The 140436-nt window shown below is 53.7% G+C and overlaps 3 protein-coding genes and 1 pseudogene across 6 annotated transcripts; 2 read left to right on the top strand and 2 right to left on the bottom strand.

Annotated features, from left to right (window-relative positions):
- Window positions 1–4976: 4976 nt before the first annotated feature.
- Window positions 4977–15223, bottom strand: HSPB7 (heat shock protein family B (small) member 7). 2 transcript variants are annotated; one of them, XM_006110466.5, is made up of 3 exons: window positions 14937–15223; window positions 11779–11912; window positions 4977–7790 (listed from the first exon to the last, which is right to left on the bottom strand). In XM_006110466.5, the coding sequence occupies exons 1-3, from the start codon at window positions 15049–15051 to the stop codon at window positions 7605–7607; spliced, it is 435 nt and encodes a 144-aa protein (XP_006110528.2). In that variant the 5' UTR covers window positions 15052–15223; the 3' UTR covers window positions 4977–7604. The 2 variants fall into 2 exon arrangements, with proteins under 2 accessions (XP_006110528.2, XP_006110527.2); XM_006110465.5 differs by having other exon boundaries at window positions 14883–15221.
- A 17152-nt stretch (window positions 15224–32375) lies between these two features.
- On the top strand, window positions 32376–61250 carry CLCNKA (chloride voltage-gated channel Ka). Of its 3 annotated transcripts, none has more exons than XM_075906340.2 (20): window positions 32376–32483; window positions 36722–36873; window positions 37757–37885; window positions 40718–40846; window positions 42352–42491; window positions 43713–43790; window positions 43924–44002; window positions 47172–47297; window positions 50426–50510; window positions 50892–50993; window positions 52249–52333; window positions 53435–53608; window positions 54320–54389; window positions 54747–54857; window positions 55044–55257; window positions 55580–55713; window positions 56118–56218; window positions 56798–56881; window positions 58488–58574; window positions 60444–61250. In XM_075906340.2, the coding sequence occupies exons 2-20, from the start codon at window positions 36747–36749 to the stop codon at window positions 60489–60491; spliced, it is 2103 nt and encodes a 700-aa protein (XP_075762455.2). In that variant the 5' UTR covers window positions 32376–32483; window positions 36722–36746; the 3' UTR covers window positions 60492–61250. The 3 variants fall into 3 exon arrangements, with proteins under 3 accessions (XP_075762455.2, XP_089629210.1, XP_089629211.1); XM_089773084.1 differs by having other exon boundaries at window positions 42241–42491; XM_089773085.1 differs by lacking the exons at window positions 32376–32483; window positions 36722–36873; window positions 37757–37885 and adding an exon at window positions 38812–38949 and having other exon boundaries at window positions 42241–42491.
- Window positions 56927–57208, top strand: LOC149521727 (signal recognition particle RNA; annotated as a pseudogene).
- On the bottom strand, window positions 61247–91546 carry FAM131C (family with sequence similarity 131 member C). The gene is given in 9 exon segments (XM_089773026.1): window positions 61247–64015; window positions 64018–64106; window positions 64108–64285; window positions 64767–64877; window positions 65361–65491; window positions 65493–65529; window positions 67768–67861; window positions 70019–70146; window positions 90939–91546. Coding segments are annotated over 9 exon segments (852 nt in total). The 5' UTR covers window positions 90961–91546; the 3' UTR covers window positions 61247–63953.
- Between the last annotated feature and the right edge of the window lie 48890 nt (window positions 91547–140436).

The raw sequence follows: 140436 nt of genomic DNA, 5'->3' as shown, positions 1-140436 counted from the left end.
CCCTGAGCCCTGAGCTTACAATGGCCGTCCTGGGTCAGACCAAAGGTCCATCTAGCCCAGTAGCCTGTCTGCCGACAGCGGCCAACCCTAGGGACCCTGGAGGGGATGGACCGAAGACAGTGACCAAGCCATTTGTCTCGTGCCATCCCTCTCCAGCCTTCCACAAACTTTGGGCAGGGACACCACTCCTACCCCCTGGCTAAGACTACTCCATGGACCCAACCTCCATGACTTGATCTCACTTCCCTTTAAACTCTGTTCTAGTTGTAGCCTTCACAGCCTCCTGCAGCAAGGAGTTCCACAGGTTAACTATTTGCTTTGTCAAGAACAACTTTCTCTTACTAGTTTCAAGCCTGCTACCCATTCCTTTCCTTTGGTGTCCTCTAGTCCTTCTTTATGGGAACTCATGAAGAACTTTTCTGAATGCACCCTCTCCACCCAACCCCTGCTTTTAGAGACCTCTATCCTGTCCCCGCTCCATCTCCTCTTTTCTAAGCTGAACAGTCCCAGTCTCTGTAGCCTCTCTTCATCTGGGACCTGTTCCCAACCCCTGATCATGTTAGTTGCCCTCCCCTCTCCCAGCCTTTCTCTTCCCCTCTCCCACCTCCTTTTCCCAGTCTCCCCCAGTTTTGTTCAATAAAGACAGAGTCAATGTTGGAAGAAACGTTATCTTTATTTTGTACATCAATAAGAAGGGAGGCTAGGGAAGGGTAAGTGGAAGGAGGTGAGGGAGGAATGGGGTACGAGCCCCCGATGGGGAGGACTGGGCAGGCTCTGCGGGCTTCTGGGGGTGGAAGCTCTCCTGCAGCCCCCCGATTGCCCCCTCTCCCCAGATGGCAGCCTGCGGCAAGTGCAGCCGGGCTGATGGCCGAGTGGTGTGATGTGCCCAGTGTGGGTACTCCGGGCAATCCAAGCCAGGACTGCTTTGCAAGCGGGGCACCCCTTAGAACTGTCTGTCCGGGGTGGGGGTCGGGACCCTTTAAGCACAGCCCTCGGCTAGCCTGAGACAGCATCTCCACACTCTAAGTCCTCCTCTGATGCCCTGCCGGCACTGCTTCCGGCCATCCTTAAGCCTGGTTCAGGGTCTACTTAATGTGGACTTGCTAGTTCGAATTAGCAAAACGCTAATTTGAACTAGTTTTTAGTTCTAGACGCGTTAGTTCGAATTAGCTTAGTTCGAATTAACTAATTCGAACTAAGTTAGTTCGAATTAGCGCTGTAGTGTAGACGTACCCCTAGTGACAGATGATGTGGGGAAAGCTGAAGTACTCAATGTTTTCTTTGCCTCTGTATTCACGGACAAGGTCGGCTCCTGGACTTCTGCGCCAAGTGACGCAAGATGGGATGAAGATGGACAGCCTGTGGTGGGTAAAGAACAGGTTAGGAACTATTTAGAAAAGCTAAACTTACATAAATCCATGGGTCCGGACTTAGTGCATCCGAGGGTACTGAGGGTATGTCTATACTACCCCACTAGTTCGAACTAGCGGGGTAATGTAGGCATACCGCACTTGCAAATGAAGCCCAGGATTTGAATTTCCCGGGCTTCATTTGCATAAGCGGGGAGCTGCCATTTTTAAAACCCCGCTGGTTCGAACCCCGTGCAGCGCGGCTACACGGAGCACAAACTAGGTAGTTCGAACTAGGCTTCCTATTCCGAACTACCGGTACACCTCGAACTAGGAGGGTAGTGTAGACATACCCAGAGGGAGTTGGCAAATGTCATTGTGGAGCCTTTGGCTATTATCTTTGAAAAGTCGTGGAGATCGGGAGAAATCCTGGATGACTGGAAAAAGGCAAATGATCCAGGGAACTATAGGCTGGTCAGTCTTACCTCGGTTCCTGGAAAAATCATGGAAGGGATCCTTAAGGAATCCATTTTGAGGCACTTGGAAGAGGGGAAAGTGATCAGCAATAGTCAGCATGGATTCATAAAGGGCAAGTCGTGCCTGACCAATCTGATTAGCTTCTATGATGAGGTAACTGGCTCTGTGGACGTGGGAAAGTCAGTGGATGTGATAGACCTTGACTTTAGCAAGGCTTTTGATACAGTCTCCCACAATATTCTTGCCAGCAAGTTAAGGGAATGTGGATTGGATAAATGGACGGTAAGATGGATAGAAAGATGGCTAGAAGGCCGGGCCCGGCGGGTAGTGATCAATGGCTCGATGTTAGGATGGTGGTCGGTTTCTAGCGGAGTGCCCCAAGATTCGGTTCTAGGACCGGTTTTGTTCAATATCTTTATTAATGATCTGGATGAGGGGATGGATTGCACCCTCAGCAAGTTTGTGGATGACACTAAGCTGGGGGGAGAGATAGATACGCTTAAGGCCAGAGATAGGGTACAGAATGAGTTAGACAAATCGGAGGATTGGGCCACAAGAAATCTGATGAGGTTCAACAAGGACAAGTGTAGAGTCCTGCACTTGGGACGGAAGAATCCCAAGCATTGTTACAAGCTGGGGACCAACCGGTTAAGTAGTAGTTCTGCAGAAAAGGACCTGGGGGTTACAGTGGATGAGAAGCTAGATATGAGTCAACAGGGCGTCCTTGTAGCCAAGAAGGCTAATGGCATATTAGGATGCATTAAGAGGAGCATTGCCAGCAGATCCAGAGATGTCATCATTCCCCTTTATTCGGCTTTGGTGAGGCCGCATCTGGAGTATTGTGTCCAGTTCTGGGCCCCCCACTACAAAAAGGATGTGGACATATTGGAGAGGGTCCAGCGGAGGGCAACCAAAATGATTAGGGGGCTGGAGCATATGACTTATGAGGAGAGGCTGAGGGACTTGGGTCTGTTTAGTCTGCAGAAGAGAAGCGTGAGGGGGGATTTGAGAGCAGCCTTCAACTTCCTGAAGGGACGTTCCAAAGAGGATGGAGAGAGGCTGGTCTCAGTAGTGACAGATGCAGAACAAGGAGCAATGGGCTCAAGTTGTGGTGGGAGAGGTCCAGGTTGGATATTAGGAAAAACTATTTCACTAGGAGGGTGGTGAAGCACTGGAATGGGTTCCCTAGGGAAGTAGTGGAGTCTCCATCCCTGGAGGTGTTTAAGTCTCGGCTTGACAATGCCCTGGCCGGGTTGATTTAGTTGGAATTGGTCCTGCCTAGAGCAGGGGGCTGGACTTGATGACCTTCTGAGGTCTCTTCCAGTTCTATGATTCTATGATTCTCTGATGGGGTTGAAGCTAGATTCCAGCTCTGGCCTGTGTGGGAGGTGGGAAGGCTGCCATGATTATGAGGGTTAGCCAGCAGCCTGGGGACTTGTAGCCAGGTGGAGTGGCCAATAGGAATGTAGGAATAGGAATTTCAAACTGGGACAAAGGAATTTGGATTTTTCCCTCCTTTGGCTCTGTGAGTTTCTCTGCAGCTACAGAGAGAGACAAACATGTCTCCCTTTCTCCAAGAAACAATACTTCACTTTCTGTAAGTAGGGTAAAGTTTAGATAAACCCGTTAGGTTTTCTTGTTTTATGGTTTGGGTATGGGATCTGATGTCTGCACTTTTTAAAAGACATTTTGGCTTTTCTTTGTAACTAAGTTCTAGGCCCATGGAGTTTCTCCATGGCTGTGTCTACACTGGCGTGAATTTCCGGAACTGCTTAAAACGGAATACTATTCTGTTTTCAGTTTTTCCGGAAAAGGAGCGTCTACATGGGCAGGCTGCTTTTCCGGAAAAGCCCTTTTTCCGGAAAAGCGTCTGTGGCCAATGTAGACGCGCTTTTCCGGAAAAGAGCCCCGATCGCCATTTTCGCAATCGGGGCTTTTTTCCGGAAAAGACTACTGGGCTGTCTACACTGGCCCTTTTCCGGAACAGTTTTCCGGAATAAGGACTTATGCCCGAGTGGGAGCAGAATAGTTTTTCCGGAATAGCGGCTGATTTTGTACAGTAGAGCATCGTTGCTTTTCCAGAAATTCAAGGGCCAGTGTAGACAGCTCGCAGCTTATTCCGGAAAAGCGGCTGATTTTCCGGAATAAGTGGCCCAGTGTAGACACAGCCCATGAGTATATTTTGTTACCTTTCCATCTAGTCATTATGCTTGCAACCGGAATATTGTTGTAATAATAAAAGTTCTTTCTCTTTTCTTTTTATTAACCTGGGATTGGTTAATTGTGTGCTCTGATTTTTACTTTAGGGGTGAGATTTCCCAAATGATCTTTCCTCTGATTTCTTTATTAATATTTGGGTGGTGGCAGCAGACTTTTTTTTCCCAAAATCTGGGGTTTTAAGATTTTCGGGGAAGTTTTATACCAAAGCCTGGTAGATAAGGTTTTAGGGTACACCTGCTGGTCCCTACTTCTGCATTTATCATGCCAGAGTGGGGAAAGAGCCATGACAAAGGCGAATCCCAGTTTCTAGCTGGGAGCTGCGACATTTGAACCCACTCGGTTAAGCAGAGTGTGGCTAGGGGCTGTGGGTTTGCAGAAATGTTGGTGGTGCCCCGAATGTCCAGGGCCCGCACTGGCCCCAGGCTCTGAGAGGGGGCTTGGGTAAGGGAAGGCTGTGGGCTCTGGGAGGTAGTTTGAGGGCAGGATCAGTGCAGGCTGCAGGCTCAGGGGGCCTTGATGCAGGAGAGGATCTAGGGCAGAGCCCCCTGTAAGCTGAGCTCTCAGGCGGCTGCCCAGGAGAGATTTAGGTGCTGCCCAGCTGAATAGCCGAGCTCTACAGCCACACACAGCTGGCAGCCAGTACTGGTGGTGCACATCTGTACATGCCTCGGTGCACAGAACCAAATTGATTCTGCACATGGACGGGAACTATTCAAGGGTCTGTTGATCTGGGGTGCAGGTTCAGTGCCTTGATGGAGGATTTGTGGAATGCCGGCCGGCTGGTCGGACACAGGGTGTGCTGGGGTACCACTGGCCAAGGTCCTTCTGTCAAGGTGCAGGCCAGGCTTGTCCGGCTCCATGGCCATCGTCAGCCCCAACCTCCACTGGGTTCCCAGCTCCAGGCCGGAGTCACAAGAGCCTGGTGCCCAAGGGGTCTGTAAGGAACAAGCTAATCGGCAGTGACAAACCTCTGACCCTCCTCATGAGCCAGCCAGGTTCCTGCCCCCGACACCATAGGAGTGAGCCGGGCACAGCTGGCTTGTGTGAGACAGCCCTGGCTACCCAGGCCTGCTGGGCTTCGACTCCTACCAGCACCCAGCCCTGCACCTCCTGCCCAGGAGCGCCCCACACGTGAGCAAAGAGGCTACTTAGAGCTCCATGGCGGTAGGCGAATCTTGACGGAGATGGCCCAGGCAAGGCAGTGCAGAGGGCAGAGTCCTGACCTGCAAGAGCCCCAAGCCATTGGCTCTCTGCCCCTGTGAGGAGGGGGCCACGCTGGGTGTTTGTGATGGAGGCACCTAGGGCACAGCGCCCAGGCCGAGAAGGGCCCCACTGTGTGCTACGGAGACCCGGCTGGAATGGCCGGAAAACATGTCCAGTGCAGTGAGTGACGGGGCTGGAGGAGCGGAGCCAGGCAGCTGCGGGGAGGGGGAGGGTGACAGGCTCTCTGGGGCAGACGGCAGCAGAAGGAAAGCAACGAGCCAAGAGGCTGCGGCCGTCTGGAGCTACCCTCGTTTATAACAAAGCAACCAAGCTCTACACAGTCACTCCAGTGCAGGGTCAGTGCAGCCCCTGTGGCTGGGGTAGCCATGCTGGTCTGCTCCAGTGGGTCTATGGATCAAAGTGTGTTCACCTCCCCTCCCCCAGCCTGACACAGGCCACCAGGAGGAGTCACTTGGGCCCAGCTGATCTTGCTGGCTCCTCCAGGCCTGCCTTTTCCTTGGGACCTGGCTGCAGTTGCACTGGGAGCTGTCAGGACTGGTCTCTGGCAGACCCTGCCCCCGTCCCTGCTTTGCCCTCTGTGCACATTGGACCCCGAGCTCCCTGCTGGGCCCTGGGGCTGCTGCCCGGGGTCTGTTCCCTGCGCTGATTCTGGCTGCCTTGAGCAATGGGATCGGTAGCTGTCTAAGCCAGATCCATCCCCTCCCAGCACTCGCACTGCTGGGGCTCTGGCTGGACTCACCCTCCGGGATTTGCCCCTCCATCCCTGAGGCAGGACTGGGCTCACCAGTAAATACATCAGCCTGGCCTCCCTCTCAAGTGGTTCCTATGGATTCCCCCCTCGGAACTGTCTCCTGAGCTGCGCCCAAGGAGACCCCTGCTCCGGCTCCCATGGGGCGTGCCCACGACCGCACCTGATCCCAGTGTTACCGAACGCCCCGGGAGGTGGAGACTGGGCTGGTGTCTGTAAAGTTCCATATTGGAGATGGGGCTGACCCAGCTAGCAGCCTGGGGTTTGAGCATAATCGGAGTTCAGGAGTGTTTGGATCTGAGGGGCCGTTCCTCCCCATGCCCTATGCTACGTGAATGCCTGAGCAGGCCCTGCCCCTGCCCCTGCCCCTGCCCCGCCAGAGGGATCAGTGCCCCAGGAAGGACCAACGTTGTTGTTCAGCGACTCTCACAAGGGTGCCCACGGTTTCCACGTTCTTGCAGGGCCAGAGCCGTACTTGGAGAGGGATTGTGACAGGTCTGTGAAAGACCCCAGGGAGTCCCACTGGGTCACAGCAGAGGGGAATGAACCTGTGTCCAAAACTCAGCTGTCTGGCAAAGCCAACAGGCCCCGGCGGGACATTATGACAGATAGCATGTCCCCTTGGGGAAGGCCCTTGCACCCCGATCTCCTGCTGCACAGCTCCGCCCTTTCTTCCCCTTCCCCGGCAGGGCCACTTGTTCCAGGACAACTGATCTGCTGGCAAAGGTGGCAAGATCCCATGGGCAGAAACACGTCTGCTCCCAAGCGTCAGGGCCTGCAGCTGGTGAGTGCTTCTCACCAGCCCAAACCCGTCTCCGGCGGGTGCTCCACTGGAGTCAGTGCTTGCCTGTCCCCTCTGAGCCCGGGCCGGAGCAGGAGTAACTCCGTTCAGCAGGGCCACAGCAGGTCAGAGAAGACTCAGCCCCAGTGAATTTAGTTTTATAAATGAATAAAGTCTCAGCCCTAAGGGTCTGCCTGCATGTCCCTCCGCAGAGAGTCAGGGGAGCCTCCTAGGCCTGGGACGGGCTGCCTGCTTCCCTAGGGTGGGGCGACCTGCGACACCGCCTGGCCTGAGGGGGGTTTGGCTCCCATCAGGAACACCCAAGAGCTCCAGGTTAAACCTGGGGGCTAAACTCTCCTTCCAGTTGTGTCAGCACAAGCCCATTGGGCCAGAGCCTGGTCGCAGTCACCCTGAGTGAATCCGGAGGAGCCAGCACCAAATCCTGCTCTCACTGCCGGTTGTGGCAACACTCCTAAGAGGTGCCAAGGCCACATGGTTCGGGTGGAGGGGCTAACCGCACGTCAGGCCAGCTCCTCAGCTGGTGGAAATCCGCATAGCTCCACGGACTCACTGCAGTCACATATGCTCAGTGGGGCCATACTGCTTAACACCAGCCCAGGGCAAGGCCCCCAGTGGCCGCTCTGCTGGTGTATCTGTGACCCCACTTTGGCCCAATGCCCCTTTTGCTTTTGCTGAAGTTCTGAGATTTGCCCCAGCTGCTCTTTAAAGAGTCATTTCTAGGGCACCTCAGGCCAGCTGCTTCCCCAAGCCCCGGCCCCCGGCCCCCGGCCCCAGCCCCCGCCACTCAGATTTTGATTTCAGTCCGGAAGGTCTGTTGGACGTGCTCTGTGTGTTTGGCTGGGTGCCGCCTGGCTTTGATGGTGAGGGTGCCATCCACGCCCAGGGCCGAGGTGACGGAAGTGGGGTTCACGTCTTCAGGCAGCTGGCACTTGTGAGTGAAGGTGTTCATGACGGTCCCGTCCGCAGCGAGCTGGAAGGGAGGAAGAAAGAGACGCGGGTCACGCGAGCGGCTCTAGCATGGGCTGCCCGCACCCCAGGCTGGAGGTGAAAGAACATGGCCCCTGGGGTGTCTGGTCTGGCCCCACCTTCCCTGCTTGTGAGCTTGTGCAGATCTCTTCCTCTGCCCCCATGTGCTGGGTCCCGGGGGCGGGCTGAGTGTCTCGGAGAGGCTCAGAGGAAGGCAGCTGCAGAGAGGCAGGGTTAGAAGAGGAGACTGGGCATCAAGACACCAGAGTCCTGTTGCTGCTTGTCCCTGCTAGTGCCCCTCGTCTGACAGTTGGACCAAGGACCGTCGGGCAGGTGGGTAGGTGGGAGCTGAATTTGTGCCTGCTTGGAAAGCACTTTCTGCTCGGTGGAAGAAGGGTCCAGAAATGGGCAAAGGCTGGCTGCTGTGGGGAACTTTTCTGTGCGTCCTCAGAGGCACTGCCAGGGCTGCCCGGTGGGGGCCCACGCAGGGCTCTGCTCTCACAGGTGTGCAGGGGACGAGTGGTTGCTGTGGAGAGGCTCACATCTGCGTGAGGAGTCCGAGATACCCCCGAGGGGTCTGTGCAAGGGGGCAGCTGCAACTCACAGCGCTTCCTATTGGCAGGAGCTGTGAGCTCTCCATGGCGCCTCCAGCTGTTTGGGCTGATTGTGCTCATGCGCCCAGCCATGGCATCCTGCATCCACCTTACAGTGACTCCAGCTGGAAGTAGCTGTAAGCTCCCCATACCCAGAGCTCCTGCACCACGTGCTACAGTGTCTCCGGCTGGAAGGGGCTAGGGTGGCTGTAGCTGTAAGCTCCCCATACCCAGAGCTCCTGCACCACGTGCTACAGTGTCTCCGGCTGGAAGGGGCTAGGGTGGCTGTAGCTGTAAGCTCCCCATACCCAGAGCTCCTGCACCATGTGCTACAGTGTCTCCGGCTGGAAGGGGCTAGGGTGGCTGTAGCTGTAAGCTCCCCATACCCAGAGCTCCTGCACCACGTGCTACAGTGTCTCCGGCTGGAAGGGGCTAGGGTGGCTGTAGCTGTAAGCTCCCCATACCCAGAGCTCCTGCACCACGTGCTACAGTGTCTCTGGCTGGAAGGGGCTAGGGTGGCTGTAGCTGTAAGCTCCGCATACCCAGTGCTCCTGCACCATGTGCTACAGTGTCTCCGGCTGCGAAAGCCTGGGACTGGAGTAGCTGGGAGTCTGGTGGCACTTTAAAGACTCACAAATCAAATGTATTGAGGTGCTAGAGCAGGAGCTTCTGAGAGCTACAGCCCATTTCCTCAGACGCTGAAGAGAAAAAACATGAAAGACAGAAAGAGGGGAAAGGGTTAGAGAGCTGGGACTGACCTTCTGCACGTGGCAAGAAGACCTGACTGATGGGCGCGCCACTCCATGTGCTTGTTTGGACCTCGCTGCAGTGTGTCACATTTGCATATGAATTCAAGCTCAGCAGTTTCGCTGTGCAGGCTGGTTCTGAGGGTTTTCTGTCTGAGAATGGCAACTGGCAAATCTGAAACTGGGCACCCCGGGAGGTTAAAGTGCCCCCCACTGGCTTTTGGATGCTGCCATTCTTAATCTCTGATTTGTATCCACTGAGTCTATTGCACAGAGACAGTTTGATTTGGCCAATGCACATGGCAGAGGAGCATTGCTGGCACATGTTGGCATTTATCACCTTGGCGGATGTGCAGGTGAACAAGCCTTTGATGGTCTGGCTGATGTGGTTAGGTCCTGTGATGGTGTCATGAGGTGTGTGGACAGAGTTGGCAACGGGGTTTGTAGCAGGGATGGGTTCCCAGATCAGTATTTCGGTTGTGGCCTGTGGTATTTATTTCAGGTTGGGGACTGTCTGTAAGTGACGACTGGCCTGCCTCCAAAGGTCTGTGAGCAAGGGACCGTCATCTAGGATAGGTTGTAGACCCCGATGATGTGCAGGAGAGGTTTTAGCTGGCGGCGGTAGGTCCTGTCTAGTGGTCTGCTGCTTTCTTTGTTGGGTCTGTCCTGTAGTAGGGGGCTTCTGTACACAATAGCACCTCCTGCTGGAAGAGGCTGCTGCTGGCGTTGCCTGTCTTTCTCCCTAGATAGTGTGTCTGAGTTGTGCCCTGACATGTTTCCAAACAAGGAGCTGCAGTCAGAGTGGAAGCGCAGGAGGGTCTTGGGAAAGTTACATCATTCTGCAGCTCCCAATGGAGTGATTAAGCGCAGATATTAAAGCACCATGGCTACTCTCCAGAACATAGTGTTCCCAGAAAGTGGCCTGGGAGTGAGCAGAGCCCTTGAATGGCAGAGAAGATCAGGATGTACCAGCCAGGGAGAGGAGATAGCCCTGGAGAATGCCTGTCCTCATACCCTACGTCCCCAGGATAGGCACCGTGTAGGCAGAGCAGGGCAAGTTTCCCCAGTATTGTCCTGCTGCCAGTGTGCTTTGATCTGCCCTAGAGGGGATAGGAGGGCAGAGGGCATCATCTAGGGCTGCACTTTTCACTATTTGGCAAAAAAAGGTCAAAGTGAGAGCTCTACCAGCTTCAAAATTAACACGCTGCTTGCTCCTTAGTGGCATCATGTTACAGCCAAATACCATCGGCTACACACCCCACAACTGAAACACTGATCCAGGACCCCATCCCTGTAACTTCGTGTTACAGAGCCAGAGTTAGTGGCATCATGTTACAGAGTTACATGTTACTGGAGGAACTAAAGCAGAGGCTGCACGCACAGTAAAACAGTGTCCTTTATAACACAATAGCCTGGAAAATATACGGATTAAAAAGGCGAGTGCACTTTTTAAGAGGAGAATAATACAAAGCTTCCTTTAAAAACTGGCTGTGCCAAGGCATGCCTCTTCCTCTGAGCCCCCGAGCCCTGACTCTGCTCCCTGGCGGGGCCGCTGTATGGGCAGAGCAATCTCTGGCAGAAGCGCTGGGTAGGTAGAGCAGGAGTTCAGGGATGCCCATTTTTCCAGGGTTCCCCAATTGGCTGGGGCCCCTGGACACAAGCCCCCATTAGACCATTAAAGGAACCTGGGCACAGCGAGTCTATTCTAGGCCTTGCATATAGAATAATAATCGAGATGCAGCCGTGTTAGGCTGGTCTGGCTGAAACAAGAGGCAGGACCGTGCAGCACTGTAGAGACTAACAAGATGGTTTGTTAGGTGATGAGCTTTCGTGGAGGTGGGTCTGGCCCAGGAAAGCTCATCACCTAATACACCATCTTGTTAGTCTTTAAAGGGCTGCACAGTCCTGGCTTTTATTCTAGGCCTGTAATTCCCAGCTGAAGAGGGCAGGGTCACACATGGGGCTGTAGAAGATCCGTCAGCCAGCCAGCAAAAGAGAGCACTTTGAAAGAGAGGGTAGCTGCTGGGAGAAGGCTGAGGGAGATGCCTGCCAGCTCTGAGCTGGGGCAGAGGGCCGAAGGCAGGGAAGCAGCTGGGACTTGCCCATTGATGTCTTCTTGCAGAAGGGGCCAGAGGGAGTGAAAAATGCTCCCAGCAGAGGCGGTTGGGTTTGCATGGGAAGAGTGGAGTTGCACCCCAGAAAGGAGGATGGGGTGGGGCTCCTGGCAGAAGACACTGGGGACTGGGAGAATGAAAGGCTGGGTTGGTCAGGATTATGTGTAGGGCCTGTGCGTTAGACACTCTTTGCACTAGAGGATGAGCTTCTGCCAAGCTTCTGGGGACTCAGAAGGGAAACTGGGCCACTCGCAGGGCTGCCCTGAGGGGGCTCCTGGGGGGAGGCCTTTGCAGTGGGTTTGAGCAGTGGGGCGGAAGGCTCAGGCCCAGGCTGGGTGGAGATGCTGTGCCCAGTCACAGTCGTTCGGGGGAACACAAGTCTTCTAAGCTTGTCCTGCCCGTGGTGCCCATAGCACCTCCAAGGCAACTGACCTACCCGGGGCAGAGGGAAGGTTACGGGTGGAGCGAGCGGCTAGCACTGCTGCTCCAGGCCCCGTTCTCCTGGGCACGCAGAAGGCCGCTACAATGGGGACATTCACCTTCTCAGCGCGGACCTCGATCTGGTTGTTGGAGGTGGTGACGATGATGTCCTCAGGGGAGAAGTCGCTGACGTCCACGGCAAACTGGTAGGTGTCTCCCAGGGTCTTGATGTTCCCCATGTTGCCTGGCCGGGCTGCGGGGAGGGGAAAGAACAAAGTGACGTACTTCTGATCCCTGGGCTGGGATTTCTCGCCATCTCTTCACCTGGAGCTGGCTTAGATCCAGCTGTACAGGGGCGGGGGGTGGAAATCTGGGTGGATTTCTTATCCTTGACTGGAGCAGAGGAGGGTGGTTTCTCCCCCCCCCCCCAGATATTGGGCATGACCCCAGACCCACTGAAGTCAGGGGAGTCTTCTAAGGACTTTGGATCAGTGGCTGTGCGCTCCTCAGTAACCTGCGCCTGGAGCGGGGGACTCAGCAGACAGGTTCTAACTGCAGCACTACTCTGCTGAACACATTGTTGGTGCTCTGAGAGGGGCTTTCTCTTTATGGTGGCGGGAGGGGGGGGGAGGGGAGGCAGTGCCTGGGGAAACCAAGCATGGGACTTTCAAAACCGCTTGTGCAGAGTCTCATCCAACAGTGCTCGTGCAAAAGCCTGTGATTTGCGCACAAAGTTACTGTGGTTGCATTGGCACAAGCGAGGCAGTTGGAGGTGTGCCGCGGAGAACAACAGAATTCAAAATGGCCACGCTAACAGGGGCAGGTGACCTCCCCCCTCCAACTTTCCCCTGACCCTTTTTCTCCCTGACTTCTTTTTTTTCTTTGCTCAACAAAAAGTCTTTGGTGTTCCTCATAAAAGAAATGATTGTTTGGCGTTCCTCGGTCTTACACAGTTTAAGAAACACCGCTCTGGAAATAAGGCAGTGTCCCACAACACCGGCCACAGCCCGACAGCAGGCCCCTCTTATGCTGCGATGTTGAGGGCAGTGAAACGGGCTTGAGTCTGCTTTCACTTTCCACTGGTTTACATCTGGAATCATTCCCTTGAAATCAATGGGCTTGTGCTGCTGTCATGTGTCAGCAGTTCTGTTCCTGTGTGATGCCTCCAGCTTGGCTTTCAGCATCCAGCTGTGCCTGGGGTTGAGCTGGCAGCTCTCAGCCCGGTTCTGCCTCTTTCCATTTGGTCCATATGTGCCAGGTGGGCCCAGGCTAAGCCCTGATGCCTGCAAAACCCCTTCTGGGAAGGTTTTCTTGCAGTCATTAGCTAGAGTCCCACCGTGCTCAGTTAACTGGTCAGCAAGTCTGTCTTCCCTCAGGCTAACTGCTCACAGCAGCCAGCTCCTCCCCTCTGGGGTGTGAAATGCCCACAAACACAGCAGCAAAAGACAGGACTATGCAGCACTTTAAAGACTAACGATGGTTTATTAGGTGATGAGCTTTCCTGGGCCAGACCCACTTCCTCAGGTCAATATGTGGAAGAAAATTGGCAGGACCATATGCACCAAAGGGTACAAACACAGGCTGATTGATACATTTATGCAGAGAACATCCGGTACATCATTCCAGCCTGCACTTTGCCTGGGAATGGTTCCTTGGGGTGGAACAGGGGCCAGGTCACCCCTCATCCACAGGCTGGAGCTATGCCGAGCCCTCTGCAGCGCGGCCAGTGGGCCCCAGCGGCATTGGCTGCCTGCGTACGTCACGTGACCTGGCTTCTCTTTACATTTCATCACAACATGGGGTTTTCGGTTTCTCGAACACCTGGCTTTTGGCTGCAGACTTGCTTTCCCGGCTACCTGAGCGCACAGCCCTCTCACCCGGATTGGGGAACACAAAGGGAAGCGGCTGCACTGGGGGACACTTACACAGACAGATCTCCCCAAAGGCTCTTTCGAAAGGTGGGCCTAGCCTGCCCCCGAACGGACTCTCTCCACCGGACGACCTAATAGGGCCCCTGAGATGGGGGAGTTCCTGTGTTGCTGCTGTCTCCAGCTCAGAGAGACCCTGTGAGAAGGCAGGGGGTGAGGTAGGAGCCCGGGCCCCGCTGACACCCTGGTGAGAGCATAGAGGTGACACTGACACACTCGGACAACACCCCTCCTCCTCTGCCAGAGCCCCCACTGTCCATGCAAACTGACATCAGTTCCTGCCATTTCCCTGCGGGGTCCCAGTGATCAACCCCTTGGGCTGCCCTGATGCTCTTACGGGAGACACCGGGAGGTTCCCAAGGCCTGTCAGCTGCCAGCTGCGCCCCTGAGACCTGCATAACCACCCAAGGGCAGGCCGGGGTCCCTTGTCACTGAGCTCGGCACGGTCTCCTCGCCACATGCAAAGCACCAAGTGAAGGATTAGCAGGTGCTCCTAGGTCACAGTCAAGGCAGTCCCCGGGGGAACACAGTGGTCATGTGTTCTCCCTCCTCCGCTCCCCACCCTGCCAACTCTCTGCTGTCTCATGGGGGTCTCCCTCAGTGTTAATGCGTTTTCACGTAGCTCCCCTCATCCGGGGCTGTGCCTCCCTCGGGACTCTGCCCCGCACCCCAGGAACATCTGCTGCTAGGTAGGATGGGACAGGTCCTGCCTGCTCTGTGCCTCCAGGAGCTTCCAAGAGCTGACATTGCCCATGCCTGTCTCCCTGCTTCCCCCTTGAAAACAGGCCAAGCATATGCTGGGAACAAGCAGCGAGAGAAACCACCCCCCGTTCTGGGAGCTTCAGACACTTCCCTGGCAATCTCTGCAGCACCCCTGCTGCCATGAGGCTGGGACGGGAATGGCTGCGAGTGCCCCCCACACCTGTGCTCCTGCACCGTCCCCCCCAGCACCTCCTCAAGGGAGAACTGGAAGCAGAGTAGCTGTGAGAGTCCCTCTTGCTGGGGGCAGCTGAGACTGGAGACTGAGCTTTTCTGCTGGGGCAGAGGGGCCGAGAACTTCCCCCAGCTTCCCGGGGACTCTTCAGGAGCAGGCGAGAAAAGCCCTTTAACGCTGGCTAAGGGATGTGCACAAGGAATCAGTTGGGAGACTGGACAGGAGCTCAGCAGAAGCCAGTTTTACCCCCACCTACAGATGCAACTGCCCAATGACTCTGCCAGCAAACCACCACCACTGCCCGCTTTGCCCCCTTCCCATGCCACACGCCACCAGAGCTCGCCAGCAGGTGCCAACTTGCCTGGGAACCCCAGGGACTCGTTGCGTGGCCGCATGAAGCTCCCGAAGTCCTCACCGAACAGGCTGTGGGCTGTCTCCATGTGCTGATCCCGGGCGGGGGCAGATGAGGCCAAAGAGCTCTGTTGGAAGGTGCGCTCGGAGCGAAAGGCCGAGGAAGATTTCAAGCTCATTCACCTCCAGGGGCTTTGCAGGGAGGAGGGAGGAAAAACAGCCACCCACAAGGTGGACAAAACCCCTCTTCACTCCTGGAGGAAAATGGGAATCGGAGCTTTTCCAGGTGGCCCTGCCTCTGCCCCGTGTGCAGCAGGCTGGGAGGATGGAGCCAGCACTGTCCAGAGGCAGCTGAGGGGTTTATAAAGCCCCTGCATGCTGCAGGCTGCCTTCCAGCCCACTGGAAATCAGTCTAAATTTAGGTGCTTCTGCATCACTTGGGCGGCCGTGGAAACTTGCCCCTTCGCCAGGGCTCCAAGCAAACAGAGCGGGGAGGAATCTGATCTCATTGCTGGCATTCCAGCCTGCCTGGATAATGCAGCTCTCGCTCGCTCCTGGCTGCGCCAGGCTGCAGTGGGCTGATGGCCCATGTGTGCGTGTGGGGAGCAATACGGGAGCGCTCGGAAGGGAAAGGGGGATGGGTGTTGATGTCACAGATTAGTGCCCATCCTGGGATGACTGGGGGAGGGGGAGCGCTAGGACACGTGCCTGCCTGAATCATGCCCTTCTCTTATCCAAGAGTCTGACTCTGCAAGCACCTCGCCTCTCACGGGAGGGAGGTGCGTGTTAGCCATGTTAGGGAAACTGAGGCACAACAAGGCACAGGGACTGGTCCAAGGTCGCCCAGTGAGCAGACACAGCCAGGGATAAAAGCCAGGTGCCATACTTCAGTGCTGTTTTCCTTCATGTCCCTGCTTTTCCCATTGGCCAGCCACTGCGAGTCTCAAAGCAGCTGGGAACTGTCACAATGTCAGGCTCAAGGTGAGGTTACTGCAGTGTCCTTCCAGAGGCCCTGGGAGATCAGGAGGAGCGAGTTCCTGGGAGCTTTGCTTCTTAGCCAACAAAAAGAACAGGCACTGTTAGGGCATAAATTAACCGTGCGACTGCTCCAGAGTGACTCAGCCCCTCTGATGAGAGGAGGCTCCGTCTCCCAGGATGGGTGGGGGAAGGAATTGCCATGAACCAGGGCTAAGAAAGGGTTGATTAGTCATGGGTAGCTGTGAGTCTGGAGGGGGGTGGCAGAGAAAGGGGAGTGGCCAGGAGAGGAAAGCGAGAGAACCCTGCCATCCGCGGATGTCTGCACGTCTGCGGCTGTGGGGTGGGGGCCGAGCGCTGCAGCGCCTTTCTGCAGGTATCTGCAGGGCTCTGGAAATGGAAGCAGGACAGAGGGAGCATGAAGATCTCTGCAGATGGAGCTGTAAAGTAGGGAAGGGGCTAGGGACGCGCTGGGGTTGGGGTGCTGGTTGAAGAGAGCACAAGCTGGCCTGAGATAGTGAGACTGGGTCTGCCAAGGGGATGAGAGTGGGGAAACTGAAGTAGAGTTTGGGGCTCCAAGGGCAGAAGAGTGAGGGCCCTTTGCACTAGGGCCTTGAAACAAGGGCTGGGGCTCCCTGAGGCAATCTCGAGGCGCAGGCACCCGGCATGGCTGCGCTGAGAGCAGGATGAGGTGGGAGTGACGCGGAAATTCCTGCAAGGGCCTGGGTTGGGCAGCCCTGGTGCATGGGTGCTGGGGACGTGCTGCCAGGGGACACGTGCAGGTAATTTCTATGCCACCTTGGCAGGCCTAGCTCCAGACCTCCTGCTGCTCTGGTATCTCCAGCACAGGACACAGTGAGTGCCACTGAGGCTCACAAATGACTTGAAAGGACAGGACCTTATTTCTCTACATGACTGTTACCCGAGCCCTCCAGTCACTCAAGGGACTTCGTCCTGGCTGGATGCTGGTGACCAAATGTTTCCACTGACGAATTCAGGGGGCAGGGGAATCATGTCAGCTACACGGTGGGTTTGTGCATCCTTCCCCGCACACCCCGCTCTCCCCGATATGTTCACACTTCCAGAGCCGAGGCCCCCGGCACTTTCTCTGGGTACGTCTAAACCACATGGCTCCATCGACGGAGCCATGTAGATTTGTTGTTTTGGCAAAGGGAAATGAAGCCACGATTTAAATGATCGCGGCTTCATTTAAATTTACATGGCTGCCGCGCTGAGCCGACAAACAGCTGATCAGTGCGCTAGTCTGGACGCTCCCCTGCCGCCATCAACGCCCTTTGTCGGCAGCCCCGGTAAACCTCATCCCACGAGGAATAACGGGGCTGCTGACAAAGGGCGTTGATGTCGGCAGGGGAGCGTCCAGACTAGCGCGCTGATCAGCTGTTTGTCGGCTCAGCGCGGCAGCCATGTAAATGTAAATGAAGCCGCGATCATTTAAATCGTGGCTTCATTTACCTTTGCCTATGTGTCTAATCTACATGGCTCTGCCGACAGAGGCATGCAGTCTAGACACAGCCTCTGAGCAACACACCAGCCTGGCACACGCGGAGAAGCAGGGCTGCATTAACCTTTTGTGGGCCCAGAGTCAAACATGTTTGGGGGCTCCCGTTGGGGCAGTGGAGCATGGCACGGGGCAGGGCCTTGATCCCCAGAGCAAGGGGCCAGCCAGCGCCATGGCACGGCAGGGGGGACCCTCCTCCGCCCAGCCAGGGCACCGGCAGTATTTACAAGCCAGCAGTTGCCAGACACACACTGGCCTGCCCGGCCCTGTGTTGCCAGCGTGACCTTTCACTGCGGGAGTAGACCCAGGCCTTGCCACGCATCCCCCTGCTCAACCCTGGAACCCCCCATTCCTTATACCCAGAGCCCCCTGGAAATCCTATTCCCAGTACCCTCCCCAGATACTGTCACAAATGCACAGCGCTCTGCACCCCACCCATCTGTCCGCAGACCCCCTGCAGCGCCCTGCACCCACCCACCTGTCCACAGACCCCCTGCAGCGCCCTGCACCCACCCACCTGTCCACAGACCCCCTGCAGCGCCCTGCACCCCACCCACCTGTCCACAGGCCCCCCGCAGCACCCTGCACCCCACCCACCTGTCCACAGACCCCCTGCAGCGCCATGCACCCACCCACCTGTCCACAGGCCCCCCGCAGCGCCCTGCACCCACCCACCTGTCCACAGGCCCCCTGCAGCGCCCTGCACCCACCCACCTGTCCACAGGCCCCCTGCAGCGCCCTGCACCCCACCCACCTGTCCACAGGCCCCCTGCAGCGCCCTGCACCCCACCCACCTGTCCACAGGCCCCCCGCAGCGCCCTGCACCCACCCACCTGTCCACAGGCCCCCTGCAGCGCCCTGCACCCCACCCATCTGTCCACAGACCCCCTGCAGCGCCATGCACCCACCCACCTGTCCACAGGCCCCCTGCAGCGCCCTGCACCCCACCCATCTGTCCACAGAACCCCCCGCAGCGCCCTGCACCCCACCCATCTGTCCACAGGCCCCCTGCTGCGCCCTGCACCCCACCCATCTGTCCACAGGCCCCCCACAGCACCCTGCACCCCACTCACCTGTCCACAGGCCCCCTGCTGCGCCCTGCACCCACCCACCTGTCCACAGGCCCCCTGCGGCGCCCTGCACCTCACCCATCTGTCCACAGAACCCCCCGCAGCGCCCTGCACCCCACCCATCTGTCCACAGGCCCCCTGCTGCGCCCTGCACCCCACCCACCTGTCCACAGGCCCCCTGCGGCGCCCTGCACCCCACCCATCTGTCCACAGAACCCCCCGCAGCGCCCTGCACCCCACCCATCTGTCCATAGGCCCCCCGCAGCACCCTGCACCCCTCCCATCTGTCCACAGGCCCCCCACAGCACCCTGCACCCCACTCACCTGTCCACAGGCCCCCTGCTGCGCCCTGCACCCCACCCACCTGTCCACAGACCCCCTGCAGCGCCCTGCACCCCACTCACCTGTCCACAGACCCCCTGCAGCGCCCTGCACCCACCCACCTGTCCACAGACCCCCTGCAGCGCCCTGCACCCCACCCACCTGTCCACAGACCCCCTGCAGCACCCTGCACCCACCCACCTGTCCACAGACCCCCTGCAGCGCCCTGCACCCCACCCACCTGTCCACAGAACCCCCCGCAGAGCCCTGCACCCCACCCATCTGTCCACAGGCCCCCCGCAGCGCCCTGCACCCACCCACCTGTCCACAGACCCCCTGCAGTGCCCTGCACCCACCCACCTGTCCACAGACCCCCTGCAGCGCCCTGCACCCACCCACCTGTCCACAGGCCCCCCGCAGAGCCCTGCACCCACCCACCTGTCCACAGGCCCCCTGCAGCGCCCTGCACCCCACCCATCTGTCCACAGAACCCCCCGCAGCGCCCTGCACCCCACCCATCTGTCCACAGGCCCCCTGCTGCGCCCTGCACCCCACCCACCTGTCCACAGGCCCCCTGCAGCGCCCTGCACCCCACCCATCTGTCCACAGACCCCCTGCAGCGCCCTGCACCCCACCCACCTGTCCACAGGCCCCCTGCAGCGCCCTGCACCCCACCCATCTGTCCACAGACCCCCTGCAGCGCCCTGCACCCCACCCATCTGTCCACAGAACCCCCCGCAGCGCCCTGCACCCCACCCATCTGTCCACAGGCCCCCCGCAGCACCCTGCACCCCTCCAATCTGTCCACAGGCCCCCCGGAGCGCCCTGCACCCCACTCACCTGTCCACAGGCCCCCTGCAGCGCCCTGCACCCCACCCACCTGTCCACAGACCCCCTGCAGCGCCCTGCACCCCACCCACCTGTCCACAGAACCCCCCGCAGCGCCCTGCACCCCACCCATCTGTCCACAGGCCCCCCGCAGCGCCCTGCACCCCACCCATCTGTCCACAGGCCCCCCGCAGCGCCCTGCACCCCACCCATCTGTCCACAGGCCCCCTGCTGCGCCCTGCACCCCACCCACCTGTCCACAGGCCCCCAGCAGCGCCCTGCACCCCACCCACCTGTCCACAGACCCCCTGCAGCGCCCTGCACCCCACCCACCTGTCCACAGAACCCCCCGCAGCGCCCTGCACCCCACCCATCTGTCCACAGGCCCCCCGCAGCGCCCTGCACCCCACCCATCTGTCCACAGGCCCCCCGCAGCGCCCTGCACCCCACCCACCTGTCCACAGGCCCCCTGCAGCACCCTGCACCCCACCCACCTGTCCACAGGCCCCCTGCAGCACCCTGCACCCCACCCATCTGTCCACAGGCCCCCCGCAGCGCCCTGCACCCCACCCATCTGTCCACAGGCCCCCAGCAGCGCCCTGCACCCCACCCACCTGTCCACAGGCCCCCTGCAGCACCCTGCACCCCACCCATCTGTCCACAGGCCCCCTGCTGCGCCCTGCACCCCACCCATCTGTCCACAGACCCCCTGCTGCGCCCTGCACCCCACCCATCTGTCCACAGGCCCCCTGCAGCGCCCTGCACCCCACCCACCTGTCCACAGGCCCCCTGCTGCGCCCTGCACCCCACCCACCTGTCCACAGACCCCCTGCAGCACCCTGCACCCCACCCACCTGTCCACAGGTCCCCTGCTGCGCCCTGCACCCCACCCACCTGTCCACAGACCCCCTGCAGCGCCCTGCACCCCACCCACCTGTCCACAGACCCCCCCTGCAGCGCCCTGCACCCCACCCACCTGTCCACAGACCCCCTGCAGCACCCTGCACCCCACCCACCTGTCCACAGGTCCCCTGCTGCGCCCTGCACCCCACCCACCTGTCCACAGACCCCCTGCAGCGCCCTGCACCCCACCCACCTGTCCACAGACCCCCTGCAGCGCCCTGCACCCCACCCACCTGTCCACAGACCCCCTGCAGCGCCCTGCACCCCACCCACCTGTCCACAGACCCCCTGCAGCACCCTGCACCCCACCCACCTGTCCACAGACCCCCTGCAGCACCCTGCACCCCACCCATCTGTCCACAGGCCCCCTGCTGCGCCCTGCACCCCACCCATCTGTCCACAGGCCCCCTTCTGCGCCCTGCACCCCACCCCAGCTGTCCACAGGCCCCCCACAGTGCCCTGCACCCCACAGAGATCCCGCACACGGTGCCCCAACAAACACATCTTCCCTGCCCTTCACAGCCCAGCACCCTCCCTGGCCGTGGAGAGACCCTCCCCCTCAAGCCCTACGTCCCAGCTGTGCCCTCTGGCGCTCTGGGAACGGGTGTCTGCCAGGCAATGGGCACGTGCAGCCAGAGCTGGTACTGGGCTGGGGAATGTGATCTGCCTGGTCAGGGCCCTCTTGCCTGGAGGGGCCTAGCCACCCCCCCATGCTGCCTCCCCACCCCGGCAGCTGGCTGGGACAGGCCAGGCTCTTGCACCAATGCAAGGTGCTGAGGTCCAGGGAGGCAGGTAGAGCCCCCAGGGGTGGGAAGCAGAGAGGGCCTGCAGATAGAGGGGCTTACAAGGAGGCCTTGGCGGACCAGGGGGCAGGCCGAGAGGAGGCGCCAGTGGGGGGCGGGGATCAGGCTGAGGAATCTCAGGGCACAGCGGAAGCAGAGCAGGCCAGGCCCTGTCTGAGCATGGGCCCAGCCAGGCCCCATTGTGAGCCTGGCACTGCAGAGAAAGGGTCTGCCACATGGCTTGTGCCTGTACTCTAATGCGCATCCCAGCCCTGTGTGACAGCACCAGGCTCTGGAGGCCTGGCCACAGGAGAGTCAAGAGCTCTTCACAGTCCCCCCTCGCTCCATGGTCCTGGCCAGCGTCCTCGCCGGAAATCCACCCCGACAGCGGCCTGTCTGGCTAACTCACGGCCTTGGCTCGCCCTAATACTCTGCTCGACTCAGAGAACACTAGGGCTGGAAGGGACCTCGAGAGGCATCGAGTCCAGTCACCTGTCCCCATGGCCGGACCCAGTTCTGTCTAGATCATCCCCGATAGACATTTCTCTAACCTGCTCTTAAATATCTCCAGAGATGGGGATTCCACAACCTCCCTGGGCAATTTATTCCAGTGTCTGATCACCCTGACAGGCAGGAACGTTTTCCTAATGTCCAACCTAAACCTCCCTTGCTGCAGTTTAAGCCCATTGCTGCTTGTTCTATCCTCAGAGGCCAAGATGAACAAGTTTTCTCCCTCTTCCTTGTGACACCCTTTTAGATACCTGAAAACGGCTCTCATGACAGACAGTCTTAAGGTGTAAATCCCTTGGTTTTTGTAATCGAAGAGTCATGCCTCAATAAAACACAGGACTATACAGCACTTTTTTGTTTTGGCTAGACTAGACTAACACGGCTACATCTCTATGACATGTCTCAATAAGGCCAGCTTAACCCTTCACAGGGTCCTCCGCTAAATTCCAAGCAATTTTATTCTGCGGCTCTTAGACCTTAGAAACCCAAGTGCTGTTTGCTAATAGCTCCCAGGGTGGGATTGCCCTTCCTGCTTGGCACAGAATGTCTTCTCCCTTCTTTGTGCAAAACCTTGGTGGGAGCTGATGGTCACCCCACAGACAACTGCATGTCATTGCTTTAGGGTTTTGCACAGTGGCCGCTCCTGTTTACCTTTACTTATAAGGCAAGAAGGAGGGAACATTCACTGAAATTGAAAGGTGATGCATTTAAAACTGGTAAAACCCCACCACATATTATTAATCTGTGGAACTCCTTGCTCCAGGAGCAGGAGCGGCCTGAGGCCGGCTGCAGCAGCTGGCAACCTAGGCGGGGTGGTGCAATCGCCACCCTGCCTGAACAGCCGTCAATGGCTGTGACGTCATCACCGGGCGCCCGGGGCAGCGGCGCCCTAGGCAACTGCCTAGCTTGCCTAGGCTCATGGGCTGCCCCTGCCCAAGAGCTTGTCAATGTTAAGAGCTTAATGCAGGGGGAAGGGATGGAGGGTGTCAGACATTCTACAGATAATGGGCTACAAAAGCCAGGGATTTTCTTAAAGAGGGGGTCTAAACCTTCCTTCTTCGGGCAGTCCGCCAAAGTTTAATGGCCAGGGGTTAGGAAAGGCCTTTCTCTAAAGGCAGGTTAAGCCATACTCAGCCAGTGTTCCTTGAACCTTCCTCCACAGCAGTTTCTGCTGGTTATTGATAGAGACAAGTCAAGGGCCTAGATGGACCCATGGGTGAGCCAGCTCCTACCTGCGGTTTCAGGCCTGGAAACCGGCATGGGGCTCAGTGGGAGCAAAACCTGCTCAGGGGCAAGAGGCTGGAGTTGGCCCTGACTTATGCTCTGGCCTGCTTCTTCACAGCCGTGCTGGGGATTGTCCCTGTCCCTGTGCCGTTCAGAGTCGGGCGCTCCGGTGCTTCAGCCTCGGACAGTGTTTGGCCCACGGCGTCTGCTAGGTGCGGCTCCCAGAGTGTTTCCAGTCCTGCGGCTCCAGTCACCCCATTGACGTCAGGGCGAAAACTCTCATCAACAGCAGCAGCCCCTGGACCTTGGACACTCCTCGGGCCAGTCCTCTCCTTGGCAGGGTGGCTTCAGACATGAATTTGGGCCTAATGCTTCCAAGCAGGCTGGTGTGATGGGGGAACTTTTCTGTCCTTGCCAGGACAGGGTTAATTTAGCCTGGCCTAGAAGCTGAGCCTGCTGCCTCCCCAAAGGGCCTGTGTCCTGCTCTCTGCAGCCCACGGCCACTGCCCCTCTGAGGCTCCATCCCATGGGGTTTGCCGCGCTTTCCAGGCTGATGGTTTCTGTCCCAGAAAGGTCAGTGGTGCCTCTCGGAGGCGTTTGCTCACAGAATGAGCAGCTGCCGCCTCACATGCCCTGGCGCTCCTTTCTGGCATGGGAGGGGACGCCTTTTCCATCTCCGAGTCCCTGGCTGGTGTCACCCGTTGTCTGTGTGGGGCCGGGGCTGGGAGACTCCCCCTCTCTTGGCACGGCCAGAGTTTGTGTCTCAAAGTTGGGGGCCCAGGTTTTCTGGTTTGGTGGGGTGCGGTTGGTCTCGTTGATAACTGTGCCCCCACAGGATTGGGGGGCCCCTGCAGCTTGCTACAGGACATGGTGCTGTGCGTTTTCTGCCCATGCTGACAGGATCCAGTTTAACTCAGGGGAAGACTGGAAAAAACTACTCACAAAGTGTCTTTCTGCTCAAAATAGACCATGGCTAGCACCCCTGGGCGGGAGGGGGAGGGGTCCACAGATCCCAGGGGCTGCTGTCACAAGTAGGGGCCCAGGGCTGGATCATTAGCAGGAGTTGCTGCAGGTCAGGCCTGAGGAGCAGCGACAGGTTGGGGGAGTGGCAGGTCAGGACTGGGGTGCACTGGGAGGGTTGTACGGAAGGGGAGCTGGTGTAGCCTCCCTCACCCCCCTCCCTGCTGCCTGCCAGGCTCCTTTTGGGTTTGACCAGCCCTTCACTTAACTGAGCCTTCGACCATTTAAGGTTTTATTCCTCAGCCCGATAAAAGGGCTCGATGACCCGCTGTGTGTCTGCTCCAGGAATGCGGCGGGCGTCCGTGCTGCTCAAATGCGCAGGCCTGGGAGCCGACTGGAATGCGCGTCTGCTTCGCGCTGGGACTGTGCGTTACCCAGAGCGATGAGCCAGGCCTGAGGCATGTGGCAGCCCAGGCAGTGCCGAGCTGGGGGAATGCTGAGAGCTCCTGAACTGGGCAGCAGCGTGGCTGAGGGCTGAGCTCTGAATAGCAGCGAGTGCCTGGGGGAAGGGGATGCTGAGTAATTGCAGCAGGGGCCAGAGTCACAGGTTGGCGCAGGCATCCTGCCCTCTGTGCCCCAGTGAAATATCTGAGGCTAGTGTCACCCCTTCCCCAGCCCCTCTGCTCTCCCTCTCCTCCATCTCACCAGGCCTCAGTGCTGACAGCCCCCACTGCTCAGCTCAGCCCAGCTCCCGTTGTCAGGCCTGAGTCTGTTCCCCACAGCCCATGGAGCTGATGGTGTCTGTGGGATTCTTATAGACCAGGGCTACTCAGCATGCGGCCTGCGGCGCGTTTGTCTGCGGCCCACAGTACAGTTTGGATTTACGCAGAGATAAATACGCGGCCTGCGGGTGCGATCCTCTGAACATGCCGCCACTGGGAACACGCTCCACAACAGCGAGGTGTCTCCCGGGGGGGTGAGCACTGACAGACGCCTAGGGTTGCCAGATGGTTGAAGCAAAAATACTGAGCACCCCCCCCCCAAAAAAAAACACCAGGGAAAAATTGAAGGGGGGGGGGGAAAGGAGGGGGGAAGACCAAAGTTGTTGAGCAAAAAAAAGAGGACTCCAAGGACTTAAGCCAACAAAATATATATATTTTTAAAATAAAACAGCATTAAAACAGCATGTCCCCTTTAAGAGTGAGTGCAGGAATAAGAACAGGGAAGCGGTTGAGCATTGCTTCCCCTAGTTCTTTTGGCTAGCAGCCATTTTTTGCCAGCAGCCTTAGGGAACCAGGTAAGCATGGAGGTCAGGGGGATAAAGTAATTTAGGAGCTGAAGTCCCATTAGGAGCTTGAATCTCCTGGGACTTGTGCAGCAAATGCCAAGTTTGCAAACGTATTCAGGGACCTGTGTGTGTTAGGCACCTGCATTACTTAAAAACAACCAATAGTCTAGCAGCACGTTAAAGATGAACAAAACATGGAGATGGTGTCATGAGCTTTCGTGGGTACAGCCCACTTCTTTATTTAGGCACTTTTAAAAATCTCACTAAGTGCCTATGGTATCTCGGGTAGGGCAACCATATTTGTCTATGCTGAATAGGGGATACCTGGTAAAATTTATATTTATATAAATATATAAATGTATATTTATATTTAAATAAATTTATATTTATATAAAATTTATTTATATTGTGGAAGAAAACATTGTCCTCACTCTGAGTTTGTAAGCAGCAAATAGCCAGAGGCAGTTTTATTACGAGCTGCAGCAAGGGAAAACTGGTTCGGATGGGGGGAGGAGGGCTTTTATCTTTTATCTCTGAGGCAGATAAAAATAAAATTTATAAATTAATGGAGATTGCCAATCTCCTAGAGCTGAAAGGGACCTTGCAAGGTCATCAAGTCCAGTCCCCTGCCTTCACAGCAGGACCAAGTACCATCCCTGATGAATTTTTGCCCCAAATAGCCTCTGCAAGGATTGAGCTCACAACCCTGGGTTTAGCAGGCCAATGCTCAAATCACTGAGCTATCCCTTCCCCCAAGAGCTTCAAATACAAGTAATTATGAAGCAGTTTATATACTGTCCATTAGATATAATAACAATTAATCTCCTTCCCATTACAAACACCAATGGCTAACAGTTATTTAGTTCCACCCAGATGCTCCTTATCTCAAGGTCCCTGCCGAAGTATGGAGATGAGACGTGAAGGCAGCATCTTATTACAGATCTCGCGTTGTCAGGCCACAGACTTAGCCCTTGCTCTCTTGCTAACAAGACTAAGATGGCTGCACACAAATTCCCTTATTCCCTTTTTCCTGCCTCCACATCATCTTGACCTCTGAGGATAGAACAAGCAGCAATGGGCTTAAACTGCAGCAAGGGAGGTTTAGGTTGGACATTAGGAAAAAGTTCCTAACTGTCAGGGTGGTCAGACACTGGAATAAATTGCCCAGGGAGGTTGTGGAATCCCCATCTCTGGAGATATTTAAGAGCAGGTTAGATAAATGTCTATCAGGGATGGTCTAGACAGTATTTTGTCCTGCCATGAGGGCAGGGGACTGGACTCAATGACCTCTCGAGGTCCCTTCCAGTTTTAGTGTTCTATGATTCTACCCCATGCTACTCATCTATGTGGGCACTAGTGATACTACAAGGTGTGACACTGAGCAAATCAAGAGTGACTACAGGGCTCTGGGAGTACGGGTGAAGGAGTTTGGAGCGCAGGTGGTATTCTCTTCAGTCCTTCCTGTCTAAGGTAGGGGTCCAGGCAGAGACAGGTGGCTGTGAAAATGGTGTCCCCAGGAGGGCTTTGGCTTCCCCGACCCTGGGATGCTATTCCAGGAAGGACTGCTAAGCAGGGATGGGGTTCACCTTTTGAGGAAGGGGAAGAGAGTATTTGGAGGCAGACTGGCTAATCTAGCAAGGAGAGCTTTAAACTAGGTTCAATGGGGGCAGGTGACCAAAGCCCACAGATAAGTAAAGAACATGGAAACCTGGGAGATGGGTCGGAAATGAGAGAGAGCGTGGGCTATAATAGCAGAGAAAAAGGAGGGACAAGGCAGAACTGGGAGGCAAGATCAAATTGGTATCTTAGGGTGTGTCTAGACTACTGAGTTTTGTCGACAAAAGTGGACTTTTGTCAACAAAACTATACCAGCGCCTACACTACCGCTGAGTTCTGTCAACATAACGTCGACAGAACTCAGCAGTTTTGTTGACGCTGGTATACCTCATTTTACGAGGTATAACACCTTCTGTCGACAGAGTTCTGTCGACAGAAGGTGTTATTGCCGGTAGGGTTGCATCTAGACTACAGGGTTCTGTCGACAAAGCAGCTTGCTTTGTCGAAAGAACTCAATGTGTCTGGACGCTCTTTGTCGACAGAAGTTTTGTCGACAGATACTGTCGACAAAACTTCTGTCGACAAAACCCGGTAGTCTAGACGTACCCTTAGATGCCTATCTGCAAATGCAAGAAGCATGGGTAATAATAAGGAAGAACTTGAAGTGCTAATAAATAAACACAACTATGATATCGTTGGTATCACAGAAACTTGGTGGGATAATACACACGACTGGAATATTGGTATAGAAGGTACAGCTTACTCAGGAAGGATAGGCGGGGACAAAAGGGAAGAGGTATTGCCTTATATATTAAAAATGTACACACTTGGACTGAGGTGGAGATGGATGTAAGAACCAGCTGTGTTGAGAGTCTCTGGGTTCGGTTAAAAGGGGTAAAAAACAAGGGTGATGTCATACTAGGGGTCTACTACAGACTACCTACCCAGGTAGAAGAGGTGGATCAGGCTTTTTTTAAACAACTAACAAAATCATCCAAAGTGCAGGATTTGGTGGTGATGGGGGACTTCAACTATCCAGACATCTGTTGGGAAACTAACACAGTGGGGCACAGACTATCCAATATGTTCTTGGACTGCACTGGAGACAACTTTTTATTTCAGAAGGTTGAAAAAGCTACCAGGGAGAAGTTGTTCTAGATTTGATCTTAACAAACAGGGAGGAGCTGGTTCAGAATTTGGAAGTGGAAGGCAGCTTGGGTGAAAGTGATCATGAAATCAGAGTTCATGATTCTAAGGAATGGTAGGAGGGAGAACAGCAAAATAGAGACAATGGATTTCAGGAAGGCAGATTTTGGTAAGCTCAGAGAGAAGCAAGACTAAGGGGAAAAACAACTGAAGAGAGTTGGCAGTTTTCCAAAGGGACATTATTAAGGGCCCAAAAGCAAACTATTCTGCTGTGTAAGAAAGATAGCAAGTACGGCAAAAGGCCGCCTTGACTTAACCAGGAGATCTTGCATGATCTAAAAATCAAAAAGGAGTCATATAAAAAGTGGAAATTAGGACAAATTACAAAGGATGAATATGAGCAAACAATACAGGAATGCAGGGGCAAGATTAGAAAGGCAAAGGCACAAAATGAGCTCAGACTAGCTACAGACTTAAAGGATAACAAGAAGATTTTCCATAAGTCTATTAGAAGCAAGAGGAAGACCCAGGACAAGGTAGGCCCACTGCTCAGTGAGGAGTAACAGGAAATTTGGAAATGGCAGAGGTGTTTTATGACTTCTTTGTTTTGATCTTCACCAAGGCTGTGTCCAGACTCCATGCCTCCGTCGACGGAGGCATGTAGATTAGCCAGCTCGGAAGAGGGAAATGAAGCCGCGATTAAAATAATCGCGGCTTCATTTAAATTTAAATGGCTGCCCCGATCTGCCGATCAGCTGTTTGTCGGCAGATCGGGAGAGTCTGGACGCGATGCCCCGACAAAGAAGCCTTTCTTCATCGACACAGGTAAACCTGGTTTCACGAGGCTTACCTGTGTCGATGAAGAAAGGCTTCTTTGTCGGGGCATCGCGTCCAGACTCTCCCGATCTGCCGACAAACAGCTGATCGGCAGATCGGGGCAGCCATTTAAATTTAAATGAAGCCGCGATTATTTTAATCGCGGCTTCATTTCCCTCTTCCGAGCTGGCTAATCTACATGCCTCCGTCGACGGAGCCATGGAGTCTGGACACAGCCCAAGAAACCTGATGCTGAAGGAATGCCTAACATAGTGAATGCTAGTGGGACTGGGGTAGGTTTAGAAGATAAAATTTAAAAAAACAAGTTAAAAATCACGTAGAAAAGTTAGATGCCTGCAAGTAGCCGGGGACTGATGAAATACATCCTAAAATACTAAAGGAGCTGATAGAGGAGGTATCTGAGCCTTTAGCTATCACCTTTGACAAATCATGGAAGATGGGAAAGATTCCAAAAGACTGGAAAAGGGCAAATCTAGTGCCCATCTATAAAAAGGGAAATGAGAACAACCCAGGAAACTACAGACCAGTCATTTTAACTTCTGTGCCAGGACAGATAATGGAGGAGGTGCTGGGAGAAGGCTTGAAAGAAGGGGTGGGCCTGAGGAAAGTGGGGATGGAGCAAGGCATCTGTGAGGGCACTGGGGCATCGGGGGGCAGAGGGTGGTGAGGGGGTGGGCATCAGGGAAAAAGAGGACAAAGGGGGCAGCAGCAGTGAGGGAAGGGGAGGCACCAGAAGGGAACAGGGGTAAGGGAAGGTGCAGGTGCCAGGGGATTCGGGGGGTGAAGCAGAAGGGCAGCAGCTGCAGGGGAGGGACCAGCACCAGAGGAGAGAGGCAGGGCAGGTGTGGAGAGGAAGGTTTTAAGGTTTTAAGAGAGGGGATGAGGAGGGGTAGCTCACATGATCAGAGTGGGGCTATTGGAGGAGTGGGCACAGGGGGGAGAGAAGGGCTGGTGGAGGGGGGCAGGTCTCAGGAGGGCTGAGGGCAGTGAGAAGGGCAGGAGTCAGGACAGCAGAGGAGGGTGAGGGGTTGGGGGGCAGCAGGCACCAGGGGAGCTGATGGAGCAAGGGGAGGAGACATGGCAGCAGAGGGAAAAGGTCGAGGTTTATAAGATATTTATTAATAACTTGGGTGCCACAGTGGCACATCCAGACAAGCCACATGAACTCCGTACATAAGAACATAAGAATGGCCGTACTGGGTCAGACCAAAGGCCCATCTAGCCCAGTAGCCTGTCTGCCGACAGTGGCCAGCGCCAGGTGCCCCAGAGAGGGTGGACCGAAGACAATGATCAAGTGATTTGTCTTGTGCCAGCCATCTCCAGCCTCTGACAAACAGAGGCCAGGGACACCATTTCTATCCCCTGGCTAATAGCCTTTTATAGACCTAACCTCCAAGAAATTATCTAGCTTCTCTTTAAACTCTATTATAGTCCTAGCCTTCACAGCCTCCTCTGGCAAGGAGTTCCACAGGTTGACTACACGCTGTGTGAAGAAGAACTTCCTTTTATTAGTTTTAAACCTGCTGCCCATTAATTTCATTTGGTGTCCTCTAGTTCTTCTATTTAGGGAACTAATAAATAACTTTTCTTTATCGGCCCTCTCCACCCCACTCCTGATTTTCTAGACCTCTATCATATCCCCCCTCAGTCTCCTCTTCTCTAAACTGAAAAGTCCCAGTCGCTTTAACCTCTCGTCATATGGGACCTGTTCCAAATCCTTAATCATTTTAGTTGCCCTTTTCTGAACCCTTTCCAAGGCCAAAATCTCTTTTTTGAGGTGAGGAGCCACATCTGTGCACAGGCCTAGCCCTTCGCTGGGATTTGCCTTTAGTGGGCCCAGTGGCCAAACATGTTTGTGGGGCCCCATGGGGTGCAGAGGGGTTGCTCCCTAGAAGAAATGGGGGCTGTGGGCAACCAGCTGAAGCGCTACCTGGACTATGGTGCTGGGCCCTTCCAGCCCTCAGCCATGCAGAGCTCAGGCTGCAGTTTAAAGGGTCTGGGTGGCCTAGGGGGAACTTCCATCACCTTAGGCTCTGGACACAAACTGCTGGGCCCAGAGCCAGCCTTAGCTGTATGGTGCCTAGAGCCTCACTGCACTGCAGGCCCTGGCGGGGCCCAGCGCTGACACCATGTCGGAGTTAATCTTGGGCCCCCTTCGGGGCTTGCCGGGTGTCCGGATCTCACAGCCCTCCCTGGGGTGCCACCTGGCTGTGGAGAAAGCTGCTAGCAGTTGTGAAGGGCTGAGCGGCAGGCCTCTGTTTGTGCGGGGTGGCACCCCCCAGTCAATCAGCACCCTCTTATTAGGGTGCAGTGCTGTGGGTCCTCCCCCTGCTCCATGGGAAACCTGCCCTGTCCAGCCTGCCTTGCCACCCAAACTGCCACGCTGAGCTTAATGAGCCCAGAATGCTGGGAGGAAGTGGGGAGAAGCCAGGAGTGACTCGTGACCCTTCTGCACATGACCCCAGGATGCCAAGGCCCCTGAGGAACCCCCCTCCCATCGAGCCCGAATGAAGGAGTGGGAAGGGGCCATGAACCCATGCGTTAAGCACTAGCTGAGGAAAGACATGCTGAGTGGACAAGGACAGGGCTAGATTCTTGGCGTGTTTTAGGCTAACAGCACTGGGGAAGAGGCAGGTTCAGGTGTAATATGTTATAACTTGCACTCTAGAGCAAGCCCAAAGCATCTGGCAATGCCTGAGTGAAGCCTTGCAACTCACGGGGCAGGTTAGCATTGTGGGGAAACTGAGGCACGGGGGGCTTAAGGGCCAATATGTTCAAAAAGAGTCACTTATTTCTGGCTCAGTTTTTGGAAGCCTGATGTGAAACCCTGAAGGCCTGACTTTCACAGGTGCTGAGCCCCGTGGCTCCCCTGCTTTCTCATTGCTCCAGATCAGTTCTTTAATAAATCTTGAATTCAGCAAAAATCTCCCTGAGAATGGAGCCTGAGCTAGGGGAGTGGAGCTGTGTCTCTGTGGCAGAACTGCTATTGCATGAGCACCTGTCACAGCAGGGCTGCTGAATACATTGCTATCTGAGTTACGCTGCAAAATACCCAACTGGGGCTGGAGTCAGGTGAGGGGGGAGGCCATGGTCCACATTACCAAGGGCTTATCTACGTTACAGAGAAGATCAAAGCTGCTGCAGTCGATCTTCCGGGGTTCGAATTAGCGGGTCTAGTGGAAAAAAATGGATTTCAATTATTTTGTTTTGACTTGGGTCTTTTTTAAACTTTTTTTCTTCTTCATGTTTTAAATTAGAAAATAACTTTTTGAAATGAAAAGTCAGTTTCACCCGAAAAACTTTTCATTTGGAAAATTTCAAAACTTTCCCTCCTACTCCCACCTGCCCCAAAACGTTTGAAATGGGAAATTCATCACACTCGTCCTTTCCTCATCTGCAGTTTGGTTCCAACGAAGCGGTGCTCAGAGATGGAAAACCAGGCCGTTGCTAAATCCCTGAGCTCCCTTGCCCCTCCTGTGACTCCGGCCCCAGGTTCCGCCTGGCTTGTCAAGGACGTTCTGAATAGGCAGTGTAAACCCTCCCTGTGCTGTGAGAGACAGGTGCCTGGGTGGGGCGGGGGGGAGGGACAGGGATTGGTGCAGTGATACCTGGCCAGTGCAAGCACAGAGGCTGGGAGGCACTTTCCTGCACAACTCCTAAGGCAGCAGCTGTCCTGAGATCAAGCAGGCAGGTGAGTCCTATAGTGCGCAGAGCAGGGCTCCTCTGAGCACTCTCACCCTGGCACTACTGCTCAGGGTGACCAGGGAAGGGATGGGCTAGGACAGGCTCAGGGCTGTATGAGCCCCTCTGAACTCCCAGGCCTGTGTTCAGGGGGGCTAGCCCTGACTGCCGCACCTACCCTCGGCTTTTAGCCAGACACCTCAATCTGGGACGCTTCCTGCCAGCTCCGGTGCAGACATGCTCCGAGTCTGTGGTTTCAAGATGCTGGCCTGGGGCCAGCGCTGCAGCCGGGGCAAACTGAGGTCACCCCAGTGACTTAATGGAATGTTAACAATGTCTGCCCCTTAGAATCTCAGGCTCTTTTCTCTGCACCTCAGTCTCTGAGCCCGGCATGCTGGCCATGCAATCAGCGGGGGGCGCCTTTGCGGCTGGAGCCACAGCCATGCCCACAATGAGCCCCCGGTGGCCCTGTTACCAGACTGCGGGTTTCTTGTTAGGCCAAGTCTACGCTACTAGAGAAAGTCGACCTAAGATACACGACTCCAGCTACCAGAATGAAATCGCATTTCTGCGGCGTCCCCACTGCGGGAGGTTGATGGGAGAAACTCTCCCGTCGACTCCCCTTATTCCTCATGACTCCATGGAGTACGGGGGTCAATGAGGGCACCATCCGTAGTCCCTTTAGTGGGTCCTTACTATACCTGCTAAATCAAACCCCAGAAGCTTGATCTCCAGAGCATGATCTCGGGGTAAGTGTAGACCTGGCCTCCATTCCAGGAAGTAGGCACGAAAAGTCAGACTCATAGGTTTTCCATGGTTTGTTCTCTGCTGATTCCCTTCCTCTTGGGAGAGCAACACTGAGGTTCCTCTGCATGTGAGTGATTGACACAAGTCAAAGAGGCTCTGAGCTAGAGTCTGGCACAGGCCTGGGGATTCCACTCCAGTGGGTGGAACAAAACTGCAGGAAAAATGGCATAACTAGCGACCTGGGAATTACCCCCCTGCCAGCTTGAACAGGGTCAGATTGTGCCTAGTAACTAACCCAGCTCTGGTTAGCAAGGTGCTTTCTTCTATACGAGCATCTCAGCTTTCATTACAACCAACAAAAACCAGTAAGTCTCTTGCTGTCCTGGTTGTGAAGAAAACCTTGACAGGCGAAGTGAGTTTTATCAATGCCGCAATGTCTGAATTTGCCAAGAGCCTGGTGCAGGAGCTCTCAAAGGGGCAAAATGCCCAGGCATATCAGGAGGTTTTAACATAAGCGCTCAAGGAGCACACACCTACAACAGCTTCAGGGGTAGTCGAGTTAGGCTGTACAAAAACCCCAACAAATGGTCTGGTAGCACTTTGTAGACTGACAATGTTTATAGACGATGTTTTGTTAGAGATGTTTATAGACAATGTTTAGAGATGTTTTGTTAGTCTATAAAGTGCAAACTTACAACAAGGCTGAGCCAGAATCTGGCCAACAAAGCTGCCAGACAGCCTCCTTTGCCCCTATCTTGCCCAAAAAGGAGCACAGCACATGCCAGCACTGAATCTGCTGAATCAGAAAGTGCTACCACATGGAAGTGCACTGAGATGCACCAGGCAGAATGCAGGGGATCTATTCTGAGTTCCTGCAACAGAATCCTGCATTTCCTCGGCCACCCTGCTGGTGCGCCCCTAACTCCCCTGCAGGACTGACTTGGAGGACACAGCAGTGCTGAAAGCTGGCTCCTAGCTCCGCAGGACACTGTTCTCCTCGCTGTTGAGGTAGAAGTGCTGGAACTGGGGAGGAGGTTAGCGTACCTCCTGGGTTGAGATGGGTTTACAGTTTGGTCCAATGGCTCTCAGCATCCCCACTGTGCACACTGCTCCAGTGCCCTGGGTACAGTATGGTCTGCCTGGGGTGACGTGCGCCGGTTCCTTGTCCCTGCCCACCCAACAGCCACTTCTCCTTAGGGTGTGAACGAGCCATGGATGAACCATGAAAAATGCAGTGGTCCAGACCAGCGAGGAAAAGCTTGAAGAGAGAGGGCCAGGTTCAGAGAGGAGTCGGTGCGTGACAGGAGTCACGGACATGGCGAATTGGCTGGGAGACACTGTAACTTCCATATGGGACTCCCTCTGGCCTTACACTGCAGTGGAAAGTCGAAGTAAAATACGCAACTCCAGCTACATAAATTGCATAGCTGGAGTCAATGTATCTTACTTCAGGTGTCCGGCCTGTCCACAGCAGGAGGCTGATGGGAGCAACTGCTCTCATTGGTTTCCCTTACTCCTCACGAGGAGCAGGAGGACTGGCACCAATGGGGGCACCCTCTGAGTTCGATGTGGCAGGAAGATGGACTGTGGCAGTAACAATCTTCTGCATAGTATAGACGTGCCTGCAGACTCTCTGTGCAGCCAGACCCGATGAGACACCCCCCTCCCCAACCGCCTGTTGCTACAGCTGATTGGGAAATAGCATCTTCTTTGTGAAGAATTTTGTCAAAACTGCAAAATGTTTCCTATTTTGTTTTAAAACATTCCTTATAGGGCCTAAAATGGGAAACAAATCCTCAGCTTTCAGCAGCCCCAAAAGCCAAAATTTTAGTTTTGTGGTTGTAGGAAACAAACAACAAAAATCAGATTTCAGGTTTTTGGCAAATGTTTTTGATGAGCACAGAAGCTTTCGTTTGTAAATTCCCATTTAGTAACAGTCAGAAAAACCCATTTCAATGGACAGCGTCAGTCAGCTCTCACTTTAACCCTCTCTGCTCCCTCACCATGCCTGGCGAAGCCCCGCACCAGCCACCATCCCACTGGCCAAGAACCCCATATTCATCCTCGAGACTGCCGCCCCCCCGCTCCGGCAGCTGTGTGCCTGGCTGGCAGGTGGCCCGGCAGTGGGGAAGGCCCGTCTATGACGCATGTTGTACATCCCACATGCTGAGGCTTCTCTGCTACTGCCCTGTTGCTGGGGCAAGTCCTCCCAGGGGCTGCCTCTGGGCTGTGAAATACAGTGGCTGAAGCTTTAGGGATCTGAAATAGGTGACCCCAGTTTGGCAGATACAAGGCCTAGGTCCTCCCCGAACGCAGCCTGAAGCAGGATGGTTTTGCTCCAAGTGCCACAGGACTCCTCGTCGCTTTAGTCAGAAAGGTTCGCTGAGGGGACAGATTTTGTGGCCCCAGCTCACATTTAGTGTTGCCTGACGCTGCGTTAATTTCAAGAGGGCTCTGCATGGGTGGGGGGAAGCGAGAGGGGGTGATGATTTCCTCCAGTAGCATGGCTGGGGCCTGAGGGGCGAGCCCCTCTGGACACATCAGCAAGGCTGGTTTTATTGTCATGTCCCCAGAAATGAGTGGAACTTTGGCTCCAAGCCCCATCCCCTGGTAGCCAGGGGCAGGCGCTTCGAGGGAAGTGTGTCCCTTTGCCATGGGACCTCCCTTGGGCTCCTGCTGCCGCCGTGTCCAGGTGACAAAACCCAGCTCTGATCTGAGCCAGGCTTTTCTCACAATCTCCTGCCCTACACTCGACCTTTTAGGCTTCCTGGGAACAACACATGGCTGCCCTGTGATCTCATGGGCTGCTGCATAAGGGGGGGGGGGGAGCATTTATTCCAGTCGAGTTTGCACGGTTATTGGGTCTCGCTCCAGTAGCAACTCAAGGTCGTCCACTCAGTCACCACCGGGATCGCCAGCTGGATGCAAACAGCTGTCATTAGCGCCAGGCGGATTTACCTGGCACAGGACCTTTCCTATCAACTGCTTCCCAGCATGCAGCAGAGCTGAATAGCCCACCCGACAGGGCCAGCTCCCTTCCCTCTCCCGCAATAGTCTGAATTCGAAACTTGCCTGAGCAGCCGCAAGCCCCAGAGACTCAAGAGATCATGGCAGGGCCACAGGTGTCTCCCACGTGATGTAACCTGAGAGGGAGAGTCAGTGAGTTGGCAGCCATGTGGAGGGCCAGAGAAGGCTTTTGCCACACCAGAGGCAAGGCTGGGTGGGGAGAGCAGACACGCTTGGAGAACAGGGAGGGGCGTGAGCAGAGCTGGTGTCCCCCGTGGAGTGAGTTAGTTGAAGCAACTGGATTCTCAGCCGTGCCACATGTGCAGACCAGGACAGCCCTGGCCAAAGCGGTGTGGCTGCTGTTAGTGAAATGGGCCCTGGAGGGGCTGTCAGCTCTGCCCTTTGTACCATGGGCCCCTCTTCAGCACAGATCCCTGCACAGGGATGCAGTGGAGCCTGGCTCCTCTTACCAGTCAGCTGTGTCCATTTGCACAGGGGCCGGCCAGAAGCATCGCGGGCCATGGCAGCTGAAGGGTCCCGCAGGGGGCGGAGGGTGCCTCGAGCGGCTGCTGAGGAGGAGGCAGAGCGGATTCTGGTACTAGGAGAAAGCTGGAAGCCCTGGCCCCGAACACGCCGGACAGTCCGAGGTGAGAGCCGAGATGCTCAGACTCCAGTGCGGCTGGCAGAGCTGTCGACAGCCTCTCCTGGGTCACCTCGTCCAGCTGGCAGTGCATGAGCGGCATCCCCTCTGCCAGCAGGCCCGCCGGGGTGTTACCTAGACCCTTCGGGGGTGGCACCACAGGCATCTCCAAGCTGGATCATTGCTACAAAAGCTAGGCCCCAGCAGGCTAATGGCCCTTCCTCTGCTGATCCCTGCGCCACGTTCCCCACATGTAGCCCTGCTCGGCTGTCTGCAGTTCTGCTGTGCCTCTGGCAAAGCCATTGGGCTCAGGTTCAAAGGGCTGCCCCAAAGCTCTGCCCTGGCTTTGACCTGGCCGTAGCTCACCTATATTTCATAACATCCATCTGTGTCGTGTTCCCACCTTCCCCTGGACATTTGCCTCCGTAGGGAGCTGGGAAAGAAGAAAACCATCTGCGGGGTGGGTCTCACTGGTATTCGCTGGTCTAATAATGACTCTTGGCACAAAGGGGTGGAATATTCCAGCCTTAACGAAGCGGCCCCTCAGGGGACGGTTTAATGACCAAGCTGGTTGAAAAGTGTCCTTGTGCTTCCCCCAAAGCTGGGAACCTGCTCCTCTGTGGAGCGCAGAACTAGCCCCTGGTTCTGGTCAGGTGCCAGATCCTGCTCCACTCGCTTGGCAAGGGGGCTGAGAAAGAGCTCCCCCCAGATCTTCCCCAAGAGCCCAGGCAGGAGGAAATCTGGGGCCAGTCCTGTGTCTGGGTTAGCCACACGTCCTTCGGGGAAAGGACCGCGTTACCGTGTAACAATCGCACGCCTGCCTAATGGGATTTAGCTGTTGTAACGTGGCCTCAGCAGCGTGTGTCTGACTCCCCCGGTGCCTCCTGCAGGCTGCCTGGAGTGCGTGAAGCGCCTGCTGTTCCGTGTCGGCGATGACTGGTACTTCCTCTTTTTCCTTGGGGTGATTATGGCGCTGATCAGTTTCGCTATGGATTTCACCGTCTCCAGGCTATTGAATGGTAACTATTGGCCAGTTCGCTTCCCCTCAGCTGAGTGCTACTAAGCACCTTGGTCACTGCAGTGAGTAGCCAGAATGATTATCCACCTGGGGAAACTGAGGCAGGGAGTAGGGACTTGCCCAGTGCCCTTGGAGGAGGCAGTATCCGAGATGGGATTAGCACTCAGGAGCTCCTGGCTCCCAGGACTCGTATTGCGCCACGGGGTGCCTGTCCTGCAGCTGGGGGCACCTGAACGCTGAGTGAATTCCCTTGGCTCTCCTCCTAGTCCCTGCATGCAGGAGGCCCCAGGCAATGGCCTGTCCTAGGAGCGGGTGGGCCGTTCTGCGGGACTCTGCAACATAACGGGAGGAGACGCTCCTGGCCTGGATGCAGGCAGTTGCATTGGAAGCAGAATTCAGAGCAGTCTCAGTGTCTGAACCAACAGCGTAAGCTTGGGGAAAGGGTTTGAGTGGGGACGGGAAGGCCCTGAGCTAAGAATCAAAAGCACCAGATTCTGTTCCGGCCACTGACTCACTGCAGGGCCTGGAGCAAGCTACCCTCCCCTCCTCCCCCAAGGATGGGACCAGCAGCCCCTCTGTTCTGTGCTGCAGTCTGGATGGGACGCAGTGTTGAATGGCCCTGTTCCAGCTCATGCTCCATTGAGAGATGTGCAGCAGAGCCAGCCACTGACAGGTAACACACCCACAGCCGGAGTCCCTGGCCAGGGAAAAACTTAGGCTATATTGACACCTAGTGGAGTTCACAATGTAGCCGACAGCGTCCTAGCAGCTCCTTTGTGTCCTGGGATCCACCCATGGGGGCACAGCAATTTAAACTAGGCTTTTAGCCTCCCCAAGGAAGCTGCTCTAGGTGGAGCTAGAAATCCAGGCTGTTCTCTTTCTTCCATGGGAAGGAGCTGACAAGGAGTGGGAGCGAGATCCCAGGCTAAATTTCGGAGCCTCTCTGGCCTGGATTCCAGCAACTCTTGCGTGCAAGGGACTCAAGATGGTGACTTGTTCACTTCAGCTGCAGGGGCTGTGAAGCTTTCTGGCTGTGTCTACACTACAGGGATCTATCGGAAGAAGGTATGCAATTTGCGTATCTTTTCCCGATAGTTTTTTCGGAAGAGCCTTTTCTGAAATTTGGCCTGCCTACACTGGGGCAAATATTGGAAAAGCCCCCTTTTTCGGAAGAGCCCTTCTTCCTCGTGGAAAAAAGCGGAAGAGCAGATGTGTTTCCTGGACACAGCAGAGTTTTTCTGGTATACTTTGGGTATCCGGTATCCCGGAAACCCCCGTAATGTAGACACCAGTCTGGTTTCTGAAAGGCAGCAGCTGGGGAGAGTGGGTCCCTACCTAGAGCTGCGGAAGCGGGATTTGGGTTTCAGAGAGGAGAGTGGAACGTTGTCCCAAGAAAGGGCACTAGGAAGGTTCCCATGAAGGATGCCCCCCTCCCATAGACAATGTATTTCTAGAGACTTTCTGGGGCCACTGACATTGATTTAACACAAAAACCGTAGAGCACGTTGGCTGCATTCCCACTCATCCTAGAGACCTGTTTCTAGCACACTCTTTGTTGGTCCTTCTTCCTTTCCCCTGAATGTCATATTCCAAGCTCCCCACTTTGTTCTGGTGTCATTTTTTATGTAGGGCAGTGTCCAGTGAACACAGAGTTGGAGGCAGGAAGGGCTGTCACAGAATGAAAGGGTTAGGTGCTGAATAATAAACCTGTGGAACTCATTGCCATGTTGGTGGACCAAACAACTTAGTACAATTCACTACTGGAGTGGCTACATATAAGTTAGAATGGAATGTGAACTTTACACTAGCTGGGATAAAAATCAATCCTCATGCTTCAGGGCATAAGAAGATTGTGCGATGGGGGTCAGGAAGAATCTCCTTTTCTTTTGTACAACTAGCCAATTAGCCCGTCATAAGACGGGATTTTCAAGTCTCTCCTCCATGTTGGTCTTCTCTCCTGAGCCTCTGGTCTCTCGCTCCGTCTCTCTCTCTCTCTCTCTAAATCCTACTGCCTCCCCCACCCTCTCTCTCAGCTCTCCTCCTCCTCCTGCCTCTCTCTCTGTCTCTTTCTTTCTCTTCTCCTCCCCCTATCACTTGGGGGACTGCGGAACCCAAATGGCCGTTTGGGCTCTGCGCTCCCCGAGCTGCATGGAGCATGCGGAGCCCAAACGGTCGCTTGCGCCACTTGCTCCCATGCGGCAGCCCAGCTGAGCGGCGCAGAAGTCAGCCGAGCGCCACGGCGGGAGAAGAAGGGTGGGGTGGTGACATTCACAGCCAGGGGGCGGGGCCTGGAGTCGCTGTCACGCTGCATGTCACCGCCCCGCCCCCCTTCTCCTCCCGCCGTGGCGCTCGGCTGACTTCTGCGCTGCTCAGCCGGGAGAGCCCAAACAGCCACTTGCTCCTGGCTGAGTGGCGCAGAAGTCAGCCGAGCGTCATGGCGGGAGGCAACAGCGCCGCCCAGAGGGAACAGCCGGCATTTCAGCGTTACAGAGTCACAGACACTGGGCTACTATATATATGATTAGACATATGGGTGAGTGTAAGATCTTCTGTCAGTCGCTGCTGGAAAGCGTGACCGGCACTAGCTGGCCCAATGGTCTGTTATGGTGCAGCAGGAGGCTGGATTCCAGAATAGGCAGGCCATTGGTCTGGTCTGGAATGGTGGACCACTGGAACAACTGGACTGTTGTGCTGTTCCAGTGTGTTGTGTGTGGGCGACAGAGAAGACGCACACCTGATCTGCTGTGTTGTGGAGGGAGGCAGGATATTGCCTTTGCTAGACCACTGCTGCCTTTTGATGCCTTACAGCACCTCTGCTGGACTCATTTTCTAGCACACAAGTGGCTTTACCGAGAGCTTGGGGATCACTTACTGCTGAAGTACTTGTCCTGGACAATGTACCCAATTGCCCTGTCAGCCTTCTCCACTGGCTTCTCTCAGAGCATCACTCCACACTCCGGAGGTGAGTCTGATACACTCTCTGAGACAGTCACAGACGAGCCATCTCATTGATAAGCACTGTCCCTTTGCCCCTTCTTGCAAGCTCGGTGCCTCTTCCGGAGTCAGGTCCCAGGCTATTGCCCCTTCACCTGATATCGAGTGCTTGAGGGGTGACCCTTCTCTTGCACCATGGGCTCATGCTGACCAACCTCCCGATGGGATAGTGCACCCAGCTGGCAGCCGCCACTTTGGGGGGGTCGGCAGAATGCACCCTGTGAGAACTGAGCAGTAGGGCTGGGGGGCTGACTAAAGGTCTGTCTCCGAAGTGGCCTGTTAGGTGGAGAGAGCTGGAGACCTTCTGCACATTGCACAAATCGCACCATGGGCAGCACTAAGTGGCCATCCCTGCAGATGGGTCAAGACCGGAAGGGCCTCCTCCTCTCAGATGCACTGAAATGCCTTGGCCGGGCTGCAGATGGAAAGTTTGTGCTGCTGCTGCCCAGGTTCTATTGGCGTGGGGGCTGCACAGAGGACTCCGGTCTCCAGGGCTGACCAGTGGGAGCCTTTCACTGGGGCTAAATGTCTGGTGTGCACAAAGGCCTGTCAGCTCTGGCACCCAGTGAATGTGGAAGACTCTGGCAGCGCCGCTCTGCTTTGGAAGATCTAGTGCAGGGGTGTTCAGCCTTATTAAGCACAAGATCACTTTGAATTCAAGTGCAATCCAGGATCTACCTCAGACCCAAACACCCTGGCCCCGCCTCCTTCCTGCCCCTTCTCCGAGGCCCCGCCCCTGCTCACTCCGTCCCCCCTCCCTTTCACCGGGCAGGGGCAGAGGGTGGGGGTGCAGGCTCTAGTCTTTGGAGTGTGAGAGGGGCTCTGAGCTGAGCTTGGGGGAGGCAGTTGGGGTGCAGGAGGGGTTCAGGCCCCGTAAGGGAGTTTGGGTCCAGGGGGCTCAGGGTTAGGGCAGGAGCTTGGGGCACAGGAGAGGGTTCATGAATGGGGCAGGGGTTCAGAGCTGGCTCCAGCTGGGCACTGCTTACCTCAGGCAGCTCCTGGATGGTGGGACAGGCTAAGGCAGGCTCCCCCTGCCCTGGCCCTGCACCACTCCCAAAAGCAGCCAGCAAACTCCCTCCATCCCAAGCCCTGTTGTGCCTCCCCCCCCTTCTGTGGAGATAGGATACAGGATGGGAGGGGGGGCACCCTGACCCCAGGGCCCTCCTCTCCCTTCCCTGCTCTCTACCACAAGAGGAGGCTTCGGGGGTGGGGGCAGCTTCAAGGCAAAGGGCAGGATATGCGCAGCCGTGGGGGTGGGGCAGCTGAAGTGCTGCCTTTGACAGCTCCTTGGCCAAACTCCCAGTAAATCCTGACCTACTGGCTGGTGACCTCGGATCTAGTGGCATCTGGTGTGAATTGCAGCTCTCCCTGCCCTTGTCCATGCTGCGTTCCTGGGTGGAGATACCTGCGCACCCCAGACCTGGAGCCAGACGCTGCTCTCCGAATTGCACGTGCTTGTTGGTGTTTCTCCAGGCTCCGGCATCCCAGAGCTCAAGACCATTCTTACTGGAGTCATGCTGGAGGAGTACCTGGCCATCAAAAACTTTGGAGCCAAGGTGGTGGGTCTGACGTGCACGCTGGCGTGCGGGAGCACCGTGTTCCTTGGCAAAGTCGTAAGTGCCCCCGCTCGGCCTCAGGGCAGGATGAGTTCGAGGCTGCGTTTCAGTGCTAGTGTCTCTGCCCTGCTCTCAAGGATCATTCCTCCTGAGGGACCAGGTGGAGGCCTTCGGGGAGGAGACTGAGGGAGAGCCCCCTGCTCCGGGCTCCTCCAAAGCTGGGGTGGGAGATGAGTCCAAAGGTGCTGAGTGTCCCAAGCAGGAGGCCAGATCCAGCGCTGGTGCGAGTCCATGATGTCAGTGGGCGATGCTCTTGCGCCCCAGCTGGAGGCACTGGAGCTGATGTTTTGCTGCCTGGTATCGGAGGGCGTGGCTAAGTCAGGGCACCTCACCGGATTCCCAGTCCAGTGAGAGACGGGGCTCTCCTGCCACACGTGCGACGAGCCCCAGGGCCGTGCTGGCTCAGAGAATGGGTGTTTGTAGCACACTCAGAGCCCCTCCACTCCGAGCAGCATGCCATGGAGAGCAAATCAGCCAAATCAGCAGTAGCAGCGAGCGGGCAGGACTCAGCCCGCAGCAGAGAGGGCAGGAGCACTTAAGAGGGGACTGGCTTGCTGTCTGACAGCTGGTTTTTCCAAGGGATCTGAAACTCCGAGTAAGCACGTGGATAACTTGAAAATGGCTGGGCCTGGGGGTTTGGTGAGTGGCTCAGATGTGAGGCCAGCTGACCTGCAGCCTCCCAGCCTCCCATGGAAAATGAAAATGAAATAAAATGAGTCTCTCCTAGTCGTAGAAACTCGAATGATGTTTTCCCTCTGGCTGCAGGGGCCCCATCATGGCTCCTAAACCAAAATCCATTGCAGCAGCCCAGGTTCTCCTGTCACACATTGCAAGCAATGGTGCTGCCTAGTGGGTGGAATGCAGCAAGCACAGTGCTTCTGGACAGGGCTCTGAGCCTTTTGGACTGGAAGGACCAGGGTTCTAGACCTGGCTCCTCAGGAGAGGTACATGGGGCTGGTGAATTGAATGCAGAGCTGTGCAGCCGTGGGTGGACTGTGCTGGCCGTCTCCTGACTGAGGCTGATCTCAGAGGCTTTCCAGCCCACAGTCTCATCCAAAGCCAGTCAAGTGACCAGCTGGCGCCACCTCCCGGTCTCACACTCAAGTCTGCAGGTTACAGCTGGGTCTGTTTGGCTGTGGCAGGGTTGGGTATTTCTCGAGTGAAGAGACAGTCTCTGCTCTTCTTGTGAACTGAGTGTCCATCGCCTCCTCTCCTCAGGGTCCCTTTGTGCACCTCTCCAGCATGATCGCAGCATATTTAGGAAAGATCCGAACATCTGTCAGTGGGGAGTACGAGGTAAGGCATGGGGCAGCAGCTGGCTGGTGAAAGAGGGTCATATGCCCTGATCCCTTCTCCCCAGGGGTGCATGTATTGACTGGTCCCTGCCGGCCCCACAAACTGCCCTGCTCTGCCTGTTCCTCCGTTACAGAACAAAACAAAGCAGAACGAGATGCTAGTGGCAGCTGCTGCTGTTGGAGTCGCGACCGTCTTCGGGGCCCCCATTAGTGGTAAGAGAGCATTTGGCATGACCTGGGAGCTGGCAGGGGTCAGGATGGTGTATGTGCTGTAGCTACTTCCAACTGCCCTGTACCCCCTGCTGGAGTGAACACAGGCTGCCCTGTACCCCCTGCCGGAGAGACCACTGGCTGCCCTGTACCCCCTGCCGGAGTGACCACTGGCTGCCCTGTACCCCCTGCCGGAGTGACCACTGGCTGCCCTGTACCCCCTGCCGGAGTGACCACTGGCTGCCCTGTACCCCCTGCCGGAGAGACCACTGGCTGCCCTGTACCCCCTGCCGGAGTGACCACTGGCTGCCCTGTACCCCCTGCCGGAGTGACCACTGGCTGCCCTGTACCCCCTGCCGGAGTGACCACTGGCTGCCCTGTACCCCCTGCCGGAGTGACCACTGGCTGCCCTGTACCCCCTGCCGGAGAGACCACTGGCTGCCCTGTACCCCCTGCCGGAGTGACCACTGGCTGCCCTGTACCCCCTGCCGGAGAGACCACTGGCTGCCCTGTACCCCCTGCCGGAGTGATCACTGGCTGCCCTGTACCCCCTGCCGGAGTGATCACTGGCTGCCCTGTACCCCCTGCTGGAGTGATCACTGGCTGCCCTGTACCCCCTGCCGGAATGACCACAGGCTGCCCTGTACCCCCTGCTGGAGTGAACACTGGCTGCCCTGTACCCCCTGCCAGAGTGATCACTGGCTGCCCTGTACCCCCTGCTGGAGTGACCACTGGCTGCCCTGTACCCCCTGCTGGAGTGACCACAGGCTGCCCCCTTAGCCCCTGCCAAAGCAATCACCATTTGCCACATGTTCCCTTCAAGAGCAGCCAGAGCATCCACTACCTGCCTGTATACCCCTCCGCCAGAGCTGTGCTTTGTGTGCTCTTACCTCCGCCTGTCTGTAGCCATCTGTCCATGTGTCTCTGTTTTGTCCATATACAGTGATAGTGTGATGTATACAGTCGACTCCCCCTCCCCACCCCAGTCTGGACAGCCAGGCTGGACAGTTGCTGGGCAACTGAACCCACATTGTCTGACAAGTGGAGGGGAGGGCCCTGCACATGAGTCTCTCTGTTCTCATTGGCACAGCCTGAAGGAAATGAACAGACGTCTTTTATATAACAAGTTCCCACAGAGTTTTCAGCCTCTGGTATGAAAATGCAATACATAAAATAGCAACAACAAAAAGACACCATTACACAATTTCTCCAACTCTCCCCACCCGGTTGTCTCACTACCAGCACAATTTATGAACCCCTGGCAGAGAGGATAACAGCCTTCAATTGCTGCTCGTGCATAGAGTCTCTCACATGTTGAAGGTCTGTTTTTTGGTGAAGAAAATCTTGGCTACAAATCCTGCTGTCAAAACCTACAGCAGCTTTCACCCCAACCATCTTGGCTCTGCCTCGTTCTGTTCCCATGGGTGCTCCTAGCATCCTACCCAGTTACCCCTTGTCCCCTTCCTGTAAGGCTGCTGCTTTTGGAGCCAGCAGGGAGGTGGGACGTTGTCTCCTGCTGTCTTCCCACCCTTTCCCATCACTGGGGAGAGGCAGTAACTCAGAGCTGAAAGGCACCTGGCCTTGGCCCTCGTCTCTAATGACGTGGTGGGAAGCTGAGCGCATACGTAGGCGTTGGGTGGGGAGACCTGAGCTAAATAGGAACCCCTGGAAGATAGCTCCAGGAAGGTAAAATGTTCCCTCAGATGGAAAATCAGGTGGCAAAACCATGATGACCCTACCTGGAGAAACAGGGACCTGTTTCTACGTGAATTAGCGTCTGTAAAACCCCTTTGGAAACTCAGCAATACAAATCCTATTGTAGGTTCTTTACGGAGAAGTCCTGAGTAGTGAAATCTCCAACTGCATCAGGTGGAATCAATGTCCCTGCTGGAATTTCTGTCACTTGATGCAGGGTAGACTCGGAGCTGTCCCAGATGCTGCTCCAAAGGTCTTGGCTGTCAATGGAGCAATTCTTCATGGAGCTGTCAAATGAAGCCCTTCTTGCATTGCTATGTCTCCAGTGCTGTGTTTTCCCCTATGCAGACAGCAGCTCTGTGTTTCTCAGCCTAAGAGACAGTTATTTCAGATAAAAGACAGTAATTGACCAAAAAAGAACAAATATAAAGTCTCGAAGGGTGAGCGTGCACAGTGCCTTGCTCTGTAACATGCTACATCGGCATTGAGACATGAAATTGGCAATGGCCTTACAGCGGCAGGTTGGGTGACTCCTCTGCACTTCAAAGTGCACGGATGGGAGATCAGCAGCTTCTCGCAGTAACATAACATCATAGTCGGTGGGGCTGGAGGTGGATGAATCTGAGGCTATATCTACACTACAGGCTTCTTGCGCAAGAGCACATCCACACTACAAAAGCTTTTGCACAAGAGAGTGTCCAGACTGAAAGGACACTCTGATTGCTATAGACAGAATGGCCACCAGAGCACCTGTGCTTTGTTCGATTGCCTCTTTTTGCGCAAAACCCCCTCTTGCCCTTCCACACGCACCTTTTGCGCAAAAACTCTGTACTGTAGACCTAGCCTAAGTGGCCTCTTTGTGGCTGGCCCAGACTCCTGGGCTGCGTCTATACTACAAGGTTTTTGCGCAAAAACCTGCGGAGTGTCCACACCTCACATGAGCTCTTGCACAATTAAATGGGCAGTTAAATGGCAGAACAGAGAGCTTTTTCCACTGTAGGTAAACGTCCTTTTCTGAGGCACAACTGCTTTTAGTGCTATAGCTATTGTGCAAGAAGGCAAGTGTGGCCGCTTCAGAGGGAAAAAGCACAGATGCTCTGATGGCCATTTTGTACATGGCCATCAGAGCTTTCTTGTGCAAGAGCGTCCATGCAGTGGCCGCATATGGCTTTTGTGATGTGCTTTGAGGTGTGGATGCGCTCTTGAGCAAGATGTTTTTGTGCAAAAACTCTTGTGCAAAAGGCTTCTTGAGCAAGAAGCCTGCAATGTAGACGAAACCTGGTGTAAGGATCTGGTCCTTGCTGCTCTGTGTTTTCCCCAGCGTTTAACAAGCACTTGACTTTGACAGAAAATATGGCACCAGCCCCTGGTTCAGACTGTGTCTGCTCCAGCCTCTATAGGCAGCCAGCTCGCTCTGGGCCTGCTCAAACGCCTGACGGATTTGCCACCCTTGTAACCTGAGCCCTCTCCTTCCCAGGGGTCCTGTTCAGCATTGAGGTGATGTCATCCCACTTTGCTGTCAGGGACTATTGGAGGGGCTTCTTCTCTGCCACCTGCGGAGCCTTCATGTTCCGCCTGCTCTCCGTCTTCAGCAGCGAACAAGGTAGAGAGCGGGGCTGGTGGAGGAGTGGCGGGATGGCCCTCCAGGAGAAGGTCACCCCCCCCATGGGCATCTGTGCACACAGCTGGGCGGCCTCATCACGGCGTTGCCCTGGTGACTGGCCCTACCACCTTGTGCTGGCAGCCCCTAGAGCTCCCCAGATGGGCAAAGTCAGGCTAGGCCAGAGCTTGGCCGGGAGACCTGGGCTGGGAGGTTGTCAGGGGCTACAGTTGCTTAGAGGCTAGGAGCCTCTAGGCCAGGGCAGCCCGCCCCCAATTGCAGGAAGCTCTGCACACTCCTCCCCCCCATACTGGTCGCTCCTCAACCCAGCGCGAGGGATTCCAATGGGGAGGGATCCCAACCTCTCTGCATCCAGACCCATCGTACCCAGACCCTTCCACTGAGCCCCCCCAGCCCCTGCTCAGTGACCATCCGGATGAGTTACCCCCCCCTTGGCTCCCCACTCCATGAACCCCGCTCATCAAGCATGTGTGTTATTCTTATAAGAAACGCGCCTGTGTGTGTGTGCGCGCGAGAGAGAGAGAGTGTGTGTTTGTATGAGTGTGATAGTGTGTGCGAGTGTGTGTGAGTGAATGTGAGTGTGTGTGCGAGTGTGTGCGAGTGTATGTCTGAGTGTGTGCGCGAGTGTGTGAGTGTATGTGTGAGTGTGTGCGTGAGTGCGTGTGAGTGTTTGTATGAATGTGATTGTGTGTGTGTGTGTGTGTGTGTGTGAATGCATATGCTGTTTTTCATGTTGTATTTTCATTAACCGCGGTGGCTACGTCTAGGTGTGTTGCTTTTTCCCCTGACAAGGATTCTGTGTACTTCCTATAAGCATAACATCTGGACCACCCCCATTTGAGCCCCCCACCCCCGGGCCCTCCTGCCACGCTCTGTCCCTGCACCCCACCCACACTCCTTGCTGAGCCCCACCCCCTGCCCTGGCCCTTGGGGAGAAATGGCCAGACCAGGCTTTGGGGTGGAGGGGCCAGGCAGGGGTGGGCGCTTTGGGGTGGAGGGGCCAGGCAGGGGTGGGCACTTGGGGAGAAGAGGTCGGGCAGGGGTGGGCGCTTGGGGGGAAGAGGGTGGGTGGGGGGGTGCTTGGGGGGAAGGGGCCAGGCAGGGGTGGGCGCTTGGGGGGAAGGGGCCGGGCAGGGGTGGGTGCTTGGGGGGAAGGGGCCAGGCAGGGGTGGGCGCTTTGGAGTGGAGGGGCCAGGCAGGGGTGGGCGCTTTGGAGTGGAGGGGCCAGGCAGGGGTGGGCGCTTTGGGGTGGAGGGGCCAGGCAGGGGTGGGCGCTTGGGGGGAAGGGGCCAGGCAGGGGTGGGTGCTTTGGGGTGGAGGGGCCAGGCAGGGGTGGGCGCTTGGGGGGAAGAGGCCAGGCAGGGGTGGGTGCTTGGGGGTGGAGGGGCCAGGCAGGGGTGGGCGCTTGGGGGGAAGAGGCCAGGCAGGGGTGGGCGCTTGGGGGTGGAGGGGCCAGGCAGAGGTGGGTGCTTTGGAGTGGAGGGGCCAGGCAGGGGTGGGCGCTTTGGGGTGGAGGGGCCAGGCAGGGGTGGGCGCTTGGGGGGAAGAGGGTGGGTGGGGGGGTGCTTGGGGGGAAGGGGCCAGGCAGGGGTGGGCGCTTGGGGGGAAGGGGCCGGGCAGGGGTGGGTGCTTGGGGGGAAGAGGCCAGGCAGGGATGGGCGCTTGGGGGGAAGGGGCCGGGCAGGGGTGGGTGGGGGGAAGGGGCTTGGGGGGAAGGGGCCAGGCAGGGGTGGGCGCTTGGGGGGAAGAGGCCAGGCAGGGGTGGGCGCTTGGGGGGAGGGGCCGGGCAGGGGTGGGCGCTTGGGGGGAAGAGGCCAGGCAGGGGTGGGCGCTTGGGGGGAAGGGGCCAGGCAGGGGTGGGCGCTTTGGGGTGGAGGGGCCAGGCAGGGGTGGGCGCTTTGGGGTGGAGGGGCCAGGCAGGGGTGGGCGCTTGGGGGGAAGAGGCCAGGCAGGGGTGGGCGCTTGGGGGGAAGAGGCCAGGGAGGGGTGGGTGCTTGGGGGGAAGGGGCCAGGCAGGGGTGGGCGCTTTGGGGTGGAGGGGCCAGGCAGGGGTGGGCGCTTTGGGGTGGAGGGGCCAGGCAGGGGTGGGCACTTGGGGGGGAAGGGGCCAGGCAGGGGTGGGTGCTTTGGGGTGGAGGGGCCAGGCAGGGGTGAGCGCTTTGGGGTGGAGGGGCCAGGCAGGGGTGGGCGCTTGGGGGGAAGGGGCCAGGCAGGGGTGGGTGCTTTGGGGTGGAGGGGCCAGGCAGGGGTGGGCGCTTGGGGGGAAGAGGCCAGGCAGGGGTGGGTGCTTGGGGGGAAGGGGCCGGGCAGGGGTGGGTGCTTGGGGGGAAGGGGCCAGGCAGGGGTGGGCGCTTGGGGGGAAGAGGCCAGGCAGGGGTGGGCGCTTGGGGGGAAGGGGCCAGGCAGGGGTGGGTGCTTTGGGGTGGTGGGGCCAGGCAGGGGTGGGTGCTTTGGGGTGGAGGGGCCAGGCAGGGGTGGGCGCTTGGGGGGAAGGGGCCAGGCAGGGGTGGGTGCTTTGGGGTGGAGGGGCCAGGCAGGGGTGGGCGCTTTGGGGTGGAGGGGCCAGGCAGGGGTGGGCGCTTGGGGGGAAGGGGCCGGGCAGGGGTGGGCGCTTGGGGGGAAGGGGCCGGGCAGGGGTGAGCGCTTTGGGGTGGAGGGGCCAGGCAGGGGTGGGTGCTTGGGGGGAAGGGGCCAGGCAGGGGTGGGCGCTTGGGGGGAAGGGGCCAGGCAGGGGTGGGCGCTTGGGGGGAAGGGGCCAGGCAGGGGTGGGCGCTTGGGGGTGGAGGGGCCAGGCAGGGGTGGGCGCTTTGGGGTGGAGGGGCCAGGCAGGGGTGGGCGCTTGGGGGTGGAGGGGCCAGGCAGGGGTGGGTGCTTTGGGGTGGAGGGGCCAGGCAGGGGTGGGCGTTTGGGGGGAAGGGGCCAGGCAGGGGTGGGCGCTGGGGGGGAAGGGGCCAGGCAGGGGTGGGCGCTGGGGGGGAAGGGGCCAGGCAGGGGTGGGGACAGTCTTCAGATGTCTGTGTCCCTCTGCCCCCGACACCGTTGGGCGAGTGGCCGTGGAGCGCGTGTTGTGAGCTGCCAGTGTGGTGCTGACTGTCGACTCCTTCTCTCAGAAACCATCACTGCTCTCTTCAAGACCAGTTTTAAGATCGATTTCCCCTTTGATCTCCCAGAGACGTTCTTCTTCATGGCACTGGGGTAGGAGCAGGGTTACTTTGTGCTGTGCTGAGGAGCGGTGCCCATGGGGAGCTTGCTACCCCGGGCCTGGCAAAACTGTATCAAGTCCCACGGCTGCTGTGGGCCACTTACAGAGGCAACGTTCTGCCTCCCTCCAGCGCTGCCCTGGCAGTGCCTTGCTTGCCAGGCGTGTGCGGTGACAAGCCATAAGGAGCAGGGCGGGGCTGCAAGACCAGGCATGCACCACAGAGCCCGGGCACAGCACTGCCCGTGGGCTCCGTGCTCCGGTGTCGGCATGCCTGGTCATGAAATTACCCTGGACCCGTGTGCGGGTAGCGCTCCGCTTGTCATGGAGGGTGGGGTGAGGGGTAATTCCTGCTGCTCAGTCTTGCCTCTTGCCAGGGGGATCTGTGGGGTCGCAGGCTGTGCATACCTCTTCTGTCAGCGCTGGCTCCTGGGCTACGTCCGGAGGAACTCGCTCACCGCCAAGCTGCTGGCTGCAGAGTAGGTGTTCTGGGGGGAGGGGCATTCTCGGGGTGGGGGCTGGCCCTAAAGTGCAGCAGGATGGGAGCTGTGCAAGCCACTTCCCTCAGCAGGCCTGTGGCCAAAGACTGTCTCTGCCCTGGCCCTGTCGCTCTGCTGTACCCTCCATCACCCACCACGCCCTTCCTGGGCTCAGTCCCCAGGGGCTGTTCATTCCCCCCCGGCCCGTCCATTCCCTTTTCCATGGTCGGCAAGCAAGGCCCCTTTCCTGCAAGGCCTTCATGCTGGATAGTTCTTGGTTCCTCAACTGCTGTGCACACATCCTAGGGCCCCAGAATACGCAGAGATGCTCGGTCACCTTCTCTGCTGCAGGAGGGAGAGGAAACCTCCTTCCTGCTCCTGAACCTGTGTTGGATTTGCACCCTATGGGAGAATTCATAGGAGTTGTGTCTTCCCAACCTGCAGTCTCCCTGGCCCTCCCCTTCCCTGTAGTCAGAGCACAGGGCCAGAGTGTGACAGAGCCAGGGGTAAAAGAAACTGACATTTCTTGCAGGTACGGTTGTATTGCGCCCCCCCTTTGGGCTGAGGGTTGGGGTGTTGTAATACAACAGTACTAAAAGACATGTAAGTGTGATTGGAGTGCTGGGGGCTCAGGGCAGGTGTGTGACTGTGGGGGAGTTCAGGGCAGGGGATTGAGGGCTGGGGGGACTCACAGCAGGGGGTTGGGGTGTGGGGGGGTGCATCCCTCTCAGGTCAGGGGTTTTGGGAAGTTGGGGGGCTCAGGACAGGGGTGCAGGAGTCAGGACAGGGGGGCATGGGGCCCAGGTCTCAGGACAGAAATGTGGGAGGGGCAGGAAGCTGGGTGTATGGCGTCTCAGGGCAGAAGCTCAGGGCAAGGTGTGTGGCGGGTCTCAGGGTGGGAGCATGGCCATCAGGCTGGCCGGCTGCCAGATCCCCGTGGCTGGCTGGGGCAGTAACTGTGTTACTTGAGATTCAGGGCTGGAGCCTGCATATGCTCTGGCCACCCAGGGACTATGGTCTATCCAGTGCTGGGGGGGTGGGCAATGGAGGCGGGGAGTGGTTTGGGCTCTGACTGTGAAGGATGGGGGTCAGAACGGGAGGGGTGGGCTGCCCATGCCCAGAACTGGCATGGAAACTTTACCCATGCTGGTGGCTGGCAACATCCAGCGCCCTGCCCCCAGCCAGCCAGTTATTGGAGCCCCGCACCAGGGCGCATTGGCTCAGTTTCCCCTCTGAACTGATCTGCCTTTTCCAGCAAGCCCATTTATTCCTCTCTGGTGGCCCTCCTGCTCGCCTCCATCACGTTCCCGCCCAGCCTGGGGCACTTCATGGCATCCAGGGTAAGTACTGGCCTAGGCCTTGGGATCCTGTGACCAATGGGGATCTAACCACAGAGTCATAGAACACGACACCTGGCAGGGTCCTCAAGAGGTCGTGGAGTCATAAGAACATAGGAACGGCCGTACTGGGTCAGACCAAAGGTCCATCTTGCCCAGTATCCTGTCTGCCGACAGTGGCCAGCACCAGGTGCTCCAGAGGGGGTGGACTGAAGACAATGAACAAGCGATTTGTCTTCTGCCATCCCTCTCCAGCCTCTGACAAACAGAGGCCAAGGACCCCATTTTATCCCCTGGCTAATAGCCTTTTATGGACCTAACCTCCATGAATTTATCCAGCTTCTCTTTAAACTCTATTATGGTCCTAGCCTTCACAGCCTCCTCTGGCAAGGAGTTCCACAGGTTGACTACACGCTGTGTGAAGAAGAACTTCCTTTTATTAGTTTTAAACCTGCTACCCATTAATTTCATTTGGTGTCCTCTAGTTCTTCTATTATGGGAACTAATAAATAACTTTTCTTTATCCGCCCTCTCCACACCACTCCTGATTGTATAGACCTCTATCATATCCCCCCTCAGTCTCCTCTTTTCTAAACTGAAAAGTCCCAGTCGCTTTAGCCTCTCCTCATATGGGACTGGCAGGACCAAGCACCGTCTAGATCATCCCTGACAGGTGCCTGTCCAACCTGCTCACCAGTGTCTCCAGGGCTGGAGTTCTAAATTGGAATATACATGGACAATCATTGACTCCAGGACACTCCCCTTATGTTTCGCTCAGGGGCCTTTTCTACTCTCAGAGAGATGAATAGCACCCGCCCTGGGGTCTGGCTTTACAAACAAAGGACATTGTCCTCTTCATACTGAAGTCCAGCTCCAACCATCTCCCAGGGCTGGCTGCACCTCTGGGTTCCCTATCTCCTTAGCCCACACACTAGGTCCTCTCTGCCTCCCAGCCAAGATCCCCCTGGCAGGGCAGCAGCCCTCTGAAGCCCATATCCCCCCACTCTGGTATTCCAGGCTTACTGGAGCAGGTAGGGGTAGCAGGCCGGACCAGTTGTGCACCATCAGGCCGGCAGGGCTCAGCGCCGTCTCCTCCTTTCCCAGCTCAGCATGAAGGAGCATCTCACCTCCCTCTTTGACAACCAGACGTGGGGCATTCTGTCCCAGAATGCATCGCTGGCCAGGCCTCTTCAAGTTGACCCTAAAAACCTGTGGCTTGAGTGGTGGGAGCCCCGCATTACCATCTATGGCAGCCTGGCGCTCTTCCTGGTGATGAAGGTATTGGGCCTGTGGAGGTCTCCATGAAATTAGCTGCCATGCATCTGAGTCTACAGGCAGCTCAGTGCTCTGTGGGCGTCAGGAGCTCCCAGCCTCTTGGGTCCTTCAGGGTGAACCAAGAGCCTGCTCCCTAGGGGTGTGTCTGGACTACACGGCTCCGTCGGCAGAGCCATGGAGATGAGTTGACCAGACATAGCAAAATGAAACAGCAATTTCAATAATCGCTGCTTCATTTACATCAAAATGGCGGCCGCGCTGTGCCGATCAGCTGATTGTCGGCTCAGTGCGGTAGTCTAGACGGGGATCAGCTGGCCGCAGAACCCTTTGTCGTCAGAGCCCGTAAGCCTCGTTTCACGTGTGCGGGGAGGCGTAGCCAGCAGCTCCTGGGGTGCCTCGCTGTGTCTCCTGGCAGGGACCTGAGGGCTAAAAACCAGATCCCCCATGTCATGCTTGGCAGTCAGCTGAGAGCAGCTCAGCACATCTCCGAACCCTTTCGGGTCCCCTGGCAGAACTGTCGCCTCCGGGTGAGGTGGGTCTGGCTAGGAACCCTGACTTGCTAAGGGGCAGGTGTATGAGGAGAGCAGGGCTTGCTGCTGGGTGGAGAGCTTTGCAGATTGGTTTGGTGGCTGGGACCACTGTGGGCGAGGGAAGGGCGCGGCAGGTGCATGTGTGTGGGTGCCTTACTTGCTCCTGCTTCCTCATTTGTTAAAGTTCTGGATGCTGATCTTGGCCACCACCATGCCGATGCCTGCTGGGTACTTCATGCCGATCTTTGTGTACGGTGAGACCATTTCAGCCTGCCCTTTGTACGCCTTTCGGCACACAAGCCTGGATGGCCCATGTGTCTGCCCTTACTACCAGCCCAGCGCATAAGGGCTGACAATTGGGCCAGCCCTTTATCACTCAGCGCTAAGTGGCGGCTGCTGGGATCCCTCCACACCCAGAGCAGAAAATTCTGGGAGGGAAAAGCAGCAAGTGCTTGCAAGATCCACCCCGGCTCTTGGGAACTTTGGCTCCTGCTCCGGTGGGACACACACTCAAGTCCTGTCCCGGAGGAGCCCACTGGGGACCTGGGAAGTGGGGACTCATGTGACCTGCAGATCGGTGTGGGTGAATCCAGCTGTGACTGTGTTGCCAGGGGCTGCGATCGGGCGTTTGGTGGGAGAAGGGGTCGCCTTGCTCTTCCCCCATGGGATCCAGTCGGATGGCGCAGTTAACACCATCACTCCAGGCGGGTACGCGCTGGCTGGTGAGTCGCTAGCATGTCTCAGGCATGTCTTCCCCTTTCCTTCCCCTCCCCAATGGCAGCGGGGGAGGGGTTGTTGCACAGTGGCTCCATGGCTTGCACGGTAGCTGGGCACAAGCCCCTGGCAGAGCCACTCCCTGGGCACGAGGCTGCACCAGGAGGTTACTGCTCTTGACATTGTCCCGACAGGGGCAGCTGCTTTCTCGGGCTCGGTCACACACACGCTCTCCACTGCCCTGCTGGCCTTTGAAATGACCGGGCAGATTGCCCACATCCTGCCTGTCACCCTGGCTGTGCTGGTGGCCAATGCCATTGCCCAGAAGTTCCAGCCCTCGTTCTACGACGGCACCATCATCGTGAAGAAGCTGCCCTACCTGCCCCGCATCAGGAGCCGGCACATTGGGTGAGCCCCGGGGAGAGGCTGGTGCAGGGCTTCCACAGGGCCAGGTAGGCAGCCAGCTGGAGCTGGAGGCGCTGGAGGCTGGCACCACGGCTGGGTGGCGAAGGCATGCCTGGCACAAAGGGCAGAGCTGAGGCAGGAGAGGGGCCCTGGTGCACTGGGGTTAACCCCAGATGAACCGCAGGGTCCCCAACTCCCATGGCCACCCTGCTCTCGGTGTGAGGTGCCTGGTTTGGGGATGGTGGCTGTCCAGAGGTCTCGGTGCAGGTCAGAGGAGAGCACTTACCCCTTTGCCCTGGCTCACCTGTGGCCCTTCCATCCCCAGCTCCTACAGTGTGACCACTCGCCAGTTCATGAACCCCCACTTTGCAGTTCTGGCCAAGGGCGCCGGCTTTGAGGAGATCCTCAGAGTTGTGACCTCTACTGACGACTTGGAGTACCCCATTGTGGAGAGCGCAGGTAGCATGCCCACACCGCACTCAGACCCCACTGGCCCTTCCCAGTCTCCACTGTCCATCTGCATCTCCTTTCCTCCCCCACCCTTTTTCTTTCCACCCCCCGCTTTGCCCTGGAGCTGGGCCCTGCTAGTCTGGCAGGGACAGAGCTCCTGGAGCAGTTCCCTTTGACGGGCATCGCTGGCCTATCTCCTTATTACTGGGGGCCCTGGGCCAGGGGCACGAGCAGCCTTATCTTGGTGGAAGAGCATCCATGGCTTAACAGAGCCCTTGGCATGGAGCAATCTCCCTGGCCACAGCCCTTGCGGTGCCCATCAGCCTCGGCCTAGGACTGTGAAATGGTCAGTTGGTGTCAGGGATGAGCCACCTGTCCTGCCCTCCTCCCATGTCCTGTCTCCTTTCCTCCAGAGTCTCTGATTCTGGTGGGCATGGTGCAAAGAGCCACACTGGTGAGATACCTCCAGACCCATGATGAGGCCACGCCAGGGGAGAAGGAGCCAGAGGAGAAGGTAGGCTCAGAGCACTCCCCCCTGCTGCCCACACTGCCCTGGGGGAGCCCCTCCAGCCAGCAGCCCTTAGCACAGAGCGAAGTCGAGAAACCAGCGCCAGCCAGACCTGGGAGGGGCTGGTGGGATCCCTGGGCTGGCGGCTGCCCCTCCCTCCAGTCAGCCACCTCAGAGCACCTTCCCTTCTCACCGCTTCAGCCCAGGGCGAGGGGGGAGGCTCTGCAGCCACACGGCTAAGCAGTATTGTACATTACAGCGCTTCCTCCAGGGCAGCCCCTTTCCTCCCCAGAACCACGAGTGGCTGTGTCACAGCCTGGCCCTCCTTCAGTGGGGGAGGGCTCAGCGCTACAGGCAGCAGCATGCCCAGAGACACCAGCCCAGGCAGGGGCTGTGGAGGGCACTTCTCCCTGCCCCTAATATCTGCAGGGACCACTCCCACTGTGGAGGCTCCGCCCTATGAAGGGGGCAGCACTTTGCTGAGTCCCAGCCCTGGGCTGTCCCCCTGGGAGTGCCCTTTGAAAGCGGCACCGCTACAACAGCCTCTGCAGACCTGCCGTGCCCATGGCCCCTGTTCCCCAACAGTCTCACTCCAACGGGACGCTGGGGGACGACTGCACCATCGAGCCAATAACCCTCCAGCTGTCTCCGTGGACATCTCTGCACCAGGTAAGGGTGTGGGAAGGGCTGTGGGGGAGACTGAGCTCACAAGAAGCCAGTCGCGGTGGCACACGCCTGTTCTTCCAGCTGCGTGGGAGGCTAAGGCTGGCGGGTCACTTGCACTTAGGAGTTCTGGGCTGCAGGGGGCTGTGCCGATCAGGTGTCCGCACTAAGTTCGGCATCAATAGGGGGAATCCCTGGGAAGCTGGGAGTCCCCAGGTTACCTAAGGGGGGGTGAACCGGCCCAGGTCAGAAATGGAGCAAGTCAAAGCTCCTGTGCGGAGCCTGTGAAAAGTCCCTGCAGTGCAGCCTGGGCAGAGTGAGACACAGTCTCTCGCTATGCACAGCCCTAAGAGGGATGCACACAGCTCCCCACCTAAATGGGGCCAGCAGAACCCGAGCCAGCTGCAGTGAGAAACCTGCCTGGCAGAGCTGGGGTGGCTGCGGGAAGGCCAGGCAGGTGTCCTGGCTATCGAAATACAGCCCTGGCCCTGCAGTCAAACCAAGAGCGAGGCTGCTTGCGTAGAGCCCTGGCCCCGTGAACTGAAGGGTTGTCGGTTTCGTATGCGGGTCACACGTGACGTGACCTTTAGTCCCCACGGCCATGAGTGGGATGTAAAGACCCAGCTACATGGTCGGAGGCAGAGAGGTCTGGGCAGGCTTCACCTGCTCCCCCAGCCTCACAAAGTTCTGGCTCCAGATGCATTTGTTTGGTTCCATGCAGAGGTGGAAATGAGCCGGTAACAGGGGCCAGACAGCGGCTGGAGGAGGGCAGCGCGCTCCCACCGACTCCCAGGGCTCTCCTGCAGGCTGCTGGCTAAGCAGCAGGCAGGTGAAAGGGCCAGTCTGGGGGCACGCTCCCTATCCAGGGCTGCTCCAGCTCCGAGCCCCCCTGGCATGTGCTGGAGCCCCCTCCCCAAGATTTGTACCAGAAGGATGTTGCTGGCTGTTCCCCTTCTTCACTGTCAGGGAGCGAGGGGAAAGTGCCCAGTTTGCTGCTTTCTTCTCCCTGTGGCTGGGGAGGACAAGGGGCAGACAAGGCCTGTCACTTTGCTCCCGCTCCCTGACCGGGACAGGAAGGGAACAGCCAGCAGCCCTGATACAAATCTCAGGGGAAAAGCTTCAGCCCCCTGCCCTGAGCCCCCCACAACCCAACTCCTGCACTGTGACCCCCGTCTCACCAACTCCCTGCCCCCCCCACATCCCCCTCCCCCTCCTGCATTCCCTCACACTTCAACAGTCTCCAATGTGCTGCCTTGAGTGCCCCCACCTCCTGCTCTGGGCCCCCGGGGGGTTGTGATAGGACAGTCCCTGTAAGGAACTCCAGCTGCTTTGGGATGGGTTTCCCCTGCGGAGCACGAGCATCTGGTGGTCACTGCAGTGCAGGGCATGGGGCTCCCTGAACCCATCTCTCAGCAGGGGAGGCTGCAGGCCCTGAACTTACCTGGGAGGGTGCAGGGCGGGTGCAATGGAGAAGCCTTGGGCCCAGCTCCCCCCAGCAGTTCCAGGCTTGAGTGGGCCCTGCTGTCCCCACACTGAGGGCACCGCTGGGCACAGGGAGGGCTCTGCTGATGCCACATCACCCTGGCCCCACTGGCTTCCTCTCCTCTTCCAGGCTCATAACCTATTTGAGCTGCTAAACCTGCAGCGTGTCTTCGTCACCTCCTTGGGGCAGATCGTTGGGACCGTATCTCGGAGCGAGGTGGGCCGGGGGCCGGCAAAAGTGGGGTGGGGGGGACTGGGACCAGCAGGAGCGGGGTAGGGGGACTGGGACCAGCAGGAGCGGGGTAGGGCGAAAGGGCTGGGGCCGGCAGGGGAGGGGGACTGAGACCAGCAGGAGCGGGGTAGGGCGAAAGGGCTGGGCCAGCAGGGGCAGGGGAGGGGGACTGGGACCAGCAGGAGCGGGGTAGGGCGAAAGGGCTGGGGCCAGCAGGGGCAGGGGAGGGGGACTGGGACCAGCAGGAGCGGGGTAGGGTGAAAGGGCTGGGGCCGGCAGGGGAGGGGGACTGGGACCAGCAGGAGCGGGGTAGGGCGAAAGGGCTGGGCCAGCAGGAGCAGGGGAGGGGGACTGGGACCAGCAGGAGCGGGGTAGGGCGAAAGGGCTGGGACCAGCAGGAGCGGGGTAGGGCGAAAGGGCTGGGGCCGGCAGGGGAGGGGGACTGGGACCAGCAGGAGCGGGGTAGGGCGAAAGGGCTGGGGCCGGCAGGGGAGGGGGACTGGGACCAGCAGGAGCGGGGTAGGGTGAAAGGGCTGGGGCCGGCAGGGGAGGGGGACTGGGACCAGCAGGAGTGGGGTAGGGCGAAAGGGCTGGGACCAGCAGGAGCGGGGTAGGGCGAAAGGGCTGGGGCCGGCAGGGGAGGGGGACTGGGACCAGCAGGAGCGGGGTAGGGCGAAAGGGCTGGGGCCGGCAGGGGAGGGGGACTGAGACCAGCAGGAGCGGGGTAGGGCGAAAGTGCTGGGGCCAGCAGGGGCAGGGGAGGGGGACTGGGACCAGCAGGAGCGGGGTAGGGCGAAAGGGCTGGGGCCGGCAGGGGAGGGGGACTGGGACCAGCAGGAGTGGGGTAGGGCGAAAGGGCTGGGACCAGCAGGAGCGGGGTAGGGCGAAAGGGCTGGGGCCGGCAGGGGAGGGGGACTGGGACCAGCAGGAGCGGGGTAGGGCGAAAGGGCTGGGCCAGCAGGAGCAGGGGAGGGGGACTGGGACCAGCAGGAGCGGGGTAGGGCGAAAGGGCTGGGGCCGGCAGGGGAGGGGGACTGGGACCAGCAGGAGCGGGGTAGGGCGAAAGGGCTGGGCCGGCAGGGGAGGGGGACTGAGACCAGCAGGAGCGGGGTAGGGCAAAAGGGCTGGGGCCGGCAGGGGAGGGGGACTGGGACCAGCAGGAGCGGGGTAGGGCGAAAGGGCTGGGGCCGGCAGGGGAGGGGGACTGGGACCAGCAGGAGCGGGGTAGGGCAAAAGGGCTGGGGCCAGCAGGAGCAGGGGAGGGGGACTGGGACCAGCAGGAGCGGGGTAGGGCGAAAGGGCTGGGGCCGGCAGGGGAGGGGGACTGGGACCAGCAGGAGCGGGGTAGGGCGAAAGGGCTGGGGCCGGCAGGGGAGGGGGACTGGGACCAGCAGGAGCGGGGTAGGGCGAAAGGGCTGGGGCCGGCAGGGGAGGGGGACTGGGACCAGCAGGAGCGGGGTAGGGCGAAAGGGCTGGGCCAGCAGGAGCAGGGGAGGGGGACTGGGACCAGCAGGAGCGGGGTAGGGCGAAAGGGCTGGGGCCGGCAGGGGAGGGGGACTGGGACCAGCAGGAGCGGGGTAGGGCGAAAGGGCTGGGGCCGGCAGGGGAGGGGGACTGAGACCAGCAGGAGCGGGGTAGGGCGAAAGGGCTGGGCCGGCAGGAGCTGGGGTCTGTGGCACACTAGAGAGCTACCTGGGGGGGATGGCCAGGGACCCAAGGACCCATCTGGGATGGGAAAGGCATGGGCATTGAGGAGGTGACCTAATGGCTCTTGAGTGCCCCGGGCAGGAGGAGCAAGGAGCTTGCCCTGCCCGGCGGGGGCACAGTCTCGCCCAACCGCCGCTTCTCTTCCAGCTGAAGGCGGCGATTGAAGACCTGGCAAATCCGAAGACACTGACATGAGTGATTCTCAGCCTTGCGGAGCCGTGGGGACAGGCTCTGGCTGGGGCTCAGATCACAGCAGAAGGCAGGGGCGGTGCCCACAGGAACCCCTGCCTCTTGCTGCCATTGCCTCAAATCTTTTTTTGTAAACTGAAGTGGATTGAAAAGCTCCACCCCTTGCTGCTCCCACAGCAGGGAGCCAGGGCAGACATGACCCCTGGAGCTCTCTGCCCCAGGAAGCCTGGCAGTTGCTGGAGCCCTCAGCCACCGTGGAGCGAGATCCCAGCACATATACGCTGGGACAAACAACTTGGCCCATGGACTCAGCGCAGAGGACAGACCACGGCTGCAGTGGCTGTTGCCACGTGAAATGTGCCCGGAACATCCTGAACTGAGTTCCTGGTGCCCCTTGGGGGCTGGGCCCAGTGGGGCCAGAGCATACTGCTCCTCAAGCCCTAGAAGAGACGCGCTGGTAGCCTAAGGGCTGGGGGCTTGTGCTTCTGCCAGTGAAAGGCCTCACTTCTCACTGCACCCATCTGAGCCCATCACAGACCAACCTGCGTGGAATTCTCCCTTACCCTCCAGTCGCTCCTAACGGCACCATGCCCGTTTAAGCCAGAACCAGGCTTGTAGGAGCCCTGTGCAGCCAACGCACCCCCTGCCTGTCCCCAGACACCATCTCCAGGGTAGCTGGGCCTTAGCCTGCCTGTGAGTGGCTCCTCTGAAATCCATTGTTCCCCCTCATGGCCAAGTAAATCAGACAGAGCCAGCCTGTGTGGAGCTATTGACCCTTTGTATTTCTCTGCAGCAGGGAACGTGGGGGGGAAAAGGTGTCACTGCTGCTTCCCCCACCCCCTGCCCTGGGACCTGCTCCTTCTGCCCCAGCTGACGCAGGAAGCGTAGCCAAGGCGCACGTCTCCAGCAACCGTAGTAACCATGTAGGTGACTAAGTTCACACGCCAGGCATGACACCCGCCCGCCTGGCCTGGCCAGTGACTGGTAAAGGAGGACCAGCCTAGGAGGAAGCAGACTGAGGTGCACAGTGACTCATTGCACATGTCAGCCTCTGTCCTTACAGACCCGCCCTGACTGGGAGGAAACAAGGGATGTTAAATTGCGGTGAATTAACTAATCAAATAGCCGATGGGATTTCCATCGACTATTCGATTAGTCTGTAAGGGTATGTCTGCACTGTAAGGCTGTGTCTACAGTGGCAAGATTTTGCGCAAAAGCGGCCACCTGTCTACACTGGCCGCGAGTATTTGCGCAAGAACACTGATGTTTTACTGTATGAAATCAGTGGTTCTTGTGCAAATACTTTGACGTTCCTACTCAGGGATAAGTCCTCTTGTGCAAGTGTTCTCGCGCAAGAGGCCAGTGTAGACAGGTAACATCAATTTCTTGTGCAAGAAAGCCCAGTGGCTAAAATGGCCATCGGCGCTTTCTTGCACAAGACAGCATCTACACTAGCATGGATGAATTTGCGCAAAAGCAAATCTTTTGTGCAAAGGCACATGCCAGTATAGATGCTCTCTTGTGCAAATACTTTTAACGGAAAAACTTTTCCGTTAAAAGTATTTGTGCAAAATCATGCCAGTGTAGACGCAGCCTAAGGGTATGTCTACACCTTGCAGGAGGAGTAACAGTAGTTCGAATTAGGAGCTTTAATTCGAACTACCTAGTCCATGCCACGTGTAGCTGTGGGCAGGGAGTTCGAATTATGGGCATTTAAAAATGGCGCCCACCCAGGAACATGCAAATGAAGCCCGGGATATTTAAATCCTGAGCTTCATTTGCAAGTTTGAATGCCTCCATTAGCCACCCTAGTTCGAACTGGGGGGCTAGTGAGGACAGACCCTAAGAACTTCCGGGTTCTGCCTTTGCCTGTGCATTTCAAAGTTGGAATGTGGCATGGAGCCCGGGGCCAGCAGGCACTTCCGCTTTGAAATGCACAAGAGCCTTTGCTGAGGACTCCTCTACATTTCAAAGCTGGCACCTGCATGGAGCCCCCGCTGACCCCAGGCTCCATACGGTACTTCCCCTCTGAAATGCACAAGAGCCCCAGCAGGGACTCTGCTGGGCCCCTGCCCCGTCTCACGGGGCTGGAGGGAATTGGCTTTTAAGCCAGCTCCCCCACCATCTCCTCCTCCCTTTTGTGATAGAGGCAGTAACGGGGGCAGGGGGGGGTGACGAGTTGACTAGTGTGTCGACTGTCCAATAAGCTTTTGCTTATTGCATACTCGACTAGTCTCTTGCATCCCTAGAGAAAACCCCGCGGATGCAGCCTCTGCCAGAGGCACAGTGGTCATGGCAGACAAAGTCTTCTCAAGTGAATACATTCAGCTGCTCCCCATCCCCCCGTGGGCTGAGATTTCATGTTGGTATCTCCCCCCCACTCCCAGCACATGTGAATGATGGTATGTGCCAAGGGAGAGCCCTGCTCACAGAACTATTCAAACCTTTGAGGTCAGAGCGTCAAAGCCAGCAGTGCCCTGCAGCCATGGGGGTGGGGTGGGGGGGGGTTACATATGATGAGGTTTGTCGTCTCAGCTGAATGAACCTGACCAAGTTGTAACTAAGTCCTGGACATGGGCTGTGTCCCAGCCCCCCAAGGCTGGAGCACAGTGCGAGGCATGGCCAGCGGGGCTGGGTGGGGTGTGTGTGTGTGGGGGGGGGGGCAGCTGGGCCCTGGAGTTTAACTCTGGTCCTGTAAAGAGAAAGGACCAAACTGACTGGGGTTGTAGCATTTCAGCCTTTAGGCTAGGATGTGCAAAGACCTTATGGGAATTAGACACTCCATTCACCCTCCATTGATGGGATTTGGCACCTAACCTCCTTAGGCAACTGAAACATCCAGTCTCAGAGAGCAGGGTGGCCTTCGTACAAGCCAGCTGCTTGCTAGCCAAATGCCAAAGCTCCCAGCCCCAAGTGGCTTGAGAGCCCAGTGCCTCTCCATAGCGGCTGGAATTGCATGGGGGAGCACAGCCATGCCCCTGGTAAACCTGCCGAGGTCTCATCCAAACGAGGTGGGGACAAGAAGCCAAAGCATCGAGTGCTGGCTTGTGTGCAGACCACCCGCTCACAGGGCTAGCTGGGGCACCGAGGATGGAAGCCTGAAACGCACATTCAATACGCTTGGACGCAGATGCCTTCCCATGCTCCCTGGCTGTCCAGCCCTCAGGGAACCGCTGGGAGACAGAACATGTCTTGGTCTTGCAGAGAGTCTCCTTAACGCAATCAGCAGCCTCGGCCAAAGGAAAATAAATCAAAGCCCCCACCGGGCAACAGTCCAACAAAGGCACCCAGCTCTCGAGGAGCCCCCGCAGGCATTAGTAGGAGGGATTTTATGGGCACCCACTTGCCATGTCAAACTAATAGGCAACTTTTCATCATTTCTCCCAGCAACATCCAGGGAGCTGGAACGTGCCATCCCCTGGGGCAGGACCCCTCAGGGCAACACCCCTCCCTCTTTCTGCCTGGGATCTAGTTATAAAACACTTCGTCCTCAGAGAGGGAGCTGCTGTCCGCATAGTGCAGGGAGTTGCGAGCCGCTTCTGGCAGATGCTGGTCGTGCTCTCCCGCTCTGGCCCTGTGCAGGCCAGCTCCTTCTCCGAGCTGTCTGCCTGGGGGGCCATGGGGGAGAGCCCCGGGGAAGATGTGTCTAGAATTCCATTTCTCTGCTCCAGTGTGCCCCCGGGCTGTCGGGGAGGTGTGTGTGGAGGACGAGGAGGCAGGCAGGCTGTCTTCCACGTTGCGGCTATTTATTACCTGGGGACTTGGCAGCAGCTTCTCCTGCAGGTAGATGCTCTCCAGGTCTGAAAGCAAAGCCAGGGAGGGGAGAATTGTGTGTTAGGGATTCAGCAGGGCCCTGAGAAGGGGCATGGCCATCACAATGAGGAGTGGCCACAGATCCAGGGAGCCCTGCTTCAGACACCTGATTCCCAGAGACCCTGATGGTCTGTGGCTTCTACTGAATCCAGCTGGGGTTGCTGAGTCCATCCAGGGTCCCAATCCTGCCCTCAGCTCTGGGTGCCCCCATGGGCTAGTGGAAGGGGACCCCAAGGACCCAGCATTGGCAGGGGTGTGGTCAGAATGCAGCTGTGCTCCATGGTCCCCAGCTGTCCAAACATCCCCTTTGGAACGAGATGACAGATCTACACCTGAAAGCCCAGGGATCTGCATCTGACGGAGACAGGAGACCAGGAAGGGTGGCCCCGAATCACTACATGTAGGGAGGGCTGGGGAGCAGCAGGAGCCCTGAAAGGCTGCTCATGGCAGACAGGAAGGGAGAGGTACCTTGAAGCTGTATGATCTCCTGGGAGCTGCCCCCGTAATTCATTTCCTCTTCCTCTAATGAGGACCAGGCACTCAGGGTGGCCTCAGTGATGGCAAATTGCTCAGCGACCCCTGGGTCGGACCATGGGAAACCAAACACAAGTTACAAGGAGATTGTTATTGGGCCATGTACTGACCCTGGCTACCCGGGGAAATCTGGAGTGACACCTCTAAACCAGAGTGATCTGGATTAACACCAGTGTTCTCAGGAACTGCGTGTCCCCTGGCAAACCAGAAGAATTCTATCCAGCCACACTCCGCTCAGAGCCCTGTCTCCAGCCGTGACCAGCTCCCTGCTCGAGAGGAAGGTACCAACAGCTCTGCGATGGCAGCTAGTTGTGATACAAGGATCGCGGAGTGGAAAGCCCTAGGGTGGCAGCGGAGCTCTGAGTGATTTCTATCTGGAGCAGGGCTAGGAGTTCTCTGCATTGGTTGCTATTCAGCAGACAGCTAAGGGATGTGCCAAATGCATGGGCACTGCTCACCAATGGATGCCCCAGTGCCCAGCAACTGCAGTGCTCTGTCCCCTCCCTTTAGGGGGTACCTCTCTCTCACACACACACCTCGGCTCATCTGTGAGGTAGGAATAGTGCTCTTCCCCTGTCAGCCACGGCTCCCAGCCTGCCGGGGGGGCATTCCAGCCTTTCCACTCGATGAGGTGGGCCACCCGGCCGTGAACCATGCGGGGGCTTGGTGATGTGGTCCTTTATGGTCTGGACTAATCCTAAAGCAGAGAGAGGGAGGAGCTGGGCTGAAGTGGGTGGGATTCAGACCAGTTCGATCAATGCATCAAGACATGGTGCACGAGGAGTACAGATAGTTCGGAATGGCTACGTAGTTACAGATAGTTCGGAATGGCTACGTAGTTCGAACTATCTAGCCCGTGCCGTGTGTAGCCGTGCGGCACGGGGTTTGCACTAGCCGGCTTTTAAAAATGGCGGCGCCGGCTTTATGCTAATGAAGCCCGGGAAATTCAAATCCCGGGCTTCATTAGCAAGTTCGGTATGCATACATTACCCCCCTAGTTCGAACTAGCGGGGTAGTGTAGACATACCCACAATGAATTACGCTGGTGACTGCTGGAAGCTGATACACCCCGTTCCCTCCCCTTCCATCTCCCATGTGGGGACAATTAGATCCCCTTGGCCTGGCCTGTAGCATGCTGGGGGGGGGGGGGGTAGGGGTCTGCTTGTGGTTATGGGCTGCGCTAGCCTCTTCCAGGCCTGGCACAAGTGCCAGCTGAGCTGTGGAGGGAGGGGCAGATCTGAAAGGCCTGATGGCGTTGTCGAAGGGTTTGCATGACCCTCCCCTAGGCCGTACTTAGGAACTTCCCATGCGGTGACCCAAGGGCAGGCTGTGTCAGTCAGTCTGGGAATCAGAGAGGATCGCAGGGTCTGTGTGGATCCATTTTCTGTTCCCAGGGCTCTTGTCTACTCAAAGGGACCTCTGGACCTGCCCTCAGAGGGGATGGGATCAAGCCCCTCCTGGGATCTGGCCCTAGCTCCAGCTCATGCCAGCTCCATTTGGTTGAGGAATGCCACAAGCCCTGAGGGGAAGCTGCCGCCTGCTGCCTGGGATTGTGGCTGGATCTCTGGCCTCCTCTGGGAGTCTGTGCTAGGCAATTGTCAGCCCAGTGAGAGGGTTGCCAGGTGTCTGTTGTTTGACCAGAAGCCTGGTTGAAAAGGGACCTTGGGGTCTTCAGTCAGCACCACCGACTGGACCACTAGAAGTCAGGTCAGCGACGTGTAGGGCGAAAGCAGGCTCCCTGCCAGCCCTGGCTCTGTGTGGCTACCGTAAGCAGTGGCATGTCCCCTCTCTGCTCTTATGAACAGGCACAGCAAAGGGGCTCAGTCCACATGCTGCCCCCACCCAAGAGCCAGCTCTGCAGCTCCCATGGGCCAGGAACCACAACCAACGGGCACGGTGGGGGCAGCACCTGCAGAGGGGGCCTGACCTTGCCTCCATGTGGGAAAGGGGACAGGCCACTGCTTGTGGAAGCTGCCTGGAGCCTGCAAAGCTGATCCCCATCCCACTCTCTGAAACTCTTGGCACCAGCCCCCTCCTGAACCCCAAACCCTGCATTCCCGGCCTCACCTCAAAGCCTGCACCCTGATCCAGAGTCCTCATTCCACCCCCTGCCCCAGCCCTGATCCCCCTCTGAGCCCCTGGATCCCAGCCCAGAGCCCCTCCTACACCCCAAACCTCTCCTCCCCAGCCTGACCCTGGAGCTCGCAGCCCCATCCAGGGCCCTCACCTGCTCCCTCATCTCAAACCCCTGAGGCAGCCCATCTTCTTAGTTTGGAAAAAAGAAGATTAAGGGGGGACATGATAGCGGTTTTCAAATATCTAAAAGGGTGTCACAAGGAGGAAGGAGAAAATTTGTTCCTCTTGGTTTCTGAGGACAGGACAAGGAGTAATGGGCTTAAAGTGCAGCAGGGGAGGTTTAGATTGGACATTAGGAAAAAATTCCTAACTGTCAGGGTGGTCAAATATTGGAATAAATTGCCAAGGGAGGTGGTGGAATCTCCCTCTCTGGAGATATTTAAGAACAGGTTAGATAGACATCTGTCAGGGATGGTGTAGACGGAGCTTGGTCCTGCCTTGAGGGCGGGGGGCTGGACTCGATGACCTCTTGAGGTCCCTTCCAGTCCTATTATTCTATGAAAATGAGTGAGTGAGTGAGCAGGAGAAGAGCCACAGACAGAATGAAGGGGATGACGTGAGAGGGGGCGGGGCCGGGGTGCTTGGCTTTATGGGAGTAGAAAGCTGGCCGCCCTACAGGATGATGGAGCCAGGCAGGAGGGATGGATGGTCTTTACCAGCGAGGCCACTTTGAGAAACCAGTTAACTGGCTGCGCCAGTTTGTTTACTTCCCGGAGCCGCAGCCATGCAGCCTTGTGGCTCCTATTGGCTCCGTTGCAGCCAAGGGGAGCCGTGGGAAGAAACACTGACCCTTACTTACCCACCAGAGAGGAGGTTGCCAGGGCCATCACGTTGTAACCACTCGAGCCAGACTTGGCATCAGAGAGCGTCCCATTGGATGTTTTGAAACATTTCTGCAGAGGGAGAAGAGAAGCAAAGGTGGGCAAGATGGGCTGGGGCAGGGAGACAGAGCTGAGCACCCTCAGCCAGCCCCACGCTGGGGGAGGGGACCCAGGAAAACAGAGGGGAGATTGCCAGGGTGCGGTCCCCCAGATGGCCCAGCAGTCCCTGGACACTCAGGACTTATGATACAAAGATGGATCGGCAGCACCTACTGTGACTCATGAGGGAGACCATGTCTAGTGGTGCCAAGTCTGTGCTGGTGACTCCAGAGATGACTGTAGGCATCAAGGAGTTATCCGGGTTACACAGACTGTTATGGGATGGAGCCATGCTCCCTGCGGACTCTGGTTTAGTCCCAATCCTCAGCACAGATGCTCTGGTGTGATGCACTTAAATAAAGCTGCAAGTTCCCAGCCTGCAGGCTGGTGAGGAGACTTAGCTTTGTTGCTACAAAACTCAGAGATGCACAAGGGGGAGGGGGCAGGCTCAGTGTCTGCCAAGCGCTTCCCAACTACACCCAGTCTGCGGGGTTGGCTCTCGCCTGGCATGGATCCCTGTGATGACAAGGGCCTGCAGGACCTTGCTCTCCCATGAACGCACACTGATCCCACTCAGTGAAGGGACCCTGTGCCAGCTTTGCAGCTCCCCACAGCCTCCCTATGTACATGGAACTGGACAAAGGCCGGATGATGCTGATCACCCTGAACCAACCCCCTCCACTTGCCACATTTCTCCAGGGACTTCCAGCCTGGACCCCTCCCGCCATGGCAGCCTCTTGCATAGGGACCATCACACGCATCCACTAGGGTACACTCCATCCACACCTGCCCTCCATTCTCCCAGGAGCTCAGCACCCTCAGGGCAACCAGCCCACACTGACCTGCAGAGGGTCCCAGCAGAAATCCATCTGGTTTTCCTATCTGTTTTACTGATGGGAAACTGAGGCACCAATAGGTTGGGGTTTTAAAATTCCTAAAACATAGAAACAGAAGAGGCAGTTGCCTGATGTGGTATGGAGGACAGACTGGAAGCAGTTTGGAATGACCCACACAATGCCCTCAATGTCAGCCAATGAAAACTTTATACCACTTCAACCCCCATGTTCTTTCCATGCTGTTTAATTTGGATCTTCCTGGGATAGAGTCACTGTACTGAGTGGTAGCAACAACTCCAGGCTCTGATATTGCACTTTTCACCTCTAATGCAGGTGAACAGATGGGGAAACTGAGGCACACAGCAGGAAAGTGAGTGCCTATGGCCACACAGCAGGTTAGTGGTGAAGCTAGAAATGGAACCCAAGTATCCTGATTTCCAGGCAGGGGCCCTATCCACTAAACTCATTCCATGTCACTGTTTTTATAGGAATGGTGCTGGATAGACAGGCCTGGAACCCAGAGCTGGGCTGGTCAGGTAGCAGCAGCTTCCCTGGCATGCCCCGGTAACGTACTGCTGCCAGTGCTGACATGTGGGGAAGGGCCCCATGGCTTTAGCTTGTCAGCTTTTTGGAACAGCACCTGTCATTATGTTCAAGATTTGTACAGTGCCTCGCCCAATGGGGTCCTGAGCCATGGCTGGGATCCTAGATGTTACAATAACTTGGCCCATTAGGAGGCTGCCAAGCACAAGCAATAGGGATCCTTGGCCACTTGGTCTTTCCTGAGGCACCAAACTGCTGAACAGCCTTTTCATCATCTCATGAAAGGGCGCCTGGCTCCCCTGCCTGAGTCGTCCACCCTCCATGCCAAGGGAACTTGCACAGGGACCTTTCAGGGTGCAGGGAAATGTTCAACTCCCCACCACCAACTATGTAGGGTGACCAGATAGCAAGTGTGAAAAACCAGGAGTGCAGGAGGGAGAATAGATGCCTACATAAGAAAAGTCCCAAATATTGGTACTGTCCCTATAAAATCAGGGCACCGAGTCACCACCAAATACCTCATGGTTAGTTTGCTGAACAGCAACTAGAGTTCATCTATAGCAGCCACCCTCGCAGGTCATCAGCTGGGTTTGAACCCAGGTTCTTCTGGAGTAAGGCAGGCAAGGCTAATAGCTAGTAGCAATACCCAGTTCTCACAGAGGCCAAACCATTGGAAGAGGCCACAACACACCCTTTGCATGCTCCTGTAGCATTTTGCAATGACTGCCTTGGACCCTGGCTCTTTGGTTACCTTGCAGTTGTCCTTCCCCAGGGTGGATGCAGGCACTTCCTGGCTCTCATGGGGGGCAGAAGGAGAACACGCTGGTTGCCTGCTGTGTCTGGAGATGGAATATTCCTTCTGGGCACTTGTGAAGAATTCTGCAACAAAGGAGAAAAGAGATGGGTGAGAGAGGGCTGGACTGGGCTTGGTGACCCTGCTTGGTTGCCTGTTTACAGAGCAGTTATAGAAAAGATGCTGGAATATTGGAGTCAGGGGAGATGGAGAATTTCAGAATTTAGGTCCAGAATTGAAACTCAAAACTTTCAGTTCTGAACTGTTGCTTTGGTACCTTGTAGTAGTACAGCTGCTTCATGTCCCCATTCTCCTCTATATGACAGTCTCTTCAACCAGACTACATCTCTCATGAGGCACCATGGTTTCACCTGCTATGCCACCACAGTGCATCATAGGAGTCCACGATGTATGGAATCGACCTTTTAATGAATTATAGCTACCATATAACGTTATGTAACCTTATGAACTATGGACCAATTTTTTCTTAATAGAATTTTAGAATTATAAAAGTTAATCACTTTTGGATGAATTTGTTAGAAATTTGTTAAGAATTGCCTTTGAAGAATCTGTTATTGTAACTTTTTAAATACACATTGTAACTAAAACCTCATTTTAAATTGTCAGTACATTGTAACTAAAGTGCCTCCATATTGCAACTGAAACCTCATTTTAAACTTTGTACTCCCTTAACTCTAAAGCTAGGTGTCACATTACTGAATTGGAGGGAAGCAGCCAGATCGCTGCTGCACCCCTAGGTGGGGGTGTTGGCCCCAGAAATTGGTATGAAAGGGAGCCATGTGGGGTATTGAATGGGAGCTTGTTGTTTTCTGAACCTGTGTACACTGTTTATGTGAGTATATAATGTCTGTGTGTGTAGATCTGTAATCTGTGTGGAAGCTGAATATTTCTTGGAATGTGGTTAAGCATTGCTATGGACAGGCTGAGTAGCAAAGCCCTGTGGAACAATGGCACCTGATGGCCCAAAGACACACCTAAAGCATGAAGGCGGACATCTAAGAGCGGCCAGCAGAGAGAGGCTGAGGACCAGGTGACCGGCTGAGACCAGAAGATGCCAGGAAGGGGGTATAAAGAGGCCATGTGGTCGATGCCATTTTGTTCTCAGCTCAGCACTTCATCCCAGAGGCAGCACTGTAGGGGTTGAAGAGCCCGGAAGACCTGTGAACCCATCCTGATCGTAGGATGTGCAATAAGAACTTTTAAACCAGCAGCTGTAACATCTCTGCTAGAGCCTGCATCGAGGACTGGGAGATTCGGTGCATGTAACGTACTGTACTTTAATAACCTTACTCTCATGCTTTTCTTTCCTGTAATAATAAACCTTTAGATATAGATTCTAAAGGATTGGCCCAGCGTGATTTGTGGGCAAGGTCCAGAGGGTAAATTGACCAGGGATCTGTGGCTGGTTTCTGGGAACCGGACAGAACTTGTTCGGGGTAGGTGGGATTGGGTGCTAGGACCCCCCACCTGTGTATGAGGCCCGGGGCCATCTGGGGCACGGATATTGCTGGGGTGTCGGAGGGGTTTTGCTCGGGAGGCTTCAGGCAGGTTGCTGAAGCGCTCTGTGGGACTGGTTTGTGGCCTGTGTGGAGAGGTCACCAGTCGGGGGCTGTAAGTAGCCCCGGATTCGAGCAGTTCGCCCTGAGCGGACGCCCTCAGCTGTGCCCAGACACGGCCCGGTCCGTCACACTAGATATATGTCTGTAATCTCATTTAAAAGTGTGAATGTCAGTGGGATCAGTCCGGGATGCCAGTCTGTCTCAGGGCACATCTATAAGGCAGGATTAAAGCCAAAATTAGCTATGCAACTTGAGCTATGGCAATTATGTAGCTCAAGTAGAAATAGCTTATTTCGGCTTTTGGCACTGTCTACACAGCAGGAAGTCCAAGAAAGAGCCCTCTTCCTCCGACTTCCCGTACTCCTCGTGAAATGAGGGTTACAGGAGACAGAGTAAGAAGTTCTCCAGCTTGACACTATTTTGACATTATGTCGAAATAACTGCGTGTAGTGTAGACACGGACAATGTTATTTCCAAATAAAGTCAGTTATTCCAAAATACCTCTGCTGTGTAGATTCACCCTCAGTGACCAGCTGACAACACCACCTTGATAGCAGAAGAACAATTATGAGTGAGCCCTGCAAAAGAACTCACCCAAGAAAGAGTGAAACAAAAGCCCTATCCAGAAAAGGTCAGTCACATCTGCCGTTAACTGATGACTCATAATCATACAGTGCCCTGAGACAGAACAGGATCTATGGACTAAAACAGTGTTTCTTAAACTTTTTAAGACTGAGGAACACCTAGCACAAGGGGCTGGACCCTCTAGGCCCTGCCTCAGTGCAGATAATAAATGCTGATAATTTATGGGGTTATTTTATGTTATATTTATTTAGCTGTGCAGCATAGTTCCTCATACTGCTGACTGCATGTTTGATAGGAAGTGCCAAATAGATATGGCAATGCCGGATGTCACAAACTCAGTGTGGGATGGAAGCCCAATGCAAGCAGCAAGAACACCAAACACAAGAACTTTAAACCCAAAATCTTAAGTCCTGGAAAAATAATAAGTCCCCCCAGTGCAAATCAAACAGCTTTCAGTGCAGGTGCCTGCAGAATATTCAACATGAAACCGACTGACAGAATCAGCAATGAAGAGATCCCAGGCCAGGCAAAACTGCCTATAACACTAGTGCTACAGAAGAAAGGATGGACATATCTGGAACATTTCAATGAATGCCTGATAATAGGCCCCCTTAATGTTTCTTTGGCAGTTCCAGGGCAGGAGGGTCAGAGGCCAACCTGGGGCAGCTGTGCAGCCCAAAAGTAGCTGAAGCAATGTGATTGCATCTGAATGTACAAACTGGGGGGAAATGCATGCAGGATGGGTGAAACTGGACTGCTTGCCCTATGCCCCTACTGGTGTGGGCAGCTTGATGATGATGATGATGATGATGGTGATGATGACGAGAAAACACCTGCCCTTTAGGCTCTGAGTGGCAACTGACATACCTGGTCCATACAATCAATATATCAGACAGCAAACCCAGCAACAACTCTGAGCCTGTAGCCACAAGCCAGGTCAGTCAAATAGAGGAGAAATACCTGAGCCATCACAGACATCCCCAGCCATCACTAAGTCCATCCATAAGGACCATGCACCCAATAGTATTCCTGGTAGATCAACACCTTTGGAGTAATTTGGACCAAGAGGGGAACAAATTTTAAAACCGAGGGCTCTTCATAGAAAATGCTAGGCCACAGCATTTATTGTTCACAACATACATTGCACATCCAGGCAAGAAGTAGGAACAGATCAGGAAGACAGGCTGGGAGGTGAAAAGCAACAGAGAAGGGGGACAAAGGCTAAAGCTGATGCAAGAGCCCCTGTGCTGGGTCTGGTTCCTCAAGGTGACCTGCATATGGAAAGATAACTGGGCCTTGGGCCCTTTGATGCCGGGACAGACACACAAAGCCTGGAAGGCAGCCTTGGAGTTTTTCTATTTGGTGCTTTTTTACATTCAGGCTGGCTACGTCTACACTGGCCCCTTTTCCGAAAGGGGCATGCTAATTTCACAGGTCGTAATAGGGAAATCCACGGGGGATTTAAATATCCCCCGCGGCATTTAAATAAAATGTCCGCCGCTTTTTTACGGCTTTTAGAAAAGCCGGAAAAGAGCATCTACACTGGCCCCGATCCTCTGGAAAAAAGCCCTTTGAAGTAGGAATAAGAGATCCTCCGGAAAAGGGCTTTTTTCCGGAGGATTGGGGCCAGCGTAGATGCTCTTTTCCGGCTTTTCTAAGAGCCGGAAAAAAGCGGCGGACATTTTTATTTAAATGCCACATGGGATATTTAAATCCCCCGTGGATTTCCCTATTACAACCTGTGAAATTAGCATGCCCCTTTCGGAAAAGGGGCCAGTGTAGATGAGCCCGCTATGTCTACATTGGCACCCTTTTCCAGAAAAGGGATGCTAATGAGACAAGTCGGAATTGCAAATGCCGCGGGGGATTTAAATATCCCTCGCGGCATTTGCATGAACATGGCTGCCGCTTTTTTCCAGCTCGGGGCTTTGCTGGAGAAAAGCGCCAGTCTAGACAGGATCTTTCAGAAAATAAAGCCTTTTCCGGAAGATCCCTTATTCCTGATTTTATCTAGACTGGCGCTTTTCTCCGGCAAAGCACCGAGCTGGAAAAAAGCGGCAGCCGTGTTCATGCAAATGCCGCAGGGGATATTTAAATCCCCCGCGGCATTTGCAATTCCGACTTGTCTCATTAGCATTCCTTTTCCAGAAAAGGGTGCCAGTGTAGACACAGCCTCAAAGTTCAGGGCTTGTCTACACTGGGCTTCCTTGGTGACATTAGGTTTTGCTGGAGACCTGGTCATACTGTGATACTCAAGCTGATTGGGATGGGGAGGAGACTCTGTGAGGTTTGCTTTTGTTAAACATGCCTTTGACTCCAACCCGTGGCAAACTATTGGGGAACCAACGTGTCTTTGCTAAAGCCCTTACACCTTCTGGGCTGCAACTGAGGACCAAAGAGAGTGGACAGCCTCCATCTCTAGGGTCTCCAAAGGGCCTGCTAGCAAAAGCAGAGACAAGTAGACAATTCTCAGGGACAGCATTAGGAAACAAGCCTTTTACAGCCTTCTTTCTCTACTCACAAGAAGCAACAAGACACCTCCACAAGCCCCCCCGGAGCAGTGTGAAGCAGGGACTTGTGCTGCCATGTCTTTCCCAGGCAATGCTCGACACTCAAGTGCATAACCAGTTCTGCCTCAGTCCCCCCCCACCCCCTCCCAGGGATTTGCTAGGCAGAGGTTCAGCTACATTCCTGGGCTCCTAGCCTAGAGTGCGTTGTGGGGCAGTGCCATCCAGCAGGGGAAACTGACAGAGCTACTCCGGGCTGATCCCTGCCTCCCCATCTGTCATGATGAGGAATGCTGACCAGCACCTGGGGTTCGTCTACGTCGACGGAGCCATGTAGATTAGTTTACATGAAAAAGGGAAATGAGGCTGCGATTTAAATAATCGCCACTTCATTTAAATCAAAATGGCCACCGCGCTGTGCCAATCAGCTGATTTTCGGCACAGTGCGGCAGTCTAGACGGGGATCTGCCAATCAATCTGCTGAAGAAGGGTTCTGGGGCCGGCAGATCCCTGTCTGGACTGCCGCGCTGTGCTGACAATCAGCTGATCGGCACAGCACGGCGGCCATTTTGATTTAAATGAAGTGGCGATTATTTAAATTGCAGCTTCATTTCCCTTTGCCGTTCTGCCTAATCTACATGGCTCCGTCAACAGAGCCATGTAGTCTAGACACACCCCTGGTAACTAAGGGTCTGTCTTCACTACCACCCTAGTTCGACTAGGGTGGTTAATGTAGTCAATCGAAGTTGCAAATGAAGCAGGGATGTAAATATCCCGGGCTTCATTTGCATCTTGCCGGGCGCCGCCATTTTTAAATCCCCGGTAGTTCGGACTCTGTGCCCGAGGCTACATGCGGCATAGAGTAGGTAGTTTGAATTAGACTTTCTAATTCGAACTACCGTTCCACGAGGAGTAACGGTAGTTCGAATTAGAAAGCCTATTTCAAACTACCTACTCCGTGCCACGTGTAGCCGCGGGCACGGAGTCCGAACTACCAGGGCTTTAAAAATGGCGGCGCCCGGCAAGATGCAAATGAAGCCCGGGATATTTACATCCCGGGCTTCATTTGCAACTTCGATTGACTACATTAACCACCCTATTCGAACTAGGGTGGTAGTGTAGACATACCCTAAGGGGTTAACTCAGGTACCTAGCAAAGGTGTTACCAGAGGGGGAGGGGAGTTTGGGCCAATAACCATGCAGGTAGAAATTTCAAACTGGAAAAGAGGGTTTTCCTCTCTCTTCTTTGTTTGAGATCAGAGCACTTTCTCCCAGATATTGAGGGAGATGGGAGATGCTTCTCTCTCCAAGAATGGACTTCTTGAAATGTGTAAGTAGGGAAAAGGTTACATCAGTGTTTCTTAAACTTTTTAAGACTGAGGAACACCAAACAATAATTTTTATGAGGAACACCAAGGTTTAGATAATATGTCAAGGTTTATTGTTTTTCTTGTTTGGGGGTTTGGAAATCATGTCTAAGCTGGCTAATTATTTTTCTTTTTTGTAACTAAGTATTACAGCCCAGGGACCTTCCCTGAGTATATATATCAAATTGTGGCTCTTTCCACCTAGCCAATTTACTATGCTTGCAACTGTAGTTTTGTTTTGATAATAAAAGGTTTTTTTAATTCTAATTAACTGGTATTGATTGATTCTTCTTGTAGTAAGTTGAGAGTCAGTAACATGGAGTCAGCAAGCCTAAATAGAGGCCTGTAACATGAAAACAGCAACAGGCTGAAGGGGAGTAGCGGAACATCTTAATAAGAAATGTCTTGGTACAAAGACTCCCCAAAAACTAATGCACATATCGACCTAGGTTCAGGACTGGGTCGAGATTGACAGCATGAAGGCTAGTAAGTAAGCCCTCCTTCCGTAAGGTGAGGGGTGGTAACTAGGCAACAGAGGGTGGTAACCTGGTACGTAAAGAAATGATGTAAGTTGTTTATACCTGTCTATAAAAGGACACCGCAGAGGGTGCTCTCCGGCCGACCTTGGGGGGCGGGGTGCACTAGGTGCCTGAACGGCAGGTGTCGTTGTCTAAACTTACAGAATGCACAGTAGCTTAACTTAGACTAACTGCTGTTAATATCTGTTATATGGCAATAGGCCTGCCCAGTGTTGGTACCTTGTCAACGTGGGCCATACTGCCCAGTGGTGTAACATTGTACTGATTTCTGTTACCAACTGGTAGAGCTTCGCATTTGACAATAAACTTGCTCGATTGATTTCAAACCTTGCCTGCATCTGTCATTTCCGGGGCCTCTCAGAGATCTACTGTGTTGACCCAAGTGCACGGGGTCTAACACTCTAGATAAAGGGAGTACCGATTGTTATGCACACAGCCAAAAGTTTATCATCACCGACGGAGTAGAGGTCCTGTCAGGAGCGCGCCAGGACAACCCTGAGCAGACGAGGCTGACACTGACAGTTCAGACCACCGAAGATACCGAGGTACAAGACACTTGTATTGTAGAAAATCTGTCTGTGTATATCTGCAGGCTTCTGACTGAGGGGTCAACTGCCAGAGACTGCAGCTTGTTTTTCTCTTCTCTTTTTCAAGGTTTTTTGGGAAAAAGAGCTTGCAGTGCCCCAGGGGTTGGTTTCAAGTGTCCTCCCGTTTGTTTGGTTTCTTACTTTTGGGATAAGAACATAAGAACGGCCGTACTGGGTCAGACCAAAGTATCCTGTCTGCCAACAGTGGCCAGCATCAGGTGCCCCGGAGAAGGTGGACCGAAGACAACGATCAAGTGATTTGTCTCGTGTCATCCATCTCCAGCCTCTGACAGACAGAGTCCAGGGACACCATTCCTACTCCCTGGCTAATAGCCTTTTATGGACCTAACCTCCAGGAATTTATCTAGATTCTCTTTAAACTCTCTTATAGTCCTAGCCTTCACCGCCTCCTCTGGCAAGGAGTTCCACAGGTTGACTATGCGCTGTGTGAAGAAGAACTTTCGCTTATTAGTTTTAAACCTGCTACCCTTTAATTTCATTTGGTGTCCTCTAGTCCTTATATTATGGGAACTAATGAAGAACTTTTCTTTATTCACCCTCTCCACACCACTCCTGATTTTATATACCTCTATCAAATCCCCCCTCAGTCTCCTCTTTTCCAAACTGAAAAGTCCCAGTCACTTGAGTCTCTCCTCATATGGGACCTGTTCCAAACACCTGATCATTTTAGTTGCCCTTTTCTGAACCCTTTCCAAGGCCAAAATATCTTTTTTGAAGCAAGGAGACCACATCTGTACACAGTACTCAAGATGTGGGCGTACCATAGTTTTATACAGGGGCAGTAAGATATTCTGCGCCTTATTTTCTATCCCTTTCTTAATAATTCCTAACATTCTCTTTGCTTTTTTTGACCGCCGCAGCACACTGTGTTTCCTGATCTCTTTCCTGATTTGTCGTAGCCAAATTATCCCCCATCATACTATATGTATAGTTGAGGTTATTTTTTCCAACACGCATTACTTTACACTTATCCACATTAAACTTCATTTGCCATTTTGTTGTCCAATCACTCAGTTTTGTGAGATCTTTTTGAAGTTCTTCACAGTCTGCTTGGCTACGTCTAGACTGGCATGATTTTCCGCAAATGCTTTTAACGGAAAAGTTTTCCATTAAAAGCATTTTTGGAACAGAGCATCTAGATTGGCACAGACGCTTTTCCGCAAAAGCACTTTTTGTGGAAAAGCCTCCGTGCCAATCTAGACGTGCTTTTCCGCAAAAAAGCCCTGATCGCCATTTTCGCGATTGGGGCTTTTTTGCAGAAAACAAATCTCAGCTGTCTACACTGGCCCTTTTGCGCAAAAGTTTTGCACAAAAGGACTTTTGCCCAAATGGGAGCAGCATAGTATTTCCGCAAGAACACTGACAATCTTACACGAGATCGTCAGTGCTTTTGCGGAAATTCAAGCGGCCAGTGTAGACAGCTGGCAAGTTTTTCCGGAAAAGCGGCTGATTTTCTGGAAAAACTGGCCAGTCTAGACACAGCCCTTCTGTCTTGACTATCTTAAACAGTTCAGTATCATCCGCAAACTTTACTACCTCACTGCTTGCCCCTTTCTCTAGATCATTTATGAATAAGTTGAATAGGATTGGTCCCAGGACTAACCCTTAGGGGACACCATTAGTTACCCCTCTCCATTCTGAAAATTTACCATTTATTCCTTATTTTAGTTTCCTGTCTTCTAACCAGTTCTCAATCCATGAAAGGACCTTCCCTCTTATCCCATGACAATGTAATTTACACAAGAGCCTTTGGTGAGGGACTTTGTCAAAGGCTTTCTGAAAATCTGAGTATACTATATCTACTGGATCCCCCTGGTCCACATGTTTATTAACCCCTTCAAAGAACTCTAATAGATTAGTAAGACATGTTTTTACAGAAACCATGTTGACTTTTGCCCCAAAAATTATGTTCTTCTATGTGCCTCACAATTTTATTCTTAACTATTGTTTTGACTAATTTGCCTGGTACCGACCTTAGACTTACTGGTCTGTAATTGCTGGGATCACCTCTAGAGCTCTTTTTAAATATTGGTGTCACGTTAGCTTTCTTCCATTCAGTAGGTACGGAAGCCGATTTAAAGGATAGATTACAAACCACAGTTAACAGTTCTGCAATTTCCCATTGGAGTTCTTTTAGAACCCTTGGGTGAATGCCATCTGGCCCCAGTGATTTGTTCACGTTAAGTTTTTCTATTTGTTCCAAAACCTCCACCAATGACACTTCAATCCAGGACAGTACCTCAGATTCATCACCCACAAAGGACGGTGCAGGTTTGGGAATCTCCCCAACATCCTCAGCCGTGAAGACTGATGCAAAGAAATCATTTAGCTTCTCCGCAATGGCTTTATAGTCCTTGATTGCTCCTTTTGTATCCCGATTGTCTAGGGGACCCACTGGTTTTTTTAGCAGGCTTCCTGCTTCTAATGTACTTAAAAAACATTTTGCTATTGTTTTTTGAGTTTTTGGCTAGCTGTTCCTCAAAATCTTTTTTTGCTTTTCTTATTACATTTTTACACTTAATTTGACGGTGTTTATGTTCCTTTCTATTTATCCCACTGGGATCGGACTTATAGTTCTTGAAAGATGCCTTTTTGTCCCTCATTGCTTCTTTTATCATAGAATTACAGAATCATAGAACCATAGAGCTGGAAGAGACCTCAGATGGTCATCAAGTCCAGCCCCCTGTGCTAGGCAGGACCAATCCCAACTAAATCAACCCAGCTAAGGCTTTGTCAAGCGGAGACTTAAACACCTCTAGGGATGGAGACTCCACTAATTCCCTAGGTAACCCATTCCAGTGCTTCACTGCCCTCCTAGTGAAATAGTTTTTCCTAATATCCAACCTGGACCTCTCTCACCACAACTTGAGACCATTGCTCCTTGTTCTGCCATCTGTCACTACTGAGAACAGCCTCTCTCCAGCCTCTTTGGAACCTCCCTTCAGGAAGTTGAAGGCTGCTATCAAATCCCCCCAACTCCCTCAGCCTCTTCTCATAAGTCATATGCTCCAGCCCCCTAATCATTTTGGTTGCCCTCCGCTGGACCCTCTCCAATGCGTCCACATCCTTTTTGTAGTGGGGGGCCCAAAACTGGACATAATACTCCAAATATGGCCTCACCAGAACCGAATAAAGGGGAATAATGACATCTCTGGATCTGCTGGCAATGCTCCTCTTAATGCAACCTAATATGCCATTAGCCTTCTTGGCTACAAGGGCACACTGTTGACTCATATCTAGCTTCTCATCCACTGTAACCCCCAGGTCCTTTTCTGCAGAACTACTACTTAGCTGGTTGGTCCCCAGCCTGTAACTATGCTTGGGATTCATCCGTCCCAAGTGCAGGACTCTACACTTGTCCTTGTTGAACCTCATCAGATTTCTTGTGGTCCAATCCTCCAATTTGTCTAAGTCACTCTGGACCCTATCTCTGCCCTCAAGCGTATCTACTTCTCCCCCTAGCTTAGTGGCATCCGCAAACTTGCTGGGGGTGCAATCCATCCCCTCATCCAGATAATTAATAAAGATATTGAACGAAACTGGTCCTAGAACCGAACCTTGGGGCACTCTGCTAGAAACCGACCGCCATCCTGACATTGAGCCGTTGATCACTATCTGCTGGGCCCAACCTTCCAGCCAGCTTTCTATCCATCTTACCGTCCATTTATCCAATCCACATTCCTTAACTTGCTGGCAAGAATATTGTGGGAGACCGTATCAAAAGCCTTGCTAAACTCAAGGTCTATCACGTCCACTGACTTTCCCATGTCCACAGAGCCTGTTACCTCGTCATAGAAGCTAATCAGATTGGTCAGGCACGACTTTCCCTTGGTGAATCCATGCTGACTATTCCTAATCACTTTCCTTTCTTCCAAGTGCCTCAGAATGGATTCCTTAAGGATCCCTTCCATGATTTTTCCAGGAACCGAGGTGAGACTGACGGGCCTATAGTTCCCTGGATCGTCCTTCTTCCCTTTTTTGAAGATGGGCACTACATTTGCCTTTTTCCAATCATTCGGGATTATATTTTTACATGGTGGTTAAGCCATAGTGACTCTTTTTTAGGTCTCTTACTGTGTTTTTTTAAAATTTGGGATATACATTTAAGTTGGGCTTCTGTTATGGTGTCTTTAAAACGTTTCCATGCAGCTTGCAGGGATTTGGCTCTTGTCACTGTGCCTTTTAATTTCTGTTTAACTAACCTCCTCCTTTTTGTGTAATTTCCCTTTTTGAAATTAAATGCCAGAGTGCTGGAATGCTGAGGTGTTCTTCCCACCACAGGAATGTTAAATGTTATTATATTGTAATCACTATTCCCAAGCGGTCCTGTAATAGTTACCTCCTGGATCTGATCCTGCACTCCACTCAGGACTAAATCGAGAATTGCCTCTCCCCTTATGGGTTCCTGTATCAGCTGCTCCAAGAAGCAGTCATTTAAGCTATTGAGAAATTTTATTTCTGCATCTCTTCCTGAGGTGACATGTACCCAGTCAATATGGGGATAATTGAAATCCCCCATTATTATAGAGTTTTTTATTTTGGTAGCCTCTCTAATCTACCTCAGCATTTCAATGTCAGTATCGCTGTCCTGGTCAGGTGGTCGATAATATATCCCTACTGCTATATTCTTATTATTGGAGCATGGGATTACTATCCATAGCGATTCTATTGAGCATATTGATTCATTTAAGATTTTTATTTCATTTGATTCTACATTATCTTTCATATACAGTGCCACTCCGCCACCCACCCGGCCTGCTCTATCCTTCCGATATATTTTATATCCAGGTATGATTGTGTCCCACAGATTTTCCTCATTCGACCAGGTTTCTGTGATGCCTATTATGTCAATCTCCTCCTTTAATACCGGGTACTCTAGTTCACTCATCTTATTAGTCAAACTTCTAGCATTTGTGTAGAAGCATGTGACGGGGCACTCCCGCCCCGCACTGAGAGCGCGCCGGGAGGCGCCGGGCGGACACACTGGGGGGTGGAGAGCACGGCCCAGCCCGCCGCTTCGGGATGCAGGAACGCGCCGGCAGCCGGCGCGGGGAGCGTCGGGAGGCAGAAGGCGCCGACCGGCAGGGCCCAAGAGGGAGGGGCCGGTGAGGCGCAGGGGGATGACGTCACGGGGGAAGGGTGGCTGGGAGGCGTCGCAGGGGAAGTGACGCGGAGGGGGGAATGGAGCCGGCGGGGGATTTAAACCCGGGGTCGGCACGGTGCAGGGGAGCGCGGTGGACGGAGCTGGAGGAGGGGAGAAGGAGGGAGAGGTGAGGCAAGAGATGTCAAGGGAGACGGGCCGGGAGGCCTGGTGGAGTAGGAAGCGGCCCAGGGCGGGGTCGTGGAGCCCGTGAGCGGGTGTGTTTTGGGGCATTCCCCCATCCGCTAGGGAGGGACCGTGGGTCCCTGCCTTTAGGGCCCTGGGCCGGGGTTCGGAGAGGGGGCGGGCCCGAACCCCCCTACTCCGCTGACCGCCAGATCCGGCTCGGGTGTAAGCACGAACGTGCGTAATAAAAGGGCCACCGGCCTTGGTGGTGGCTGCTTATGCTTAACTCTCTGTGGTAAGATTAGTTTATAGTTGACCCTGAGGGACGAACTCGTTCACAAAGCACTTTACAAATTAGCCATTGTTCATTTGTCTGCCCTTCCCTGATGTATTAGATTCCTTTGTATGTGGTTGTTTGTCTGCTCTGGCCCCTTGTTTGTCCTCTCCCCTCCTCTCTTTCTGACTACAGCCTAGAGAATCTCTATCAATGGATTCTCCTCTAAGAGAAGTCTCCCTCTGATTTACGTGCTTCTCCCCACCTAATGGCTTTCCCCATCTCCTAGTTTAAAAACTGCTCTACGGCCTTTTTAATGTTCAGTGCCAGCAGTCTGATTCCACCCTGGTTTAGGTGGAGCTCATCCTTCCTCTATAGGCTCCCCCTCTCCCAAAAGTGTCCCCAGTTCCTGATAAATCTAACCCACTCCTCCAACCCCTCCTCCCTACACCATCGTCTCATCGCATTGAGACTCTGAAGCTCTGCCTGCCTACCTGGCCCTGCGCACGGAACTGCAAGCATTTCCGAGAACGCCACCATAGAGATCCTGGATTTCAGTCTCTTTCCTAGCAACCTAAATTTGGCCTCCAGGACGTCTCTCCTACCCTTCCCTACGTCATTGGTACCTACATGTACCACGACCACCGGCTCCTCCCCAGCACTACACAGAAGTCTGTCTAGACGCCTCGAGAGATCCGCAACCTTCGCACCAGGCAGGCAAGTGACCATACGGTTCTCCCGGTCAGCACAAACCCAACTATCTATGTTTCTAACAATCGAATCACCCACTACTAACACCTGCCTCTTCCTAACTGGCATTCCCTCCCCCTCAGAGGTATCCTCAGTGCGAGAGGATACCGCAACATCCTCTGGGAGGGGGGTCCCAACTACGGGATGGTTTCCCTCTGCTCCCATTGAATGCTCTGTTCCCTTGAGACTTTCATCCTCCTTAAGAGCACTGGGGCTCTCAGCCTGGAGGTGGGACAGTGCTACAGTGTCCCGGAAAGTCTCATCAACATAGCTCTCTGCCTCCCTTAGCTCCTCCAGTTCAGCCACCCTGGCCTCCAAAGCCCGAACTTGGTCTCTGAGGGTCAGGAGCTCCTTGCAACGGGTGCACACATACGCCACCCGCCCACCGGGCAGGTAATCATACATGTTACACTCGACACAATAAACAGGATAGCCCCCACTCTGCTGCTGGGCTTCTGTCTCCATTTTTCTTATGAAAAAGTTTAATTATAAACTGGGCTTCTTTTTAAATGTCTGGAATATAGATTATTATAAAAGTTCTGCTTAAAGAAGGTCAGAAGAAACTAGCATCCTCTAACCTCCCCCTCTAAACTCCCTCTCAAAACTCCCTGTTTGCTGCTCCTGTTCACAAGCTCCCTGGTCGCTGACTCAGGGTCTGTCTACACTACCCTCCTAGTTCCATGAGGAGTAACGGTAGTTCGGAATAGGAAGCCTAGTTCAAACTACCTAGTTCGAGCCCCGTGTAGCCGCGCGGCACGGGGTTCGAACCAGCGGGGTTTTAAAAATGGCGACGCCCCGCTTATGCAAATGAAGCCCGGGAAATTCAAATCCCGGGCTTCATTTGCAAGTGCGGTATGCCTACATTACCCTCCTAGTTCGAACTAGCGGGGTAGTGTAGACAGACCCTCACAGCTTTATGCACTTGATGGTGGCAGCAAGTTCCCACACCTTCGTGGCACAGCGCAGGCAGGTGCAGCATTGCCAGCTCTCATGATTTTGTCATGAATCTCATAGCAATGATCATTTTCCACAGAGCCAGGAGCTGGGGCTCTGGATGTGTCGTGTGCAATCCGTGATGATTTCAGCCTTTGTTCTTAAAGCAAAAGTACATGTCTAGTCCTCCTAGCTGCAGAGAAAGCTTCAAAACATGCACTCTACAGGCTCAAAAGGCAGAAGGCAAATAAAAAGAGCCCCACCGCTATTATTTTAGGTAGTCCCTGGGTTTTAAAGCCCATCTCATGATTTCTGGTGAGCCTGGCTCATGATTTTTTAACCTAGCAGGGGTGGGCACTGCTACAGGCAAGGGAGTACCTGCCCTAGTTTTGTGATCCGGCATGGGCTAGAAATGCAAGTACATATCCAGGGGCCTGGTACAGCTTGCACTGAAGCCCTTGCCACGGTATCTTCATGGCTATTTTGAGCCATGCTAGGGAGATCAAAGCTAGTGCATGTATGTGTATGTGAGCTGCAGTTGCACCTCTGACCGCAGTGTGACATGCTGCACGGTAGGGCCAGGAGCTGATGGGTGCGATAACAAAGGCCTTGTCTAGACTTGGCTTTGGAAGGTGTTAGCTCAGCCAGTTTAACACATGTTGAAGGCACATGGTCTTCTCTACACATTGGCTTACACCTTCCTGATTCTAGTCTAAACAGAGCCTCAGTCTGTATATGAACCTAGATGTCCCTTCACACAGGGAATATAGGCAGGCTCAGAACAACCCTTCATGCTGAGGTTTGGCCAGGCCATGGGAGTCCTGGCTACAGAGACAGTAAAGCCATGTCGAGTGCCTATCTTACTTCTTGAGAGAGTTGCCAGGATGCTCTTCAAAGTAAGCTCTGCCCTGCATCCCTTGGTGCTTTCCATCTGATTTCAATGTCCATTTAACATTCGCATCCCCTTTGCAAATCCAGGGTGCAGCTACATTGTCTTCTCAGCAGATTTTAATTCTTTTATCCCCAGTTCCTGAGCAGCCATTGGCACTTCTGCCTACAAACCAAACTCTCACATCCAGTGCACCCTTGGGATGTGTGTTCAGCTCAGTGCCCTCTTGTGCCCTGCTGCAAACTCTGGAAGCTTCCTCAGCCAGAAGCCCTTGTGTTCCTTCCACAGCTTTGAGTCTGATGCACCTGGCTTTCTGGTGGCGGGGAGGAATCGCTTGCAGGCAGGACAGTCACTTTCAAGTCTGACTTTGCTCAGAAAAGTGCCTTGAAATAAAGGGTTTTCTGAGTCCTGAGAGGGGCTTTAGCTCCCATCCTCTATTGCAGAACTCCCATGCCGGGGTCCTGGAGGAATATTTGGTGCAAAGCTGTTGTAAGTGACTCCAGGATGTGGATAGTAAGATGGCCATATTGGACCTGAAAGCAGGTCAACCTTCTGGAAACTGGTGAAGACCAAACAGATGAGGACTCCTTGAACCATCTCAGATAGGGTCTACACGATGGCTCTCTAAGCAGCTTAGCTGAATTAGATTTTTTAGGAGTTTTTATTATGAAAGCCCCAACTACGGACCATGACCCCGTCGTGCCAGGCTCCCTGCAAACCCAGAAAATCTCCCTAGCAGAGGTGGGCTGTGCGCAGGGTGTCCCAGGATAGTTACTCACTCTGGAAAAGATGTCAGCGATGAAGGGGAGACTTTCTCAATGTAGGAGGCTTAGAAGCATGAACACAGGCCTGGGCTTTTGGAGACTTGGGTTTTAGTCCCAGTTCTGCTGCTGGGTGACCTTGGGCAAGTCCCATCCTGGCTCTCCTGCCTCAGTTCCCCTATCTGTAAAATGAGATTAATGAGACTGCCTGCATGTGTATACTGCCTGGAGATCCATTGCTGAAAAGTGCCAGAAAGAAGTAGGAGTTACGAATCTTCTTTACATTTTATGCCATGTCCCTTTTCCAGCTTTGCCCCCCCCTTCCTGCGGGGGCATATGCCAGTGTGTTTTACTGTTCCCTGTTCATCACTCCTTTGCAAGCAGCACCTTGCAGCAAGTGATAATGAGCCGGCTAGAGCTTTTGTTTACATATCCTTCTCCTCAGCAACAACTCTCCCCCAGGCTCCCAGCAGGCAGAGACCTTGCTGCCTGGCATTAGTCAGCATCCTCCGCCTAACAGGCTCTGCAGACAGTAGAATCATAGAATCATAGAATAATAGGACTGGAAGGGACCTCGAGAGGTCATCGAGTCCAGCCCCCCGCCCTCAAGGCAGGACCAAGCTCCGTCTACACCATCCCTGACAGATGTCTATCTAACCTGTTCTTAAATATCTCCAGAGAGGGAGATTCCACCACCTCCCTTGGCAATTTATTCCAATATTTGACCACCCTGACAGTTAGGAATTTTTTCCTAATGTCCAATCTAAACCTCCCCTGCTGCACTTTAAGCCCATTACTCCTTGTCCTGTCCTCAGAAACCAAGAGGAACAAATTTTCTCCTTCCTCCTTGTGACACCCTTTTAGATATTTGAAAACCGCTATCATGTCCCCCCTTAATCTTCTTTTTTCCAAACTAAACAAGCCCAGTTCATGAAGCCTGGCTTCATAGGTCATGTTCTCTAAACCTTTAATCATTCTTGTCGCTCTTCTCTGTACCCTTTCCAATTTCTCCACATCTTTCTTGAAATGTGGCGCCCAGAACTGGACACAGTACTCCAGCTGAGGCCTAACTAGTGCAGAGTAGAGCGGCAGAATGACTTCACGAGTTTTGCTTACAACACACCTGTTGATACAACCTAGAATCATATTTGCTTTTTTTGCAACAGCATCACACTGTTGGCTCATATTCAACTTGTGGTCCACTATGACCCCTAGATCCCTTTCCGCCATGCTCCTTCCTAGACAGTCGCTTCCCATCTTGTATGTATGGAACTGATTGTTCCTTCCTAAGTGGAGCACTTTGCATTTCTCTTTATTAAACCTCATCCTGTTTACCTCTGACCATTTCTCTAACTTGCTAAGGTCATTTTGAATTATGTCCCTATCCTCCAAAGAAGTCGCAACCCCACCCAGTTTGGTATCATCTGCAAACTTAATAAGCGTACTCTCTATCCCAATATCTACATCATTGATGAAGATATTGAACAGTACGGGTCCCAAAACAGACCCTTGAGGAACTCCACTTGTTATCCCTTTCCAGCAGGATTTAGAACCGTTAACAACAACTCTCTGACTACGGTTATCCAGCCAATTATGCACCCACCTTATCGTGGCCCTATCTAAGTTATTTTTGCCTAGTTTATCAATAAGAATATCATGCGAGACCGTATCAAATGCCTTACTAAAGTCTAGGTATATGACATCCACCGCTTCTCCCTTATCCACAAGGCTCGTTATCTTATCAAAGAAAGCTATCAGATTAGTTTGGCATGACTTGTTCTTCACAAACCCATGCTGGCTATTCCCTATCACTTTATTACCTTCCAAGTGTTTGCATATGATTTCCTTAATTACCTGCTCCATTATCTTCCCTGGGACAGACGTTAAACTGACCGGTCTGTAGTTTCCTGGGTTGTTCTTATTCCCCTTTTTATAGATGGGCACAATATTTGCCCTTTTCCAGTCTTCTGGAATCTCCCCTGTCTGCCATGATTTTTCAAAGATCATAGCTAAAGGCTCAGATACCTCCTCTATCAGCTCCTTGAGTATCCTGGGATGCATTTCGTCAGGACCTGGTGACTTGCTGACATCTAACTTTCCTAGGTGATTTTTAACTTGTTCTTTGTGTATCCTATCTTCTAAACTTACCCTCTTTCTGCTTGTATTCACTACCTTAGGCACACCACCAGACTTCTCGGTGAAGACCGAAACAAAGAAGTCATTGAGCATCTCCGCCATTTCCAACATTATTAAGGGTAACCAATGGTTCTGTATGGCGAGTCACACACACCAGTACAATGGGGCCACTTGCCCAGCTTCACAATGCCACATCCAAGGAAGGATGCCACAAGCTGATGCTAATGGCCCTTGGAGAATAAATGTCCCCTTCTTATAACTTATGAGGAGAGGCTGCGGGATTTGGGATTGTTTAGTCTGCAGAAGAGAAGAGTAAGTGGGGATCTAATACAGGCCTTTAACTACTTGAAGGGGGTTCCAAAGAGGATGGAGAGAGGCTGTTCTCAGTAGTGATGGATGGAGAACAAGGAACATTTTAGGTGTCCGGTATTCTCTGAATATTTTTACCGGACAGGAGCTGAAAATACCAAACTGTCCGGGTGAATACCAGACACCTGGCAAGCCTATGCCTGACCCATTTTACAGCTGAATCCTGCTGCCATTTCTCCAGAAGGCGAGCGGGGCAAAATGAGATGGAAGAGGTAGGGAGAGGCCCCCACTTGTGCTGGCCCAAGGGCCCTACAAGTCCCTAATCTGCCTGTACCTGAGTGGTTTATCAAACATGTGACCTAAGTGAGGCCCAGCTGGCTTCTGCTGTCCCTCTGCTACTGACATAAAGACATGTAGCTACAAGGGCCTGTCTAGGCCGTTTTACAACAGGCCTGCTTGGAGAGGAGCTGTCTGGAGAATCGGGCCCTTCAGTGTCTCCTGGGATTTGTAAAGGACTGCCAGGGGCCCAGACTGAATTCAGGTCAACTCAATCCTGACAAACCCTGGTGCTGTCTCAGGGCTGATGTGGCATGAATTTTCCTATGGGGCTGAGTTCCACATCCCAGATATTATCTGCACAAGTGGCAGGTTTCAGGAAAGAAGCCAAGTCCCTGAGGGCCCTGCCCACACAGAGGGCTGCCTCGGATTGGCGAGGGAACGTTGGCAGAGGAGTGTGAAAGATGTTGCTGCGCAGGTGCTATGATTACCTAGAATTCCCTATTGCTTTAAGCCTGACACTTGTCCTGGCTGCTTTTCTCTCCACACCTCCCCTCTAAGCCCTTCCCATCCCAGTGCCATGAGGGCCTAAGGCCTCCTCATCAACTTCCCTATGGCTGGAGCTGGACAGGGAGTGGGGTGTCTGCCAGTGGGAGCCTTTTTCCCAACCCTTGTCCATTCAGGCAGCATCCATTGTCTCCGTGGCCTCCTCAGCACGGGGGATGCTGGAGTCCTCAGCTCCACGTCCCCTTGTAAATCCCTTGCTTTGCCCCCATGACCTGCTCCCCTGTCCCTGTTCGTTCATTTGTTGTCTGCAGTATTCAGTTGATTTTTGGGCCCTGTGGCCCCTCCGTCACCTGAGGTCCTTCCACTGCTTTGATGGGCTCTGCCCACCTGTCCCCGTCACCAAATAGGTTCCAACCTTTCACTATTCAAAGCAGCCCAGTAATACAGAGGGAAAGCATGCAAACACCAGCTTTCCTTGTGCATTGTGGGAATCCCAGAGACTGAAGGTCTCATTGGCACAGGAAGACTAGTCCCAGTGTACAGTTACATATAGTCCCCATGTCCATAGTGATGTGCCCTATTGGCCCCTGGGAACACCGCACCCCAAAAGTGGCTGCATTTCAGCATGGGATAAAACAATCATTACAAATTGCTTTGAAAAGCATTTTTTTGGATGAAAGCCTCTGTTACAGGCAAATATTCCTTAGGAAACATGACTCTGGGTTACATTCAACACAAGTTGCATGTGAAAGCTGAGGACTGGCCAAGTTTGTGGGACTACAACCCAGAATGCTGCCTCCACTTTTGTAACCTCCAGAGCCAGGTTGCTGCAGGATTGTTGCCCCATCTGAAATCACCCTGGGGCAATGTGTGAGAGAGATTCTCGGCCCCATTCTGATCTCCTGTATGCTGGCGTAAATCAGGAGTAATCCCACCAATCTCAATGATGCAAACAATAGGGGCCTTTAGCTTGATGACCTTCACTTCTCCCAGGCTTCCCACCTAGCACCAAATGCCTCCCTTTCTTGCCTGCTCCTCCAGGAGTACCTGTCCTAGAGCTGTGGTGAGCTGTCTCTGGCCCAGGGCTGGAAGATGGTGCCCGGCCATCTGCACAGCAAGCCAGGAGCTGCCTTGGCAGAGTCCTTGTCTGCCCTGGCTGTGCATGGCTGATAAGACTCTAGGACCAGGGCTGGCAGGAAGTGAATGGATGCCAGGAGGCTGTGCTGGGAGGGAGATTGGGGGGATTATGCCTCCATCTCTGCTAGCGAGCGGAAAAAGCTATTTCAGCCAGAGGTGCCAGAACCCCCTTGTGGGCGCAGACGGGATGACCGGCCCAGCCCCCTCTGTTTATGCCCCAAGCATGGGGGTTTTACCCAGCACATGTGGAAAGCTCCAGCTAGTGTCCCAGGGAGCCAAAGCGAAATGCCCCGGGCCAGGTGCGCCCCCAGCCCAGGCTACACACGGGGCTAGCAGGGAACAAAGCCACTTCCCGACTCCTCGTCCGAAGGCCCCCCCGGAGCGGGCTCGTCGGGTGGGGGATGGGAAGCAGACAATCCCTGGGCTGGCAGGCGCGAGTCTCCCTCCAACTCACCTCGGGACACGCAGGAGCCCATCACCGGGGCGTCTCTCCTCCCGCTCGGGCAGCGCGGGGCAGCCCCGTTTTATTGTTCCGCCCCCGCGCTCAGGTCTCCGCGCGGCGGGACAGACGGACACCCCGAGGGGGGGCGGGCTCCCGGGATTAGCCGGGCGTTAGCCGCCTCCCCCCGCACTTGTCGGGCCGGGGGGGGGGGCTGGTCCTTCCCCGCTTGCGGAGCGGAGCCCACGTGCTGCGGCCCGGGGCTGGTTCTCCTCCCGCTGCCTCCGCCGCCGGAGTCGCGGAGGCTCCGCCTGGCCGGGGGCCGCGCTCCCCGGGGGCTCCGAGACGCCTGGCGATGGAACCAGCCCCGCCCGCGTTCGCCCGGCCCGAGAGGCGGGAGGAGCCGCCAGCCTTGCGGGACGGGGTCCTAGGACAGTCCCCACAGCAAAGCCACGAGCGTTAAGCCAGTCTCGGGTTTGGGGACCGCGCCGGCTGGAGCCGCAGAGCCGCAGAGCTCAGCTCCCGGCCGGGGAATCCCTGTTGGCTGCAGCGACAGAAACACCAACTTCTCCAGTGCTAGAGATGCAGCCGGGTTAGTCTGGGGCAGCTGAAGCAAAACGCAGGACGATGCAGCACTTTAGAGACTCACAAGATGGTTTATTAGGTGAGGAGCTTTCGTGGGCCAGACCCACGGCCTCAGATCAAACAGTGGAAGAAAAGCTCCTCCCCTACTAAACCATCGTGTGAGTCTGTAAAGTGCTGCACTGTCCCGCGTTTTGCTTTAACTGCTCCAGATTTGCGACTTTGGGTGCACTGAGCATGGGCACCGAACTGAGCAAACTCAGCAGCCTTCGCTGTAGCCGCTGCCTCTTAGGATTTGCTTCCTCCTCTTCCGAGGGGTTTAAAATGATGGGGGGGGGGGGGGGCAAATAGCAGCGCGGGGCTGACATGGTCTGAGCAGGGGGCAGAATTTACCGGCTGGAGGGATCAAGCTACTGTCTGTAGCGTCAGAAGAGGGGCTAAAGGGGAGAAATCGGGGGTGGGGGTGGTAGCCGGGGTTGAGTCCGGGGGGGGGGCTGACACTACCAGCCCCTTTTTGTAGACAAACCCCCGTTCCGGGAGCGGGAAAGGGGGGGGCAGTTACCCCGCAGTACGAGCCACCCGCGGTCCTTGTAAATACCGGCCTGCAAAGGGTTTTTTCAGCTCCGGAGCAGGGGGCGGGCTCCTGGGCTCGAGTTCTTAAAGGCACAGGCCTCCCAATTCCTAGACGGCAATGCTGAGACACTGAATGTATACAAGTGTGATAATTGTACAAGTGGGGGGTGGATCTTGAGAGGAAGAGGTAGCTCAGGAGCATTGTTAGTGGGTGGGCAGTGTGTGGGGGGCCTTGGGGCAAGAACAGCAGGGTGGGGGATCATGGGTCTGGGTGCTTGTGCCCCCCAACCCCGCATTTTGTGCAGCAGTGCCCAACCAAGGCAAGGGACAGCACATGGTAAAGACCCAGAGTAAAGTGATGGCTTGGCTGGTGGGGAAGCGAGAAGAGCTTTGTCATTTGTGAACTCTGCCCGCAAGTGCTGGGAGTGGAGGCGTGGGGAGCCCCGTCCCCGTACGCTGAATTTGCCAGTGACCTGCCGCCTGGCACCCAGTTCCCTGCCCACTGACTTCCAGCCACTCACCCACCTGTCACTGGACTGCCTCACCTGATTGCATCCAGACACAAAACGCTATCAAGCAACTGATGGCACCATCCGCCCACTGGAATGGTACCAAGCCCGCGTGACCAAGGCAAGACTTGTCCTGGCCAGCCCTTGCTCTGCCCACTGATAACACTCAGGACGGAGCCATGTAGATGAGGCTGATCGGCAGAGGGAAATGAATAATTTAAATAATCTCAGCTTCATTTAAATTTAAATGGCTGCCGCGCTCTGCCAACCAGCTGACGATCAGCTGTTTGTCGGCAGATCGGGGCAGTCTAGATGCTCCCCTGCCGACATGAAAGCCCTTTGTCGACCTCCCCGGTAAACCTCATCCCACGAGGCATGCCTGAGGTCACACACCAGGCTGGACTAGAAGCTCAGTTTCCAGTGGTTCAGGGGCTGTCTACATGGGTCGCAAAGAGGTGAGTGCAGCACAGACCAGTATAACCTGGCTCGCTGCAATCTGATTCATGTGGGGAACAACTGCAGAGTGGGGGGGCTTCAGCAATCACGCCCTGTCTAGCTTGTGCTTCGATCAAGCCACCCCTGCTCAAAGGAGACAGCGAAGGGCAGAGATGGATATCCGGCAGCCACCTCCTGCCCCCGCTTCTCCCATCTGCTCAGCCCTGCCCCCAGGCTTGCTGAGGCCTATGGGGGGAATGCTTCAGAACTAGCCAATTCACTCCCCTTACACTGCAACACCAGCTTAGAGGCACCACAGGGCCTGGCCCCTGGATCCCCACAGTGTGGGAGAAAACAGGGCCTGACCTGACCCCAAGTGCAAGGGATCCACTTGAGGGCCCTAGCACCAAAATCTCACTGGGCCTCTCTAGGAGGCACTGGTTCCAGTTCAGTCCCAGGGCAGGGGGCAGAGGCTGGCTCACGGAGGAATGGATGGGCTCTGGAGATCCGTCCCTTCTAGGGGGCACCAGCCCCCATCTAACCCCATGCGGGCAGTATAGAATCAAAGAACATTAGAGCTGGAAGCAACCTCGAGAGGTCATTGAGTCCAGTCCTCTGCCCTCACGGCTGTACCAAGCACCCAGGGCTGCTCAACACATGGCCCGTGGGCTGCATTCTGTCCATGGACAGTTTGTTTGCGCCCTGTGGTGCAGTTTGGGTTTCTGTGGGGATCAACACGTGGCCAGCGAGTGGGAGCCAAAACAAAAAAGATCTTCTCTTGAGATGCATTTTAGTAGTTAAATTCTTGGACTGTCATTGCTCATGAAAAGTGCTGTCACATGGGTAGAAATTAGGTAAATATTACATGTTATTAATATTAGTAGAACTGACTTAAATGGAGCCTGTATGTTGTGTAGTCTTGACTTAATCTTTGCATTCATGCCTGTCCATGTGAGAGAAGCTATTTGTATATATTTGCTTGCATACTCAGCCACACTTGTGTTGAAGCTGTCAGCATGTTCTGTAAATATCAGTGTGGCCTCTGCGGCTTCCAAAGTTGAGTTGCCCTAGCTCATCCCTGACAGGTGTCTGTCTAACGTGGTTTTAAATATCTCCAGTAATGGAGATTCCACAATCTCCCTGGGTAATTTATTCCAGTGTTTAACCACGCTGACAGGCAGGAAGTTTTTCCTAATGTCCAACCTAAACCTCCCTTGCTGCAATTAAGCCCATTGCTTCTCATCCTAACCTCAGAGGCCAAGGAGAACAACTTTTCTTCCTCCTCCTTGTGATACTCTTTAAGGATATGTGTACACTACTCCCCTAGTTCGAACTAGGGAGGTTCATGTAGGCATTCAAAGTTTGCAAATGAAGCCCGGGATTTAAATATCCCGGACTTCATTGGCATCTTCCCGGGCGCCGCCACTTTTAAATGTCTCTTAGTCCGAACTCCGAGCCCGTGGCTACACGCGGCAAGGACTAGGTAGTTCGAATTAGAATCTCTAATTCGAACTAACGGTACACCTCATTCCACGAGGAGTAACAGTAGTTCAAATTAGAGATCCTAATTCAAACTACCTACTCCATGCTGCGTGTAGCCGTGGGCTCTGAGTTCGGACTAAGGGACATTTAAAAATGGCGGCACCCGGGAAGATGCAAATGAAGCCCAGGATATTTAAATCCCGGGCTTCATTTGCAACTTCGAATGCCTACATGAACCTCCCTAGTTCGAACTAGGGGGCTAGTGTAGACATACCCATATATACTTGAAAGCTGCTCTCATGTCCCTTTTCGGTCTTCTCTTTTCCCAGGTAAACAAGGCCAATTCCTTCAGCCTTGCCTCATATCTCATGTTCTCTAGACCTTTCATCATTTGTGTTGATCTTCTCTGGACTTTCTCCAGTTTTTCCACGTTTCCTGAAATGGGGCACCCAGAACTGGACATGATACTCCAGCTGGGGCCTAATGTAGATGGCTCATTCCCTGCAGAACTGCTACTTAACTGGTTGGTCCCCAGCTTATAACAATGCTTGGGATTCTTCTGTCCCGAGTGCAGGACTCTGCACTTGTCCTTGTTGAACCTCATCAAATTTCTTGTGGCCCAAATCTCCAATTTGTCCAGTAATGTAGACAGCTCCTTCTTGTGCAAAACCCCCTTCCACAAAATGACGGCTCACTAGGTATGCAAATGAGCTATGGCAATATTCATTGCCGTGCCTCATTTGTGATGTGTAAAAGGGAAGTCAAATCCCCCGGAGCCATTGATTCCCCTATGAGGGGCACGTACAATATACATACATTGCTAAAGCTTAGATATATTTGCTATTTGTATAGGAGTAAGACATGACAAAGGTCAAGGCCTGTCACAGGTAATAACTTGTAATAAGGAGACGAGGGGAAGTGAAACCAGTCTTCTGTTAAGTAGAGATATGGATAGATTCCACATCCTTTAAACTTGTGACCGGCTCAAGCAGGAAAGGAAAAAGGGAAGTATGGCTTGCCCATTGTTCAGCAAGTAGGCACTGTATTTAACCTCATTTGGAAAATCAACCTGACCTATAGGAATGCTAAATGTCAAAGATGAAGTAACCTATCATGTTAAGGCACCTAAACCAGGAAAGATGTGAACCCTATAAAAACCCCTGCCTATGAGATGTTGGGGGTCGGCTCTGATCTGAACATTGAGTTCCTTAGCCGTACCTTGGTTGCAACCAATAAACTTGAGTTGGACCCAGCCTGAAAGTGTGACTCTCTTCTTGGGGTAAATCAGACTAGCCTCCAAGGGGACGAAACCTTGCAATTTATGCAACATTTGCATATCTTATTGCGCAACAATGTGCAGTGTAGATGTAGCTTACAGCTGATTCAGGTCTAGCAAATTCCTGGAGTTCAGACCAACAATGACATTTGCTTTTTTGGAGGACTTTTACAGAGCTTTTTACACTTTCATTAAAAGCATTTATTAGTGCACTTATGTTATTTGTTTAGAGCTGTGTTTCTCAACCAGCGGTACGAGTACTCTTAGGGGTACTTGAGCACAACTGAAATTTGGAGAAAACTGAATTTATGTTTTAAATTTTACAGCGTTTTATTATTTTTGTACTTTTTAATACGAAAAAAATGTCATCTCCTGCCCTGCTATGATCAAGTTGTTTAACAAATGTGTTGCAATGGTAGAAAAAAATTGTGTGTCTGAAAACTGTAGGCACTGGGGGTACTTCTAATTTTTTTTAAAAGGGGGTACTTTTTTTGGAAAAGGGGTACGTTATAAAAAAGGTTGAGAAACACTGGTTTAGAGTAATCCTTTGTAAACAACTGTTGGTGGACTCCTACATTGTTTTTAAATCAGTATTTCCAAAATGGTGTTCCCTGGAAGGCCGGGTTTCAGCAAAAATGAAAGTGATACTTCCAGCAGGGCCGGACTGAGGCATGGGTGAGCCGGGCAGCTGCCAGGGGCGCCAACGAATGGGGGGTGCCTGATGGCAGCTGTAAGGGGGCTGTGCACCCGGCTCCCGGAGCACTGGACCCGCGGCACCGGCCCAGCAGTGCCCTTCCCCCCACGGCCACGGGGCCCTGCATGGCCCAGCGCGCGCACCAGCAGTGGTGGCCGGGCCGGCCTGGGCAGCGCATGCGCTGTGTGCCCCGGGGGTGGGCCCCGGGCTGCGTGCCAGCGGTCGCCATGTGCGGGGGTGGGGTGCCAAAAGGGCTCGGGCCAGCCCTGACTTCCAGGAGGAGTTTCTTGCAGTAGCAATTTTTTATTTCTGGAAATCAGAAACTGCCCCCAGGAGTATGATCCTACAGGGAGCTGTTTTCAACACAGAAATGTTGGGATCTGCTGTAGGTAGGATTGTGCTGCCACGAGCATCTGTTTCCTACAGCAGCACTTCCTTACGATCGTACCAATAACAAAGTGCTACCGATAGCACATTCCTAAGAGCAACACCTCTCGGGTGTCCAAACCAAAGAGCCCAAGCCGTCAAGCATGAACCCCCAACCCGAGAAATACAAAATAACCAGGCCGAAAGAAAAGCCAGTTGTGTGACTGGCAGCTACACTACCCTTGCTGTTCAGCTCTCTGCCTGCCTCGTCTCTTTGGGTCACATCAGGGTGAGGCCCTGCTCTGGCAATTGAAGGTTGCCGGGGTCTAATGATCAGGTCTGGGGGCATCATTGGGGTTTTATGTGATTAGTGCCTGGGGACAATCTACAGTCCTTTCACGTATCTGGAAAGCACCAGCTTCACCCAACAGGTGACGACCATATGCGTGCGCAGCACATTTCATTAGGGTGTGCACCCAAAGAAGTTTTTAGAGATCCTTCAAGCCTTCTCCTGGCACCTAATTCAAACTACCTACTCCGTGCCGCGTGTAGCCGTGGGCACGGAGTTCGGACTAAGGGGGATTTAAAAATGGCGGTGCCCGGGAACATGCAAATGAAGCCCAGGACATTTAAATCCTGGGCTTCATTTGCAACTCCGGTTGCCTTCATTTGCTTACCTAGCTCGAACTAACAAGCTAGTGTAGACATACCCTGACAGAGGTCTAGGGTCGCCCTGATTTTCACCCTTCTGGTGCTCCCCCTACTTCAGTGGTCTCCAACCTTTCTACACACAAGATCACTTTTTAAATGACAGACCAAGCCAAGACCTACCACCCCACCCCTTCCTCGAAGCCCCGCCCTCTCTATTCTCCGCCTGTCCATCACTTGCTATCCCCAACCCTTATACTGCTGCTTTCCCTTCTCTCTCCCGCCCTGGCCAATTCTTCTGTAGGAAGAGGTTTTCCCAATATTTGGCCTGTCTAGACTGGACCAAATGTCAGAAAACCCCCTTCTTTTGGAAGCCCCCTTATTCCTCGTGGAAAGAGGAATATAGGGGTGACCGAAAGATCATGTTTCGAAAGATCATGTTTGCTTTTCCGCTAAAAAAAAAAGCGGAAGGACAAACGCATCCCTGGATGCAGAAGAGTTTTTCTGGGATATCTCCAGAATCCTGAAAAACTCCTGGCAGTCTAGCCATACCCTTGCTGGGTTGAGGACAGGATATGTAGGCTCTGGGATGGGAACGAGGGATTTGGGTGTGGGAAGGGGTGAGAGGTGCAAACTTCAGGAGGAAATCTGGATGCAGGAGGAGGTGGAGAGGGGGATGCTGGCTCGGGGAGGGGGTTCCAGGCCGGGCAGTGTTGGGGTACTAAGCAAGCCACTGGTTTGTGGATGTGAGGGTGCAGGAATCTGGGTTGGGGTATGTGAGGGGCTCAGGGCAGGGGCTTCCAGTGTACAGATATAGGGTGTGGGGCAAGGGGGAGTGCAGAAGTGGCTGTGGCCAGATGGGGGCTTGGCCCCAATTGGGGATTTGTTGGGCAGGCTTCATTTTTAAATAAAATATGTCAAACACAAAGTTTCTGCATTGTCTTTATTTACCAGAAGGGCAGGGAACCTGCCTTGAGTCAGGGGTCACTGACCCACAGAAAAGTCAGTTGGGAGCAGGGGACATGGCAGTGGGGAAGGGTGCCAGTGGCTGGGCACAGGGGAGAGGGAACAGGGTGCCGGGGGTGGGGCAGGGGACAGGTTTCTGCAGCAGGGGGTAGGGTGCCAGCAGGGGACAAGTTTCTGCAGCGGGAGGCAGGGTGCCAGGGGGGCAGGTTTCTGTAGCAGGGGGGCAGTTCTGGGGCTGGGAGCAGGGGAGAGGGAATGGGGGCAGGAAGGTGGGGGACAAGGTTCTGGGGCAGGGAGTCCCCTACACCAGCCTGGGAGGGAAGAGTCCGCCGCGCGCTGCCTCCGGGGCTGACCCCCCTTCACCCCGCGCAGGAAAGAAGCCTCGTTGCACACTCCCTCCCCCTCTTGCCGAGCAGGGAAGCCCGCGCACGCGGCCCATCAGGGCCCGACCCCCTCCTCCCCGGGCCAGCCACACTGCACCCGATCCCCTGCCCGGGGCACCCCCCCCCCCCCCCCCCCCCGCGCCCGGGGTTTAAACTCACCGCCCTTGACTGGGCGGCAGGGGGATGTTGCTGCGTCCCTGCCGCCTCTTTCCTCGGGGTCCTAAGAAACGCCGGTTTTGACTGCGCAGCCGCGCATGCACGGCAAACCCGTCGGGGCCCCCGTTCCCAGAGTGCTGAAGCGGGCGGCCCTTGGAATCATTGGGGCGTGCCTGTGCACACCCGGCACACCCCGTGCACACACCTATGGTGACGACACTGGTGCAGAATGGTGCCAAGAAAGTGGAACCCCCTTGCTGGGCAATTCCCTGGCACCAGCGCCTCCCCTGCTGCAGGGGGCATGCCAGGGTGGAGAGGGGCATGGTTGGAGCGCAGCATGCTCTGGCAATGCTTAGCTGGCAAATAGTCACACAGGGACCATAACCAGCTACAAGCCCGTTAGAATTAGGGATGTTAAATATCGGTTAATTGAATAGTCGATTAACCCCATGAATTCCTATTGGTTAGTCGACTATTCTGTAATCTCCAGGGGGGTGAGGCCAGCAGATATTGCACCCTGGTCTCACTCCCAAGAAGCCCCCTGCCACTCTGCACTGCTGCCTCTGTATCAGAGGCAGCAGCGCAGGGTGCCAGGCAGGAGCTGGTCTGTGAGGGGAACCAGTTTAAAAGCCAGCTTCCCTTGTGGACCGGCTGCCTGTTGCCCTGCGGAGTGGCAGCAGCCACCGTCTAGGGAAGGATCTGAGTTCCCAGACTTGGTGCGAGCTGGAACTGAACTGAGCTGCCTGCCTGCCTGGCTCCCAATACACTTTAAATGCAGAGCCGCAGTGAGGGGTAGGTACCAGACCCAGCGCGAGCCATGACTGAGCCAGGCTGCCTGCCTGCCTAGCTCCTAACACACTTTAAATGCAGAGCTGCAGCAGGGGTAGATCCCGGACCTATCGCAAGCCAGGGATGAGCCCAGTGGCGGATATAGGGCAGGGCAAACGAGGCAGCTGCCCCGGGCCCTGCGCTTCAATAGGCCCTGTGCATGCACCCCATGCACGCTACTTCTGGTCTGCTGCTGCCGAGGCGCATGCACGAAATTGTGCCTCCCTGGGCCCCGCGGCGCTGGCCTGGGCCCTGCAAAATTATCATCCGCCCCTGGTGGGGTTTGGGGGGAAAATGAGAGGAGGGAAATGAGTGTCGTCTATAGCAGTAACCTATAAGCTTTTGCTTATCGGTTAAGCGGTTAATTGACTACACTATTACATCCCTATTTAAAACAGGGCACCCTGGCAGCTTTGACCTTCTCTGAGCTGAGGCGTAGAATCCAGGGGCTGTAACCAGTGTGCTTCACTGATTCCATCTTGACGGCCCTGAGAATCTCCCTGTAGCATTTGCCTGAGGGACATGCTCTTGCAAAAGTTGGTACCTTCCCACGCTAGCCTTTGCATCCAGCTGAGTATCTCTTTCTAAGGAATGTTGGGTGCTGTATGTTTTCAAGGCTCCGGGGGGGCCAGGGCTGAATTGATTTGTCAGCAAACCAGGCTTGCCCTTTCTGAGATCCCCGAATATGATTTAAAAAAACCCTGCCCCTATGTTTCCACTGAACCCCACCCTCCTCTGAGACAGGAACCTTCCAGCCAGGTGGCCAACCCTACCCTAGATGTGCAGGACTGGGTGATGGTGCCCAGGCCCTGACTACTGGGCCGCCCACTGTAGGAAACAGGCCTGCACTGCCCAGGAAATAGCTGCTGGGCATGCTCCCCAAGCATCTTTCTCTTGACAGACATTAATGGTTTAACACTCAGCCCGCGCTGGCAGGATTCCTGTTACATGGATGGGGAAACCAGTGCCACCAGCAAGTGGCTTCCTCTGGCCCTGTCTCACTGTCTGAGCCAGGAAGAGAAGATAGAACCCAGGTGTCCTGTTCTAACTGTTAGGTAACACTGCCCCTCTGTGCGGGAGCTGAAAAACTTGGCCTCTTTTCAGACCTCTGAGCCAGCCAGTCCCTGGGTTTCGCCAGCAGGGGGCGCTGTTGCACTAACTAAAAGACCCTTGTGAAAAATGACCCTGCATTTGCTGCCTTGGTTCCTCAGTCCCACTGCTGCCACAGGCCGCCCGCCCAGGGCAAAGGCCAGGCCAGACACGTGGGATTAGTGTTGGGAATGATCAGCCACCAGGGCACTGGGATTCTGGCCCCCAGGACATCCCTGTCTCTGCCTTAGCCTTAGCCTGAGCAGAGCCTCACTGCTCTCTCTAATGCCTTCTGTGCCCCTCCGCCCGGCATTGTGCCACTGGCGGGTTTGTCCTTCAGAAGGCTTAACAGAGCTACAGGAGAAAGGAAAGTGAGACGAGGGCCTTGGGGTAGAGTCTCTCAGTTTTCCAGGACAGAGAAACTGAGGCATGAACTGTTTCTGTTCTGTGGCACAGCTGTGCAAATAGCTGAGTTTTGGTTTGCTGGCAATTATACAGCATTGGGGGTGGGGGAATAATTTTACATGGCCCCCAAATGGCATTTGTTGGCTCATCAGAAAGTCTTTATGGGTATGTCTACACTGCAACGTTATTTCGAGATACCAGAGTATCCCCAAATAGCTATCCTGCCTCTTCACAGCAAGCCCATTATTTCAGGCTCACTATTCCAACGTCCCTGTAAACCTCATTCTATGAGGAGTAAGGGATATTTCAGAATAGCACTTTATTTTGAAATTTGGTGCTATGTAGACAGCGCTAAATGATGAAATAAGCTATTCTGACATAGCATCGACATAAGATACGCAGTTCTTATTCTGAGTTATAGTGTTGTGTAGATGCACCCTACGGCTGCATCTAGACTGGCAAGTTTTTCCTCAAAAGCAGCTGCTTTTGCGGAAATGCCAGCTGTCTACACTGGCTGCTTGAATTTCCGCAAGAACATTGACGATCTCATGTAAGATTGTCAGTGTTCTTGAGGAAATGCTATGCTGCTCCCGTTCAGGCAAAAGCCCTCTTGCACAAATGCTTTTGCGCAAGAGGGCCAGTGTAGACAATGCGGTATTGTTTTGCGCAAAAAAGCCCCGATTGCAAAAATGGCTCTTTTCCGCAAATGCTTTTAACGGAAAAACTTTTCCGTTAAAAACATTTGCGGAAAATCATGCCAGTCTAGATGTAGCCTACCTGTCCAGGGTGACACCATTTCACAGTCTGGGTTGCATAGTCTTCTGCAGTTCCACTGTAGACTTCTCCAAATGCAAAGTTGCACCAGCTGACCTAAAGATGTGATTTTTAAAATTGGAGCAGCTTTGCAGGTGGATTCTTGTATGACTGGCTGCAGAGGGTTTTCATACAAACTCTGCACTGGATAAACTACATCGATTTAGCTCAAGCCAGCGCCACAGCTATGCTGCTGGTCCCAGCTGGCATTTGGAGAGTGCCTATTGCCAGCGCGTTGAAGGGCTAATGAGCCATGGCTAGAAGGTGAGGCGGGAATGCAACGCAGAGAACAGCAACCCTCCTGGGCCATGTGGAAGCCCTTGGTGGGTGTGGTGGGTGGGTGGGAGCTTAGCCAGATTTACGGATGTGCCAGATTTACGGATGTGCAAAATTCTCCACTCCCCTTCTTTGACCAGGAGAGGTGCCAGATTCATATTAGCAGCAGAAGAGCAAATGTGAAGGAGCACCACACTCCATTTCCGGCCTACTGTTTGATTCCCAATGGGCTTTGGTTTCATTTTAAGCCATTTCAGGTATGATTTGAACTGGTATGGCCTAACATTGGCTGCTTAGCTGGGAGGCTGGGCTTGCTGGGGGTAGTTCCCAGTCTGGATGATTCAACTGCTTTTTCTTTACCTGGTGGGTGGGAGTTCCCCCATGCACTGTCTTTCCTCATTACCCAGAGCTTTACCCTGTTTTGACTCAAGGGACTCTGCTTCTGCCCTGCTCATATCAGCCCTAAAATCAATGATGGGTCAGAGCCAACATCTCCAACCCGAACAGTCTCCAAAGTCCAAGCATGGTCCTAGCACCAGGAACCTTTAGGTGGCATTTTCAACAGTGCCTAACGGGGTTGGGAACCCTTATCCCATTGAATGCCAGAGGGAGCTGGGCATCTGCATCCTTGAGGTGCTTTTGAAACCCCCCTCCTAGGACTGGCTTGTGACCAGAGTTCCCTGTAAGCTGCCAGGTAGCGGCACAGGTGATTAATCAGCCCCACCCACTGAGTGAGCTCCATGCACTGAGCCCTGAGCCTCTGACTGGGCAGGGCTGATTAATCACCTGTGAAGCTGCTGCACAGCTTAGATGAAACATTGTTTATGATCCACTTCCTCCCTAGCCTTACTCCACTGATGCCATAGGGCTACCTGTGCAGCAAGACCCTCATCCTCTTAGTAACCAGGGCAGCGGCTTCATGCTGCTGCCCTCCAGAACAGCTATTGGGGGCCTGTTTGTGGTTAGTGTGTTCTAGCCATAAACCGTGGTGTATGTGTGTGGCCAGCCACCATCAGGCTCAGCAGCCGGGCCTCAACCTAGGATCATCACTACAGGCCTCCACTGTTTGAGCTAAAGAATCTCCATTAATGAGCTGCAACAGTAGGCCATTATCTTCCAGTATCCAATGCACATGTTGCCAATATTGCACAGCCATGCTGAAAGATTTTTTTTAAAATTGGTGCAGCTTTGGAGGTGGATTCTCTTATCGCGTTAGCTTTCACTGGGAGATTCACCGAGATAACTGGTTTAAAGGAGGGATCAGGAATTTGGTATTGTGAGGGCATCCTCTCCTTCCTGGGGATCACACCAATGTGGGAAAAACTACAGGGGAAGGCCCTGGGGCAGACCAGATAGAGGCTAGTGAATCCATTGCAGAAGTGCCTGCAGTGTTCGTAGAGGGGGTCTGTGTACTGCTGGCAGTGATAGGGTATGTCTAGACTACATGACTCCGTTGACAGAGCCATGTAAACTAGTTTACCCGACATAGTCAATGTAAGCAAGGGCTGAATGACTGCTTGCTATCAGCCAGCTAAAAGGAGAGAGCTGCCCTGGGGGTGGGTGTGCTCACTCCAAGGCTACATCTACACTGGCATGATTTAGCGCAAATACTTTTAATGCAAGAGTTTTTGCGTTAAACGTATTTGCGCAAGAGTGCATCTACACTGGCATGTGCTTTTGCGCAAAAGCATCCATGGCCAGTGTAGACGCTCTCTTGCGCAAGAAAGCTCCGATGGCCATTTTAGTCATCGGGCTTTCTTGCACAAGAAATTCATGTTGTCTGTCTACACTGGCCTCTTGCGCAAGAACAGTTGCGCGAGAGGGCTTTTTCCTGAGCGGGAGCGTCAGAGTTCTTGTGCAAATACTCGTGGCCAGTGTAGACAGGTGGAAAATTTTTGTGCAAAAGCACCTGCTTTTGTGCAAAATCTTGCCAAGGTAGACACAGCCCAATTGTTTAGCTGTGCAAGATAATTAACTGTGAACTGCTGATATGTAAATACAGCTCATGCCAGGAGGGGGAAGAAATCCAAGTTGTGGCTATGTAAATCCAATTCAGCCAGGGCTGATGGAGGATCAGTGTTGGAATGGAATGTGGTGTATTGTAACTAATTTGGGGTTGTTGAGGGGGTCACAAATCATGCTACCCCTAAATGTGGGACCTGTAAAATATGACACCAGTGCTTGCAGGAGACACACCATCATTGTAAGAGGTCTCAGAGGAAAAAGCCTCCCCCCTGCCAGAGTTGAGTGAACTGAGTTGGGAGGAAAGGGCTTGAGGCAGCCTGAGCTGTAAGACTGGTTCAACCTGCCACTTTCCCCCTGCTTTTAAGGACAGACCTAAAGCAGACTTCATGAGGAGTCTTTTTGCTAGTCCACTAGAAGCTGGAATCTTTGGCCAGCCTAGGTAGTGGTTAGAGAGTTGAAATCACTAGGGCTGTGTCTAGACTGGCAAGTTTTTCCACAAAAGTAGCTGTTTTTTCCGGAAAAACTTGCCAGCTGTCTACACTGGCCACTTGAATTTCCACAAGAACACTGAGGATCTCTTGTAAGATTGTCAGTGTTCTTGCGGAAATGCTATGCTGCTCCCGTTCAGGCAAAAGCCCTCTTGCGCAAATGCTTTTGTGCAAGAGGACCAGTGTAGACAACTGAGAACCGTTTTGCGCAAAAAAGCCCCGATCGCCATTTTCGCAATCGGGGCTTTCTTGTGCAAAACCACGTCTAGATTGGCATGGATGCTTTTCTGCAAAAAGTGCTTTTGCGGAAAAGCATCCGTGCCAATCTAGACGCTCTTTTCCGCAAATGCTTTTAACGGAAAAACTTTTCCGTTAAAAGCATTTGCGGAAAATCATGCCAGTGTAGACATAGCCTAGGGCTACGTCTAAATTGACATGATCTTATGCAAATACTCTTTAACGCAAAAATTTTTGCGTTAAAGTATTTGCACAAGAGAGCGTCTACACTGGCATGTGCTTTTGCGCAAAAGCATCTGTGCCAGTGTAGACGCTCTCTTGCGCAAGAAAGTGCCGATGGCCATTTTAACCATAGGGCTTTCTTGTGCAAGTAATTCCTGTTGCCTGTCTACACTGGCCTCTTGCGCAAGAACATTTACACAAGAGGGCTTTTTCCTGAGCAGGAGCATCAGAGTATTTGCGCAAGAAGCCCTGATTTCACACATTAGAACGTCAGTGTTCTTAAGCAAGAACTCCCCGCCAGTGTAGACAGGCAGCATGTTTTTGTGCAGAAGCAGGGATGGAGGGATGGAGACTCCACTACTTCTCTAGGTAACCCATTCCAGTGCTTCACTACCCTCCTAGGCTACATCTAGACTGGCATGATTTTCTGCAAATGCTTTTAATGGAAAAGTTTTCAGTTAAAAGCATTTGTGGAAAATAACGTCTCGATTGGCACGGACGCTTTTCCGCAAAAGGACTTTTGCCTGAATGGGAGCAGCATAGTATTTCCGCAAGAAGCACTGATTTCTTACAGTAGGAAGTCAGTGCTTTTGCGGAAATTCAAGCGGCCAGTGTAGGCAGCTGGCAAGTTTTTCCAGAAAAGTGGCTGATTTTCCGGAAAAATTGGCCAGTCTAGACACAGCCCTGGAGTATTGTGTCCAGTTCTGGGCCCCCCACTACAAAAAGGATGTGGACGCATTGGAGAGGGTCCAGCGGAGGCAACCAAAATGATTAGGGGACTGGAGCACATGACTTATGAGGAGAGGCTGAGGGACTTGGGTCTGTTCAGTCTGCAGAAGCGAAGAGTGAGGGGGGATTTGAGAGCAGCCTGCAACTTCAGAGCAGCAGTGATCCACAGCAAACATGAAACCCTGCCCTGCGATCCCACGGCTGGTCTGTGGGCAAGGCAGGTGGCTTAGTGACATAAGCTTCCTGCTTTAGTTTGCCTGAGCCCTCAACAAGCCCTCAAGCCTTGGAGAGCTGTGAGTGAATGGAGCTGGGAAGTTCTAGTTCAGTCACTGGTGCCAGGTGCTTCTCTGGGTAAGAAATGGCTAGGCCCTGCCCTCGCTGCTCCAACCTTCTCCTGGCCCTGGCCTGGTATTCCAGTCATTAGTGTGACCAGCTGTCCCTAGTTTATAAGGACAGTCCCAATATTTGGGGCTTTATCTTTTATAGGTTCCTATTATCCCTCCCCGACCCTGATTTTTCATGCTTGATCTCTGATCACCCTAGCCATCATGGGCCTTACTTACCAGAGCTGCCGATGCCCCCTCATTGCCAACCCATTGCTCCCTACTCCTCCAGTTTGGGGACCACATGCTAAATAAGATTCACCAGCCTGACAGTGTCACAAAAACCGTACACATTATAGATTATTGTATTAGCAGGAGTGTTGAAAGTAAAGGACAAGACGTAATTCTTCTGCTATATTCCATGCTGATTAGGCCTCAGCTGGAGTGCTGTGTCCAGTGCTGGGTACCACATATCAGAAAAGTTGGGGACAAATTGGAAAAAGTCCACAGGAGAACAACAAAAATGACTAAAGGTCTAGAAACATGACCTATATGAGGGAAGACTGAAAGAATTGGGTTTGTTTAGTTTGAAAAAGATAAAACTGGGAGAGGAGATAGCAGTTTTCAAGTACATAAAAGGTTGTTACTAGGAGGAGGAAGAAAAATTATTCTTGTTACCCTCAGAGGGTGGGACAAGAAGCAATGGGCTTAAACTGCAGCAAGAGAGGTTTAGGTTTGCCATTAGGACAAACTTCCTGTCAGGGTGGTAAAGCACTGGAAGAAATTGTCTCTAGAGATTGTGGAATCTCCATCAGTGGAGATTTCTACGAACAGGTTTGACAAACCCGTCAGGTATAGTCTAGATTAGGCATGTCAAACTCGAAGCCTACTGAGGGTCACACAAACGAAAAATGATAGCTTTCAGGACCATCAATGTACTTCTATCGGAAAGTCATAATTATTTATTGTTATAGATTATGTTTTAGGTATATTGTATAATATTTTTCAGGTCATGTGTGAATATAATCAAATCAGTTGTATCTTAGATGCCTATATACAAATGCGAGAAGTATGGGTAATAAGCAGGAAGAACTGGAATTCCTAACAAATAAATACAACTATGATATCATTGGTATTACAGAAACCTGGTGGGATGGGATGCACGGTTGGAATGTTGGTATGGAAGGGTACGGCTTGCTCAGGAAGGACAGACAGGGAAAAAAGGGAGGAGGGGTTGCCTTGTATATTAAAAATGTACACACTTGGACTGAAGTGGAGATGAACGTAGGAGATAACCCAGAGACTCTCTACACAGCTAAGCTAAAAGGGGTACAAAATGAGGGTGATGTCATTCTAGGAGTCTACGACAGGCCACCTAGCCAGGTGGAAGAGGCCTTTTTTAAACAATTAACAAAACTATCCAAAGCCCAAGATTTGGTGGTGATGGGGGACTTCAACTATCCAGACATATGTTGGGAAACTAACACAGCGGGGCACAGGCTCCCCAATAAGTTTCTGGACTGCATTGGAGACAACTTTCTGTTTCAGAAGGTTGAAAAAGCTACCAGAAGAGAAGCTGTTCTGGATTTGATTTTAACAAATAGGGAGGAACTAGTTGAGAACTTGAAAGTGGAAGACAGTATAGGGGACAGTGATCACGAAATAATAGAGTTCATGATCTTAAGGAAAGGTAGAAGGGAGACCAGCACAATTGAGGTAATGGATTTCAGGAAGGCAGATTTTGATAAGCTCAGAGAACTTATAGGTAAGGTCCCATGGGAAACAAGACTGAAGGGAAAAACAACTGAGGAGAGTTGGAAGTATTTCAAAGGGACGTTGTTAAGGGCCCCAAAGCAAACAATTCCGCTGTGTAGGAAAGATAGAAAATACGGCAAAAGACCAGCTTGGCTTAACAAGGAGATCTTGCATGATCTCAAAATAAAAAAGGAGTCATATAAAAAATGGAAACTAGGACAAACAACAAAGGATGAATATAGGCAAGCAACACGGGAATGCAGGGGTAAGATTAGAAAGGCAAAGGCACAAAATGAGATCAAACTAGCTACAGGCATAAAGGGAAACAAGAAGACCTTTTATAAATACATTAGAAGCAAGAGGAAGACCAAGGACAGGGTAGGCCCACTGGTCAGTGAGGAGGGAGAAGCAGTAACAGGAAACTTGGAAATCTGGAAATGGCGGACATGCTCAATGACTTCTTTGTTTCGGTCTTCACCGAGAAGTCTGGAGGTGTGCCTAACGTAGTGAATACAAGCAGAGAGAGGGTAAGTTTAGAAGATAGGATACACAAAGAACAAGTTAAAAAGCACTTAGGAAAGTTAGATGTCAGCAAGTCACCAGGTCCTGATGAAATGCATCCCAGGATACTCAAGGAGCTGATAGAGGAGGTATCCGAGCCTTTAGCTATGATCTTTGAAAAATCATGGAAGACAGGGGAGATTCCAGAAGACTGGAAAAGGGCAAATATTGTGCCCATCTATAAAAAGGGGAATAAGAACAACCCAGGAAACTACAGACCGTTCAGTTTAACATCTGTCCCAGGGAAGATAATGGAGCAGGTAATTAAGGAAATCATATGCAAACACTTGGAAGGTAATAAAGTGATAGGGAATAGCCAACATGGGTTTGTGAAGAACAAGTCATGCCAAACTAATCTGATAGCTTTCTTTGATAGGATAACGAGCCTTGTGGATAAGGGAGAAGCGGTGGATGTCATATACTTAGACTTTAGTAAGGCATTTGATACGGTCTCGCATGATATTCTTACTGATAAACTAGGCAAATATAACTTAGATAGGGCCACAATAAGGTGGGTGCATAATTGGCTGGATAACCGTAGTCAGAGAGTTGTTGTTAATAGTGCTAAGTCCTGCTGGAAAGGGATAACAAGTGGAGTTCCGCAAGGGTCTGTTTTGGGACCCGTACTGTTCAATATCTTCATCAATGATGTAGATTTTGGGATAGGGTATGTCTACACTACCCTCCTAGTTTGAACTAGGAGGGTAATGTAGGCATACCGCACTTGCAAATGAAGCCTGGGATTTGAATTTCCCGGGCTTCATTTGCATAAGCGGGGAGCCGCCATTTTCAAAACCCCGCTGGTTTGAACCCCGTGCAGCGCGGCATCATCAGGAATACTGTTCCTGACAGCTTGTACTCCATCTGCATGTGGGATGTTTGTGTAGAGAGCCTCTACATCCATGGTGGCTAGGATGGTGTTTTCTGGAAGATCACCTATGCATTGTAGTTTTCTCAAGAAATCAGTAGTGTCACGAAGGTAACTGGGAGTGCTGGTGGCGTAGGGTCTGAGCAGAGAGTCCACATAGCCAGACAGTCCTTCAGTAAGAGTGCCAATGCCCGAGATGATGGGGCGTCCGGGATTTCCAGGTTTGTGGATCTTGGGTAATAGATAGAACAACCCTGGTCGGGGCTCTAAAGGTGTGTCGATTTGTTCCTGTGTTTGTTTAGGGAGTGTCCTGAGCAGATGGTGCAGTTTCTTAGTGTATTCCTTAGTGGGATTCCTGATGATGCCACAGCACAACTGGTGGCTGAACTCTGTGAATTTATCCTCACACACAACTATTTCAGATTTGGTGACAACATATACCTCCAGACCAGTGGCACTGCTATGGGCACCCGCATGGCCCCACAATACGCCAACATTTTTATGGCTGACCTGGAACAACGCTTCCTCAGCTCTCGTCCGCTTACACCCCTTCTCTACCTACGCTACATCGATGACATCTTCATCATCTGGACCCATGGGAAGGAGACTCTGGAAGAATTTCACCATGATTTCAACAGCTTCCACCCTACCATCAACCTCAGCATGGACCAATCTACACGGGAGGTCCATTTCCTGGACACCACGATACAAATAAGTGACGGTCATATCAATACCACCCTATACCGAAAACCTACTGACCGCTATACTTACCTGCATGCCTCCAGTTTCCATCCCGGACACACCACACGATCCATTGTTTACAGCCAAGCACTGAGGTACAACTGCATATGCTCCAACCCCTCAGACAGAGACCTACACCCACAAGATCTTCAACAAGCATTCTGTAAACTGCGATACCCACACGAGGAAGTGAGGAGACAGATTGACTGAGCCAGACGTGTACCCAGAAGCCTCCTGTTACGGGACAAGCCCAAGAAAGAAACCAACAGAACACCACTGGCCATCACCTACAGTCCCCAGCTAAAACCTCTCCAACGCATCATTAGTGATCTTCAACCCATCCTGGACAATGATCCCTCGCTTTCACAGGCCTTGGGAGGCAGGCCGGTCCTTGCCCACAGACAACCCGCCAACCTGAAGCATATTCTCACCAGCAACTACACACCGCACCATAATAACTCGAACTCAGGAACCAATCCATGCAACAAACCTCGGTGCCAACTCTGCCCACATATATACACCAGCAACACCATCACAGGACCTAACCAGATCAGCCATACTGTCACTGGTACATTCTCCTGCACATCCACCAACGTAATATATGCCATCATGTGCCAACAATGCCCCACTGCTATATACATCAGCCAAACAGGACAGTCCCTACATAAAAGAATCAATGGACACAAGTCCGATATTAGGAATGGCAACATACAAAAACCTGTAGGGGAACACTTCAATCTTCCTGGACACACAATTGCAGATCTAAAAGTAGCCATCCTGCAGCAAAAAAACTTCAGGACCAGACTTCAAAGAGAAACTGCTGAGCTACAGTTGATCTTTAAGTTTGACACAATCAACTCTGGATTAAACAAAGACTGTGAATGGCTTGCTAACTACAAAAGCAGCTTCTGCTCTCTTGGAATTCACACCTCCAGATCAGCTGCTAGAAGTGGGCCTCATCCTCCTTGATTGGATCCACCTCGTCATCCCCAGCCTGATCCTGGCCTGCATATTTATTCCTGCCTCTGGAAATTTCCACTACATGCATCTGACGAAGTGGGTCTTTGCCCACGAAAGCTTATGCTCCTACACTTCAGTTAGTCTATAAGGTGCCACAGGACTCCTCGTCACTTTTGAAGAATGATTAAAGGTCTAGAGAACATGACCTATGAAGCCAGGCTTCATGAACTGGGCTTGTTTAGTTTGGAAAAAAGAAGATTAAGGGGGGACATGATAGCGGTTTTCAAATATCTGAAAGGGTGTCACAAGGAGGAAGGAGAAAATTTGTTCCTCTTGGTTTCTGAGGACAGGACAAGGAGTAATGGGCTTAAAGTGCAGCAGGGGAGGTTTAGATTGGACATTAGGAAAAAATTCCTAACTGTCATGGTGGTCAAATATTGGAATAAATTGCCAAGGGAGGTGGTGGAATCTCCCTCTCTGGAGATATTTAAGAACAGGTTAGATAGACATCTGTCAGGGATGGTGTAGACAGAGCTTGGTCCTGCCTTGAGGGCGGGGGGCTGGACTCGATGACCTCTCGAGGTCCCTTCCAGTCCTATGATTCTATGATGTGTAAAATTGTTGTAATTTGCTCAGATATAATAATTTTTAAATATAAATGTAAGGTACTTTTTAATTATTTGTATATGAGTGTCAGGGGTGCAAGCCCCCCACCATGCCTCAGTGCCCCCTGACTGTCCTCATATAGCCCCTCTCAGGGCAAGTTACAGTCTGTATGGGTTGCTCATCATTGGCATTTGTTGCAATGGCTCTGCTTACCTAGTCGGCCTCCTGATCGGCCCGCAAACCAGAGTCTTTGTCTCCAGCCCCTAGTCAAGGGGAGTCTTGGCTGGCCTACTTCCAGCCTTTGCTGGCTCTCCCCAGCTTGTCTCCCTCCAAGGAGCTCCTGCTTCCTCTGCAGTCAGTCCTCCACTGGCTCTCCTCGAGCAAACTGTGCTTCTCCATTTATAGCTGTCAGCTGGGCTCTCACTCGCCCTAATGGTTTCAGCTGGCTTCTACAAGCCAATTGTGCTGCCCTAGATAGTTGCCAGCTGGGCTCTCCCTAGCCCAAACAGCTCCAGCTGGCCTCTTTGTTTCTAGCCCCAGCTCAGGGCCTGAGTCCTGGTCTTAAAGGGCCAGTGCAGGGTAAAGGCACCTGTCACAATGAGACACAACTGGTTTTGTTGAAATAAAAACAAGTATAGACCAAAACAATAAGGCTACGTCTACACTGGCATGATCTTGCGCAAGAACTCTTTTGTGGAAGAGTTCTTGTGAAAAAACTCTTCCAGAAGAGAGCGTCTACACTGGCATGTGCTTTTGCGCAAGAGCATCCTTGCCAGTGTAGGCGCTCTCTTGTGCAAGAAAGCTCCGATGGCCATTTTAACCATTGGGCTTTCTTGCGCAAGAAATTCATGTTGCTTGTCTACACTGGCCTCTTGCACAAGAACAGTTGTGCAAAGGGCTTATTCCTGAGTGAGAGCATCATAGTTCTTGTGCAAGAAGCACTGATTTCATACATTAGAACATCAGAGTACTTGCGCAAGAACTCACAGCCAGTGTAGACAGGCAGCAAGTTTTGGCACAAAAGTAGTCGCTTTTGTGCAAGATTGCACCGATGTAGACACAGCCTAAGAGAGAGACTCATATTTCAGAATAATTGCTTCAGCCTGGCAAACAATAGCCTTTGAATTTTCTTTAAAGAAACATAATGTAAACCAGGTACACACTGATTCTCTTTTTGCCCTGGAATTTAAATACGACATTTGTGTTGGCTGCGTTATTTTGCATCCATACCCTCCTCCCCACCTGCTCTAAGTGTCTATTTGTCCCCAGAAGGATTACCAAAACAAATCAAGTGGCTTGCAAAGCTGGCCTTTATGCTGTCCTTAGGATTTCTTAAACTTTGCATTTTCATAGGTACATGTAAAATTTTCTCACAGATAATCCATGCAAGACTAACAAGTTAATTGCCCTTTGGCTGACTGATGTACGAGTGCATATTTATTAGCAATATTGGTATGCCCCGGTTACCCTTGACTGGCTGGTACTTCTTAGATATAAAACTGGATAATTTCCTTTTTTATCTTTAAAGCAGATATTATTTGAGCCAAATAGGTATCCTTCAGAAATTGGAAACCCCATCCCAAGTTAAGTCTATAGAGCAGAAAATGAAATAAGGATAGGTAAAATGTAAGATAGATATCAGGTGTGCAAAGTGGGAATCGATGAGCAAACAGCCAAAACATGACAAAAAAATTGACAAAAGGAAACTTTTTTTTACCCAATTAATCTATGGAACTCACTGCCATTAAATAGCAGTGAAGTCAAAAGTTTGTAAGATTTTTAAAAGGATGAAGGCTTATTGATAATAAAAACATCTAAAATACCATAGGTAGGCTAAAAAAACAGATTAAAACCCACTCATGTTTCAGGTCATAAACCAGCCACAAACTGATGGAAGTGAAGAAGAAACATTCCCTATCCGGAGATAACTGTCCACTATAGTTTCTTGTGGACAAGTGTGAGCACACTCACACCCCATCCTATGACACATCGTGTATTGGCCACTTTTGTAGCTACAATACTGGGCTAGACTAGAGGGTCCCATTGGTTGATTTGGCAATGCTTACGTTCCAAGGGAATCATATGACAAATATTAACACGGTTCAGTTAGGTACTTAAAACTCAGGACATATGAAAATTAAACTGGGAACCACAAATCAGCCCCTTGTGTGTGTATATTACAGTCCTCTTGATTCCATTCCATTCAGTGGAAAAAAACTGTATGCTGTTATATTATTTGAGAAACAGTATATGACACCATGCAATTAACATTGAATTGTATGCTTGTACAAGGGGAAGAGCTAAAGGGCTGTGGTCCAATGCCTGCCCCCTCCCCCAGAGCCAGGCTCTCCCAGCGCTCCACAACCTAATGCCTCCCCCACACCCAGAGCCAGGCACTCCCAGCCCCCCCAACTTAATGCCTCCCCTTCCCCCAGAACCAGGGACTCCCAGCCCCCCCCCCCCCCACCCTAATGCCTCCCCCCTTCCCCAGAGCCAGGTATTCCCAGCCCTCAACCTAATGCCATTCCCCTCCCCCAGAGCCAGGCACCCTTCAGGCACCCCCAACCTAATCATAAAATCATAGAGCTGGAAGACACCTCAGGAGGTCGTCAAGTCCAGCCCCCTTCCCAAGGCAGGACCAATCCCAACTAAATCAACCGGGCCAGGGCTTTGTCAAGCCGAGACTTTAAAACCTCCAGGGATGGAGACTCCACTACTTCCCTAGGTAACCCATTCCAGTGCTTCACCACCCTCCTAGGGAAATAGTTTTTCCTAATATCCAACCTAGACCTCCCCCACTGTAACTTGAGCCCATTGCTCCTTGTTCTGCATCTGTCACTGCTGTGAACAGCCTCTCTCCATCCTCTTTGGAACCTCCCTTCAGGAAGTTGAAGGCTGCTCTCAAATCCCCCCTCACTCTTCGCTTCTGCAGACTAAACAAACCCAGATCCCTCAGTCTCTCATAGGTCTTGCGCTCCAGCCCCCTTAACATTTTGGTCACCATTCGCTGGACCCTCTCCAATGCGTCCACATCTTTCTATAGTAGGGAGCCCAGAACTGGACACAATACTCCAGATGTGGCCTCACCAGAGCCAAATAAAGGGGAATAATGACATCTCTGGATCTGCTGGCAATGCTCCTCCTAATGCACCTAATCTGCCATTAGCCTTCTGGCTACAAGGGCTCCCTGTTGACTCATATCCAGCTTCTCATCCCCAGGTCCTTTTCTGCAGAACTGCTACTTAGCCAGTCGGTCCCCAGCCTATAACAGTGCTTGGGATTCTTCTGTCCCAAGTGCAGGATTCTATACTTGTCATTGTTGAACCTTGTCAGTTTTCTTGTGGCTCAATCCTCTAGTCTGCCCAGGTCACTCTGCACCCTATCCCCAGGGCTGAACTGAGGCATGGGTGAGCTGGGCATCTGCCAGGGGCGCCAACCGAGGGGAGCACCTGATGGCAGCTGTAAGGGGTGCGCGGCATCCTTTACAGCTGCCATCAGGCGCTGCGCACCTGGCTCCTGCAGTGCTGGCCCCGCGGCGCCGGCCGGGCTGGGCAGCGCATGCACCGTGCGTCACCGGGGCAGACCCCGGGCTGCGCGCCAGCAGCCGTGGCCGGCCCGTGCATGTGCCGTGCGCCTTGGGGGTCGGCCCACGCACCCTGGTGGGGCCGCGCATGCGCCGTGTGCCCAGGGGCAGTGCCGTGTGCCCGGGCCCAGGGCGCCAAAAGGGCTCGGGCCGGCCCTGCCTATCCCTATCCTCTAGAGTATCTATCTCTCCGCCTAGCTTAGTGTCAACTGCAAACTTGCTGAGGGTGCAATCCATCCCCTCATACTGGTCATTAATAAAGATATTGAACAAAACCGGTCCTAGAACAGATCCTCGGGGTACTCCACTAGAAACTGACCACCAACCTGACATCGAGCCATTGATCACTACCCATTGGGCCTGACAGCCTAGCCAGATTTCTATCCATCTTACAGTCCATTTATCCAATCCATATATCCTTGTCTTACTGCCAAGAATATTGTGGGAGGCCATATCAAAAGCCTTGCTAAAGTCAAGGTCTATCACATCCACTGACTTTCCCATGTCCACAGAGCCAGTTACCTCGTCAAAGAAGCTAATCAGATTGGTCAGGCACGACTTGTCCTTGGTGAATCCATGTTGATTATTCCTGATCACTTTCCCCTCTTCCAAATGCTTCAAAATGGATGCCTTGAGGATTCCCTCCATGATACTTCCGGGGACTGAGGTAAGACTGACCAGTCTGTAGTTCCCTGGATCTCCTAAGTCCCTTTTTTTAAAGATGGGCACTACATTTGCCTTTTTCCTGTCATCCGGGATCTCTCCCGATCTCCACGAGTTTTCAAAGATAATGGCCAAAAGTTCCACAATGACATTTGCCAACTCTCTCAGGACCCTCGGATGCATTAAATCCGGACCCATGGAGTTGTGTATGTTTAGCTTTTCTAAAGAGTTACTTACTTGTTCTTTCCCCACCAAAGGCTGTCCACCTCCTTTCCATACTGTGTTGCCTAGTGCATTTATCTGGGAGCTGACCTTGTCCGTGAAGACAAAGGGAAAGAAAGCATTGAGTACCACAGCTCTTTCCCACATCATCTGTCACTAGGTTACCTCCCTCATCCAGTAAGGGCCTCAAACCCTCTCTGATCACCCTCTTATTGCTAACATGCCTGTAGAAACCTTTCCTGTTACCCTTCACAACCTTTGCTAGCTGCAATTCCAATTGCGCTTTCACCTTTCTGATAATTCCCCTGCATTCGCAAGCAATGTATTTACACTTCTCCGTAGTCATCTGTCCAAGTTTCCACTTCTTGTGAGCTTCCTTTTTGTGTTTAAGCTCACCAAGGATGTCCCCGGTAAGCCAATCTGGTCGCCTGCCATACTTGCTTTTCTTGCTGCACATCAGGGCTGTGTCCAGACTCAGGGGTTTTTTCGAAAAAAGTAGCCTTTTTTTGAAAAAACTTCACCTGCGTCTAGACTGCAGCCGCGTTCTTTCGAAATTAAATCGAAAGAATGCGGCTTTTCTTTTGACGGTGGTAAACCTAATTCCACGAGGAAGAACACCTTCTTTCGAAAGTGCTCTTTCGAAAGAAGGCGTTCTTGAAAGCAAACAGGCTTTTTAGAAAGAGAGCATCCAGACTCACTGGGTGCTTTCTTTCGAAAAAGCAGCTTGCTTTTTCGAAATTCCGCGTGCAGTCTAGACGGTCTCTTTCGAAAGAGGCTTGCAGTCTAGACATAGCCCAGGATGGTTTCTCCCTGTGCCTTTAATAAGGTTTCTTAGACTCCTTTCCCTCCTAGTGAATAGTTTTTCCTAATATCCAACCTAGACCTCCCCCACTGTAAGTTGAGCCCCATGCCCATTTGTGCTGCCAGCTAGCAATGTTAGAGTGCAGTCACTGAAGTCACTGAGCTTAGCAGTTAATCCAAATGGCAGCAGGCACTCCACCCACCCTGCTGCCTCTCTACGAGAGGGGGCAGGAGCTAGTGCCCATGGGGAACCAGCTTTCAAGCCAGCTCTTCACGCAGGCCTGTTCCCGCAGTACTGTATCAGATGCAGCAGCGTGGGGGGCAGGCTGGCAGGAGGGCCTGAGCTCATTGCTGACAGAGGCTGCTCCACGGGATGCCAAAGCAGCCTCTGTCCACAGAAAGCTCAGGCCTCCCTCACACAGAAGCTGCTACCACCCTGCACTGCTGCTGCTGATACAGCACAGGCTGGCAGGTTGGCAGCAGCGTGGGGTGGCAGCAGCGTGGGGTGGCAGTAGGGTGGGGTGGCAGCAGCGTGGGGTGGCAGCAGCGTGGGGTGGCAGTAGGGTGGGGTGGCAGCAGCGTGGGGTGGCAGTAGGGTGGGGTGGCAGCAGCGTGGGGTGGCAGCAGCGTGAGGTGGCAGCAGCGTGGGGTGGCAGTAGGGTGGGATGGCAGCAGCGCGGTGTGGCAGCTGTAATTGTGTAACTGATCAAATGTTTTGTGGCTACCTGATTACTAAAATAAGCATTATCTAGCATCCCCAGTAAGGAAGCTCCGGCCACTCACATGTGCCTGCACTGGGTGAATAAGGACTGGCGCTGATGTGATCCGGCTGGCATCCCAGGAGCAGGTCGTGCTCTCACAGACGTTCCATGCAACTCTCCTGGCAGAATTCAGCCTCTGGGTGGGAGCTGCAGCCGGTTGGTAACTTGGCTCAGCACTGGACACATCTCACTCCTCAGACCATTCTTGCCTCATGTCCTGATGTGTCAGCTCCCCATCCAGCTTCTGCACCCCCCGATTTATGGTTGGCAGCTCATTTCTTTCAAGAGAACCAGCCAAACACAGCCTGCTATTGGGACACCATCCTGATCATGAGTGAGCATCAATTCCAACCAGAGAGGAGAAGCTGGGTTTGCACAGTGCCTGGTGCAACGGGGTGTGGGCCATAACTAGAGCTCCTATGTGCTGGCTACTGCAATACAAACAACAACAAAGCCAGGATTTCAGCTTGGGGTTATCTCCACTTCTTCCACCTTCCCCTCTTCCCTGCTCAGGCCTGGTCTACACATACCGTATATTCCGGCGTACAAGACGACTTTTGATGTTAAAAAACATCCCCCAAAAATTGGGGGTCGTCTTGTACGCCGGATATACATCCCAGGCGCGCCTGGGATGCCCTGCCGCCGGCTTCCCCCGAGGCTTTGCAAAGCTGCTGCGGCTTTGCTCCCGGTGCCTCTGGTCTGCTGGGGACCGTCTCCAGCAGACCAGGGACACCGGGAGCAAAGGAGGCGAAGGGGCGCTGGGGTATAAGATGAAACCCTATCTTTTAATTAAAAAATTAGGGGGTCGTCTTATACGCCCAGTCGCCCTATACGCTGGAAAATACGGTAGGTCAAACATAGCAGCATTAGGTCAATTTTCTAAACAATGAGTCCACACCACCAAGCCCATTCTGTTGACTAGAAGGATAATTAAAGTCGATTTTAGTACTCCTGCTTTCACGAGGAGTAACGCTAAATTCGACTTTGCATGGTTGACTTTCCAGTAGTACGGACGCAGTGCAGTGAAAGTCGATGTTCTGGGCCTCTGGGCGGTGCCCTGAGTCTGGCCAGGACTTTCAACTCTACTGCTTTCCATGTAAACAGGAAAAATCCCAGGCAAATTTGATTTTCATTTTCTGTGGGGCCAGTCTCTTGAGCAGATCTCAGAGCAGGCAGCTGTGCTAAGGAGCACGCTTGACGGAGTGCGCCCAGGGTTGCAGGCGAGTGCCAGCATGGAGTGTGCAGGAGATCCCGGATTTCACTGGTGTGTGGGGAGAGGAATCTGTTCTCGCAGAACTATGAACCAGCAAAGGAAACACTGGTTTCTATGCCACGATCGCAAGGGGCATGGAGGAGAAAGGATCCGCCAGGGACGCCCAGCAGTGCCGTGTGAAAATGAAGGAGCTGAGGCAGTCGTATCAAAAGGCAAAGGTCTGGAGCATAGCTGCAAACATGCTGCTTCTATGAGCAGCTGCCTGTGATCCTTGCGGGGGGACCCGACCAGCTTCCCTAGTCAGCCCATGGCTTCCGCCCCAGGCACTCGGGCAGCCTCGGGGAGTGGTGCAGAGGAGGAGGAGACTGGTCAGCAGCGGAGTGGGGCAACCAAGGGCATCGCGAGCCAAGATCTCTTATAACCTTGGAGACAATCCCCTTCTCCCAGGACGTCTCGCGGTCAAGCAGTGATCCCGGGGCGGGCACTGCTGGGGAGTTGATGTGACGGACCGGGCCGTGTCTGGGCACAGCTGAGGGCATCCGCTCAGGGCGAATTGCTCAAATCTGGGGCTCCTTACAGCCCCCAGACTGGTGACCTCTCCAAATAGGCCACAAACCAGTCCCACCGAGCACTTCAGCTGCCTGCCTGAAGCCTCACGAGCAAAACCCCTCCGACACCCCAGCAATATCTGTGCCCCAGATGGCCCCAGGCCTCATACACAGGTGGGGGGTCCTAGCACCCAATCCCACCTACCCCGAACAAGTTCTGTCCGGTTCCAAGAAACCAGCCACAGATCCCTGGTCAATTTACCCTCTGGACCTTGCCCACAAATCACGCTGGGCCAATCCTTTAGCATCTATATCTAAAGGTTTATTATTACAGGAAAGAAAAGCATGAGAGTAAGGTTATTAAAGTACAGTACGTTACATGCACCGAATCTCCCAGTCCTCGATGCAGGCTCTAGCAGAGATGTTACAGCTGCTGGTTTAAAAGTTCTTGTTGCACATCCTAGCATCAGGATGGGTTCACAGGTCTTCCGGGCTCTTTGATCCCTGCAATGCTGCCTCTGGGATGAAGTGCTGAGCTGAGAACAAAATGGCATCGACCGCATGGCCTCTTTATACCTCCTCCCTGGCCTCTTCTGGTATGCAGCAAGTCACCTGGTCAGAGGCCAATCTCTATGTTCCCTGCTGGCTGCCCTCAGGTGACAAACCCCATTCTTTGGTGTGTCCATAGCCCATTGAGAGCCATTGTCCCACAGGGCTTCGCTATTCAGCCTGTCCATAGCCATGCTTAACCACATTCAGAGAAATATTCAGCTTCCACACAGATTACAGATTCCTACCTACACACACAGACATTATATACTCACATAAATAGCGTACATAAGATCAACAAACGATAAGCTCCCATTCAATACCCCACATGGCTCCCTTTTATACCAATTTCTGGGGCCAACACCCCCACCTAGGGGTGCAGCAGCGATCTGGCTGCTTCCCTCCAATTCAGTAATGTGACACCCCCAACGCAAAATTGATGCAGGAAGTGATGCCAGTAACATCACTGAGGGCATCACAGGCCTCCCCCAACAAAAATGGTGGCGTGCCTCAGTTTCCCTTCTCACACAGGACCTTCTGGCTGGAACCCCTTTTGTCCTGTAAAAAGTTCCAAGACCAGTTACAAGTGTTAACCATGAAATATCAATATCACAATGTCCTTTTACGTACAGTCTGTCACCGGGCACATTTCCTGACAAGTTACAAAGTGTTTCCATAAGATCATGCACATTGAATACCTTTACAATTCTCTGCCACAATAATCCATTGGTTCCAAGAATTAACATCAGTAACAAGAACAATCCTATACCAGGTGTAAATTGACATTCCCCATCCTGCCCCTTCCCTGGCCCCACACCATTGCAGTTTTGGCCCTTCAGGTTCAACCTGCAAATCTTCTTTGTCAAAGCAAGTCCTACCCCTCCTCCCTGTCCTGTGGGCTCCAGGCCTGAAACCTCTGGCCAGACCAAGACAATGGGCTGGCTGGGTGTGACTCCCTGGCTCACAATGGCCCTGGAATTCTCCCCTTCCCCCACTCAGTGGGGTAACAGCAGTAAGCTGTAGACTCCCAAGTCTCTCCTCTGTCCCTCTCCAACCTCTGTTTCCACATGGAACCAGATATCAACTTCCCTGATAGACTATGAGTGTCCACAGTATCCAGAGATGGGAGCTTAACTGCCATCTCCTGCATCCTAGGGAGAGTGACCACACAGCTGTTCTGCTCTGCATACTTAGCCACCCAGCCCTTCTCCTGAATCGAGACACTAACTTTCCACTCTCCTCACTCACCTGGGAACAATCCTGTCCCACACACACTGACTTCCCAGCAAGCTGGTCACCCACAGTCACTGGGTTATCAGCCTGCTCCAATTCTCTGGATGTTCCTGCCTCATCTGGAACAACCCTCAGTCCCTCTGAGACTTCTCCACCACCATCCACACTGGGTTTCCCTAAACCCAAGTCAGTGGAGCCACTGCTAACAGACAAGTTCTGTCTGTCAGGCACTGCAACAAGTGCCTCACACACCAAGCTGCTGCCTTTTACAGGCAGAGCTTTCTCCTGAATGCCTTCTCCAAGCAAGGTCCTGTCACCTCCCTCAGTCACAGCAAACTGCTTGCTACAAGCACTGCCAGGACTCTCCTCCCTATGAGCTTCCTTAAGCAGCAGTTCACCCTTCCCTGGCTCTGCAGCAGCCTTGCCCTGCTGAGCCACAACCAACTCCTCCTGCAATTCCCTAACTCCCTGAGTTATCTCCAGCCCCTCTGGTGGATTCACAAACAATCCCCTCTCAGGCACACAGACAGACTCACAAGATACAGGGTCAGAGGCACCTTCTCCCCCTTTGCAGCTCTCTAGATGGCTGTAAACGTCCACACCATCATTAGGCTCCAGAGTCAACATGCCCTCATTCTCTCCTTGTGCCCGGGCTAAGGGGTCACCCTGGTCCCACAGAGTTGCTCCCCCCTCTTCCAGCAACACAGCAGCATCAGGCACAACATTAGTGTCACCACTGTCTGGTCCCTGGGGTTCTGGCAAGACACTGCCTGGATCTACCCAAGTCACAGCATCCTCCTTCCCAGCAGATACAAACTTAGAGCCACCCCCTTCCTGGGCCTTAGCCATATCCAGACCCAACTCTGGGACAACAACACTGCTCTCAGCCTTCACAGGCTGTGGGGCACCTTCCTCAGACAAAGGAAGAAACTCTTCCCCACACACAGACAGACAACCAGAGACAGCTTCTCCCTTGTCCCCACGCCCCTGGCTAATTTCAGGCATACAGCTAGCCACTGAGACAACTTCCTTTACTGCCCCACTGCTACTTCCACCAGCCAAATTGCCAGCTCGCACACACTGTGCTTCACACAACTCAATTTTGGCTTGTGCAGGTTCAATTCCACAAACCTCACCAGCCACCAACTCCTCAACTAAAACTTCACTCTTGCCAGCCACTCCAGGCTGCCCCAGAGAAACACTTCCCTGATTTCTGGGCTCTTCCTGCCCCGGTTCTGATTCCAGCCTCACCTCTGAGGCATCAGATGGGCCCTCACCCACAGGCTCACAGCCATCTGCCACAGGTACACATTTAGAGACACTTTCCCCTTGGTTACAGGGAGACTGGCCAGCTCCAAGAAACTTTCCATACCCACATGCACCCCCTTCCCAAACCTCCCTGCTAGCTACAGGTAACACAAAAGGTTTGCGTTCATACAAGCTTTGGGGTTGGGTCATCACATCAGCTGGGCAAAATACGTCTGCCATATCATAAGCACACCGCATACCCACAGAGTTATACATTGAACCTTCAGGAGAATACAGTCTCTCTTGTTCTTTTAGTCTCTTAAGCTGGAGGTCAAGTCTAGCATTTTCCTCCTTGGCTAGGGCCATCTTCTTTGCATGCTCTGCCATTTCCTTAAGCTGACGTCTGGCCCTCTCTGCCCTTCTCTCTGCATACTCTGCCATTCTCTCTGCATGTTCTGCTTTTCTCATCTCAAGTTCCCGAGCCATCTCCTGCTTTCTCTTAGCAATTTCTTCATCTGCCTTCCGCCTTCTTTCAGCAGCCTCCTTGGCTTGCTTCTGCTCCTTTTCATCCACATCTCTGGTTAGTAACAACACTACCAGATCTAGTTTAGAGGCCCTTTTCCTGAAGGCAATGTCTCTCCCCGAGCACAAATCCTTCAGAGCCTTTCTATTTAGGCTCTCATACTGGCACTGACTCATTTCGGCTGCCCTTTACCCAACCAAACTCTCAGTACTAAAAATCAAATTTAGACAGCGTGGGGTCCTGATCCCAAAGCTCAATTGACCAAGATCTGTGGATCCTGCCGACTACGCCACTGTGACGGACCGGGCCATGTCTGGGCACAGCTGAGGGCGTCCGCTCAGGGCGAATTGCTCAAATCTGGGGCTCCTTACAGTCCCCCTGACTGGTGACCTCTCCAAATAGGCCACAAACCAGTCCCACCGAGCGCTTTAGCTGCCTGCCTGAAGCCTCACGAGCAAAACCCCTCCGACACCTCAGCAATATCCGTGCCCCAGATGGCCCCGGGCCTCATACACAGGTGGGGGGTCCTAGCACCCAATCCCACCTATCCCGAACAAGTTCTGTCCAGTTCCAAGAAACCAGCCACAGATCCCTGGTCAATTTACCCTCTGGACCTTGCCCACAAATCACGCTGGGCCAATCCTTTAGAATCTATATCTAAAGGTTTATTATTACAAGAAAGAAAAGCCTGAGAGTAAGGTTATTAAAGTACAGTACGTTACATGCACCGAATCTCCCAGTTCTCGATGCAGGCTCTAGCAGAGATGTTACAGCTGCTGGTTTAAAAGTTCTTGTTGCACATCCTATCATCAGGATGGGTTCACAGGTCTTCCGGGCTCTTCGATCCCTGCACTGCTGCCTCTGGGATGAAGTGGTGAGCTGAGAACAAAATGGCATCGACCACATGGCCTCTTTATACCTCCTTCCTGGCCTCTTCTTGTATGCAGCAAGTCACCTGGTCAGAGGCCAATCTCTATGTTCCCTGCTGGCTGCCCTCAGGTGACAAACCCCATTCTTTGGGTGTGTCCATAGCCCATTGAGAGCCGTTGTCCCACAGGGCTCCGCTATTCAGCCTGTCCATAGCAATGCTTAACCACATTCAGAGAAATATTCAGCTTCCACACAGATTACAGATTCCTACCTACACACACAGACATTATACACTCACATAAATAGCGTACATAAGATCAACAAACGATAAGCTCCCATTCAATACCCCACATGGCTCCCTTTTATACCAATTTCTGGGGCCAACACCCCCACCTAGGGGTGCAGCAGCGATCTGGCTGCTTCCCTCCAATTCAGTAATGTGACAGTTGACTTGTTTTATCTTGCTACAAGTGGGTTAAGGCAAAGGGGTGTGATCTGTGGTAGCCACTCTGCATACATGGGGGGGAAGAGGGAGTGTCTCTGGAACAGCTTATTAACGTGGAGACAGAGGAGACAGAGCGGGAATCCTCCCTGCCCATTGCCATTAAGCTCTTAGGCTACGTCTACACTGGCATGAATTTCCGAAAATGCTTTTAACGGAAAAGTTTTCCGTTAAAAGTATTTTCGGAAAAGCGTGTCTAAATTGGCAGGATGCTTTTCCGCAAAAGCACTTTTTGTGGAAAAGCGTCCGTGGCCAATCTAGACGCGGTTTTCCGCAAAAAAGCCCCAATCGCCATTTTCACGATTGGGGCTTTTTTGTGGAAAACGCTACTGTGCTGTTTACACTGGCCCTTTTGGGCAAAAGTCTTTCGGAAAAAGACTTTTGCCCAAACGGGAGCAGCATAGTATTTCCGGAAAATCACTGATGATCTTACATGAGCTCGTCAGTGCTTTTCCGGAAATTCAAGCGGCCAGTGTAGACAGCTGGCATGTTTTTCCGCAAAATCAGATGATTTTGCGGAAAAACTTGCCAGTCTACACACAACCTTAGGGTATGTCTACACTACAGCACTAATTCGAACTAACTTAATTCGAATTAGTTAATTCGAACTAAGCTAATTCGAATTAGTGCATCTAAACCTAAAAACTAATTCAAATTAGCATTTTGCTAATTCAAACTAGCATGTCCACATTGAGTGGACCCTGAACCGAAGTTAAGGCTGGCCGGAACCAGTGCCGGCAGGGCATCAGGTTAGGACTGAGAGCGTGGAGCTGCTGCCTCAGGATAACTGAGGGATGTGCTTAAAGGGACCTGACCCCCACTCCGGACAGACAGTTCTCAGGGTTCCCCACTTGCTTGTCTACCTCGATGAGGGACAGCAAAGCAATCCTGGCTTGGAGTGCCCTGAGTGCCCACACTCGGCACATCACAGCACTCGGCCATCAGCCCGGCTGCACTTGCCGCAGGCTGCCATCCCGGGGGGTCAATCGAGGGGCTGTCAGTATCCAGGAGGCCCTGCAGGAGAGCTTCCACCCCGAGGAGCCCGCAGAGCCACCTCAGTCCTCCCCATCGAGGGCTCGTGCCCCATTCCTCCTTCACCTCCTTCCACTTACCCCTCCCTAGCCCCCCTTCCTGATGTAAAAAATAAAGGACACGTATGTTAAAAAATAGAAACTCTCTTTATTGAACAAAACTTGGGTTGGGGGGTGGGGACTAACCTCTGGGGAGACTGGGAAAAGGAGGTGGGAGAGGGAAGAGAGAGGCTGGAAGAGGGGAGGGGGAAACCTGGGAGGAGGGAGCTGGAAGGGGGAAGCCAGGGGTAGAAGGAGGAGGGGAAGTATAAAACTATGGTATGCCATATCTGCAGTACTGTGTAGAGATGTGGTCTCCTCACTTCAAAAAAGATATTTTGGCCTTGAAAAGGTTCAGAAAAGGGCAACTAAAATGATTAGGGGTTTGGAACAGGTCCCATATGAAGAGAGGCTAAAGATATGATATGATAGAGGGGGGATATGATAGAGGTCTATAAAATCATGAGTGGTGTGGAGAGGGTGAATAAATAAAAGTTCTTCATTAGTTCCCATAATAGAAGGACTAGAGGCCATAAAATGAAATGAATGGACAGCAGGTTTAAAACTAATAAGTGAAAGTTCTTCTTCACACAGCACATAGTCAACCTGTGGAACTCCTTGCCACAGGAGGCAGTGAAGGCTAGAACTATAACAGAGTTTAAAGAGAAGTTAGAGAAATTCATGGAGGTTGGGTCCATGGAGTGCCATTGGCCAGGGGGTAGGAACGGTGTCCCTGGCCTCTGTTTGTGGAAGGCTGGAGCTGGATGGCACGAGACAAATCGCTTGGTCATTGTCTTCGGTCCATCCCTTCCGGGGTAGCTGGTGTTGGCCGCTGTTGGCAGACAGGCTACTGGGCTAGATGGACCTTTGGTCTGACCCAGTACAGCCATTCTCATGTTCTTATGTTCTAAGCTCAGGGCTCAGGGTCGGGGGTGTCACTGGACCAACTTGATTTTCATGCAAACCTGCTCCTGGGTTCGTATGTGGCCTTTGGTGGCCAGGCTGGCAGCTCTCCTGCCCTAGACGGCTGCATTCCTGTGGCTAGTGCGGAGATCGTGGACGTTGGAGGCCTCCCCCCCAAACCTCGATGAGGTCCACGATCTCCGCACTAGACCAGACGGGCGCCCACCTCTTGCGGACCCGGGCAGGCTCCTGGGAGCCGCCAGCCTGGTCCCGGGAAGAGGCGGAGGGCTGGGTGGTAGCGGGTGGCCGGCTCATGGCGTGCCAGGTGCAGGGTCTGCTGGCTGGGTGCTGGCAGGCTTGCAACTGACACGGGCACTGTAGCCAGATTGTGCCCCTTTAAGGGCTCCGGGGCCGGGAGGCGGGCAGAAAAGTTTCCCTGGTTGTGCCCAGAGTGGCCACCAGGGCAAGCTGGGAAGGGCTAGCCTCCCACTAGTAAGAATTAAGTGGCTACACAGCCCTTAATTCAAACTACTTAATTCGAACTAGGCGTTAGTCCTCGTAGAATGAGGTTTCCCTAGTTCGAATTAAGTGCTCCGCTAGTTCCAATTAAATTCGAACTAGCGGTTTGCATGTGCAGCCGCTATTAAAGTTAATTTGAACTAACAGCTGTTAGTTCGAATTAACTTTGTAGTGTAGACAGACCCTCAGAGAGGAACACTTTGATCCTTCTCACATGGTTTCTGGGGAGGCTGCCTTGTTCCTCGCTCCTCGGTCCGACACCTTCCCACGCCAGCAGGGGTCACTGCAGCACAAGGCCCAGGTCTCTGGCCACAGTCAGTCTAGGGGTGTAAAATCCCATTTAATCAGTTAACTGGATAACCACTTAAACAGTGGTGGATGGGGGGGCCACTTCAGCCCAGCCAGGCTTCCAGTTAACTGTAACCAGTGAGCATTACCCAGTAAGCGTCATGCCTACCAATTATCCAGTTAACCATTCACATCCCTAATGCAGTCAGCATCCGCTCACGGTCCCTGTGTGATTTGGAGAAGACAGGTGTCTTTCATGGCAACCTAAATGAAGCAGGGGAAGCTATTAAGTGCTGCCTCTTCAGCAAACTTCCATTTGCACATCCCCAGTGAAACATGGCTTGTGCTCCTGCCTGCCAACCTCTCTCCTCGGCAGAATTGGGCCCCGCGCATAAGGGGGCCCCACGCCCCTGCACCTGGAAGTTGGCTCCCTCGGCTTTGCTCGGCTCCCCACCGCCCGTACCTGCACACACTGCCGGCTGCTCCTGCGTGTGTGCTGTTCACAGGTGGGCGGGAAGATGCCCAGGCGTGACGTGACTTCATGCCCGGGATTTTAAAACTGAAAAGTGCCATGTCGACACCGCGGCGCACGCGGTTTGCAGACTGGCCCCACAGAAGGCAAAAGGTAGGGGAGCGGAAGCGGTGGCGGGGGCTTGGATGGGGTGGGAGAGGAAGGGGCTTGTACGGAGGGGAGGGGAGAGAGAGGAAGAGGCTTGTGCGGAGTGGGAGGGAGAAGAAAGGGGAAGGCACCAAGAGGCAGGGTGGAGGTGAGACACATGCCAGAGGGCCAAGTATACACAATGAGGAAAAGGGCAGGAGGGCAGGTGTAAGTGGGAGGGGGACAGGGTGATGCTGGGAGAGGAGAGGGGAAAGGCATTGGGGGCTAGAGGGGAAGGTGCTGGCTTGAAAGAAGGGGTGGGCATGAGAAAGGTGGGGATGGAGCAAGACGTGTGAGGCCACAGAGGCGCAGGAGGGGAATGGGGGTAAACCTTTATCTTTTCTCTCTGCTGCCATGTCTCCTCCCCTTGCTCCATCAGCTCCTCTGGTGCCTGCTGCCCCCCAACCCCTCACCCTCTGCTGTCCTGACTCACTGCCCTCAGCCTTCCTGAGACCTGCCCCCCTCCGCCAGCCCTTCTCTCCGCCCTGTGCCCACTCCTCCAGTAGCCCCACTCTGATCATGTGAGCTACCCCTCCTCATCCCCTCTCCTAACACCTCCCTCTACACACCTGCCCTGCGTCTCTCCTCTGGTGCTGGTCCCTCCCCTGCAGGTGTCTGCCCTTCTGCTTCACCCCCAGAATCCCCTGGCACCTGCACCTTCCCTTAGCCCTGCACCCTCCTGGTGCCGCCCCTTTTGCCCTCTTTTTCCCTGATACCCACCCCCTCACCACTCTGCCCCCATTCCCCTCATGCCCCTCTGTGCCCTCACACATGACTTGCTCTATCCCTACCTTTCTCATGCCCACCCCTTCTTTCAAGCCTTCTCCCAGCACCTCCCGCTTCCCCCTCTAGCTCCAAATGCCCTTATCCTCTCCTCTCCCAGCATCATCCTGTCCCTCCCCCCACTGACACCTCCCCTCCTGCCCTTTTCCTCATTGTCTGCACTTGCCCCCCTGGCATTTATCTCTCCTCCAAGCTGTCCCTTGGTGCCTTCCCCTTTCTTCCCCCTCCCCCTCCACGCAAACCCCTTCCTCTCCCACCCCTTCCCCCTAGTTTTCCCCTCCCCTCCCCACCTTACCTTCTGCCTTCCACTTTGTCCCCAGACTCCGTACCCAGAGCTAGGCCGCGCGGTGCAACGCCATGCTGAGCTGTTTTAAAGTCCCGGGCCATGACGTCACGCCCGGGCGTCTCCCTGCTCACCTGTAAACACCACGCATGGCAGCAGCAGCCGGCAGCACGCGCCAGCAAGGGGGAGCCGGACTGAAAGCTGCTCATGGCACGGATGGGACGGGGACAGCGCTGGGATCGGGGGGGGGGGACACTCTGGGGCCGGGGTGGGAGGACGCACGGGGGGGGACCGGCAGGTGGAGTCCGGGGCTGGGGCCCGCTCCAGGCAGAGCTGGGGGAGAGACCCAGCTCCAAATATTGGTGGAGCAGGGCCCCCGGCTCTGAATATTGCTGGAGCCTGGGCACCACGAGCCCATAGAACTCGCCGCCCATGCGTGAGGCTGGTGGTGGGAGCAACGCCCGCGTAACTAGTAAAACCTTCCCAGGCAGGCTCCAGGCAAATGTTTTCCTTTTGTTCTCAACCTGCCTGTGGTTCCCAGTTCCAGGGAGCAAACCACTAATGAGCAACTGAAAGCCAGGGAGCGTCTCCAGCCCCCACTGCCTTGTGCTGGGCCACTTGCCCCAGTACACCCCTGCTATACAGGGTGAAGCCAGATTAACCTTCCCATGGGAGAGCTCCAGGGAACACCCGAGTGATGCCAGAAAGGGAGTTGCTCCTCTTTCATCACCTCAGCAGAGACATGAGCCATCTTTTTCAGACATCATACAAAGCCAAGTTTGTGCTCATCCCCTTGAGCTTTTCATAAGACCCAGGGAGCAACCCATTGGCCCTGAGCTGGCTAATTATTCCCTCCTGCAGTGCCTGTTGGACATCCCATTCTTTTCCACTTCCTCCTCTACACTGATGGGTAGCTGTTCAAACAGCTGCTGTGTTCCGCCTGAGAGGAGGCTGCACCACAGTGAAAGAGTGAAATGGTTTTCATGTATCCCTAACCTTCTGCATGGTTTTCATTCATGAATTAAGGTGTGTTGAGAGCCTGCTATGCGAGAGACTGGGGAAAGGCCACAGACTGATCATGAAAAGCAAACGGCTCCCTTCAGTCCAGAGCTGCTACCTCCTGGTTCTAATTAAAACTAGATCTAAGAGCCAGGGTAAAAGGAGGGAAAGACAAAGAACCATTAAGAGAGAGAAATAAATCGGAAGGGTTGGAAATTACAGGCAGAGAGAAAGAGACAGAAAACAGAAAAACAAACAGAGTCGGGAGTAACATTTTTACAGTTGATTATGGGCCAGTCTGAAACCCAGTTGTATAAACCCTGTGTCAGCATCTAATGAAACCTGATGATCTTCAGGGGATTATTTCCAAAGCTCCTAAACAAACTGTAGATAGCACAGTCTGATTGAGGCAGATTTATGGCGGGTGCTTAGTACTCGTTGCTGTGCTGGGTGAGGGAAGGTTCCTGACATGGATTAGGATCGTCTGTTACCTTGAGAGGGAAGTTTCATCGACTCAGCATTGACGAGAGCCATGGAAACAGCTACCGAGATAGAGCCCTGACCCCGGCTTGGAGTGGGAGTGGGGGATTTATGCAGCATTTAGGAAAGGAACAGGGAGCAGAGGGGGTGGCTGTGGCAATCCAGTGCAAAGCAAGGAGAAGAGCAGAACAATGAGAAAGGTACAAGGTTGGGGGAGAAGTGGGGGAGAGTTTTAATGAAAATATACACCCCCTCAACCTCAAAGATTCTCCACCTTCTCCCAGCACCTGGAGGTCTTCTCCCCCCTCCCCACCCCCAGCAGCTAGAGCAGTATCATGGTCTCCACTTTTCAGATGAGGAAACTGAGGCACAGAGCAGTCAAGCCAATGGTTGCCAAAGTGGCCACTAATTCTGGGTGCCCTTGCATCTGGGAGCTGATTTCCTGACCTGCTCCCTCCTGAAATGGCTGACAGCTCCAGGGGCTCAGTACTCTGAATCAGGCTAGCTCAGGGGTGGGCAATAATTTTTTGCTGGGGGCTACTTCAAAAAGTGGTCCCAGGTCACACCGGAAGGGGCAGGGCCTCAAATGGAAAGGGTGGGGCCAGGATGCTTCTGGGCTTCCTCATCCACAGTCTATGATTGGTCTGGGGATGGGGGATTCCCTTTGCCCCCCCCCTTCCCACTAGGCATCCATGCCTCTGGCAGGGGGAGGAGACTTCCCGTCGGGGCGGATGAGAGTTTTGCAGGGCCCAGGGCAGCACAATTTCACGGGGCTCCCCTTTGAAGAAAAAATAGAAAAAAGGTGCCAAATGCGCAAATAAAAGGCTATTTTCATGTTAAATGTGAATTGGGTAAATTTGATAGAAACTTAATTTAGTTGGATAATTTTTATTTTAATTCTATTGTAAGTCATTCTTAAACAAAATTCTGCATTAATAATTAACATGTTTTGTTTGTATTTAAGTCTATTCTAGCTGTCTAGCTCTTTTGGCAGCACATTCTTCAATTATGTCATTAAAGTCCATTTCTTTACACGGGTCGTTTTCAATCGATATAATCGAAAGACCTACAAAATGCTCCTGGCTCATAGTAGATCTTAAGTAATTCTTTATTAGTTTCAATTTTTCCATAGTACCTTTTAGACTGAGATTACATTCTTCAAGTTTTCTTTTTTTCTTTAATTTCTGGCTTCCCAACAAATATTTTATACCTGCGTCTCTCGCTCTGCTAGTCATTTTATAATTTGGGGTTTTCAGTGAATCTACACTTATAAAATTGTTATTTTTCTATAAAAAACCAGAGTGAGTGACATGGCACATGCTCCATGGCCACAGCCGACAGGTAGTAGCGTATGCGCAAATCAGTTTCAATCCGTTGCCCGGTGCGTATTTACATTACTTCATTACACGTTTCACATATCAATATTAAATGTTCCTTATTAAAAAAACTAGCCAATAGCCCATCGTAAGACGGGATTTTGGGGTCTCTCCTCCACATCTCTCTCTTTCTCTCTCCTTCTCCTCCTCCTACTGTCTCCCCCTCTCTCTCTCAGCTCTCCTCCACCTCCTGCCTCTCACTCTCTCTTTCTCTTCTCCTCCCCCTCCGGCCTCTCACTCTCTCTTTCTCTTCTCCCCCTCCAGCCTCTCACTCGCGGAGCCCAAACAGCCATTTGCACCGCTTGCTCCTGCCCAGTGGCCCAGCTGAGCAGCGCAGAACTCAGTTGAGCGCCATGGCGGGAGGCGAAGGGGGGTGGGGCAGTGACGTACACGGCCAGGGGGTGGGACCTGGAGCCTTTGTCACACCCTTCGCCTCCTGCCGTGGCACTCAGCTGAGTTCTGTGTCGCTCAGCCAGGCCGCCGCGAGAGAGCAAGCGGCGCAAGCGGCTGTATGGGCCTGGGGGCGGGGGAGCATGAGAAGCCTCCTCCCGCCCTGCCAGGAGTGCATGGCACTTAGATGTGCTGCACGCTTCTCGCAGGGCAGGGGCAGGGTGGACACAACTTCATGCACTCCCCCTGCCCCAGGCCCTGATTGGCCTGGGTGTGATGTCGCGCGCGAAACCTCCTTCTGCCCTGCAAAAAGAGCGCGCAGCTCCTTGCAGGGTGGGGGTAGGGCAGAGGAAACGTCGTGCGCTCCTCCCGCCCCCAGGCCAATCGGGGCTTCAGGGTGGGGAGTGTGCAAAGCCTCTTCCCACCCTGCTGGGCGAGTGTGGCACTTCCAAGTGTGGCAGGGCAGAGGAAACTTTGTGCACTTCCCCCACCCCCAGACCCTCATTGGCTTGGGGGCAAGGGAGCAGCAGGGCCCCCGTGGGCCAGATCAACCCACTTGCCAGGCTGGATCCAGCCTGCGGAGGCCCTTTTGCCCACCCCTGGGGTAGCTGGTCAGAAGCGCAGCGAGGCAGCGGGTGCATTGCCGGTGCTGAGCTCTTTCCAAACCTGGCTGTCAATGTCTCATGGGCAAGCTGCTGGGCACTGGCCATGTGTCTCAGATCAGGTCCCCAGCATCAGGGGCCACTTTTGAACCTGCTCACCTTAGCAGCCCGTCCTTAGTCACCCACTGACTCTGCAGCACAGCAAGGTCTGGTCAGTGTGGGAAGACTGAATCCAGGCATCTGCTATGTGTGCAGGAGGAGTGCGGTTACACTGGTGCAAACCCCTGTGCATGTGTGGCTGCTATTGGTTTAGTTTAAGTGGAGAGGCAGTGAGGTTCAGCAAAATACAGCATAGAAATCCAGAAGCCCTGCTTTGCTGTGGATGACTGCCTCTCTGGGCCTCAGTTTCCTCATCTATAAAATGGACTTGAATTACTTGGTGCTCTAGGGTGTGGAGGCAGGAAAAGAGAATAAGGGAATTTGTGAGCAGCCATCTTGGTCTTGTTAGCAAGAGAGCAAGAGTCAGGCTAAGTCTGTGGCCTGACAACAGGAGATCTGTAATTAGACGCTGCCTTTGCCTCTCGCCTCCATACGGAGATAAGGATAGAACGCGGACTCTCGCAGAGACCTTGAGATAAGGAGCATCTGGGTGGAACTAAATAACTGTTAGCCATTGGTATTTGTAATGGGAAGGAGACTAATTGTTATTATATCTCATGGACAGTATATAAACTGCTTCATAATTGCTTGTATTTGAAGATTTGCCTCGGGGGGGACTCCCCCCCCCCCGTCCGAACCAGTTTTTCCCTTGCTGCAGCTCGTAATAAAACTGCCTCTGGCTACTTGTTGCTTAAACACAACGCAGAGTGAAGGCTTGTTTTCTTCCACAAGGGATTATTCTTCTATTGCTTTATTTTATATCTTTTCCAGGTCAACTTAATCTGAACTGAAGTGGGCCTCTCTTAGTCCAAACAACAGGTTTTACGCTGGTTTAACAAGTCAGTTTAACTCCCCCCCTTAAACCAGCACAGCTCTCCATGTAGACAAGCCCGTAGAACCCAGGATCCCTAACACAAAGCCCTTGCTTTAACCACTATCCCATGCTTCCTGTTCCAGGGCTTTCAGAAACTGTTTCGCATTGAGCTTGCTGATAAAATGTGCCTCCCCTCCCCCCAGGAGATTTCATCTCTGGATCGGAGGAGCTGCCAGGAAAAACAATTAAGAAATTAAGAATTAAGACATTAGCCCGAAAAAACCAACCAAAAACCCAACCCCCAATGTGGCTGTTTTTAAATGCCTTGCTGTGCAGATTGCAGGGGCTTCTCTGTTCTCTGATGTTGCCTTGTGAAAGGCCTCACTTGCATTGTTTCCAAAGGAATTTTTACAGTGTGTTATTCCATCCCATGGTCCATAGATTCATAGAGGTTAGGGCTAAACAGAACCAGTCTCACTTCCAGTATTGTATGAGCCAGAGAGTTCCACAAAGCCTTGTCTACACTGGCACGCTTTGTCGTCAAAAACTGCCTTTTGTTGCTAAAACAGTGAGAGCGTATACACTGCAATGCAACACCCAGTTTTGGCAACAAAAAACTTCCACACCTGGGAAAGGCTTTTGTCTTCCCCCCTCCCTTTTTTGTCTACAAAGAGACAGTGTGGACTCTGTTTTGTCAAGAGAACTGGCTTCCACCAGTATCCCACAATGCCTATTCTGATGACTGTGCTCTGTGTTTTGTGATCTCTGCTGCCCTGCAGGCACATCCTTCCCCCCCCCCTCCCTTTCAAAGCTCTGGGAAGTGTCTGACAGCTGAGTGAGCTGTTCTGTTTGGGGAACAAACTAAAAGAGCAAATCATTGGAGTGCTCCCATTTGCTCTGCTAGGAACACAGTGGCAGGCAGACTAAAATGCTGCAGGGGGAGGGTTGGCTGCTCTGCTTTGATATTCCTCAGCACAAAGAGCTCACAGAGCTACTCATGATGCTGCTCCCAGCTGTGAGAATGCTGGGGGAGAACCCAAGAAGCGCAGAGATCAGCTCTGCCTTCCCACCACACTGCATGGTGGGATGCTTACCCACAATGCTTTGCTCTCTCTGTCGACAAGGGAGCAAGCAATGTGGCCATGAAATGTCCACAAGGGGAAACAGAAAAACCAGCTTGACCAGTTTTCACTTTTGTCTCCAAAGCTTCCTAGTGTAGATACAGCCTTACATACCTGCGCCGAGACCAAGCCCTTGTGTTTGGCTACTTGGTTATCTGGTCTAGGCTGAAGACATGAAGAACCAGGGCTGGCCCATGGGTTTTTGGTGCACCAGGTGAACTACAACTTTGCCCCCCAATATAGAGAAAAATGGGACGTCTAGAATGAAATGTTACTGAATATACTTGAAACAAAAGACAGGACTATGCAGCACTTTACAGACTAACAAGATGGTTTATTAGATGATGAGCTTTCGTGGGCCAGACCCACTTCCTCAGATCAAATAGTGGAAGAAAAGCTCATCATCTAATAAACCATCTTGTTAGTCTTTAAAGTGCTACATAGTCCTGTCTTTTGTTTCAGCTACACCAGACTAACACGGCTACATCTCTATCACTATTCTGAATATACTTGGTATTGGAAATGAACTCTGTTAAAATAAAAAGAAACATTTGATTCTTTTCTACTTTTCATTAACGCTAACACAATTACACTGTACAGGGTAAACTGCCCAGGAGCTGACACTAAAGATGTAACTGCATTGAGTTGTACACAGTGTTTCTAGCTGGCACTCTAAACAGCTGCATTTCAAGTTGCAACTGTCACCTTTCCAAAGGAGCTGATTTTGGGGCAACTATGAATGAAAAAAGGCTGGTTTTGAGTTGAAGCAAAATGCAGGACAATGTAGCACTTTAAAGACTAACAAGATTTAGAGTTGTAACCCTTTTGCACTGGCCCATTCATTTGTGTAAACATTTAGATGTTTGAAAATCTGAGGTTTACTATTACAGTAACAGTCTATAATAAACACACAATACAAGTACCTGGGATTTTCTTTTTACAATCTTGCCAAAGCCTCTTACCAAATTTTTCAAGTGCAATGCAATATACATTCTTCATGGGCACAGCGATCATGGCTCGTCACATGGCAGAACAGCTGTTACGGGTTGCTGACCCGCCTTCACTAAGTGACGAGCAATCCTGACTCAGCTGTGTGACTGGCCAAAACTGGGATACTGCCAGACTGGCCAAAACGCTGCACTGCCAGACACCTTACCAGGCAGCAAACCAAGGCGCTGTTCTCTTGAAGCTCTGCTGTGCCGCAGTATCATCACTGCATTTCTGTGCCCCGCAATGTGAACTACACAATAGAACACAGCTTCTGACCTGGCCGTGCCACGCTGCTTGACAAGTGTGGCGTTCGATACTTTCCTTTACACGGGAGAACAGATTTGGATTTTTTTTAAGAGAGAAAAAAATTCAATTTCATCTAATTTGTCACCCCTTAAAGGCTCTAGGCCCCCTAGGGCTTGCTCACCTGTATGGTCAGGCTGTCCCTGAGAAGACTACCCCACTCCCCTGCAGGGTTGCTGGATGGTTGAAACAAAAATACTGAACACTCCCCCCAAAAAACCCAGAAAAAATTCTGTTGAAGGAAAAAAAAAGGAAGGGGGGTTGGAGGGGGGGGGGAGAGACCAAAGTTGTTGAACAAAAAAAAAAAAAAATAACATAACCCGGACTCCAAGAGTGCAGGGATAGGAGCAGGGGAGCGGCTGAGCTCTGAGACCATTGCTTTCCCTTCGCCAGCAGCCATTTTGTGCCGGGAGGCTTACAAAACCAGGTAAGCATGGGGGCTGGGGTCGGGGGGCTGGGGGTGTTGGGAGGCGGGGGGAGGGAGGGGAGAGAGGCTGGGCACTGGGTGTTTGTAGGGGTGCCAGGTGCCTGGCATTTTTGCCTCCTGGCCGGAGAAAAAATCTGAAAATTACTGACATTTTAGGACATTTTAGGTGTCCGGGATTCTCTGAATTTTTTTACCTGACAGGAGGTGAAAATACCAAAGTGTCCAAGTGAATACCGGACACCTGGCAACCCTGCTCCCCTGGGTGGCTAAACTGCCCCCCCCTCCCCCACATGTGAATGTGTCTGGATTTAGTTTCCAGCCAGGGATCTGGTTCTGCCTTTCTGCACAGGGGCAATAGCCCTTCAGTAGCTGGTATTTGCTGCCTGCTATTGCCTTGTGAGACAGCCGGGCCCCTACCATGAACATCTCCAGGATGGCTCAGAGCCAGGATCCAGTCTCCAGGAGTGGTCAGCAGGGGTGATCGGTAAAGGCAGGGCCCAGCCCCATGTACAGCTCCGCCCTGTCTGCTGAGGCCTCACCTCCCACAAGGCGGAGAGGGGTAGGCAGGGCAGCATGCCGAGCATGTGCATTCCTCTCCCCACAGGGCGAGGAGGGGGCAAGCACATGAGCCCCCCCCTCCAGAGCACATGAGGGGCGGCTGCTCGGGGGCAGCAACGCTCCAGCCTCAGTACGTCTACAGCAGGCGGAGGGTGGGCGGGCCATGCCTGGTGGTTTGGGAAGGCAAAACTTTCCCACTGCCAAACATACCAGCTGCCCACGTCAGCACCAGATCATCAGAGGAGAGTGACGTGCCCCCATCCCCACCCCTCTGTATGTTCCCGGTGCAGCCTGCCCTGTGTATCCTGGCAGACACACACAGGAGTATGACGGGATTAAGAATACACAGGCAAGGAGACCATGTATTACACAAGCACGTACACACACACATGTGCATGCGCACACACACAGAGTACTACACACACATGTGCATGCGCACACACAGAGTACTACACACACATGTGCATGCGCACACACAGAGAGTACTACACACACATGTGCATGTGCGCACACACAGAGTACTACACACGCATGTGCATGCGCATACACAGAGAGTACTACACACACATGTGCATGCGCACACACAGAGTACTACACACACACGTGCATGCGCACACACACAGAGTACTACACACGCATGTGCATGCGCGCACACACAGAGTACTACACACACATGCAACCAGGAGAAGTGCAGGGGGGAGGCGCCACTTGTTCTGGCAAGTCCTCTTCGCAGGGGCTTGTTTAAGGCTCCAAATATCAATTACAGGCTTGCAGACCAGGTGCTGACTCATCCCCTTTCGTCTTGTCATCCCACAGCCACGGCCACAGGGCCAGGTGAGAACATGGAGCCCCCTCCCGGCTGGAGGGAGGACCAGCATCTCTCCGTATGTCCCCATGAGGACTGGGTGGAGACCACAGACCTCTCGGCGCTTGCAGCACCAGAAATGCATGGTGACCTGTAAGGCCTGCTGGTGGCATGGGGCAGGCTGGCCCAAGGGGCCGCCAATGGAGGGAGGCAACACCAGTAGGTAGAGGACCAGCCTAGAAGATCTGAGTTCTAATCTTGGCTCCACCATGACACTGGGCTAGTCACTTTGGCCCAGCTGTTCAAAGGGATCCTGCAATGAGCTAGGTACCTGAATCCCTTTGGGTCTTTGCCTCTTTCTGCCTGAGCACCCTGCCCTGCCTCTTGGGGGCAGGAGGAGAAAGACTTTCTCTAGCAAGAGGCACCCAGAGGCTGTGGGGAGGAGGGTGCTGCGCCAGCAGCTCCCCGGGGGCAAGTCTGTGCTCGATTTCCCCACCATTGCAGTGGGGATTGTGACAGTGACCACAGGGGAGGGGAGCTGGGAGGCAAAGGAGCCAGGCTGCGGCCAGTGCTCCCTGGCAGGAGGGTCTTGCAACCATGCTGAATGCTCTTTTGTCTCCTTCTCAGGTTCTCTGGGCAGCCTGGGGCCTGGCCTGCTCCCTGCACTTCCCCCTCCACTGCAGCTGCACCAGAGGGCAGGCGCCTGGCAGGGATTTTCTGGGGACTGGCCCAGCCTGAGGCAAGGTGCTTTAACCATTGGCCCCTTCTGTCACAGCTGCCTGGCGGCCCCTTGAGCTCCCCCTGGGCACCACTGGTCCCTGCCCTGGACTAATCTCAGGAGTTTCCTTCCTGTTCCTTATCATGGCTGGGGCTCCCTGGGACCGGAGGCACTTCCTGGAGTTCCCACCCCTGCCCTTTGCTACCAGAGAGCCCAGGAACGGAAGGCTGAGCGCGCTCAGGCCCCACCGCCCCGCTCTGCAAACACAGGCCAGATAAGCCACAGGATCTGACTCAGCTCTGCCGCCAGGCCTGGACTGGGACCTCCTCCTTGGACCTTGGTCAGGCCTTTCCCCAGGCTGTGCGGGCTCATTGATAGGACACTGGGGAGAGCCCAGACTTGGCTGACTTGCCATGCAACCTCAGGCAAGGCGTGGCCCCCTCTGTGCCTCAACTTCCCCATCTGTACCATCAGGGTTATGGCTTGTGCTTTGGGAGCCCTGGATTGAAATAATGTGGCCACTGCTGTTGTGTCCAGGGCTTGGCTGCCGTGAGCAGATAGGAGGTGTGGACAGGTGGGAAGCTTTGGTTCTGCAGCTGCTGGAGCAGTGCACCCAGCCTGGACTGCCAGACGTCACCACAAACAGGAACCATCCTCCTCAGATGGTCTCAAAGCACTATACCCAGGAGGGCAGGAGCATTATCCCCATTTGACAGCTGGGGAAACTGAGGCACAGAAAGGTGATGCAGAGGTGGAACTAGAAGCCTGATTCCCAGTGCAGTGCACTCACTACTACACCACACTGCCCTCAGTCTTGGGCTGAGCCATCCTGGTGACTACATGGTGGAAGGAGGGGAGGGAGGGGAACTAGTTTGTCTCTGGAGGGTGTGGGAGCCCAGGCCTCCTGCTTCCAGGAGAAGGTGTTTGTGGCAGGAGTGTTCCTGTCTCTGTGCTGCTCCTGCTGGAGCCATGACCCAGGGAGATGGCTGCCTGCCTGCCCCCTGAGCATGCAATGGTCCCGCTCTCCCCGGGAGCCTCTTCCCTGCCAGGCGTTTACAGAATGCACGGCTTGCCCCAGGCCTCCGACAGCTGCTTTCCCAGCCGTTCTGCTAGTCCCCGCAGGGGCCAGGCAGGCTCTGGGTCAATTTGGCCCCTTCAGATAATGTTCATGCTCCTCCAGCTGCCTGCTGCCTGCGACAGCATCTCGGAGCAGAGGCCGGCCCAGGATGCTCTTCTCTATTGGCACAAGCTGCTCACCGTGGCTCACCCCTCTGCTCTGGGCTCAGGACAGCTGCAAGTGCAGCTCCACGCTGGAGTGGCTGGTGTCTAACTGAGGCTGTCTCTGCCCTAGTAATGCAGACGGCGAGCGGCCCGGGGCCAGAGCTGCCGTGGGAGTGCAGACGGTGGCACGGTGGGGCTCTGCTCTCAGTGCTGCCTCTCGACTGCTGATACATCTGTGCTACTGTCACCGCCCCTCACAAGCTTCCATGCAAGAGACAAGAGCGTGAGGCAGAGCTGGCCTTCCTGAGCTCATTAGGCAGCACGGCCATGCCGGGCGAGTCTCCTCTGCGCGGCTCTTCGGCAGCCTGCTGGACAGGCCTCTGTCTGTGGCTGC

Source organism: Pelodiscus sinensis, chromosome 24, assembly GCF_052426305.1.
Source record: "Pelodiscus sinensis isolate ZL-2025 chromosome 24, ASM5242630v1, whole genome shotgun sequence".
In the NCBI taxonomy this organism is placed as follows: domain Eukaryota; kingdom Metazoa; phylum Chordata; order Testudines; family Trionychidae; genus Pelodiscus; species Pelodiscus sinensis.
The sequence above is the reverse complement of the archived record's forward strand: the minus strand, read 5'-3'. Positions and strand labels throughout refer to the sequence as shown.

Excerpts from the sequence above, each read along its gene's own strand:
- CLCNKA (XM_089773084.1), top strand. The coding sequence starts at position 36,747 with ATGGCAGCTGAAGGGTCCCGCAGGGGGCGGAGGGTGCCTCGAGCGGCT. Across the intron at positions 37,886-40,717 it reads CGTCTCCAGGCTATTGAATG|CACACAAGTGGCTTTACCGA; the intron begins GTAACTATTGGC and ends CTCATTTTCTAG. Across the intron at positions 56,882-58,487 it reads CGTGGACATCTCTGCACCAG|GCTCATAACCTATTTGAGCT; the intron begins GTAAGGGTGTGG and ends CTCCTCTTCCAG.
- HSPB7 (XM_006110465.5), bottom strand. The coding sequence starts at position 15,051 with ATGAGCTTGAAATCTTCCTCGGCCTTTCGCTCCGAGCGCACCTTCCAA. Across the intron at positions 11,913-14,882 it reads CGAGTCCCTGGGGTTCCCAG|CCCGGCCAGGCAACATGGGG; the intron begins GCAAGTTGGCAC and ends CCCTCCCCGCAG. Across the intron at positions 7,791-11,778 it reads TCGAGGTCCGCGCTGAGAAG|CTCGCTGCGGACGGGACCGT; the intron begins GTGAATGTCCCC and ends CCTCCCTTCCAG.